Source organism: Ruditapes philippinarum, unplaced genomic scaffold, assembly GCF_026571515.1.
Source record: "Ruditapes philippinarum isolate M1 unplaced genomic scaffold, ASM2657151v2 ctg1362_1_1_1_1, whole genome shotgun sequence".
NCBI classification, from domain to species: domain Eukaryota; kingdom Metazoa; phylum Mollusca; class Bivalvia; order Venerida; family Veneridae; genus Ruditapes; species Ruditapes philippinarum.
This window is the reverse complement of record NW_026859423.1, coordinates 409,920-554,098: the sequence shown is the minus strand read 5'-3', so window position 1 is coordinate 554,098 and position 144,179 is coordinate 409,920. Positions and strand designations below refer to the sequence as shown.

The window sequence follows — 144,179 nt, the reverse complement described above, 5'->3', positions numbered from 1 at the left end:
GTCTGAAATTTATCAGGAAAATTGTAAAGAGGACATGGCTTAGATTTTGTACAAGGTCATCTACATCAATCTTGATTAGACACGTCTGCTATTGACAAAACACCACCAAACAGTTGATTGCTGTCATGTGAGTTCTTAAAATTGAACACAACAGAAGCGTTTAATGATTAAAACGAGCTACACCTCACGGATTGTCTAACCTTAAAAACTAAACCATTGTTCGGCCACTGCTGTAAAATGTTAACTCTTTAAAGTGCCTTGTTACAATGTTACCTGGGTCTTTCCTTTATTCTGTGGAGATAAACGTGCCTAAAATCTTTCGATATTCATGTCCAATTTTAAAGCGGTGCGGACATATATGAAGACGTGAAGAACGCAAGGACTCCCTTTGGCACGCATCGAACGGCAGCCTTAACAATAACGGGCCTTGGTTGTTTCACCTCTTCTCGTCAACGGGTCGTTACTGATACTTTGAGGAACACAGCACAGCATATCACAACTGCGAATGGTAACAAGTAGGTCGATATTCCACTAAGACATGTGTTTGGGACGCTGCCCGTGCCGCCAAAATTATAATGTAAACGTTACGTAAATCTTATTTCTAAATAATCTTATGTTTACTTTTATGAAAGAAACAGAATTTTGCTAATCACCAATTTCATCTGATTGTTATGGCAAATGTGTGATTGAAATGTGTCAGTTTGCTCGTTTTAACCATAATGATTCTATATTTAATCTAACTGTTCGGGTTAGACAACTGGGGTATTTCTTTTTTAATTAAATTATTATTATATATTTCTTGGGGTCGACTTAAGTCACAGGTTTTGAAAATTCTACTTATACTGTTCCTACAACATGTACAAGCTGTCGTTTATATGATATCAAATACCACGCTATCATTGTAAACAGGCAAGCAAGCGTCCAATCTGTAGTTTCCTTTATCCCGGTGCAGACGAATCATGTGTACTTGTCTTTTATTTTTGCCTCGTAAGTAATATATGTATATGTTAACTTGTGTAACATTATACTTAGATAATAAATTTCTTGAATCCGTTTCAATTATATGATATGCTGTTATTTTTTTTATCATTTTAAAAACAAGATGTATCGTTCAATGTTTATACACTGTGTTTATTTAATCCTAAGTCCACGAAAACCAAAAGGAAAATGAAATATATTCACATGTGCACTGGCAATAAAAAGCATAAAGATGTTAGAATAATAAATTAAAAAGCCAAATCAGTAAACGTCCTCCATATGACAGTGCAATCATGAACAGAGGGAAAATGTTCTATTTATTAAGATATTAAGTATTGCTTGTTCGACATCGACTTTCCAGATTATATTTGACCTTTAGGAGTTAATGAACTACTAAATTAGACCTTCGACTAAAGTAAATATAAACACTTAAATTCATATATTGTTTCTCAATATTTAGATCTTAAATATATGCATAACTTGAAAGTTATGCAAATTGTATTAAATCAAGTTTAACTTTATCTATTTATCATCGTAATAATCTTAGACGTGGCATTTTAGACATAAATTTATAAATATTTTAACAGGAAGGAAAATTACAACACCAAAATGTCACATGTTGTGGCGGAAAATTATGCAACAAGCTAATGACAAGTAATCTGGAAACATACGTACTACAAGTGAAAACCGCCTAGATTCTGTACAAGGTCACCTGTTGCCATCATGATTAAACGCATCTGGCATCGATAAAAAAAACCACGTGGTAAAGTTTGTGGTGTGATATAATGCTTTATATGAATCTAACTCCGTTCATATTTCACGACAATGTTTTTTTTGGTATGATTCAATTCATAAACACAAAAGATCTATTTGTTATCAAGCAACATTAAAAATCATTCACTGTGTTTATATACAGACAACCTAATACAATTTCAACCATTAAATTCTCATCAGGCAATACTTAACGATTTTCCAGATTCAATATCACTCAAGTGGTTCTCATATATAGGGCAACTGTTGCATTTCTTTGAGGCCATGACATAGTAAAACATAACCGATAATGAAATTTGTTGCATTTTTAAAGATAAAACAATGACATTCGAAGAGTGTTCAAATATAATTGCATTGTTCAATATCTAAAAACTAAAGCACGAGGAAATTAAGGTTATCGGGTAAATATTCATGTTACCTTTACATTGATACCACATTTATTTAAATTAGTTTACTTTAACTGTGTTTGTAGCTTGGTATACATTGCCTACAAGTATACTGTAATATAAAAATAGATAGTAGAAGATGCCTTTGAAAAAAAAGTCTTAAATCCAGAATCGGTGTCTCTCCAGTATAGGACATTTTCTGATAAAATCTTTTCTGAAAATGGACGAAGAAACTTAATTGTGTCAGTTATTCGTTTGGTTAATAAATTTAATTATGGGTTAATTTCGATTAAGATCCACTCATGTCCGTCGCCTCAAGGAAATGACTGTCAAGATTGTTTTAAAGTGAATGAAAAAGTTAATACCGATGCTAGACACATCCCTTGGCAAATAGCTAGTATAGTGGGCATCTCATTACATTCTTGAAGATGAGTGAAATGAGAAAGATATGCGCAAGAGGGATTTTCCCATTTGCTGATAGATGAGATCTAAGTTGTTGTTTAAACAGTAGACAATTTACAATAAACGGTATTTTGCAAATGTCGAAATTGGTGACGAAACTTGGGTTTTCTATTAACTTAAACGAAAACACTTAAACAAAATTTGGGCAAAAAAAGACCATGCATTGTAAAAAGGATCAGAATAAAGAAGGTAATGTATGTCATTTTCTTGGCAACCCAGGTTTCCAAAATTCTGTTTGCTTTTCCTTAACGCAAATCTGTTTATTCGACATTTGACAAGCCATTTATTTTCCCAAAACTTAGCAAATACTTTCGAAAACAAACACCCGCAACATGTTAAGCCAATGCGAGATTGTTGCAAGACATTGCGCCATTGCGCAAGGCGTCTTGATGAAAAGACCTTCTGAAGCAAGAAAAAGTCGCTGTGCCCCCCATCCTACATATTCACCTGACCCAGCTCCTTGTGACTTCTTGTTGCTAAAATACATACAAACATTATAAAAATACAATATTCAGTGTCTTCATAGTATACCTAAGGAAAACTTTACACATGTCTCAAAGATTGGTTACGGAGTCTGAAACTTTGTTGGAGGAGAATACTTTGAGAGAACAAAATAAAAATTAAGTGAAACCTATTAAGAATCTAACTTTATGATCTTAGATGCATTCATATTTGAACATCCCGTAGTCACAAAGAAGAAAGAAATAATAATTTAGATCATTAAAATATACACTGTGTTCCGTGTGGATATGACGCTCCCCGTATTTGTTCAAAACATATTTCGCCGTAGTATTTTGGCTAATTGTGTCTACTAAATCTTCTCGCCGTTAATCACGGTTTCTTTGATGAGTTGTTAAAATAAAATTTAGATTCCCATACTATGGAAATTTTGTTTCATTTTATATCTCTAAAATGTTAACTAAATTAGTCAATAAAATATATTCAGCTGATTTATTTTCATTTTGATATGTTCTCACTGATTTAATGTGTTAAAGTTTTTTCTTTATTTTAAAGTAAAATGAATAGGTTTATAATGGAACGTCTGTTATACCATGAATAATTATGTTGGTAGAGTAAAATAGATCGTATATGACAACAAGCAATGAGAGAATTATATATAAATGCTGTTGGTACATCGTTAATTTGAGATTCATGATCCGATATTCACAGTAAATAAACGAAACCACTTTTCTCTGTCTGCTGTGCTTGAACAATTCAATATGCGTACTGTCTTGCGATTACAAGCACATGTTCCTTCTGAACACTGTACCTTATTTGGGAGCCTATATAATTTGACGTGTACCAATTATTGCGGTAACAGACGGTACATACTTTTTATATAGCAGAATGTGATAATAACATACAACAAATTATTCATCATATAATTGTTTATACTACATAATTTAAATCTCATTATTTTTTTCAGGATATCCAAACAGAACATTTCTATTGTTTTCATACATACTTGAAAGTCAGTCACTAGCTTAAAACTGGTTATTACTGGAAAGCTATCCAGGAAAGGCGGATAGGTAGACCGACTGCCGGATAATTATAAAAATGGGACAAAAAACAACAAACAAACAAAAACAAACAACAACCACAAACAAGCAAAATAAAGCTTCTACAGCTCCCTTCATAGGATATCAATCATCGCATCTTCAATGTTGTTGTTTTTTTAATTGTAAAATCATATTAATTGTATCAAACTAAGTACAAACTAAACTGTTATCTATTTATCATATAATACCAAAAGCATAAAAACCTTAAAAAGATAGATCAAATTTGGATAATAGAATGGAAGACTTTAGCTCAAAAATGTCATGTGTTGCGGCAGGACATGCTATAAAATATATTGCCAAGCTAGTCTGAAATTTATTTGGAACAAATTACAGGGTGGAAACGGCTAAGAATGTGTACAAGGTCACCCATATCAATCTTGATTAGACATATCTGCTATCGATAAAACTCCACAATAAAAGTTGATTGCTTTCATTTGAATTCTTTACATACAACAGATGCGTCCAAATTGTAAAGTTAAATAATGTGAACACGACCATGGAGTTGTCTTTCAATCCGATATTATAAAGATAAGCTGCATGGAAACATTCTCATCGCTGACTTCTGAATTTCACCTCACGAATTTTCTAGCATTATTAACAAAAATTATGGTAAGGGCCACCGCTAATAAATGTCAACTCTTTTAAGTACCTTGTCACAATGTTGTCTGAATCTTTCCCCCTCATACGTTACAATTTTCCGGAGTTAATGTTTAATTCTAAAGAAAAGTTTGCTGAATTTGTAATCGCGTGACGTGAAGAACGAGAGGGAATCCATCAGCATGCATCGGGCCGCAGCCTGAACAATAACGTGCCTTGATTGATTCGCCTCTTTACTTCAACGGGTCGTCACGGATAACATGAGGAATCTCACGGCACAGCACATCACAACTGCAAATAGTAACAATAGGTCGGTATTCTTCGGTTACATTTCGGGACGACGGGACGACTGTCATTGTCGCAAAATTATAATTTAAATGTAACATTAATCCTATTTATGATATTAAATGAATACTAACATAAATGGAACAGAATTATGCAAATCATTCTTTTCATCTTTTAAATATTCTTTGTTGATTCAACAAACAAACAAGTTCCAAATATTGGAAATCTTTCTAAACTTGATTCAAAAATAAGTCCTTTTACGCTTTTAACCATAATGATTCTATATTAACTGGCAGGATTAGACAACTGTGATATTTCATACTTAATTTCTTTTAACATATATTCTCTTAGGGTCATAGGTGGAAAAGCAAGCGAACATCCGATCTGTGCAATTTTCAATTATCCCAGTGAAGAACTTGTGTACTTGTTTTATTATATTGCCTCTTATAGAACTTCTATAAATGCTACCTTGCGTAACATTATATTAAGATAATGAATTGCAGGCATTCGTTTCAACTTATGTGTTTAGGACTTCAATTATACATTAGTTGCAATTTTGATCGTTTTTTCCTCACTTTTGAAACTCTCTGAAAATGATTTAATCAGTTGTTCATATACTTCACTTTTTGATTTTATAATCAAAGTCATCTCCTTCTGATGATTGTTTTAAAAACAAAAACCTTTTTAACAGAAAATGATTGGACGTCCAGTTGAATTTGGAAAACGCATTCATAATAGAATAATATAAGAGTTATTTCAATCTTTGATGCGCCATTCTTAACATGTCTTGTTCGGAGTAAATTAAATTTACAACATTAAACAGACATTAATTTTGTCTTATTGATATTATTAATTATAATAAAACAATATTTTGAAATGTTTCGTCTTGTTAATGTTCTTTTTATTACATACTTGAGCATGTCAAGATAATTCATTTTGAGAAATCTATAGATAATAATTGTAAGGCATGGACTTATCAATGGAAAGCGGTGTCATGTAGACAATCTTATTACAAAACGTACATACATACCATTGTTACATATGAGGCAGACATTCGTTTTTAGGCGTATGATAGGCATATCTAATATACTGACAATATAAATTCATTGCAGTGCCTGACAATATAGTAAGTTTTATTTTAGGATATATCCAACAATCATCATGGTGTATACGTATTTTATTAAATCTAAAACATCCATATTATATTGTATGAGTCAAAATAAAACATTGCATTTGGAATTATGAAGATAATCAAGAAATCTATAGAAAATGTATTTTAATAAACGTTTGTTTAAATTGTATGGTTAACGTTATTTGCAAGGTACAAACTTATTTTGATTTCATTCCTGATCATTTTTCAGCAGAGAATCGTCATTATATTATATAAGATTTACTGAAGAGAAAATTAGTATGTGCACTGACAATTAAAACAAAGTTAAAGATGTTTGAATGAGGAATGAAAGAGTTAATATGTAGCCGTCCTCATAAACATAGTGATATTGCATTTTTATAAAGATAGATAAATATTACACTTCACTACATTTTGTTCACTTTACATTTGAACTACAAAAAATCTACTGGATACATCTCTCTACTTAAGATGTCATTCAATGACTTTTTAATATATTTACTTGAAAATCATGCCAATTATATTAAATCAAGTTCAAATTTATCCATTTTTCGTTTTAATAACCTTAGACATAAATTATTCTTAAATGTCAGGAAGGAAACTTGTAATCAAAGTGTCACATTGTTGCAATTAATTCTGCAAAAAGACATGTACTTTTGTATTTATAAAAATTTTAACAGGAAGGAAAATAACAACACCAAAATGTCACATGTTGTAGTGAAACAAGTAATCAGGAAACATACGTAATTCAAAGTAAAAACCGCCTAGATTATGTACAAGGTCACCTGTCGCCATCTTGATTAACCACATTTGGTATCGATAAAATACCACGTGGTCATTACAAAATCTTAATTGATTCACTAATGGAACGTGTTACAGTAGTGTATAGTATTTTCAAGATGGATGGTTATTTGTGGGGAGGACAGGTATGTGATTTTTATTCCGGTCCAAACTACAAGTAGTTTAAATTTTAAGTTATGTTTTTGCGCTTTGCTTGTAAGGAACAGGATCCGGTATCTAGTCATATATTTATGCAAACCCTGCACCGCAGATTTATCTCTAAATGGTCTCATAATTGTGCAGATTTGACAGTTTGAAAATTTGAATCGAGAGACTAACGCATTTTTCGCCCATACATACATTGTTTATGCATGCATAGAAAAAGTAAACCTACAAAACGTCAGTCCTTCATGTTTAGAAACGTTTATAAAAGTAAATGACCAGTTGAACATTTTTTGCGTTTGAAAAACAGTATAGAGCGAGGTGAATTTTGCAGGGTTACAGTAAAGACTTAGCGATTTTGATCCCATATTGTTACAGTTTATACCCAAGAAATACTGAAGAAATATATGACTAGATACTTACAAGCAAAGCACAAAAACATCTTCTAGAAGCTAAACTACTTGTAGTATGGATCTGAATAAAAATCAACTACCTGTCTTCCTCACACATAATCTTGCATCTTGAAAATTCTATACTGTAACCAGAAAACGCGATACTGTAACACGTTCCCTACGGTGTGATGTCTGCTTTAATTGTTTGATATACAATATAAGCATTCAAAATAATGAGATTGAATATCTTGAGCATGGCCATGAATTTAATCTGATCTTATAAAGATGAGAAATTGTGCATGCATTCTTATTCTTGACTGATTTAATAATTACAAAAGTACATCAAACATGTAATGGAATAAATAATATGTGGTAATAGACATTGCAACAAGAAAGCTAAATATAAACCTTTATAATACGTATACAAACAAAACGTTAACAAGACCGCCTGGAACAATATACCAACAAGCCTTAAAATCTCATTGTTATTGTCCTTTTTATATTTTTATCAATTCAAAACTTTTGTCACACTGACACTTCAAAACCAGGTAGCAAAAAGTATGTTTGCACCTTTAACCATGAGCATTCAATATAAACTCTCACTGTCAGACGGTTGCGATATTTTCATCAACATTGTTTTGTTTTATTGAGATTTTTAATCAATTCAATACAGATTATATTCTTAAACATAATTGTGGGAGCATATATCGAATATATACTTCGATACGTGACAGTCTTTGTAAAATCAAACAAGTTACTGTATATATGATAAAAATATATCACTTTATTGTCGAGAAAAGCCAAGCAATAGTCCAGTCAAACAATCTATGTAATTTATTTTAGTTCAGATGTAAAAGGTGTAACCTTTTGTCATTGCCTCTTTTTAAAAATTAATACATGTATATACATGTATATATACACATGTAAAACTATATAATTAGAAAATAATTTTTATATACTTTAAATTTCGTAAGACATTTTAATTAAATGTAACAAACCTATATAAAAAATGATTTTAATGCACTTTTTTCCTTTGTAATTTTCAAATAATCTTATTTCGATGACTTTTTTCATAAAAATTATTAAGTTGATAACTATAAACAGTTTGATTCGACGTCGTGTGTGTAAGCGCACTGGTAATATTGCAACAAAAAGGTTTGCTCCAATTTGTGTAACGTCTTTCTCAGGATGTCCAGGTCATCGGATCACTACAGAATGACAATTTTACATCACGAAACAAACGAATTATTGGCCATTGTAATGTTGTTATATTAAACAAAACAATATTTCGAGATGTTAAATCATGTTTGTGATGTGTATCACATGCATGGGGATGTCTAGTTAATTCTATTTGAGAAAACGTAATCTAATATGTGTATGACAAGCGGAGTCATGCTGCCAATCTTTGAATAAAATGTACAGACATAAAATTACATAAGGTAAGAAATGTGGCGAGAACCTCTTTTTATAGAGTATGAGGGGCATATCTATATTTAAAAATTAGTAAGAAAAATAATTCATTGCATTGTCAGAAATTATTACTACATTAATATATTGAAATATGGTTTATTTCAAATGTGTTGTACTCTTATCGCACTAAATCAATATCATCTATGTCAGTGAAAAACTGTTGCAATTTATTGCAGAAAGCTTGTGACTTGAGAGAAAGAAATAAAAACACAAGTTATTACTTTTTTTGAAAACCTTTATTGGTGCCTCATAAACTAAAAATATGGGATGTAATATCTTTGTTAGTACCGTAATTGTGATAGCGTAATAACATTAAATGCAGTCTTGATAATTGCAACATTTTAACAACCAATAAAACAAGGCTAACACTATTTATCTATTCAAATGCCACATCTGTACATAATTTTTTTAAACCTATACATGATTTTCTCTAAATTAAATAATTAAATCCGGATGACATATTTCAAACAAGTGAATCATAATTACATGTGGATATATTCACCAGACTCGTAAGATTTCAAACAAATGTTTATTTTAACATCATATTTTATATTTATTCAGTTCATTATTGAATGTAATATCTTAGTAGATACGATTCCCTTTGCAATTATATCTAAAGACCTTCCATTTGTTTCAATAAATAGGAGAGTCATCTTGATACGATGTTTGCGCGAGACATTCTTGTCATTTTGTAAACTTGCGATTTGTAAACTTTATGCGTTATCTAGCTGCTTGGTTACAAGATTTATGCATTGCATTATACTTATTATGTCGTTAGCCAGACATTGAATAAGTTATTATTGAATTTTATCTGCTGGTCGAGGAAACAAAAGTATTAAAATTCAGAGGTAAGTGTTGAATTATTTGGGAATTATTGCTTAAGTTGCTCAAAACGTGACAAGTAGCAGCCAACATAATAATACTGTCAAACCATTCGATACAATTTAGTTTATAGCTACAAAATTTGATTAATAAAACTTCTATATTTAAAGTAAGATATCAATTTATTAATAGTTTTAAGATGTTTTATTGCAAATCAACTGCCATCAAAGCAAAAGCCCCTTTTAACATGTTTTGTCCCATTTTTTTTTAAATATTTGAAATAACCGCGTGTAACAATACCCACCGAGCAAATGGGTTTTATTCACCGATTCTGGGGATATATACAATAGCGCCTTATTTATATCATAATTCTAGTCAACTGAAGTTTTCACTGATACCCTCTCGGTTTTTATATAACGATTCTTGAATCTACTTTCCGCACTTGCAATAATTTAAAAATAAACTTAAATTCTAAATAAGTTTGCTGTTTAACTAATGTATGTAACCATTATATACATAGTATTTGGTAGTAATTATGGTTAGAATAGTCGCGTGTTATACCAAATCTTTTACGAGTATATTAACACTTATTCGTTTAAAAATACTATGTGTATATTTCTTACTTTTGAAAATATATCAATGATTTATATTACATTAATCTTTGTCCATATATCGGGTACTTGGAAACAAGCACCCACAATTTTTTTAAATATAGTTCAAATAAAAGAGGTGCATTGTTTTATGTTACATTGATAATAAAAGTCTTGACACAAGGACTGTGAAATGATATTTATTAAAAGGCCATAAATTATATACTGAAAGGTAATTCAATCATTTTAAGTTTCCGCCGTGTGTGAGCTGGTTAAGATCTTTGATGTCAAACCACTTACCCTTCACTGCTTGGATTCTGTTGATCAGGAAACTATCCAGCTAGTTATGACATAAATCAAATTTTAGAATAATATGATGGGGGAAACTGAAGCACATGAATGTCACGCGTGTTGCAGCAAAAAAAGGTATAAAAATTAAATTAACTAGTTAGGTTGACATTTATCAGGAAACATACAAACAGGGTGAAAACGGCTTAGATTCTGTACAAGGTTATCTCTATTCATCACAAGTATAGGAATCTCGTATAATCTCGATAAAAAATACTTGGTTTATTCCATACAAATGATTGCTTTCTCTCGAAATTGAAATACTACAGAAGCGTTCAAACGATTAAATTTCTTGAACACGACCAAGAACAAATACAGTTCAATCAGATTTAATAAAGATCCCTGATTTTAATAATCAATAATCAATTTAAAATATTATTTAGCCAAAACACATTACCAGTGAAAATAAAAATCTGGAAACAAAGTGATCCCTTAGAAGCATTAATCACAACAAAATTACAAGAGAACTGCGACTCGGTTGTTTGAGTTGTTCAGGGGGGGATAATATTAAAAATACGTGAACATCCCACCGCCTAGCCCCGCTTAGCCGGTACTCAATTCTCAAAACACCCTTTTCAAAAGCCCCATTAAGCCTGTTTTTTAAAAAGAAAAAGTGAAGAAACCTTGAAGGTATGCCAAAAATCATTTTAATTTTTTTCGTATTTGTCATATTAAAAATGGATTCTACAGACACCTACCGCATATGAAACATCAAAACTTTACAACTGTACATAAATAAAATCATTTTTGTTCCTTTTGACCATAAGCATTCCATAAAAAGAAAACGGTTAAGACAAATTCTTTTGTCAAGAGTCGACCTTAGTGACATGCGTGTACCTTTGCAACGATCTAACATGTATATGATAACAGTTGCATTACATACCGATGGCAATGATGTTGATTTGAAACAGCTTGCAGTTCAATCTGAAGAAAGGTTTTCTTTAACCCTAGTGCAGTCGCAATAGATGTATCTCTTCTTTTAAAGTAAATATAAAAAAGTTAAACATTGTTATATTTCTTTAAATACAGAAGGTAACAAACTTACGAAAAAATTAAGCATGAAATTCAAATCTAGGAAGTGATTGTATGTGTTCAGTTCATTTTCTTTCATCTTAAGTTTGAAACACTGTGAAAGAAATTGTTGTGGTTGTTGATGTACTTCATATACGGTTTTATATCAAAATCATCTTCTCTTGAGGAAGATTAAAAAAATGTATTAAAAACAACAAAAAATAAATTTGATTCGGCGTCATGTGCGAAAAATCATTTATAATTTAATTACGAGAAATTTGTTTTGAACGTTATGTGTTATTCTTGTGATTAGACATCAGAATATCTCTTATGAACTGACAACATGAAACAGACACAATCTTTGTTTTTTAGAATGTTGTTACGTAGAAAACAACATTTCATACATGTTTGAACATGTGAAAGGTTTGATTCATATACTTGAGCATGTCTTGGTAGCTTTATTTGAGGAAACTATATCTAATAAGTGCATGACATAAACATATTGTTCTTAGGAACGCGGTGCCATGCTGCCAGTCTTATTATGTTATTATATAATGAATAGATACAAGAACTACATCATAAGATTAGAAAATAGGAGATAATTTTATGATATAGAGTATGATATAAATAATTATTATACTGGCAATATCTATTCATAACATTATCTAATAATATTTTATATTTCAATTTAAAGTAGGTTGTATGCATATCATAATAAATCAAAAGCATCAATATCAGTTTAAATAAGACCAAGTGCTTTGAAATATAGACGACAGTTATAGTATTCACAATGTAAATGTATGTGCTTTGTCCTTCCATCATTTTGAAAATTATTTTAATAGCAAATCTATTATAGGGCTCCCTCTCTAGGTTTGCAACGTAACAGGGATATACACAGAAATACAGCATGCACATATTCCTTTTGTAGTTTTAAACATTTTTTTTTCAATAAAAAAGAAGCAAACTAGACCGTAATTAAAAAAACCTTTATCTGAATAAGACTTTTCAGGACGATAGATAATTCTTTAAATATTTAGTTTTTTGCAGTTTATCTAGGTAAAAATCAAATGAATTAACGTTTTCCATTTCATGGGAGGTTGAAATTTGTCTTTAAGGTTCTAATTTGTTGTATTTTACATTCGCACCGACACTGTTAAGGTCATATGATTGTTTGGTAAGGTCTCTATACACAAGACTTTCAAATTGCTGAAATATCTTTTCTTTCTTTTGTATTTTGTTTTAAATTGAATTGGTCTATAATGGACACATTTTCAGCATAAATACAAGTTAAGTACGAACATTTATATTGTAAATAGTAATATTTTTGTCCTATAACTTCTTATATTCTGCTATAAAATAAATGTAATATAAGATCGCGTATCTCACACTTGCAAACAGCATCCATGATGCATAATTATTTTCTTGATTTGTTGTTATGTCTGACACTATATAACATCATCTTAATTATTTTATTATATTACACAGCTTCCATTATAGACCAATTTACTTCAGAATTGAATTGAATTATTGTACACAGAGGTTGAGATTCTTTCTTATTTGCTTCAACGGCTATCGATATTTCTTAGAATGAACTACATGTATATAATCATAAAATTTACAACAGTGAAATTAACGACTTATAAACAAATTTGTATTATAGCTGAGAGACCAATTCTTTGTAATTGTGTTTGGAAACATTTATTTATCCATCGCAGAACATTGCATTAACTGGATAGTGTGAATATTAGTTATTTAACCTGCACTCCAATTGCCGCACTGCCATTAAATTAAATCATTTAGTTTGAGAGTCTAAAAAATGTATTTTTACTCAAATTTTGTAATGAAGAAAACTAATTGTGACTGCTAAACATTTACAAGTACCTGTTTGCTGCAAAAATTATGTCGATAAAATTCAATTCATATTATTCCTCAGCACAGTAACTGAACTGCAGTAAAAGATAGGCGGGGCTAAACTTAGCGACGTCATGAATCTGAGTTTCACTAGTATTCAATATATATACAAATAGTACACACATAGTACAAATAGCTAATTTAACAAAAAGTAACTATGCAATTGTTTATAAGCAATATTTTTAAAACATTAATATCTGACAAAGATTTACAGTAATCCTTGTCATGTATTTTTTTAATTTCAAACGTGCAAAGGAGTATTTTGTCGATATATATTTTCAGTGAATGAAAGTTAAAAAATGTACAACTACTTTAAGTAAAATAGCAACCATTAACTAAAATAACTATAATAACAAAATTAAGATTTTTAAAATATGCATATTTTTAACAAAAACTTGATTGCCGATAGCAAATCAAACCTTTGATATTCTTCCTTACTTAAATTATCGTAAATTGTTTTTGATATAATCTATTGAAGCGTCTATGTATTCAATCTTTGCACTGAATTCTCGACATTCATTACATGTTATTGCAGGACAATTGATTAACAAGATTCTCAATTGTCAATTTTAGAAGCATAAGTGTGGTAACTGATCATTAAACAGAGGAGGCAATTTCATTCCTTTTTAGAAAATATATAAATCAATTTCCTTGTACCAGTTTTCTTTCATTTCATATTGTTATTTTTTTTTCAATATACGTCACAAAATTAATTGTCATAATCCAACAGTGAAAAACTTAGCCTTAACTGTGTATAAATCAATTACTTTCGAAACCCGCCGGTAGAACTAATTATTATTTGATAATCATTTTTCTCCCAATCAGTAAAACCCCCATTATTGTACAACAGGCTGTCTGGTTTGGGAAAGTTAATGTCGATAAGCCAATTTTAGAAGTTCCGAGACACAGTCTTCAGGAAAGGTTAACTTAATGCTGATAATAGTATTCCATGATTTCTATGAAAATTAGCGTATTGATGCTTTAGAATTATGTCATATTCAGCTTCTATAACCTTGTTCATAGGCAATAGAGATATGAAAAAGCCAATTTTCAGTATCAATTTCGTGCCATTTCCTGCCACATGACCATATACGAATGTTTATGTAGTTTATATATTTTATAAAAGGTAAAGTGACGCTTTGTGTTATCTTAAGAATGGTTGTAATCACTCTGAGAAGTGCATCATCTCTCCCCTCCTTATCACATGCTTAAAAGTTATCCAAATAAAGAAAACCCGCCGTGGTCAACATAAATATCTTTATATATCCTTCGTTAGTTATCAATTTAAAAATAAAATGTGGGGCAGTATTTTTATTTCTTAAGTTGATTTCATATTTTATCCTAAACATTTGTCTCCAAACGCCACTGTAATTGTAAAATACTGAAATATACATCAAATCTCCGCGTTACAGTGAAATACTAGCATAGTGTCTCTTGAAAGTAAAATAAAAAGCTTAGATAGAAGCATCATCTGAAAGACGCACATACTTTCAAAACAACTTTGAATAGCAAGATTTTCTTGAAAGTAGGTCATGATAAAGAATAAGGTTAATGAAGACATTATGCTGAAATGTATTCCTTAAAGTTCATAAAACTGGTTGTATGATACTAATAGCAGACTTCGTAAAAAAATTAACATTAGTTAAGATATATAATAATAGTCTTATTGATACAATATGGCTATTATCTTATTTATGATGTCATTTCTCGAAGCTTAAACATTCACTCAGGATGGTAAAATAATGATAAAGAGTAAGTTAACGACTAAATAAATAAAGGGTAAGTTAACGGTTAACGCCTATATTTAAAATTGAAGCATAAATTTCCTCGCTTAAACCTCATTAAAACGTCAAAAACTACCACTTACGTATTATACTCGAAGATTTATGAATCGTGTACCAGTTTGTAGGCGTGTTAATTCAGAAGAATGTTCTTAGAGATATTAATTAAATTACGGTCTCATTTTTCATTATTGCAGTTTTTGAATTATTTATCTAGAATATTGTTTTATTTTGTCACATACGATATAAATATTGTATACTGTATAATAAAAGATGATAATTATAATACAAAAATAAGAATGAATTAAATTGTATGGTGTCAAGTAATCTTACACTCTTACACGAGGAACTAAAAAAAAACAACAATAACAAAAATTGGTATTTCAATATGAAAAACTTTGCTATCATTTGTATTATATATAAGTGTTCCCTTTAAAAAGATGTTGTATTTCTTTGTATATGTTTATTAAAACATATATTTCATTGGCTGCATTCTAGTGTTTAAAATGAAATGAAGCTTCACAGATAATATAGTACATGTACTATCCAATAACACTAAGCACAAAGTCCTACTTATCTACTAAAACAAACTTGTTAAATCCACTTTCCATTTATTTTCGTTCACAATAAAATCATTTATCATCCAATAAGCTGACTGTTAGAAAAGTAAAAGTCGATTTGTCAACTTGAAACGTTTCGTAAAGCACAGTTTTCAGGAAAGGTTTATATTCTTAAACTGTCATAGAAATTTAAACCAAATGCCAAAATGGGACAGTACAAAAGCCGATGAATTTGTCACTAACATACCAGATGAGGTAATAAATACTTTGTTGACCAATATTGAGGAGTGTAAAACACAACCTGTTAATCAAATACAAATAAATAATATAACTGAACTACTAAATAATATTTTTATAACAAGTGCGCAAGTGACATTTCCACAAAATAAAAAGTATAAAAGCAATGTAAATATAAATACTAAAAAAAATAAGCCCTGGTTTGGTACTGACTGCAAAAAAGCTAGAAAACAATATAATAAAGCTAGAAAAAGGTATAACAAATATCCTACTGGTGAAAACCAAACTTTATTAAAAGCTAAGTGTAAAAACTATAAAAGAATTATGAATAAATATTTGACCAAGCACAATAAAGATAATGAATCAAAACTAAGAAAAATGCAAAGTAAAAACCCAAAGGATTATTGGAAATATCTTAACAGAGTAAATATTAAAAAAAATGTAGATCTCCCATCTCTAGATTCCATGTATGAACATTTTAGACATGCAAGTAATAGTGATGAACATGACTTTGATGAAAATGAAATATTCAGCAGAATTAATATACAAGATAATAATGATATTCTAAATTCAGAAATAACTATAGAAGAAATTAAGAAATGCATCAAGTCCCTGAAAAATGGAAAATCAGTTGGTACTGACAATATCTTAAATGAGTATATCAAATCTACAAGTCATAAATTATTACCTATATATGCCAGCCTCTTTAATCTTATCTTAGATACTGGTTTAATACCCTCTAAATGGACAGAGGGCATAATAATCCCAATTTACAAAAATAAAGGAGATTCAAAGTCACCTGTGAACTACAGGCCAATAACCTTACTAAGCTGTGTTAGCAAACTTTTTACTAGTGTTTTAAATATTAGACTTAACTCATTCTTAGAATCAAACAATATTCTAAATGAAAACCAAGCTGGTTTCCGGAAAAATTATTCTACTTTAGATCACATATTTAGCCTTAATTGTTTATCTGAAATTCTAAAAAAGTCAAAAAAGAAACTTTTCTGCTTATTTGTTGATTTTTCTAAGGCTTTCGATTCAGTATGGAGAGTTGGTCTGTGGAAAAAATTACTTGAAAACAATATAAATGGAAAATATTTTTGTGTTATTAAAAATATGTACTCCAGTATTAAATCTTGTGTTTCTCAAAATGGAGAACAATCTCCTTTTTTTGCATGTAACTGTGGAGTACGCCAAGGCGAGAATCTTTCACCTGTTTTATTTTCACTTTTTCTAAATGATTTAGAAAACTACCTCTTAGAAAAAGGGAATTCCGGAATAGCTCTTGAAAATGATCTTAACTTTGAGAATCTTTTAAAAATATTAATCCTTCTCTATGCAGATGACACTGTTATACTGTCTGATAATGCAAAACAACTCCAGGAATGTATAAATGACTTTGTTGAATATTGTGAACATTGGAAATTGAATATAAACATTGACAAAACAAAAGTAATAGTATTTGGAAATATAAATAACAACTTCACTTTTAAAATAGGCAATTCAAGTTTAGAAATAGTAAATAACTACAAATATCTGGGAACACTTTTTGCTAAATCAGGAAGCTTTTTACATACAAGAAAACATCTAGCACAGCAAGCCAAGAAAGCACTTCATTTACTTTATAAAAGAATTTATAACCTTAATCTCCCAATAGACCTAATTTTCAAACTTTTTGACCATACAGTATTACCAATTTTAACCTATTCATGTGAAATTTGGGGATATGAAAACTGTAACTTACTCGAAAAAATTCATACTGAATTTATACGTAAAATTCTACATCTTAGAAAAAGTACCCCATTGTATATGCTTTACGCAGAGTCTGGTAGATATCCTTTGGAAATAACAATAAAATACAGAATGATAGGTTTCTGGAATAGACTAATTACGGGAAAACAAAACAAAATTGCATACAGATTATATCAGTATATTCACAACTTAAATTTAAATTCAAAATAAGATAAAATCAATTTTAGTTGAATCAGGACGTAATGACTTTTGGATACATCAAAACCAGATTGAATCTAAAAATATCAAAACTATCATAAAACAAACTCTTCTAGACCAAAACATCCAAACTTGGCATGCATCTCTAAATAACTCTAGCAAAGGTAGGAACTATTCACTAATTAAAAGCAATATAAATTTGGACAACCACCTTCTTAAACTTAACAAACAAGACTTCATTACCTTAATAAAATTTAGGACAGGCAACCATCATTTCCCTATAGAAACTGGAAGATGGAATGGAATAGATTTACCAGACAGAAAGTGCTTGCACTGTGACCTAAATGACATAGGCGATGAATATCATTATTTGTTAAAATGCCCGTTCTTTGAGCAAAACAGGAAAAACTTACTCAAACAGTACTACTATAGAAGACCAAACATGCTAAAATTCAAAGAATTATTGACAAATACCTCCATAAATATGCTGCAAAGAACATGTAAATTTATAAGAATACTTTTAAATGAAATTAAGTAAATTAAAATTACATTTAAAAATAATAAATATATAAACAAATAAATAAGTAGATATAAAAAAGGTAAATAGATAAATAAATAAAAAATAACTTAGATACTAAGTACATTCCTAGTACTGTAAGGTACAGAATAAATAAATAAATGGTAAAATAAGTAGATACATGTATAACAAATTTCTTTTTGTTAGAATCTTTCAAATTTGTGCTTCATCCATGTTTGAGCATTTATTAAATATATAAACATGATAGAAGAGTCCAATGATTAGTACAGATATAATGCATGCACACCAGCACTGTTCACAATCTGTACAGTATACATTTTAATATTTATACATGTATATCAGTATATGTACAGTAAGCCAATGTCTAATTTCTTACTTGTTTTTGTTTGTTTTTGTTTTCCTAAGTCGTTTTATCATTGGAATACATGCAATCAAGCCAAGATTTGAATTACTGCTTTCTTTGCAAAATGTAGGCCTACTTAGAAAATGAACTTTCTCACTTTAAACCACGTGCTAAGTAAATCCATTCCTACTTCGATTAAAATCCCATTGAATAACAATATATTTTTGTTCACCCTCAACATCCATCGTAAATTTAATTATTATTGAACTTTCAATACTATGTACAGTAGAATTTTAACTGTACACTATCATTCAATAATAACTTCCATTTTGTGTATTGATTGACCTAATTTGTGCACAAACTTTTTTAACGGGACCTCGCAACAGGGCCCGTATGTAAACAATGACGTATTATTTACCACCTTCGCATTTCTATAGTCCGTTTCAAACTGGCATCGAATTTTTTGCGCGTGTGTATCTACCCCCCTTCAGGCGGTAGCTGTTTGTTTGTTGTTTTTTTTTTTCTTTTTTCATCTCTCATTCTCCCATGATAATGATAATAATTAACTTTCCTCTTACAAATATCTCAAAACTATTTTTGAACTGTGTAGAAATTTATTGAATAAAACCATGTCATGTGTTAAATTAACAAATATTCACTACTGTTATGTATACTCATGTGTTATATTGTATGTAACTTGAGTTAATAAAGATATGTTCTGTTCTGTTCTGTTCTTAAAAGAATTGAATGACTGATAAAAGCACTTTTTTAATGTATTTGAATGCATAAAATAAGTATTGTAACAATTCCCTTTTGTAAAGACATTTGACAAATACAATGCATTGATGCATTGTTTGGGTATTAACTATCAAATATTTTTGTATATGGTTTTCTAGTCACTTATTTGTGGTTGGTTTAAGAAGACATTTAATACAAGCAAACAAATTTATCCGAAATCATCGAGACCGTACTACATTACATCTTGGAGAAAATCTCATTATCAGATGTATTCAATTTATTGTGTTTTCAATAGACAGATTTATCTTGTTGCAACCAAATTTCTATAGTAGTCCATGTTTTAAATGCTCTCGGTGTCATTTCTTACTTAGATTAATATTTAGAATGTCAAATGTATATAGAGGATATATGTTTGTTTGTGTGTAAGATGAAATTTTATTTCATCGAGTGGGCTTTGAAAACAGAAGCCAATCGTGAGAATACTGTTTTTAAAGTTCACGAGATTAAATAAAATTACATCTAACACAACAAACAAACAAACACATTTTTTATTTTATGCTTTAAAACAAGTTAAAACGAAATTTCCTTAATATTAACGTTAATATTAGAATCTGTTTTCCCCATTGAAAGCCTCATTTAGTCGAATTTCTCATTAAAGACAAGAAGTCTTGGGCTGAAAATTAAGTTCGACAATCAACGTTAAATGGCGGCGATATTATTCATTTTATTAAAAAAATATGAATGATCGCTTGTTTAAATAATAAAAACAAACAATTCTAGTAGAAGAAAAAGTCCAAACATCCATCAATATTTCTGTTACTTACTGCGAATTAATAGACCTGGCTTTGTTAAATGTAAGCGGCAGCCATTTTTAAAAGTTATGTATTTCACGGGAGGAAAACAGGCCTAATAATGTTTGATTCAGATGGATATCATTTGGATTTGTTAGTCATACATCTTTTTAAAAGAAAGAAAACTTATTTGAGGATTGTAACAGACAATAAATAAGTGTTGACAGAAGTGTACACATTCAAAAAGCGGCTAGGAAATTGGAAAACTGGAAAGGCTGCCTTACGAACGCTGGGTTGTTTACTTATTCTTCGGGCTGATGGGTGTCATTGCTTTTCAAGTTATATAAAGCATACGGCAGTGTTTGCCCGTAGGATACTTAAATATGCCCAAATGTCATCAAGAGCAATTTTGCATGTGGAAGGAATGTATTTTTCAGACTGTAAAAATGAAACAAAAAATAAGAGACGATCTTTGGTGATTGGTAATTTGAATGAATAGAAGTAAGTTTTCTTCATTTTATTACTTTTGACATTAAAGTTATTTATCAATTTCAGCTTTGCTTTTCTCTGGATAGGCTGACATTATCAGAATTGTCAGCAAAAATAAAATTGAGGTGAAACAATGGGGAAATCTTATTAAAGTAGATTCGTCATTGAAAAGTGTGACATTATATTAATTTTCAATAATCAAATATAACTTTCACGGATAAATCAGTTATCTACTGGAAAGCATAAAATAAAATGTAATAATATATGTGTTGCTAATGTTTTATTGCTCGTTTTGTGAAAGGTGGATCTTGTCAAAATAGCCATTTTATTTAGAAAAAGAAACTCAAATATCCGCCATTTTGTGTTATTTTATGTTTTGATGTGACGTCGCAATAGTTACGTTTGATCCGGTTCGCGTCTTGTGTATTTATATTAAATGAAATTTGGAAATAAAAAAAAAGAAGACAAAAACTTGATTTCCAAAGAAGCTTCAATATTGTTAGAAAGCTTATTTTCAGCAAGTTTCCTTGTTGGAGATCAACTCACCGTTCAAGTGAAGATTTGAGCCTAAGAAACGGTCCGCTTCCCGGAAAAGAAGCAACTGTTTCACATAAAGGAAGCAAGTCTTAGAAAGGTCTGATTCCTAGGAAAGAAGCAAGTCATAGGAGAGCAGCAAATCCAATTTGTGCGGCAAGTCTAACTTGTGCAGCAAGGCTAAGGAGGGCAGCAATTCCAAGGAGTGCAGCAAGTCCACGAAGTGCTGTAAGTGTGTAAGTGTACTACTGCGGCAAGTCTTATACTGCAGCAAGTACAAGGAGTGCATCAAGTCTAAAGAGCACAGCAAGTCCAAGGAGCGCAGCAAGTCTATGGAGCGCAGCTAGTCATATAGTGCAGCAAGTCTAATACTTCAGCAAATCTTATACTGCAGCAAGTCCAATACTGCAACAAGTCTAAGGAGCGCAGCAAGTCCAAAGAGTGCATCAATTCTTAACTAATCATCACAAGTACCGCTCGGAATATCAATAAAAATCTAATAGCAAGTGAAACCGACAGATCTTTGTACATTATATTACGCCTTTAATACACATTTATATATTGTCAAAAAGACTTACAAACGTTTGTTATGAACACAATTATAAAAAATATGGTACAGGACGTCAGAACAACGAAACGGTGAATACATCAATGTTAACATTTCTTCCCTTTATGCTATTCTCTTTTTAACTTAATGAAAATTAACAAAACAATATACTCCGAGTCATAAAATGTATACACACAAGAGAACAATTGCATTTTATAAAAAGGGATTTATCCAACCAATTAACTGTCTCCCGCAGACCACTAATTATGCGGACTTTATCAAGTAAAGGATTAGATAATGACAGCACATACCTAACAAAATGTCGTTTTAATTACAATGTGAAGGCGACATAATTGCCTAACATTACTCACATTATGAGGTAGTTATTTTTTTGTATTGAAGTATTATATAAAAATGAGTTTTTTTTAAACTATACTTTCATTGTGATTCTTGAAAATGTTAAGTAAGTACTGACCTTTACATGATGGATGTATTTCCTGCGATGATAATGCACTCTAATTAGCTGTATAAGATATGATAATGTTGTATACGTTGTCAAGGAAAAAAGAAAAGAACTACCCTCTCCCCGCCACACACACACACGCACAAACAAAAAGGAAAGAAAAGAAAACAGAAAAAAGAAAAACAAAAGAAACAAAAAAGCAAAACATAAAACAAAAATATAAACAAACAGAATAAAATCAATCAATCAAGTTAAAGGTTTGTAAAACCTTAAATTTTGAAGTATGATGATACGTGCACAGGTCACAAGGATCATTAAAGTTTAGAGGAATATCTTACACTCGATGTGAAAATTAAGATCACACTGACTCGTTCAAGCATACAACTTTTAAAATCTTTATAATTTTAATTTCGTCTCCAACATAACTATTTGTGAAATGACACCGATTAAAACAACAATTAGATTGATATTGAAACGGTATAAATATACATTGAACTAAATAGTTAACCTGTAAATAAAGATAAAAATATTGAAATTGTTTTACAATGAAGTACAGATGATTAGCCAAGAAAATAGTTCACTACGTCCTTGCTTTAATTGCGTGCATATTTTTCTACAGATATGCTTTATTAACTGAAATCAATTCTTTGCACTGAATACTACCTTACTGTGTGTTAACTGAACTGAAGAATTAGTTTTCTCATTAAAATAAACAAAAAAGATATTACTGTTTGTTAAAAAACACGATTATTTGAAGTCAGCTATGCGAATGTTCCTTTGACCAGTAATGTTAATTGACAAATACAACTGGCTGTATTGAATATTCAATCTTTTGTACATGGGATTTCATTCAAGTTTGTGGTGTAAATATACATTCAATTTAAGCAGAACATCCTATTCAAAATTAATCAAAAACGTATCATATTATGTCATTGACAAAATCACTCTGTCTGCTTAAACTATGTATGGTGTTTGTGACACACAGAATAATCATGTGCGCAAACTAATTTCTATCTAAGTAATGCCGTTATATGTCGTCAAATAGGTTCATTTTCAAAATACGCTCGTCTTTTTTCATACTCAAGAAAGGCAAAATGCCAAAGTGTAAATGGGTGTTGTTTATATTTTATCTTTAATTCTGTTATTAATCTCTTGTTTTTGAAATGTGGGATCCTTCTGAATTCTTTTATTACAAATAATAGTAATAATAATAAATGTTTGATAATACAAGAAATAAGTTAAACAACCAAAAATATGATGTCATATAGCAAGGTTAAAATGTCAACCTTCCTTGAACAGAAGCAATGTCAAATCCTTATCTCATAACGAACTTTCGATGAACCATTTAAAATAAATAAAATTCACAACTTCTTTTTCATAATTTCAATATGAATGAATATATTTTTTGCTCTTGAGGCATCTTTCTTCTCAAGATGTTTACTGAGTTCTGAATTTAACAAGGACAATCTCAAAACATCAAATAGCGGACAGTTTCTCTACTCTATGGTATTGAGAAAGATTCGTGTTTCTGATAATGTTGTCTTCGATTGGATCAAAATTGCTCAAATTTTATTGCTGGTAGAACATAATTCCAATGCATGTATCAAATAACAGCATTTACTCTAATCGTAAAAGTCACACGTAAGAATAATAAAATAGTCACGTGCTTTGGAAAACCCTTTGGAAAAAAACCTATTTTTAAAATTCTTTTTTCACAAAACACCAGACTTCTGAAGAAGTGAATTATATTAGTTTTCTTTACAAAAGCCTTTAGTGATAATTATCTTTCAAAGCTTGAAATAAATATTTTTGCTAGTCCTGTGATTACATTCCAATTCGGAAATGGTGTTTTGTCAAAATCCACAACAGAGTTTGTTCCTCTTGCCACGAAGTGGGGATGATGATAACGCACACATATTGAACGTTTTAAAGAAATACCACAATTTGTTTATTCACGTTATGTTGCTAGATATAAAATATGATAAACAAAATCAACAAGGAAAGGCTGCGTTCAATGAACGCAGCCCCCATCCGACCCAGCAACAAGAACCAGTGGCAGAGGAAACCAGGCGGACCCTAAACAAAAACAGGACAAGGCACAAGACAGAGCACGGACATGTTAATCACTAAAATGATAAATAATAATTTGTAACTGATTAGGAAATCAAAGAAAACAAATAAATGACTGAATAATTGGAAATAATTTGTAACTGATAAGGAATTCAAAGAAAACAAATAAATGATTGAATTATAGGCTAAGTTATCAAACAATTAATATAAGAGAAATCAACTACTACCAACAAAGTGATTACATTCCAATTCGGAAATGGTGTTTAGTTTTGTCAAAATCCACAACAGAGTTTGTTCCTCTTGCCACGAAGTGGGGATGATGATAACGTACACATATTGAACGTTTTAAAGAAATACCACAAAGGGAAAAGCAAATAACTGTTACAAAACATTTAACCGAAATTCTGAGTCGAATAAGGGCATAATTTTTACAAAATAATCGATATATTATTTCCTCTTGCTCGGAATCGGGGAAAATAGTAACTAACAAGTAGTGAATGCTTCAAAAGGTAAAGGCAATAAGTGGTCCTGTACGAAAAAATGAACGGAAGGGGCAAACATTTTACAAAATACATGAAAGACTATGTCATCTTGTCTGAAGCTTTGGCTGATGGTAACTTTCAATTATTTTAAGTTGTTAAACAATACATCAAAGGGTACAGGAAATAAATGGAGTGGTACGAAAATCTGAACAAAAAGTGTGACGCAACGCCAACCCCCGGGTGAGAAGGACAGCTCTCCGTATTATATAAATATAAATGTCAAACTGAAGGACATACTACATGTACATCTATATTAAAGCCAACACCACAGCAAACAGAACACAGGTCATACATAAACATTGCAAAGAAAATCAAATTAAATTGATTTCCAGACAATATTTACAATTTCCTGAACGTATGTTATTATTTATGTTTCTGTAATAATAAAGAACTGACACTAGAGACGCCACATTTACTACTAATGCTATAATAAATACAAAACAATTGAAATGATTAAAAAACACAAATCACAAATAAAATACGGCTTCTAATCAAATCATGTTCCTTTTGCGAACATTACTTTCTCTTCTTATAAAATTTGATTCACAAGCGAACAATGAGGGACAGTAGTGGATTATCTTCCCTTGATAAAAACCGAGGTTAACCAAAATGTAAGTAGGTCCAAATATTTGGAATCCTTTGCTTTTATCGTTGAGTTTTATGTAATACAGGTTGATATGTCTTAATCAATTATTTCCACATGCATCAACAAATATGTAAACCTTAAGAAAAAAATGTTTCATTTATGTCAACAGATTCTACATCTTATCGCAATATTTAATCTGAATATTACAAATGATCATAATTAGCCCTAATTAATTTAGTTTGCTACAAAGAAATAGGCGATAAAGTCCGAGTAATCCAATAGCTTAGGACCTATCTATTTATAGGGAGTACTCAGGGGAGGTTATTCACTAAAGTCCCTCATTGACTTATATTCAGCAAATAGGTCACATTGCACGCATATGTATGGTATTTCAGTTTCTTTAATATCAAGTTTTGCATATGATTTCAACTATCAGAAAAATACCAGAAAAACAACAATAATTATAATAATAAAATAAATAAATTATTGTTTTAGTAATAAAAAATATATGAAAAATACCATTTATTTTATACTTCTAAATGAAATATTGAAAAATATTGATGAAAATCACATGGTTATTTTTATTTTCCGTACCATTACTAAAATAATCTATTTTGCAATACAGTCTATATGGAAATAAGTTTTAAAACTGTGACATAAATTGTATTATATTACAATATATTAAATTATGTTATATAATATAAATATAGCTGCGATCTAATTGATCCAAACAGTAGTCAGCAGAACTATTTATAAAATCATATTCACTGGGTGAAGTATCATATTCACTGGATTTTCCAAACCTAAAAAATGATTGAGACTCATATTTAATTACCATACAACGTATACTGTTTGCATAAAAATGTGTTTTATTTTGTTCTTAATGTCATAAGATATTAAAATATAAAATTTTTACTATAAAAGTTAAAAGCTGGACAGCAATGATGTTTATATATCTAAATGCGCAGCCAGCGTTCTTTGGTCGCTTGACGCCTGTCGTCATATTGTTTACTCGTCTTTTTTTCCCGCGCTTCAATGAAAACCGGCAAACGTTGTGTTTTGTATTTCCTTGTAAGACTTTACTTTTGTGTGTGTTTTTTTAAACTTTGCCTATTCATATAATAAAACAATTATTGACTAGTGAACCATTATGCATTAAATATGATATGAAATTCACCGGCAGAAAATCATCTATCGCCTCGATCAATATGTCGTCTACCAGTTGAAAAAGGCATTCATTCGTGATAATACCACTTTATTGAAAACCCTAATGAGTGCAAAAACATTAGCCGAGAACAAAAAAAAACTTGGATATTAACTGAATGCAGTTAACTTAACTGAAGAATTATTTTTCTCACTAAAATCCATTTTGTATGGGAAGCCTTTTAAATTCATTCTACGGGAAGATTTTATCTGACTAGATTTTCATGAACCAGTTTCCATTTAATCCAGGTTGCTAATTGTAATTGTAATTGCGCGCGCGAGTACCTGGGATTAAAGTGCATACCACACCCTCATATTGTTTTATATGTAATTTATATCAAGTATTTTGAAATGAATTTAATATTGTTTTTACACAAAAGTAAAGTTTTATAAACACCAACAAAATAGCATGCTGTCAAGCAATCTCTCACTCTTTCGTGTCTGATTATATTTTGTGTTCAAAATAAGGTATTTAGACTTCTTATATTATATAATTATTATCCAGCTTCACATGTACTAAAGAGAAACAGAATCCTTAAGACCATTCAAAATGACAAAATTGAAAAGTGTTGCATTTTAAAAAAAAATCTGTATAGAAACTTGTTATTTATGATACTGTGTTTGTAAGAAACCGTGAGAGTTAATTATCTCCTCTTAAAAATCCATTAGTCTACTGGAAAAACCTACGATTAATTTATGTTCTTTCGTGTTTATTTCCATAGGCTGTAAGAAACTAAATGTTGTAAAAAGAGTCACTTTGACACCAGTCAGTCATGGAAAAGGTTATCAATATATTTGGATGAATATATATACCTGTTTGTTTTAAAAACAATCATGTATTTGAATGCAACAAATAAAGTCAGCTTTGCGAAAATTCCTTTTCAGCAGTAAAGCTATTTGACGAATATAACTGACTGACGTAATTTCGTAGTATTGAATATTCAATCTTTTGTAGGTGGGATTTCAAACACGTTTGTGTGGCGTCAATAGACATTCAATTTAAGCAAAACCTTTTATCCAAAATTAACCTTGAACGTATTATATTGCGTCATTGACAAAATCACTCTGCTTAAGCTGCGAATAATTTTGATTCATGGTGTTTTCGACAGGCAGAATAATCAAATGCGCAAACAAATTTCTATGGAAAAAATGAGTGACATGCCTTCAAATAGCTTCATGTGCAAAATACGCCCTCTTTTATTTCTTACACAAGAAAGGCAAAACGACAAAATGTCAATGAGTGTTGTTTTATATTGTTATGAAATGTATGATCCATCTCAAACTTTGACACAAATGATAATGACAAATAATAATAATGAAAACTTTTTGATAATACAGACACTTGTTTTTAGTTTATAAAACGTAGTACTTGACGCTGTCTTCACAACAAAACAAATCAAATCAGACAAATAATCATATACAATGTAGTCGAGGGTTGTCCAAAAAATGTGTGCACTGCTGTTATTGTCGTGCGAATTAATGATAATAAACATTATATATATCACTTGAAGGGGAAATCTGTCTCAAATAAGAAAACAAAAGAAAATGTCGTATAACCGGCGTGTCGTGAAAACGAAACGTCATACAGTTACCTTAGTAACGTAATACCGGCGCACGACAAAAATTGGGTTAGTTCATTACTGTGATTGTTTTTTGTTTTTTTTTTGTTGCTTGTAATATGGCATTTGCGTTCATGTCATAATTTGTTTTACTGTCAATAGAGGATTGATTTTGTAGTTTTTATTGTTCTTATGCAACTTTCATGTAACATATTCCACCAGTGCACAGATAAATTGGAAAATCCTCGTCACATGCGCCGGCATTACGGACGGACGTCTGCCTGATCGGTTGTCATCGTCTACTGACTCTCGTCCCTCTACAAACCGTTGTGTCATTAAAAACCAGCCTTCGTGACACTGAACTGGTCCCGCTTGCCCTTTTAAGTTCTTTGTAGGTATCTGGCGGTGTTTTACCAATACTTACGCAAAATTTAATGATCGTCAGTATTTCCAGACGTTTAGGGACTGACATCTTCACATTATCACAGTATTGACGACCACACGGAAATGTTTGTTTAAGACCGTTACAATAGGGCAAAAGACGTGATATTTGCCAGTGACGTAAGGAATACCTGCACACACCTTTATCTGAATTTTCTTCTGCTTTCATTGCTCTCAATGACTCTTTATTGACCAGATGTTTTCATAATGCAGAATTTTACGAAGAACATTTATAAGCATATCAAATAGCGGACAGTTTCTACATTATCTAGTATTGAGAGAGATTAACCAAAAGGCTGTATTCGATTCGATCATAAGAACTTAAATTTTATTATTGATAAAACATAATTCCAATGCATGTCTCAACAACATTTACTTCAATAGTTAACGTCAAATTATAAATCTTTGAACAATTTAACATTAAAATCAACAAATACGTACAAGAACTTTTGAATTAATGCAATTCTTTTCACACAACGCCAGAATTCTGAATACGTACATGTTTGAATATAATTTTCATACTTTTAGCCGTAAATGCCTTACCTAAAAGCACTATCTTTTTAATGTCATTATAAAACAATTAACCATCCTTAAAGACAATTTTAAACATGCAACCATGCATTAATTTGATTTAGTTAACAGGAACTATTTGTTTTAGTCACGTATGTTGCTAGTTGTTTTAAATACATTTCACATACTCAATCTTCATGTGTAGAATTTATTTCTTATCACATATTTGGCACAATATGATTTAGAAATACTGAATTTATACAAATAAACCAAAGTAAGAAATACTTCATCTAATACTGCTATTAATTAAAGAAATAAAAACTACAACCAACAAAGTGATTCCGTTATTGAGTCGAAAATGGTTCATCTTTTTGTTAAAATTCACAACATATTATTCGTATCATCTTGCCTGAAATTGGGGCTGATTGATACTAACAAGTTTTGAAAGTTTTGAAGGCAATACCTCAGAAATGATTGATCTCATACAAAAAACTTAACCGAATTCGAAGTCGAAAAAGAAGCATAATTTTATCAAAATTTATGACAGAGTTATGTCCTCTTGACTGAAAGTTTGGATAATGATGGTAATTATCAAGTATTTCAAGCAATTCCTCAAAGGGTACAGGACTCAAATGAAGTGGTAAAAAACCTTAACCATAAGAAAGATAGCCGTCACTATTATATAAGTATTGTAGTAGAACTATAAGATAAATAAACATAATACATGTATCTCCCATTTTGAAGCAAAATACTACAGCAAACGAGACACTGTCCATACATTAACTCTGCAAAAAAAATCAAATTACAATAAATTTTGATTTTCAGACAATATCAACCATTCCCTAAAGTATTTTATTATTTGTATTTCAGTAAATAATGAAAACGCAACACTAGAGACGCCAAGTTTACTACCAAAAGAAGAAAATAGATTTGATCACAAATGAAATGGCGCGTCTAATCATCAATTTCATGTCCTTGGATGAATATTGCAATAGTTTCGATTGTTTCAAGGTTAGCTTGACATTTAAGAATAATATGTCTGATGGGTACAAGTGGCTTTTATTCAACAAAAGGTCATATTTCATGAATATGGGCCATTTATATAGTTTCTTTAATATCAAGTTTTGTATTTAATAATAAATTTTTAACACATTTCAACAATCAGAAATATATCAGAAAAAAAAAAGAAAAAAGTAGATAGTTAGAAGATATGATAAATAATTATATCAGGGAAAAAATCAATACTTGTGTATGTAAATGAAATATTGAGAAATATTCATGAAATAAAACCCTTAATTTTATTTTCCGTATTATCACTGTAATGTAATTTTTTATGCTAGGAAACATATTTTTCGTATTTTCACTGATGTCTTGGCTGACTTTTTTCTTCTAAATTCAGTAAGTACAAATGGAAAAAAATCGACTGGAAAAGCAGCTTAAACCAATGTCTATTTTTTGTCTGAAAACGGCAGTCGTAATTTCTCAAAGAAGAAACATCGTTAGGTTATCGTGACACAAAGAAGAAAGACACAGTTTTCCAGAAAGGTTATTATTGATTAGCGATACACACTCCGCACATTCAGTATCAATATTGGAAGTTAAATGAGCTAAAAGAAAGATAACTTCTAAACAAAAAATGTGACGATGAATTATCTGCCAAGAGCGAAACAATGTTTATGCAACACGAAAATGTGCGACAATGATTAATCTGAAAGTTCTTCCTGTATTTGCAATATTTCTGGCAAGACAAAAATAGGATGTTCCTTTTTAAATCCAAGAAACTATATATTGATTGATAATTTAAACCAATTTTATTATAATGAATAAAGTAAAGTAAAGTAATGAATCGCATTCTTTTTGCTTGTCTGGCACTAACAATTAAGGTCAAACAGCACCGAAACAGAACATATGACTTTGGCAAACCTTGGGTGTTACAAACTTTAGAGCAACTCTATAGACTCCAATGATTTGAAACAATTTACGACCACGCAGGAATAACAATGGCTCCAATGTTTATGCCCTAACCCTTGAAGCCAATTCCAGCCAAAAGGGGCAAAATATTAACCGACATTTATCATCATAAAACATACACTGTAAAGGATGCTTTACCGCAGCAATACACTGTATATCGCACAAACAGATATGTCTGTATAAAAGTGATTTGCGGACAAAAAGAGTAATTTTTGGACGTATTATTATATTTTGCTCTCGTCATAACGGAGAAATATAAAATTAGACGCCGCCAAGTGAATTGCTTCTGATATATTTGAATGCAAAAACTAACAGCGTGCATTTGCAACAATTATATAAAGAGGTGTTTCTCTTCAGTTTACTTTCACATATAATAATTGTAATCGAAGAAAAACCATATGTAGAAAGGCTACATGCGGCAAATATTCAAAGAATTGTGTTATTTTAGGTCTTTAATATTATTTTCTTGCAACTCTCACCAGAAATATAAATATTATTTAGATTTAGATAAATATTTATTTAGATACTTTGTATATATGTTTATATTTCTCAAGAAACAAAAGTAGTGTTCTAAAGAATCAAAATGAATCAAAAAGTGTTGTAATGAGTCTTGTACATTACGTGTGAGTACATCGAGAAAATAAGACAGCGATAATCAGAATTATAATGTTATAGATAAAGCGTCATTTTAATGGAAAAAATGAAAGAATTAGAATACTAAGTAATAAGATTGTACCATTACTTATAGTTACAGCAATTGTATCATTGTTTTGAGACCTTTCTATTGAAAATGTGTATTTAAATCACATACCCATAGATGTACGGTGCGTTAACTGGAGTGCAGGTATTAGTTTACTGCACTCCAGTTCATCACACTGTCTATCGGTAATCAAATGAGGTTTGATTATTGTGACGACAGTAAATAGGATAATGATAGATAAATCATATTAAGATGCTCGTACATTGGTTACAGTTTTTCGGGGGATATTGTCATATGGTCATATTGTGACGACAGGGAAACTGTTGCTTTTTTGCTTATGAACAAACGAGGATGAACATCAAGACACTCCTTCCTCATTGTACAAATCACAAATCAGACAGACAGACTCATGTTCCGATGCTCGTTCAATTATTTATTCAGATGATTACATATAATGACAGATAAAATGACATGATATTTATTCTACGACGCACAAGAAAGATTCATAGCGGATGCCTTAGGCACTCATTTTGTATCGTCATAGATACAGCCCTACTTAACGCTATTTTGTACATTTTGTTAATATGTTTAAATGAGAGACATGGGCAATTCAGTTAAATAATAACCTTCGACCAAAGCAAGGCATCGACAATGTCAGGGTCTCCTTTTGACACATATTACCAGAATGTGAAAAAGCTGCCGTTAAATACGGTGCATTTGTATCATGGACTCGATTACTATTGTTAAAGTGTTTCTTTCTAATTTATCAAAACACTAAGCTTGCGTCTATCTCTGGAATTTACAATATAAAAAAATGTGACTACAATTTTGATATTTAAGTTGATAGCAGTTTTATGATGTCCTCTTATGATTTCCGATGCTATGAGCAATGCGGAAGAACATTTCGCTTTTGTTCTGAGGTAGCTAGTTTGGACACAATGCCTTGTTTCTTTATATGTCCATTACGGGTCTGAAATAAATTTTTGTAATCTGGAAAATGGTACTGTGCGTTAGTTTGATGTCTCTTTAGCTCTCAAAGCGTTAGTTTCTATATCAAATGCTTTCTTGTCCTAATTCCTAAAGTCACTTTGTCAGAGGGCTAAACGTGTTATAACCACTTGGATGACATTTTTATGTCGCCTTGAGTCTCTGAATTGGACTATATTTTATCTAATAAACAGACCTCGAATTAACTATAATATTAGTTCTGTTTATTCTATTTTGAGAAGTAATTGATATTTATTTAATACCTATAATAAATCTGAATACAATAGAATATCTTACCAATATACGGATGTCGTAACTTATCACAATAGTACAGAACAAATCTTTGGTATTTGTTAGACACGATCTCGTGACCTCACCAAAGTGCAAAAGAAATATCGGTAGGTTGTCATGACACATACAAGGAAGACACAATTTAATTGAACTGATGTTATTTTTGAACAGACTATACACTCTGTTCATTCAGCAGTAAGATAGAAAAATACAGTGAAGGGGACACAACTCTTAACTATAAGTTTGACATTTTGAGTGTGATTAGAACAAAACCTTTTATACTCAGTCTGTTCAAACTTGTTTTGTTTTCCAGAGTATTGAACAGATCATGGTTAGTTTATAAGGGTAAATCGCGGTGTTTTTCAACGCAGCCTCGAAGGACAAAAACCGTATACTGTCTATATATACAGCCTTGCTTAGTACTATGGTTCTATGCTGTGGGTATAGAGTCTTTTTTGGCACCGAGGCAAGAAAGAAAAGAAATGGCAATTAAAGACAACAAATATCATTTAGTGAATCTGTTGAGATTAATTGCTTGACGTTTACATCGATTTTTTGTTAGCGATTTATTTTCTTAATAAAGGTAAGAGTAACACGTTTATGTTTCAACAATAATTATTTTATAAATTGATTTTTTCAAGAAATGAAAACGCTTATGCTTATATAGCGGACTTAATATTTGTTTATTATTGGTGATATTTCGTTGTACAAAGAAATACTGATTAGAGTCAGGATATGTAACAGCATGTTGGCCTTTGCAGTAGCGGGAATGCCTCCATAGGTTGATGCCACCGTTTAGCCCCGCGTCATCGTAAGAGGCGACAAAATGGGTTAGAATTACTGGAATCTATGCATTCCTTAGCTCTAGTCGATGAGGTGTTTTTGACCCCTGGTGTTGTATTAAGTTTGTAAAACTAAGTTACCTAAAATCATATTTCCCGTTTCGGTGCCATATGACCTAAACTATGATGGTGCACCTTAAAACCAAACAAACAAACAGAACGTTAGATAACAATGGACTTTGAACTGCCGAGAATGATGATTCCTATATATGTATCCTAGTAGAATCAGCTGTCAAAATTATCATATCTTTGCAAAGGTAGGCGTAGCTTTATATCAGCCCAAAGCAATATACGTTCGCAATTGTATCATTTATAACATTTAAGATACTCGCCTACTGTCACCTACTGAAAAAGAGGAAAAGAATTTCTGAGTTAAAGAATCTCTACTTTATTTTATATAATTTAAACAAGATGCGTCATGTAACTTCCCCCTAATTACTAAACATTAAAGGCCCATTGTGCCTCAGAAATGGGATTTATTTTAATGTCTCAAAATCTTTTATTGTTTGGTATTCTTTTATAGATTCCAAAAAGTTACTCATTGGCCTATTATCTGAACTGCGCTTTTTAGCAATTGGTACATTTATGGTGAGTATTTTGTATGAAAGTCAGCGTACTACTTTCCTTACATCATTTGGCTATTTGTATGACAGATCATTTTACATTAAGCCATACTTTATACAAGTATGATGCACTTGAAAAGTTTGTGGACCGTCTGCATGTTGGTGTAGAGCTGCTAACTGTAGTCATTTACGTATAGAAGGTCTAACATGTATGTGACGATGTTAACAGAAGGAGTATAGGCGATACTGTGTGAACGGCGGTGCGTAAATGAACGCTATGAGCAGCCGTGCTTGGTGTTAATGACGGATGTTTGCGTGTGTTAAGCCGTTAACTATTCGTGCATAAATGATGTTAATCAAATGCTTATTTCTAGCATTATGATAGAATGAGGTTTCAAAAACTTTACTTACAAACCTAAAATACGGTATTTCGATAATTTATAAATGATACATTGTTTTCAGACATAAAATGACTACAGTTTTACGTTTTTCCTCAGACTTTAGTACATTTGTATTGGTATGATTATTAATCACTCTTTCGAGATCTTAATTAGAGAGTGTTACTTGATAGTTTTGAAATGCAAGTGTGCCTGATTCGTTAGTTGTTTGCGAAAAGAAATTGGGGTAACTGAAGCACCTACTCTAAATAAAAAAAAAACAGTATAACTTTTCTGCGAATAAAATATTTATGTATTGTACGAGGAGAAAGTGGTTTTATACATGGTCTGCATTCAGGTTATAAATTTATAACCAAGCAAAGAACAAAGTTTTGCTGTTTTCACCGACGTAGATAATCATGAACTTGGTTAAAAGCGTAGGTCAATAACGATTTGTATACAGCTACGCAGAAGCAAAGAACTTTATTTATCTAACTACAGATATGTTATATAGGGATCAAAACAAACTTTTAGGTTGACATTGTTGGAAGGGAAACAACTGTTGATAGAAATGATCTCGTATACGACACAGTTATGCATCTTTATTACATGTTTTACAGGAGAAATTTCTCAAGTTACAGTTGAAGCTTCTCACATGATGGATGTCCGAGAAGTTCATTTTGCTTCGTTTTTGTACTACATTTCAATGCAATGATTTTTATGCGAATCATGAGAGCATGAGAGAACTTATGATAATAATATTTATATCTCAGAATTTAAATGAAGTATAATAACAAAACATTGTTTGCTTTGCCAAAAGACCGCCGGGGACATTTCATCTTCACGAACCCCAAATTTCATATTCATGAATTCACAATTATAACTTCGTGAATTCATTTTTTCTACATACGGAATTCACGAGTTAACGATTTCAGCTTCATGAATTCATTATTTCAACTCAAATTGCATTTACGATTTCAACTTCACGAATTCACGATTTCAACTTCATGAACTCATTGAAATCGTGAATTTGCAATCGTGAATTCATGAATTTGAAATTGTGAATTCGTGAAGTTAAAATCGTGAAATCATGAAGATGAAATCGGGAGTTTATGAAGTTGAAATGTCCCCATCGGTCCTTTGTACTCAAATGACTACTACTTCTTGATAATAAATGTCATAAAACGATGTATAATATATAGCAATATTATACATATTACAAATAAATGGAAATCAATAGTTTGTCATTGAAGCATATATTTATTGGCAAATCAAATACATGGTTAAACATTTTGTAAAATGGTTTTTGTAAAATGGTTCGTCCATTTAATTATTTGATAAAAAAAAATAGTTTCAGTTATAAAAATCATTACAACTAAATTAAGGTATGAACACATATAGTAATATCTAATGAATGAGATAAAATATAAAACTAATTTTTTATCTTATATATAAAAAAATGATAAAAATGGAAACATATATAAAGTGCAAATAAAAAAGATATGAAAATAAACTCTGGAATAAAAGTTATATACAAACATATATAAAAATATAAACAAGAAAACAATATTTCCTTTGAATGTGTACAGTTTGCAGAATATGTCCATTTTGAATTCGACGAAATAACACATAGTCCATTGAGCAACTTCTTTAGATAGGACCCTTGTAAAGAAGACCTAAAATAAATGAAATACGAAGATATTAAATATTAAATAATGTTTTTCAGGAAAGCACTCTATCCAGCAAATAGTTCAAACATTACGTTCGGCTATTTCCGTCGCTTTCCGGTCACCTTTACTTTCCGCCCAGAAAATATATACGAAGACTGCTAAGTTCTCACGAGCTCAGGAGATATAAAAATATGATACTGATATTCTTTAATCAACAATACAACCCGATGATTTTAAAGTAATTGCTCATTTTACTTTTTTACTTTTTTCCCCTTTTTTTCTTTTTTACTGAGCTCTGGTTTTATCTATGAATTGAACTGTGTGTGTTCATCTTACCACAATATCCTAATGTATAAATGTTATAGAAACAAAATATGTGATGTAATGAGGATCATCTGAACGACCATCTTGTTTCCAGATTTTTTTGCATAGTTCTTTGATTCGACCAACTGCCTTATGCTTTTTGTGAAAATTTCTTGCTTTCTTGCTTCTGTATATCATTAAGGGAGCTGTAAATTTCAATAGCAAAGCAAACATACCGCATTTACATAAGAAAACATGGCATTAATACGTAAGAAGATCAAATAAAGGCATCTCAGTAGTCATCCCAATAAAATGGTTAATAAATATTATACATATTACAACCTATAACATTTTTCGGAATGTGTGTTCGTTCATGAAAATTTGAAAAAAATAAATGAGCCGCGTCACGACAAATCCAACATAATAGGTTTGCGACCAGCATGGATCCAGACCGCGCAGTCTGATAAGGATCCATGCTGTTCGCTTACGACCCATATAACAAGTAAAGAAACTAATAACGAACAGCATGGATCCTGATCAGACTGCGCGGTAGCGCAGGCTGGTCTGGATCCATGCTGGTCGCAAACCCATTATGTTGGTTTTGTCGTGACGCGCATCAATTAATATTAAAAGTCAAGATTATTGCAAAAAAGAACACATTTTTTTTTAAAAAAAAAAGATCCGACTTATCCACAATCCAAAAGCTAAGCATGCGGGCTGGAATTTATGTGATCATCATCAATGGTTTCTAACATAAGAAACAAAAAAATGTTTTAATAAACCTTGTGAAGGTTCACGTTTTTAGTCATCTATTAGAAAAAACTCTCTCATGATGCAAATACTCCGTACCATATATGTTATCCTTAAGCAGTTGCAACTTTAAAGCTTAAATGATCTTTACTTTTTATTCATGAATGTCAGTTACTATGTAATTTTTGCTAAGTGAGTACTCATCCGCTTGTTTAGGCTACCAAATGCAGCGTTCGCTGTCGAGTATGGACCCTGGACATGTCACCAGTCATTAATTTTGAACCATAAAATGATGAATAGTTACCTCCGTGTTACTGTCACGGATTTTTGGACAAAGATGTGAATTTTGAGGCAAAAGAATGTCATTGTGAAGTCATAAATGAAAAGTTTAATGTACAGTAACCCGAGACAATATGAAAAGGTCAGGTAACCCTGAAAAGTGCTGTTTGTTGCAGGAAAGTGACTGTTTTTCAAGTCTTCACTTTGTGCTAGGGTGTGTAACTCTTCCTCGTTGTCTCTGCCTACTTTGTAGGGCAACTATCAAAGATTCACCCATTGAATAAGTATCAACTACTCATTATTACACAAGTTCAATCTCCCTGTTTTACATTACTACAAGGTTACATGCATACATATCTATTTTTTGATAAAGGATGCTATTCTAACATGCTTATGAACTTTCACCTCCTTTCTATATCTAAATTTAAAATTTAATGCGTATGGCCTTAGGGACAGCAGGGGAGTTGACAGTTACAGGCAAATAATGGGCAATTGACAGCAAATTCCAAATAAAGTAATAATAATGAGCGTTACTTTTAAAGCGCGTTTGGCGTTGGCGTTTATGCAGAAGCGTTGATTGTAATAAACAGTTTGCCATTTAAGGGTAAACTACTTTGTCTAACAATAACTTTATAGTACATGCTATTAATAGTTCAACTCTTGAAGACATACAGATTTTTCTTTGTGAGATAATTATTATCTCATATTCAGTTTGATAATAAACGCCATAGTAAATAATAAACGCCATAGTAATTAATAAACGCTATAGTAATTAATAAACGCCATAGTAAATAATAAACGCCATAGTAAATAATAAACGCCATAGTAAATAATAAACGCCATAGTAATTAATAAACGCCATAGTAAATAATAAACGCCATAGTAAATAATAAACGCCATAGTAAATAATAAACGCCATAGTAATTAATAAACGCCATAGTAAATAATAAACGCCATAGTAAATAATAAACGCCATAGTAAATAATAAACGCCATAGTAAATAATAAACGCCATAGTAAATAATAAACGCCATAGTAATTAATAAACGCCATAGTAAATAATAAACGCCATAGTAATTAATAAACGCCATAGTAAATAATAAACGCTATAGTAAATAATAAACGCCATAGTAATTAATAAACGCCATAGTAAATAATAAACGCCATAGTAATTAATAAACGCCATAGTAAATAATAAACGCCATAGTAATTAATAAACGCCATAGTAAATAATAAACGCCATAGTAATTAATAAACGCCATAGTAAATAATAAACGCCATAGTAAATAATAAACGCTATAGTAATTAATAAACGCCATAGTAATTAATAAACGCCATAGTAATTAATAAACGCTATAGTAAATAATAAACGCCATAGTAAATAATAAACGCCATAGTAATTAATAAACGCTATAGTAAATAATAAACGCCATAGTAAATAATAAACGCTATAGTAATTAATAAACGCCATAGTAATTAATAAACGCCATAGTAATTAATAAACGCTATAGTAATTAATAAACGCCATAGTAAATAATAAACGCCATAGTAAATAATAAACGCTATAGTAATTAATAAACGCCATAGTTATTAATAAACGCCATAGTAAATAATAAACGCCATAGTAATTAATAAACGCCATAGTAAATAATAAACGCCATAGAAAATAATAAACGCCATAGTAAAGATTAACGCCATAGAAAATAATAAACGCCATAGTAAATAATAAACGCCATAGTAATAAATAAACGTGACCTGTTTCTTTTTTATGAAAATTAAATGAACTTGCTTAACATTTAAACTTTTATCCTTAACTAAAATAATTTAAGGGCTGAACCGCGGAAGTATTCAGTTTATATACAGTTTGCATTAAGAGAGCAAATAAATAAGCAAAACACATACTAAATAAGGCATGTGCTTTGAGACATTGTTATGGACAGACCCCCCCCCCCCCCCCCCACTCCCCTCCCATCGTGATAATCTTTGTTTTCATACTGTGTCAATACATGAGAACCGAACTATTTTTAATACAATCGATGAAATTCCACAAACATGTTGTGTGTAACTATTTTCCGCGGACGGACAAAACGGACATGACTTACCAGTACACAACCAGAATATATATGTTTATAATATTATGTATTAAATCATATCTGTATGTATAAAACTGTCTTCACATAATAACCAACTACAAATGACTAAACATTAATTACTAAAACAGTTAACAGTAGGATGGGCGAACTACCACAAAAGATATTATTACAATAAAAGCATGCCATGCAAGTTGCCTCCCCCGAACGTGCTTTGTTTACCTGCTATACACGCCGTCATAAAACAGGCAACGTTACCCGCTATCATTGCCCTTATAATGACTTTTGTGATGTCCCGTTTTCTGTTCGGGGCCATTGCCCCAAGCGCCCCTATCATTACCCCAATTGATGCCAGATTGGAAAAGCCACAAAGGGCGTACGTTGAAATGACTATTGACCTTTCCTGTAAAGAAAGCAATATGAATATTATTTCTTGATATCAAATATATTTGTCGGATCAGAAAACCATGACCTACCTGCTATGCATGCCGTCATAAAGCATGCAACATTGCCCGCAATCATTGCACGAACGACAACTTTGGTGATATCTTTCTTCCGGCTGGGAGCCAGAGCGCCAAGGGCACCAAGCATAATACCTATTGATCCGATATTTGAAAATCCACAAAGAGCGTATGTAGCTACGACAACTGATCTATCCTGTAATGATGAAATTTGTTCATAATAAATGATACTAAAGCCTTAAAACCTTTTTACATTTGATCGCAAAAGTTTTCTAAATTTACATTATTTAATCAAATATAAAAACATGTGAATAAATATTAAAGAAACTCCACTGAGGTCCAAAAGCATGAAGATATACAAATTGATTTTTTTACATAAACGACCTGGGAAACTTAAATCAGAAATATATGCAAAAGATAATTAAAAAATATACTCAGAAATAAATTGAAAGTCATTTTTTGCGTTATCTTTAGCTCGATTTGAGTCAAAGGCATTGCAACGCTTTTCGATTTCGATCATTTCTCACAATTAGAATCATAATTCTGGAAAAACGGAACGAGCGAATTATCTGATATTTTGCACATAAGTTATTAGTCAAGACCTACATCAAATGGAATATTATTCTTGGGAAATTGTTTTCAGCTCTATCATGTCAAAAAACCTCAGGGCAATCCCTTAAAATTAATTTTCGTTTGCAAAAGACAAGTACGTATTTGGCATCTCAAAATTGTTAATTATAGCGATGGGAAAACACATACAGAATCAAACAAGAAGGTATAACAGGGAAGTCCTTTTGCCCTCATTATTGCAACTCCATTCACCTTTTGCAAAGGGAAGAGAGAGAGCATGAAATGTATGTTTGAAAGAAAAATAAACAACAGGTATCTAGTGTCTCGTGACATATACTTCAGTGACGTCAAATTTCATTTGAATGCTCAGACCCCTGAAGAGTAAGTGCAGAATCTATAAATCGAATACTAAGCAAGTGCAGGGATGCGCTTATAGCCATGTTCTCATTGTTTTGAAATAGAGATACCACCCCGAAGAATCATTCAGATGGTTTAAATTAAGAAGATAGTGTAGATAGTTTTTGTACTTCAGAATGTTTATCAGAAACATCAGATATGAAGAAACATTGTATCACTGTAAGTGATTCTTGTTTTTAAAATGATTAAGAAAGTAGGTGAGAAGTATATATCTTACAGTAATGTCTGATCAATACACACAGATGTCTATAACAAACTAAGTGAAACAAACAGTTTTTCCTCAAGTAACGATCATATACTTACATGATATCAAGCTTGTATCTAATATACTGTAAGAAACACTTTATCATATCATCTAAATTACATTAAAGTTATAATTATATGCCAATAATACCTAGTAGGGGAGAGAAATCTATTTTAGTATAATAAGATGGAATTGCGTCCCTTATAACCTTTACATGTTTAAAAGTGATATATTCCTCTGAATTTTCACCGTTAATTGACTTATCTATAACATTAATATATTTTGAGGACAGCCTATTTATGCAGTCTGACCTTATTGTGCACTGTCTTATAATTTATATTATCAGTTTGACATACGCATTCTTTTAAAACAATCAGAAAATATTCATATCCGATCCATTTCAATTCTGGTCTATTATACAAGTTAAACGATTCAAATCTTAAGTATGATTAGAACCAATGTATTCCATGCGCTTTTTTAAAAGTAATGGTCCAAAAATAATAGTAGTTTTCGATGTGATAATAGCTCAATTAAAAAAAGTCACCACAGAAAAGATAAAGGGATAAATAAATGAGATGTAACGTAAATCACGCACTTAATCAATTACAATTACACATGAAACAAATAAAAGATGCTGGTTTTACCATAGTGAATGATATTTTACATATAAAACAGTATAGTTTTATTTTAAGTAGTAACTTAAGCAAGATTCCTGTTTTTACTCATTAAACCACTTTGATATGTTTAATGTTTTGGTGAATATTCAAAACTTACCGATAAAATGCCCCCTACAAGAACCTCGCCTGTGTAATTAATGATAATGTCATCATTTTTGTGTGACGTGCCGTTGTATGTCTCGTCGCTAAGATAAGCGTTGTATTTGGCTGTGTTACCGATATAGGTACTCAATTCTGAAAACATCAAGTATGTAAGTACTGGCTCACAAACGAGGAAAGATGGATAAATATTAGAGGGAAGATAATAATACAACAAAATACATCTTAGGTATATTGAAGAAATGCATTGTATATTGTTACACGTGCATAGTAAGATCACACGGAAAGAAGACAACAAAAAACAGACTCTTATAATATTTTGTTCAATGTATATGTTTCAAACATTCTTAGGTATTGGTGCAAGACTTAGCGTGTATAAAATGTTAAACATTAACGTTGGAAATGTTTAGGAAATGTTTAATCATTGTTAAACTTAACAATAACAATGGCGTCATAATCTTTGCAAAAGTATGCTTAATTTTTCTGATGTTAATTGTTGTAAAAAACAAACTGGTTAGGTCAAAGAATATCTTATAAATTGACTGCAGTCAGATTGATATGCAAAGAAAAGAAGAAAAAACTGAATAATTACACATTAATCTACTTCATTTTTGTTTTGTTTCAAGAGGTATATGCCTAAGACCAAGTCAACTTGTATCATCATTGCAATAGGCACTATTCTTAAACATATATAAACTTACTTATAATACTGCACGTTTGTAACGTCATTTTTCATTGGATAATCGTGACGTTTATATAGTTTTATATACACAGCCGCTGTCGATTCATGAAGGAATCTTACTTTTTTCTCTAGAAATGACGCTTGCTGTATTATATATTCGTTATTAAGATTGTTGACAGGTTATATGGCCGTATATAAACGGCTATTTGCAACATAACACTCGCCTAACGGCTCGGGTTATATTTACAAATACCCGTTTATATATGGTCATATAACCTGTCAACGATCTTTATAACTCATAATATATGCATTTTTGTCAATACCATCGATACTTGTTAATCGTGTCCGTTTGCAAAATGTGGTGTTCATATACGGATGTACATGTAGCTTTTAACATTAAAATATTATATTACCTCCATAAGCAACAAACTCGTTCAAAAATGTTTTTGTTCCAATCATTCCTGCAACTTTTCTCACGTCATCTACGTCAGTACCGAGTAACCAAGACACCGGATAAAACAAATATGAGCAAATAAGCTGAAAAGTAAAATAAATTTAAGCCGCGCCATGACATAACCAACATAATGGGTTTGCGACCAGCATGGATTCAGACCAGCCTGCGCATCCGCGCAGTCTGATCAGGATCCATGCTGTTCGCTATCAGTTCCTCTACTTGTTATAGGGTTTGTAAGCGAACAGAATGGATCCTGATCAGACTGCGCAGATGCACGCAGAAGCTTCACGGTGCATCACCGTTCCTAAAAGAGATATTAATCAATACGTTCATTATCGAAAGATTAAACAAGTTGCAACTGTGTCGGGGATTAGATAGGACAAAACGAATTTGTCGATATTCGTTTATAAGCACATTTTCTACATGAAAACGAGATATGGATAATATCATTGAGCCCGACTATCTAAAACAGTGCGCATGCAGACATATACACATATATTAAATGATTACAATAGATATGCAGAAAGAAACTCTGAACTCTTATGTAAGTGTCGTATCAAAATACTACAAAAACATAAACACTAATATTGTAACAGCTGTATGACGTGACAATTTTATAATAAGTTCGCTGAATATGTTCAGTTCAAAACAGTAAATTACAATGTGTAGCTACTATTTGAAGAACTTAAAGGCACATTGTGCCTCAGAAACGAATGACGATTTACATATTTAAAAAAAGACAAACTTCTTTAAAAAATAGACAAACGTCTTTAAGAAAAAACAAACTACTTTAAGAAAAGACAAACTTCTTGAAGAAAAAGACAAACTTCTCAACTTCTTTAAGAAAAGACAATCTTCTTTAAGAAAAGACAATCTTCTTTAAGAAAAGACAAATTTCTTTTAAAAAAAAAGACAAACTTCTTTAAAAAAAAAAGACAAACTTCTTAAAGAAAAAAACAAACTTCTTTAAAAGAGAATAAAAAAAGACAAACTTATTTAAGAAAAGACAAACTTCTTTAAAAATGACAAACTTTTTAAGAAAAGACAAACTTCTTTAAGAAAAGACAAACTTCTATAAGAAAAGACAAACTTCTATAAGAAAAGATAAACTTCTTTAAAAATAAGACAAATTCTATAAGAAGAAAAGACAAACTTCTTTAAGAAAAAACAAACTTCTTTAAAAAAAAAGACAAACCTCTTTAAGAAAAGACAAACTTCTTTTAGAAAAGACAAACTTCTTTTAGAAAAGACAAACTTCTTTAAGAAAAGACAAATTTCTATAAGAAAAGACAAACTTCTTTTAAAAAAGACAAACTTCTTTAAGAAAAGACAGACATGAATTTTATAGCATTTAAATAATGGTTTCAAACATGTTAGATACCTGTTACCTAAAGACAATGGCGCTAGATACGAAATAAAATAACATAAAGTAACAAAATGAAACCAATTTAGTATTTCGACATCCATACAAAATGCTTAATTACTATAACTGTACTTAGTACGAAATCACCAGAAGATAAAGATAATCCATGTATTTGGAAAATATTTACTTTTTTGAATCCATAAAAGTACACTAAAAATAAGCAGCTTTTAAAAATAAATAAGAAATGTCTGTGGCATAAACGGCCTTTGAATACACAGCTACAACAGCTAAATGTTTACGAAATGCACAAGGAACGAATCATTTTAAACTTACCGTGAATGTAAGTTCTGGATCATACATATCGACTCTGTGGCCCAGCCAGATGAGGGTACTGTCTAGAAACTTCAGGATGGCAAGGAAAGCAATCAGGTTAACAGCAATGTTAGCAATAAGTTTGATTGAAATAGACGCACCGTTACTAGCAGCTTCAATGATGTTCGACTCTGTCCTAGAAACAAAGTATAAAACATATAAAAAAAAAACTAGAAATGTGTCCAAAGGACACGGGTGCCCCCACCGCGCCACTGTTCTATCAATCTTTTTACTAAGTCAAGGGAAATTACTCTACAAATACTGGATAAATCCACAAGCGAAACCCCAGGTGCAAATCTAAATATGCTGAGCAACCTGCCCATAAGGTTTAATGACTATGTCAAATCCTTTTTGAGTAACTTGCGACACAAGTTGAAAATTGCAAAAATTTTCTAAGTGAAAGGCATTAACTCTAAAAATACTAAATAAATCCAGACGAAAATACCTGGTGCACAACTGCACATGCTGATCAATATTCCTGTAAAGTTACATGACTCTAAGTCAAATACTTTTTGAGTTACGTGCGACACATGTTGAAAATTGCAAAATTTTACTAAGTCAAGGGCAATAACTCTGAAAATACTAAAAACATCCAGACGAAAATACCCAGGTGCACAACTACACATGCTGATCAAAATTCCTGTAAAGTTTCATGACTCTAGGTCAAATACTTTTTGAGTTACATGCGACACAAGTTAAAAATTGCAAAATTTTACTAAGTCAAGGGCAATAACTCTGAAAATACTAAAAATATCCAGACAAAAATACCCAGGTGCACAACAACACATGCTGATCAACATTCCTGTAAAGTTTCATGACTCTAGGTCAAATACTTTTTGAGTTACATGCGACACAAGTTGAAAATTGCAAAATTTTACTTAGTCAAGGGCAATAACTCTGAAAATACTAAAAAAATCCAGACGAAAATACCCAGGTGCACAACTACACATGCTGATCAACATTCCTGTAAAGTTTCATGACTCTAGGTCAAATACTTTTTGAGTTACGTGCGACACAAAAGTGAACGGACGGACGGACGGAGGACGGACGGATGGACGGACAGAAGGACGGACAAGGGTAAATCTAAATGCCCACCACTAACGTGGGGGCACAAAAAACCCTGAATAGTTTATTCCAATGAACAATGCATATGCACTGTATATACCGACTCTTTAGTTTATTATTTTGTGCATTTTGTGCATTCTTGTCATGTTTTTGTATAATTATTATATTAGACCTTATACCTGTTTGGTATACAACACCACGAACAGATTAGGGAATAAAGTTAACGTTAAGCAGTTTCAGTAAGAATGACGATTCATCATATTCCTTTGTATTTTGTTTTAGTTAGAAAAAACTCCACTGACGTACAAAGCCTTTAAAACGTAAAATTCAAGTTGTTAAACAGATCAGCAGGGGCACTTTAAACAATGCAATATACTAAAGATGATTAAGAAATGTGCACAGAAAAAAATGATTTAAATCGTATTTTTTGTGCTATTGTTCGTCCGATTTTCAATTTTGGGTATTTCACAATTAAAATAATTATTTTGGAGCAATGCATCTCAAGCTATTGGTCTGGAAAACAGTAATCTTAGAAAGTTATTCTAAGTCGTGTCATACAAAAAACTCAATGAAGTCCCGTTAAAAACATATTTCTTAATTTTGCTTTTGTATAGTTTTATTAAATAAGCCCATGTAATTGACCAATTGACGTTCAATATACGTTGGTTATCATGGACTTTACAAGAACTCGTGTGCTTGAAACTCACCGAGATAGATATCAAAACAATTATTCAGTTTGGTGGAGTTGCAAAAGCAGCAAAAAGCAATTCAGTAGATAATATTAATAAGAAAATACCCTTTCTCCATATTATAAACATCCTCGGCACGATGTTTGCTTGTCTTTGTTTCAGGATAGAAGAGTTTTGCCATTGCCAAGGCAGCTGGGGCACTCATTACTGAAGCTGACAATAAATGGTTTGGTGGAACCTGAAATGAAACAATAGACAGCAGCTCAACAAAAGGCATTTCAAATGAGTACAGCTCAACAATAGGCTTTTCACAAGGGTTCAACTAAGAAACAGTCATGATTATGTTCTTTCTATAATCTTACTGCAGTCTATTTGATTTAGAAAACGAGTTGTTACATGAATAGTGTACGAAAACAAACTATAACATTATTCTGTTCCTTTTTAAGCCATTTATTCCCTAATTGGCAAAGAAGAATAGTAACATTTCCAATTAGAGGGCTAATACCTGAAGTAAGGTTTATACATACACCATTAGAGGCGTTAAATTGTCAGAATTTGTATAACAGTTGAAAACTTTTCATATATTTTGACAATTAAATACACATTGTAAATTTCTATACGTTTCAACATTTCTACATTAATAATTAATAGCGCGTGAAAGAAAAATAGTTATTTACGACGTAAACTAGGATTTTGTTGTAAATACATTTTCATTAAACGTGATGATCGCTACAGTAAATACAACTGTTTTATGGTTGACTAATACATGAGACTTCGGTTAAATCCCACGTATAAAGAAATCTTAAAACATTGTAAAAAATAAAGTCATATACATGTACATGTATATACTGTTAAGTGGCTTTCACCAAACCTTGATTGTTTAGCAAATTTAAGGTATATTCATTATTTCTAAAATGAATAGGCCGTTGACAAGAACAGGAAATTTTAATAAAACTTAATTTTTGTCAGAAATAATTAACGTTAAATATGTTGATAATTCATAGTTACAGTAATGTTTAGATTTTAATTCGGTACAGTATGTACGGCGTTTAGTGTCTGAACAACCATTACTAAATTATTCGGTTAAAATGCTTGTTGGCCAGACTATATACTGGTGTCATTAAGACATGAAATTACATGATACAATAAAATAGAATAAAAAATACAATACAAATACACTGCAATGTAATACAATACAATGATACTGATATGATATGTTATGATATGATATAATATATAAAAAATAATGATTTGATCTGATATGATATGATATGTTGTAATATAATATCATATAATATGATGCAACATACGGTACGGTACAGTACAATACAGTATAATACAAAACAATACAAAACAATACAATGCAATATCCTGTTGGTTTAAAAATAAAAAGGCCATTATAAATATTAATTGCAATACAGATTTTATTTCCCTCGTACTCTAATATGCACTATAATGTGCTTAACTAATGGCTGGTTAACCAACTGTGTACTCGTCCAGAAGAATGCATATTGAACTCAACACTGTATAATAACTTTACCAAACGGTACGTTACGACAAGTAAACTTAAAAATCCTTACGTTCATAAGAATATAAGCAGCCATGACAGAGCCGGCAATGGTCGCGAACCCTCCGGTACAGACGGCGTGAATCTCTGACTTGGTCATTTCCTTAATAAATGGTCGGATCATTAGAGGTGACTCGCTCTGAAGAAAAGTAACACATAAATCAATTGTTAATCATTATCTTTAAAAGATATGGAATCAGAAAATGAAATGAGGCACTGTAAGAAAGAACAGGTGTATTCAAAACTTCATTTTATGTTCACCTCATTGATTCTTTTCAATCAAAATACTTTGTATGATTGCCTCAAAACTTTAGTCATTTGAAGACGTTGGATATACGAATATAGTTTAATATTATGGTGAACTGATTGATGTTCATTTGTAATTATTTATGTCAGAAATAAAAACAGTGTAAAAAAGTGTAAAATTTCTGTTCAAGAATCGATCAATCTATTACTTTAATATTCTAGTTTCTTCTTTATTGACAATAGAGAACGATTAATAAATAGACTGTTATCAAGTTGTATCATTAACAGTACTGTTTCTTTTACAGAATGAAAAGTACAAAGAGGCATAATTAAAGAAGAAGTATATAGTAAGCGTAGATAAAAACCCACTAAAAGCCGGTGGTGATATTTCAACTTTTTGAATTATCTGGTTTATCTTCACGAATTCGTAGTTTCAACTTCATGAATTCCCGATTACAACTTCACAAATTCACGATTTCATCTTCACAAACTCACGATTTCCACTTCACGCATTTAAGATTTCAACTTTTTGAATCCACGATCTCACCATCATGAATCTACAATTTCAACTTCATGAAGTTGAGATAGTGAAATCGTGAATTCCGTATGTTGAAAATATGAATTCACGAGTTTAAATTGTGAATTCACGAAGATGTCATCAGGAATTCATGGACTTGAAATCTCTCCACCGGTCTTTCCTAAAAAGCGAGAGTAACTGTATTTACCTGGTCACACTGAAATACAAATTTTTTCATTTTTAGGTCCCCTGCCCCCTAAGCGTAGATAAAACCCCACTAAAAGCCGGTGGTGAGATTTCAACTTTTTGAATTATCTGGTTTATCTTCACGAATTCGTAGTTTCAACTTCATGAATTCCCGATTACAAAACTTCACAATTCACGATTTCATCTTCATAAACTCACGATTTCCACTTCACGCATTTAAGATTTCAACTTTTTGAATCCACGATCTCACCATCATGAATCTACAATTTCAACTTCATGAAGATGAGATAGTGAAATCGTGAATTCCGTATGTTGAAAATATGAATTCACGAGTTTAAATTGTGAATTCACGAAGATGTCATCAGGAATTCATGGACTTGAAATCTCTCCACCGGTCTTTCCTAAAAAGCGAGAGTAACTGTATTTACCTGACCGATGAAAATATTACCAGCCGCATTAAGTGACTCGGTGGGTGAAGTACCCAAACAGAACGCCAGAAATCTTGCCAAGTGTCTGATGACGAATTGCATCACACCGAGATAATATAGAACAGATATCATGGCGCTGAAAAACACGATCACTGTAAGCACCTACAATGATAAACAATAAAAATATGTAAGAGGCAGATTCCATGTTAGATTAAAACTTTTATAATGTATTAGCTGTTTGATTAGGAAAAAGGTTATGTTAATCAATAGCATCTGATCAATTGATTTCATTAAAGAGTATTTTAATCTTATTTACAACTTTTATAGAGCGAAAATAACTTAAATAAACGTAGAAGTCAAAATTATGTTCTTATTAATTTTGGAAATGGATAAATATAAACACACTTATCAAAAACTTGTAATAACTTGTAATAATTCATTCCCTTTGATGTTGAAAGAAGAATAACTAACTTTTGACAACAACAACAACAAGAGACACATTTCACCATCAGTAGATCCATGTATTTTTCACATCAGTTTTAAATTTACATACATGAAATATTGAGTTATTCTATCATTCAAATATTTGCTTATATCAGATCGTAACTTTAAGACTTTCCAAAAGAAGATAAAGGATGAAAGCAATACAGTAACTAGTTTCTCTTACAGTTATCGTCATCTTAGGAATACATATACTATTATTAAAATACCTTGAAGGCAAAGAAATGGTGTTCATATTCGCTTCCGAACACGAATTCTGACCCGGCGTCTGTGTGTGCCAGAAACTCTCTCACCCTATCACCAAGCCATTCAAATGCCCGATACCCAAACTCCGTCCGTAAAATCAGTAATGCAAAGTAAAACTGGAGCGCTAGGCCCCAGAACACTGGCCGGAATTGAACCTGCACAAAACAATGATAATAATCAGCAACAAACTAATAAGTGATAAAAGAGTATATAATATCATTATCTCTTTATAACTGATAGGCAAATGGAAGGCAGTCCCTTTCAGAAATCTTATTTCAAAGGGTAAAGAAACAAACTAAAACAGTCTTGGTCGTTTAAGATACCATTTCTGATGCCATTTAAAAAGTGAATAAATCTATGATAATTCGTATTGTATATACACTATATAGGTCATGCTTCACTGAATAAGTTTAAAATAAATTATGCCGCCAAATCTCAAAACAAACCACTTTAAAAAAGTAAATAAGCAGAAACCTTCAAATAAGAATTTCAAAATATAATTGAGAAGAATTGATAAAACGTGCAAAATAAAATTACAATAAAGCAAACAGAGCTATAATGAAAATGGTGTCTCAAATGTTATGCACACCTTGTTGGATTTTAGTTATGTGTGAAAGATTGGAGAAAAAGAGAATCAAGGAAAATCTGCTGTACCTTTGTAGGATTTTTGGAAAACACAAAGAACACCAGGACGAAAACGAACATGCCGAATGCTGAGATAAGATTTTTCGGCCTATCAATAGCAACGTCAACTATGATGAACGCTATGAAGAATAATATTGTTCCAATGACCAAACACCAGTACAGGCTGCAATAAAAATATGTCATAATAAAAGTTATACGACTGTGTTACGTATTTTTAAGCATAGTTATAGAACGGTCTTCGATTTTAAAATTAATGAAAATAAAGTATACAGTAAACACAATGGAATTGCTAATATGTTTGAATTTGTTGGCCTAAACGTACCTAAACTTTCGCGTCAAGGTCTCGGAGCTTACCCGCATCTGCTTATCTGAGTTAGCGCTCGTTCGTCCATACTTTTCTAAGTTTGCGCTCGTTCGTCCATACTTACCTAATTTATCGCTCGTACATAAATACTTACATTGCGCTCGTATGTCCATACTTACATAAATTTGCGCTCGTATATACAACAACAACAACAACATTTTATTTGCATAAATGTTATAACAACATTATAGCCATAAAGTATATATAATGTTAACAGTGATACAAGTTCAAATATAAAAAGTACATAAAAGTTAGCACGGGAAGTATAAAAAAGAATTTAATTTCTCTGTCTATTACACGATGCAAAATAAACATATTTGCCTAAACCAATTAATTCTTTAGATGACTTTGTTAATAATAAATTTTCAATTTTTCTTAATGAAGGCCATCTACAGTAATAATGTTTTAAATATTTATTCCTAATTTCTGTGTGTTTGGGACAAACCAAAGAAAATGATATTCATTTTCGACCATTCGCATATTACAATTTGTACAAATTCTATCTTGTCTAGGTGTATTTATGTACCGACCAGTTTCTATTTTTAATCATGTGACGAGGTTCTTAGTCTGCATAAGGTTATTCTAAATTTAGCTTCTGAAATTTCATTTAAATATTTTTCACACACGAAATCATGTTTAAATAGAGAGTATGAGCACAGTTTTGGTGTGTTATTAATGCGTGAATACCACGACTGTGTAAAATTATCGTGTATACGCTGTTTAATTTGTGTCAAATTTATTATGTCAGTATTTTGGTTAAGCCACAAATCAGTCATGCCTAAATGGTTTAACATTTCTCTAATGTTGAATGCCCAATTATTTCCATTATAGGATAAATTATTTTCAGTATCATTTCGGAGCATATTGTATATTAACTTTATGATATGGTTATCGGGTGATTTTAGAATTTTTACCCAAAATTTAAGAATAATTGACTTACTTGATATACATACTTACGTTAATGTGCGCTCGTATATACATACTTACATAAATTTGCGCTCGTATATACATACTTTCATAAATTTGCGCTCGTATATACATACTTACATAAATTTGCGCTCGTATATACATACTTACATAAATTTGAGCTCGTATGTCCATACTTACGTTATTTTTTGCGATCGTATGTTTATACTTACGTTAATTTGCGCTCGTATGTTCATACTTATCTAAGTTCCATGCGTATCTTAGTTTGCGATCGTATGTCCATACTAACGTTATTTTGCGATCGTATGTCCATACTTTCGTTATTTTGCGATCGTATGTCCATACTTACGTTATTTAGCGATCGTATGTCCATACTTACGTTAGTTTGCGATCGTATGTCCATACTTACGTTAGTTTGCGATCGTATGTCCATACTTACGTTAATTTGCGATCGAATGTCCATACTAACGTTATTTTGCGATCGTATGTCCATACTTTCGTTATTTTGCGATCGTATGTCCATACTTACGTTATTTAGCGATCGTATGTCCATACTTACGTTAGTTTGCGATCGTATGTCCATACTTACGTTAGTTTGCGATCGTATGTCCATACGTACGTTATTTTGCGATCGTATGTCCATACTTACGTTATTTTGCGATCGTATATCCATACTTACGTTATTTTGCGATCGTATGTCCATAATTACTTTATTTTGGATCGTATGTCCAAACTTACGTTATTTAGCGATCGTATGTCCATACTTACGTTAGTTTGCGATCGTATGTTCATACTTACGTTATTTTGCGATCGTATGTCCATACTTACGTTAGTTTGCGATCGTATGTCCATACTTACGTTAGTTTGCGATCGTATGTCCAAACGCTTGTATGTACATATTTATATAACTTCTAGGCCTTTTACTTATCTAAGCTTGTGCGCGAAGGCTTATTCTTATCTTAAAAGCTTACGACGGAATACTCGGGGTTCATAACTTACTTCATTTTATTTCGTATAAGTACGGAAAGTACTTTATATTCGACGAATATGAGCGAAATACCAACTAAATGTATATCTAGAAATACTTACATTAGTCTTACTTTGATAAAAGTTGGATTTTGCGAATCTAAAATGGTAAATTCTCTCTCAGTCATAAACTTTCCCCATAGAACACGTCCAATAACGAACACTGTTCCCAAAATAGTAACAATAAGTAGGCGCATTGAACCTTCGTCATCGACGTCAAACGTCTTTACCATCGCATAAATGAAGTAAGCAAAGTACAGGACGGCAAGTAATATCCAAAACCCGATCCAGAACTCTGAAAAAAATCAGTGCAGAGATAAAATGAAAAACAAAATTTGTTTTTATCTTTTAAGTATTATTACTTGCATAAAAAGTCCATTCTCATATGGAAATGGAAAAGAGGTATCGAGAAAACATTACTGTTATAGACCTACGAAAGATATTAAAGTTGAGTGTCGAGTAGACTTATACTGTAGTTAACGAAATATAAAAATTGAAGACAGAAACACTGAAAAGCAAGTATTATTGTCCAGTAGGTACCACTAAGAATACTCAAGAGTGTTGCTAATATTTTAACTGTGTAATGGAATCATAGTTTGTAGAAAATGTGTCAGACCCATAAATTCACATAAGTGCTGGTATAACTTACCCAAACTTCAGTTACCTCACTGTCTGCCGGGGATAGAAATAGAGCATGCTCGTTGGCTGGCTTCATGTTTCTGGGGTTTACTTATTATGACGATGAAAAAGGGATAGTGATAGAAAAAAGACACGTTCAGATGCTGTTACATTGGTTCATTTATCCTTGGGTTTCATATTGTGACGACAGGGAAAGTGGGATGTTTGCATATGTAACAAAAGCGAAAGAACATCAAAATACTTAGTACATATAATCTGGCTATACTATAAGCCCCCACCCCGTACAAATAAGATTGGGCCTCGTGTATTCACCTGTCTTATGATCCTCATACGTCACAAAGACAGTTCGTCTTGTTACACCTATAGTACGAGTTAATTTGTTGTGGTATTCGTCATCGTCATCACTGGACTCCTCGTACTGTACTACGTCATCATCTAGATTCATGGTGTTCTCGTGGGTCTAGGCAAAGAAAATGTGTAATTAGAGGATATTCAATTCTTTTTATAATTATAGAATTTTGTTTCGTCGAGTTGTATGAAAATGAATACTTAATGAGTGTTCAATATAATAATGTTCATACCTTGAGGTTAAAATAAATCCCTAGCTTAAGCAACAAAATACTTTGATTTTCTGTTTGTTATATTTTTGTTTCTCTTTTTTTTCACATTAAGGTTCCAAAGACTTCTTATTTATTTTGTTTTTTTGGCTGAATTTAGAAGAAAGTAGTCCGACAGTGTTCCATTGAAAACACGGAAAATATATATCACTGTAGTGAAAACGTAAATTTTTGAAGTGAAAATACAGAAAATGAGAAAATGTACTAATTTCATTAATGCTTTTCAATTTTTGATATATAAGTATATAACGAGCATATCTATTGGAATTTGCTTGAGAAACAAGTTCGTGCAACTTTCAAGTCCGCATCCTTAGCTAGTCAAACGAGGAAAGATGGGCGTTGTCCAAGCAGGACACGGACCGATGATCCTCGGTTAATTGTAGAAACACAAACAACTATTTTACCTACCCCCTTTTTCGGACGAAGTCCTTGTGTTATCAATTGGACTTCTTACAAAAACAAATTGGTCATTTTAGATTTGCAAACTAAAATCAGTGAATCTCATTGGTCATTCTTAAACAAAAATGTTAAGGACAGTTCTAACCATTATAGAATAAAATTTTAAGTATAGCTCTAAAATAAAATAAAAGGGATAGTTTTTGCCACTATAAAACAAAATGTAACGGATAGTTCTAAAATAAAATGTACAAGAATGGCGATAGTTCTTTAACTTTTTGGGTAATTTGTAATTGATTACAAAATTTAAAAAGCCAAACGTAAAACAAGTTAAAGAGAAACATAAAATAGAAGTTGTTTCCTACTTTGAAAAATCATCAATAAAAATATGGTATAATTTAATTTCAAAGTTTACAAAATGCGCATTTTCTTAGCTAAAAGAAAAATAATTATTATGTCATTGTTATGCAAGCACTGCTACCATTTCTTTTAGAATTGAAAACTTAGAAATAACAAAATTTTGCATGCAAACCAGTTTTACTTCGGCCGAGTATCTTTTTCAAAGATACTTCTTGTTTACTATTTTTTATTTGTATATTGTTGTAGTAAAATAATTATAAAATTATCATCCTATTTTCGTTTGATTCAATATCAGACAGGACTTTATTCATACCATTTTCAAGAGTTTAAATAAAGAAAATAAAAAAAAAACTTTTTCTTTCGTTGTGTGGCATGTGGACGCAAGCGGCGACATATGTATAAAAACATCTCCATTGATTTTGTTTTCTGATAACTATCTTAGATACTTTAATGTTTGGGGAAGTAATTACTATGTTAAAGTTCAAATACCTTTTAACCCTACCACTTTATTTGTTAGTTTTAGGACAATTTCATTCACACAAATAATGGTTTTTGCTTGTTATGCCTCAAGCTGTAGGTGAATTCAAGAGTCGCCGATGGGTTATGAAGTACATGTACACTTTTTAAACCGTATCAATCTCTGTTTTACTTATTTTTTTTGAAGCATTTAAAATTGAATTTTCAACTTGATCTTGAACTAGATACTAAAATTCCAATATCTTTGTGTAACATTTATCTACGAATACATGTAATGCTTTTAATACACAAACATATTTTTTATTATTGAGGAGGGCAGGGGATGAATGGATGGTTTGGGTTGGGGTTTGAAACACTCATTCTTAACCAAACGATAAACAAAAAAAAAATGAAAATTATAACAAGTGATCCGAAATCTGGTTATTGGCGTCCGCGCCGAAGCGCGGCGCTCTTATGGAATGAGATCAGATTTTGTGAAAGGGCGACAGCAACTTCTCGAGCCTTTTAGTCGGTCATAATAAAAGCCGAAAATTCCGATCGGTATGAGGGTGCTTGATTATTAAATAAGAATGAAATGTCGCGATATGTTACAATGAATTTTCGCAATGCAAACATTTACAAATGAAATAACCTTTTCCGTCAATAAATCGCGCTCTTCGGGGTTTTTTATTTATCATTTTGTAGTACACAGTCGGTTATCATGTCATGGTATGTTATTGTTGTACATGTATCCTAGAATGATCAGTTTGATGACCTAAATATTCCAAAAACCTATTTTATAGATATATCTTTTTATCACTCCTATCGGTAAATGCCGGTCTCTCCGGTCTATTTTGACCAGGATTTACTAGTGACCGGCGAATAGTACCACACGTTTATTGTCCGGTCTCTCCCGGTTTTGGAGTAGATGTTTGATATCGTTACAATTAGAAAAAAACAACAATAGCATGTTTCATTTTATCTATATGAGATAAAAACAATAAATATGTACACGGATTTATATATGTAATATAAATCCGTGATATGTACAATAATTGAGAAAAAGGTACATTTTTTATGGTATTAAAATGACATTATCAACTTTGAAACATTTTATTTAATTATTCAATTTGTTATCCGTGTTTAGTAAAGATGCCGAGGAATTATTCAAAGTTACAAATTAGATTTTATGAATTATTCAATTGATCGATAATTTAAAAAATCATAAAGAAAAATACAATGTACATGTACATGGTTTAAGAATAAATAATATTATATATTGAAAGATAAACCATAATTTACTGACTTTTTCCAGTTAAGCTTTGACTTATAATCGTCGGTCAATATGACAATTGAATTCTTAAAATTTATTTTACAATTTTAATAAAAAAGAGTAGTAAAAACTCAGTATTAAAATAGCACATAAAACACAAAAAAGAATAAAAGAAAACAATATTCATAAAATTTGTATTTTTTTTAAATTAAAATTAATAGATATTACAATTATTGTATAATAAACAATTAACGCTCAACATGATCAACATGGTAATATAACCAGTGTCATTTTTTTACTAACTTAAAGTGTGAACAGATACCTTAAGGGGGTCTTCGCTAATAGCGATAACGTGTACATAATAAGGGACAAATGTGTGGTACGTGTTGATCATGCGTTACACATATGGAATATAAATGAGCCGTGTCATGACAAAACCAACATAATGGGTTTGCGACCAGCATGGATCCAGACCAGCCTGCGCATCCGCGCAGTCTGATCAAGATCCATGCTGTTCGCTTACAAACTCTATAACAAGTAGAGAAACTGATAGCGAACAGCATGGATCCTGATCAGACTGCGCGTAAGCGCAGGCTGGTCTGGATCCATGCTGGTCGCAAACCCATTATGTTGGTTTTGTCGTGACGCGGCTCAAATGATTGCATACATGTATATCCGTTGCTATTAATAACCACGATCATAAAGAAATAACAAGTATTATTATATAATCTATAAATAGCTTTGAAATGCCTTTCCCTGATTGGCTAACAAGCAACTTTTTGTAAAAAATAACAGGTCAATATCAGAGTATATTCACTGTTTTTTTTTCCCTAAAATAGATATTCAGAGTATATTCACCAGTTTTTCTTCTAAAAATAGATTTTCTGGAAATCCCTAAAAGACGCGAGACTTTGACGTGACGTCACGCCAAGTTTGTTGTTATACTTGTGAAAAAAAAAACGTTGAGTGGGGTGTAGATCTACATAAGAGTCAAACAAGTCTATTTTAGTTAACATTTTTCATTTTTAAGAACATTAGGGATTAGCATGCAAATGGAAGGGGCCAAATTATGGAAACAGTAGACAAGCTGAAAAATAATGATTTCCGTCGTATGCAATGGCAGATGTGATAAGCCATATAAAAACTATTTATAAATTATATAATAAAACAGATATGTACTTTTTAGCTGTTGAATATGATGTGATATGTACTGAAAAATTAATATTGACCTCGGCTATCGCCTCGGTCAATATTAATTTTTTCAGTACATATCACATCATATTCAACAGCTAAAAAGTCCATATTTGTATAATATTCTAATCTCTAGCATGCCAATCAAAGTTCATAATGAACAATGTCTTTCGTCCGCTCATTCATAAGTGGTATACATTTCTGGTAGTTTATAAGAATATCTTGTCATCATATGTGTACTAGTTCATCTTCACTTGCTGCATTTCTTGCTTGGACGCCCTTTGATGCTTTGCATCAATGCTTTTCTTGTGAACAGAGTTTTAATAATACGGACGATAAATAATTACAACTAAAGATTAAGCAAGTTTACTTTAAAATTCCACATCAATGAATGATTTTATAACCTTTAATATAATATCAAACAAGATTGGTTTTAAGTTTATTGAGCTATCTGTCCTTTAATTGAAACTCAGAAAATGTTTTAATCACAAGTAACGTATTCAACCGATAAAGCACGCAAATTGTCAAAACTAACCTTTCTGTGACGTAATCCATTTGACGTTGGTATATGTACGTCAATTACTTCAGTGACCGTAACATTTACGTCATCGTTGCCGACGACCGACGGAACTGATGTCACGTTTGTGTCTAATCTGTCTTGACTGCCGCCGTCGGGAACATAAGCCAGGTTTGATTTTCCATATTTGTCCGGTTCAGATATTTGACTGTATGCCGGTGGTTGGTCGTCGGATTTACTTGGTGATGTACCTCCTGGATTGTTATCAAAATGTTTTACTGATTTTAACTGAATTTCACCATCACTTCCCGACATCTTTTCTTGTCAAACTTTATCCTTTGATAGATAAACAAAAACAATGTTTAATATAAACTTATCACCAAGTAACTTTGAAACATATCGCGGCGGTCGGTGCAACTAACCACTTTCTAGTTTACAATTGACTACAAAGTTTTCCGAAAGTGGCCGACTATTAATTCCACCTGATTTCTGAATAAGCAAGGAACAACAAAAGACAATTTGATCATTTGGCAAGGAAAAAACTTCATGTCCGAGGACGAATCCGAGAGCCTTGGGTTACAACTCCGATGCTCTCCTTGGTGTGCTAAGGGGTGTTTATACAACAATGTACGTTATAATTAAATGGTGTACGAAATACATAAAATGACATTAAAACCTCAAAGTTATCACAATAAAAGGGACAAAGCGATAAAATTTGCGAACACAACAATCATTTGAACTCTATACCCGTTTACGGAATGGCTATAAAATGTATTTACAACACAAAACTTCTGGGATGTAATTATGCAGTACTTTTTAAAATAACCTTGACCCTTTTGATCAGTTCACTGTTGATATTTTTGGTTGAGAATTTAATCAGGTACTTAAAAAAAAACAAAAAAAAAAGGCTTGAAAGTAAACATTTTTCGTGAACATGAGCCTTTTTGTATTTTGTTGTTGGGTTTATTCTAGGGGTATTAAATTCAAAGAATTTCGTGGTAAAATAATTGTAATGAAAAATTATCCTAGTTTCTTACACTTGAAAAGTAACACTATACTTTAACATTGCGCCTAAACATTATTCGGGCCAGCATTTTATGTGCACAGAGCTCTCGTATTTCTTTAGGGTTTTATCAAATGCCAAGGATGTAACCGTAAAACATAAATGGCCTAGTTTAAAGACCATGACGACGGTTCTCCTTTGTAAATTACACTGTCACGATCTGTATAAATACGTCGACTTTTCTTCTTTTTTTTTAGTTTAGGGAGTTAAATTCATAATTTATTCGTCTGTTCTTCTTTTCAAAGAATGACACGTATCTTGACCTGAAAATAACATAGTTGTTGCCATATTCCCCAGCAATAACGTTCCGATTACCGATTAAGTAAAGGCTATTTATATTAATAATCAAATCTATTCTCGAACTTGACCATCAGCTGTTGACCATGCCGTCCCATTTGAGTAGTCGGAGATTCCCTGAAAGTCTGCTTGTGTTTGACTCATTAATATGTATGTAAATTAAAAATATCTAATATCTAAATGGTATATTTATATTCATACACAGTTTAGATAAGAAATCAAAAAAAGGCGTGGTCATAACAAGGAACTTAATCATAACCCTCTGTGTTATGATTATAGAACGCATACCATCCATATAAAAGTAGTTCGTACTAGTTTGGAGCCAATACAATTTCGTAAAGTTCCTGGTCAATAGAACGCGTATGTTACTTATAATTTAACATATAAGCCTCGGAAAATGACGGAATATGCCGAGTCTTTGCGATCTATTGATGGTGAATGTTTCTACCAAATATTAAGGCATTTACGTGCATATTTACGTATCTCCAGAATGCAATATTTCTGGAAAATAGTTTGAGAGGGCAAATCTTGTTTAAAACTTTACTTAAAAGAGCATTATCATTTTAAAAAAACAATGTAATTCATAATAAAAAGAACACTCCAGTTCGTTTTTTAATGTCAAAAGAAATAAATATTTACGACTGACTCGGAAAAGAATACAAATAAAAAAAGTTTCGTTGTTAACTGAATACTATTGAATAATAAAAAGCAAATGTATTACTATATATTCATCTCTTAACACTGAATCTAAGTTAGAGTTAATATTTTCGTCAATTAAATGCAAACGCACGAATACAATATGTATAATGGCATGACCCACGTTTTAAAATGCTTAATTTGTATCATGTCATGAGAAATATGACACCAACTCGTATTTGGTTTTGCTTGCTAAATATTATGCGAAAATTTAAAAAAAAAAACTGACCCAGTTATATTCAATATACAGATGTATTGCGTTTGTATCACCTCCCGTTTTTTTCTTTAACTAAGATGTTATATGCACAGTCTTAAAAATGATTTTTTTTTAGTTTCAACAAATAAGATTAAAGAGGTTATGCATGAACGTATTCAAGTAAGAAGCTTTTAAATACACCCATACTTTCAGTTGCCAACTGTGTTTAAGTTTATTATAATGAAATAACCATTCCTTTGAACGAAAAAGCAATTCGTTCAAACATAGTGATAAATTTTATGTAAATAAAACGAATTGAAATTTTGTTTAAACGAAATAATATGCATATAACAACAAAAAGTTACTACCTATACTTTCAGAAACGGTCGGTCAGAGCAATTCTTAATTTCAGTTATTCTTTAAATTCTCTGTTTCAAATTAAATGCAACGCTTCCGTTTTAAGTAGTTTTTTATGCAAGAGCCAGGGATAATAAAAGACCTAGAATAGAAAGCAAGACCATGGAAAGGAATTAATTTAATTGTTATTCTTGTTTTCCAATCCATATATCAGCCGCGTCACGACAAAACCAACATAATGGGTTTGCGACCAGCATGGATCCAGACCAGCCTGCGCATCCGCGCAGTCTGATCAGGATCCATGCTGTTCGCTATCAGTTTCTCTACTTATAATAGGGTTTGTAAGCGAACAGCATGGATCCTGATCAGACTGTGCGGATGCGCAGGCTGGTCTGGGTCCATGCTGGTCGCAAGCCCATCATGTTGGTTTTGTCGTGACACGGCTCATTTAAGTGTTATTTTTGTCTTCCAATCCATATATACATGTATATTTTGATGTAAAATGAAACATACTTGTAAATTTGCTAAATAAAATATGTTTAAACTAAGACCAGTTGACCTAGATATCTCCTTTCGTTCTATGTACACATGCGTAACCGAGAATGAAAATTGATGTAACAAACAAAAATCTCGTTGACTGAAAATTTATACCCGTAATTTGATCTGACTGAATACATACTTTATATTTCTAACTATGACATAAAATATTTATGGTACAGTAAGATGAACAATACAAATAATAAATTATTAAGTGAAAGGGGAAGCATTCCTTATTTAAGATTAAAGTTGAATGCGTAATATTACAAAATATAATAAGAATTTACACAGCGACGCGACGTTTCTATTTTATGCTAATGAACCAGCGTTTTGTTATATAATTTGCCCGCAAATGCAAAATACATGTATACAGATACTTATTCTTTTCCTAATATACGATTCGGTTAAAAGGCATGCCTAAAAGACAACTGAATAGCGTCGGTTGCAACGATATAACTTCATTAGTGTTACATAGAAAGGTTGTGCCCGCGTTTCTTTGCATTATTTTTTCAACGTATGAAATTACAAAAATCTACAGTTGGGAACTAAATTTTCGTATCGTGTGTCACTGTGTGGGACATATTTGAATTTTGAATTTTATTGATTTTATTTCCAATAGACTAATAAGCCCATGAGGACAACATATCACAAACACTATATATGACATGGCAGAGTAATGAATGATAATGATAATAATACATTTCTTTTTCAGTTAATAAAATATCATGTTTGTCTAAAATTTTAAATGTCATCTCCATATTGTAACAGTATTTATTTTCACGTTTTTTTTAAAAAAAGAACGTTTTTAGTAAGCAAATCATTCTCACTGTTATATTCATAATGTTTCAACCTGCTTTGAAAAACAATTTCTCGTATCACTGCAATCTGGAGTAGCCTTTGAATAGATTGTTTTTATTTGTTCGGTATGAAAACAAATTTATTAAATATGGACAAATTCAGTTTTCGGGTCAACATTGTCCATCTTCTAAAATGATCATTTCAATATCCTTATGATATACATGTACAACGTTCCCCTCAGTTTTAGCTTTTTGTTATATTTGATAAAAAGAGTAAATATCACAAATGAGTTTGAAGGTTAATATATTCTTTCTGCTTGTTGAATAACCAACAAAATGACGTTAAAGTCAAGCGGGATGGGCACACAGATAACCTAAAATATCAGAAAGCTATTGAATCGGAAAACCACTTTCCATTACTACTACCTCGAGATTTATGAATCAATCATTAAATGCCATATACTTTCCCAAACCCTCTTAGAATTGCACGACAAATGACAGATGATTAATGAAATAGTCTTTAAATTTATTTGAAAAAAAAATGATAATTTGAAAAAAAGGAATAGGCACTTGGTAATAAAATTAAGATTTTGTAGTGATTTTTTTGTAAAATCTATTAGAAATCAAACACAATATACGTATATGTGTCCTATGTACAATATTCATTCTATTAAGGTGTCCGTGCCTGAAACAATGAATGGAAGGACACCTCACTTCTTTCTTCCGTTAGTATAGCCTGCAAGTCGCTGTATGACAATACAGTGTTTTCTTTTCATACATTTTTAAGTGAAGGGTGTTTTTCATATATAATTCATGTTTGTATAGTCAAAGTCAGATATTTGCCGAACTGCAAATTGTCAATAATTTTTCACTTTTCCTGTTCACATTAAACGGCGTCTTTTCATCTTTACTATATGTATTGAAGGGACACCTTAACATGTCATTAACTTCGTCGTGCATGCACAAACTTTAACCCGACAGTAGCATTCGTTTTAATCGTCACTCATGAATGACAGTTCTTTATATTTTTTATCAATGACAGTTCTTTATTAATTAAGACCTTACTGGCTAAATGATCGATCAATGAATTATAATGAATTTAAGAAAAGGGTGAAAACATATTTTGCTGTGTCTGTTCTACTCTTATTTTCATTCGCATGGAAATATTAGGCTACAATATTTAAAAATATCCTTTTCTAGTCACAATAAAATGGGGAATAACAAACTTGGTGACTAAAGCTGATGGAAGGTAAGACAAATATAATGTATTACACACACAGTAATATTTATATACATGTATTGCTTAAAATATCAGTCAACCGATTCCTTAACATCTTTATCCGTATCAAAAATTGGTTTACAACCGTATTAAAATTTTCTTACCTTGACTTTTTTTGCAAAACTCAATCCAATTCTCTTCAACCAACTCTAAAATATTTCAAGTTAAAATGTTCGTTAACATAAATACGTTTCAAATCTGACCAAGTTAAGTCCACTAGATACACCAATATTACTTTTCAAGTGATGCGTTCACGCTTCACTTAATTCCAAAACACTTTAGTTTGTATATGATGTTTGTGTAGGTGAAATACCTTAAAGTTAACACGTATGAACGTCGTTGTTATTACGTTAAAACCCAGCGAAATAACCAATTAAATCGTGTAATTAAAATATGACACATATAACTATTTTTTTTTAAATATTTCATTAGATATGAATTAAAAGAGGCTTGTCTGCTTATTAATTTCATCACGGATTTATACATGTAATATAAATCCGTGATTTCATACCAGAAATTGTGGGCGTTACAAGATAAATATTTGTACCATTTTTTATAATAATTATGCAGAATTCATCATTTTGCGGTCAGGTTTACATAACCCGGCAAAAATACATAAATGATTTGAGTATGTTTGCGTGATCATCACAAGAAGCATACGTGTTCTTTTACTTTGAATTGAAATCCCATGGACCTATTACATACCTCCGTTTTACAAAACTTATATATTAAATCGTGTTAAACTATATGGGACTGGTCGTCATTAGAAAACGTATGATTTGTCACGAAGTAGTTGAAAATTCTTCTTGGTCAGGTGAAAGTAGCATTCAAAAAGCACTCAAATACAACACAAATGGTAAAACCATATTTCCCAGGAATCAATGATTTGTATGTTTCATTATAAATTACATATAGCAGAGTATAAGAATACAGCTTTTGACCTACTTTCTAAAGCTGACCGAGTTAATTTTTTTATTAAATCACAATCCAGTGCATTCGAATAATGTTTATTTGACAAGGTTTCAGGTCAATAGGTTTTCTATATGACTAACAGTGTTTAAATTCATATGACGCGTACCGTGTACCGTACTACAACTTAAAACGGATATACTTCGGCAACTTTCGTGTAATCATTCGACACATTTCGACAATATTCGTAATATTGTGGTGAATAAAGTAAAACAGTAATCTTGTCGCTGTTTTTAATTGTCAGTTTAAATTTATAAAAAAAGAACATCACGCCAATACCATGTGGTTAACAAGCCATGTCGTCATAAAAACAATCTTCCTAAAAAGAAATTTAAGAAACATATGTCGCTACCTAGATGTCCTATTATATATAATATCTGATATCTTTGTCGGGAAAGATGATATGCTATTTACAACGAAATGAGAACAGTATACCCGTATTTTAGATTACTTTAAAGACAATCGCAGTTGCGCTCTCTAAATTATTATATCTGAGTCACTGGGCCAAGGCTTAGATAGAAATAAAAACAAACAAAAAAGCGTATATGTTTTGTAACTGCGCCGATTTCAGCACTTTTTTGGTCGGATCATCTAACACACGGTGCATATCCATATCGGTACCCTCTTTGCGAAATCTGCTGAAACGATACCCTATTTGCACATGCACAGGTCATTCTCTGCTAAAAACAAACCAACGATGGATAACAATCCAGTAAAATTTCATTGTAATAAGGACAGGAGGTATGACACTTAGAAAACATGTATACCACGGAACACTAGAATGTTTAATTTATGTGCAGATTTGTCATGTGCCCGTTTTTCATGTATTGCAACTTCACAATAAGCTACAAAAAAACCGACATGTCTTGCCTCGTCCATCACCTCGACATACTTTTCGGGCTGTAATGAACCTGTGGCTTGATTAAATATGCATCATACATATTTAATATGTTCATTTACATATCATCTTCGGACAAATGGCAGTATATATTGTCAAAAATAAATGTAAAATTCATAAAAACACCCTACTTTCGGTTTTGAAGCGGCACGGGCTACCTCTCTTCATTTGAATTTTTATATCACAGGTACCCTCTCATTTTTTTAACACATAAGTACCCTCAAAGCACGACATATGCTTTTATTTGCGTTAATGGTTAAGTATGTAATATTTACATACAAGTAAGAAAATTAATATTACATACTTAACGATTAACGCAAATAAAAACATATGTCGTGCCTTGAGGGTACCCATGTGTTAAAAAATGAGAGGGTACCTGTGATATAAAAATTCACTCAGCCTCACAATGTTGAAATTTTGTGCCAAGTTATATTAAAATCCCTTTATGCGTGTAGTAGTTTTTCAACGATCTTAGTGTGACATTGACCTTTGACTTTGACACCTGGTTCATGCGTAGGGCATTACGTCTTACAATTCTGTAAAGTAACATTTACATTCCTCCTTATCTGTAGGCTCTGGAAAATATCTGCATATTTAATCATCCTTGTGACCTTGACCTTGCAAATGTTAACCTAAATTACATGTATCACAGCCGTAGTAATGAAAGTTACCATTTGTGTTGCAATCCATCAATAAGTGATGACTGAATGGTCCCTATACACATCCTCATATTTTATCTGAACTTTGATATCTATGTGTCACCTGGGCATTAAATTTTGGCGCGAAACTCCGCCTTAAAATTGTTAACATATTATGCCAAGTTATATTACTTGTAAAATCATTCCATAAATGTAAAAGATTTGCTCCGGACAATCGTTTTTGAATTGTGTGCCGGATAATGCAGGGAGCAATACGTCTTATGGTTGTAAACAGTTGTATAGAGCATTATAAACATTCTTCAGTGCATGTACATGTAGTATATATGCTCCAGACAATACCTGGATATTTCATTACCTTGAGTGACTTTGACCATGCATAATTATATTGACCTTTGTTACATGTGTCACAGCCGTAGTCATGACAATTGCCATTTGTGTTACAAAAAATGACTGAAATCATCCATATACAAGTCTTTATAATTTTATCTGAACTTTGACCTGTATGTATGACATTAATCTTAGCTGCATGAATCTGAATTTAGCTCGCGACATTTTGCCTTACAATGATAAACATTTGCGCCAAGTTGTATTGAAATCCTTCGTAGCAGCTTTGCTCCGGAAAACCTTTAATATATAAACTTGTTTTATTTGCGGAACACGGCTACCATATTGTAAAGATTTCTATGAAATTTCATTAAAATTCCTCCATGCGTGTAGGAGATATGCTCCGGACAAAATTGAACACCGCCCGACCGAAGCTCCACAACCCGCTCGCCAGGGGCGTTCCAATAATACGTCCCGTTTTTCGAACGGGTGTGTAATGAAAAGGAAATAAACACTAGAAAAATATCTGTTTTCCTTTTTTATGTCTGCTCAATTTCAAAAACTGGAGTAAAATCTTAAATAACTTGCTATTGTAAAGATAACATCTGACAACTAAATCAAAAAATAAATTACTGCAAAACATTGTACTTGAGACATTTGTTTAACTTTACTTGTACCTGGAAGCAATAAACAAATGTCACATTTTCAAAAGGATTGAAATATTGGCAATACTGAGATGTCAAGCTTGCTTAAATTGACGGCGCCCCACTGACGTCAAAACGCATAGAAACATAAAAATTGAAATTCTTAAATAGATCAACTGGGGCACTTAAATGGGAAATTATACAAACGATAAAAGAAAAATATACGCAAACTTACATCAAAAATCAGTTTTCATGCGAATTCTGTCACGTTTTGAATAAAATGCGTTTTTACGCTTTTCATTTTTTTTTGTTGTTGTCATTTTGCACAATTAAAATGGTTTCACTGCAAATAGGGAGTAAACAAATGATCTGAAAGTTTGGTTTAAACATATTTATTTAAGCTCAATTGCGAAGCAAGTTCTTGCAAATTACATTAACACTTTCGAGTCCGCTTCCTGGAACCAACCAGTACTGTCGTCATATGAAGAAACATTGTCGTAACCCTATTAGGGATCGAACCAATGATCCCTGGGTTGAGAGGCAGAAACTTTAACCACAAGTCAACCGCTCCTCTGAAGTTTTAATCTAGATCAATATTGAAATAATACAAATGTGCCCTGTTATGTCGAAAAACACCAGACAAATCCCTTTAACAAATAATTATTAATAACAGAAAAGCTCAAGATGTCTTCTTTTTCCGTATTTTCACTGTAAAAAATATTTTTCACTGTGGTGATACATATTTTCCGTATTTTCACTGATGTATTGCCGGACTACTTTCTTCTAAATTAAGCCGATACACAAAATGTTTGGGGAAGTCTTTCAAATTGTAATGTCAAAAAAGAGAAAAATGTATATAATAAACAGAATGTTCAAGTTTTTGGATCTATTGCCACTCATGAAATATTTATTTTCATACTATCCGATGAAAATAAATACTGTATAGATTAAAAAAAACTTGAATATCCTCTATATATGCTCTACGGTGTTCTATATAGTTTCCAGTGGGTATTATCTATCATGTGTGCGTCTGACAAGAATAATTTACCATTATTATGTGCGTGAACATTGTATATTTAAGTATAATTATGATATAAAGAAGTATGTTAGTGTTTGGACTGATGATAGTCGTAATATTGTTCATGTGTTCATTAATGTTATAGCAAACACAACTCATATTAAGGCTATTAAGTCAAAGTAATAAGTGAAATAAAATCCATATACTTCTGATATACTATCGTTTGTCAGCTGTTACTCAATCGCTACTTTGTTGTTACTAATCGTTTATTTTGAAGCGAACGACTCACTGGCGACCTGTCAACGACCGCTGAAAGGGTCTCAAGTGTACAAAACGTGTGACTAAAGTGAAACAAACGTCCTTTGGTGTTCATTGAGCGTCATTGAGCGTCATTCGACCGTTTCATAAACGCCCATGCATATGTTAATTTAAGCAAGATTCATTTGATTTTGGCCTACCGTAGAGAACATCTACAATGAATGATCCTGAAAGATTTAGGATATATACGATTGCTATAGCTAAGCATCAAAATATAGCTGAGGTAATTCAACCGCAGTGAAGAAGACACCACCGGAGACGACTACAGTGGTGGACTAAATCATGAATATACAAATGTAAAGGTTTGGCAGTAGCTAGTAGGAGAAGCTCTCGTCTTGGCGTCATGATGCTGACTATTCAAACTCACAAGAATAACTAAATTAACTATGGAATTTACAGCTTTTTGTACCTGTTCGGCCGTAAAAAGCTACGCTATTCTGTCGTTATTCACACGCTAAACACACGCTAACAACGCTCGTCTGGCGTTTACAAGTAGTTCGTCTCGCGCCAGTGGCACGTTAGCACACGCTTATGGGTATTAGGAGGTAACTTACTTGGTCAATGTTAAACGCATTTCGTGCGTTAGACACACGCTAGTTATGCCTTAAATAAACGTTAATCACGCATGAGATGTGCCAACTTAATTCTAGAACGCTCAAAAATTGAAAGATTGAAACGTTCCTGAACGTCATGGTGTGACGGACCCATAAAACAAACAAATATCAACTACTTATTGAGCTCAATCGTAATTTTTGTCTTTAAGCATCTGTAAATAAAACGAAAACGTGAATTTGCCATTTAGAGTCGCTTTGTTTGATAAAATGAGACAAATTAGATAGTAAACTTAGGGTTTTACAGGAAAAAAGCTTGGGATAAAGAAAGAATGAATCAATATGATAAAAAATCAGTAAACACAACAGAGTATTTATACAGACGTTTAAATATCCGAGACATGTCATAATTCCTTGCCAACTTATATAAAACATGTATTTAATTTACATTGTCTCGCATTTATATGCGTAATTATGTCTAATAAAAATGCATACTAAGCCTTTTTACTAATTCTAGAGATATAACATTGAAGATCAAGGTTCAATGTCATATGCATTATGATAGTGAAGTTCATACATCAGAATGCATACATACTTATCATATTAAAATAATTGTAACCAAGGTTAAAATCCACCATTCAAGACAGATAACAACAAAAAACAATGATAGAGGACAATAACGAACACATATACATACCAGTTTGACTCATTTATAACCTCTTGGGCTCGTGCAATTCATTGCCCAGCTTTGCATTTGGAATAGTCCATTCAAAATACAAGGAATTTCAATACCGAAATTTATACAATAATTGAGCTACCAACTGTACACAGCCAGGTCAGACTGTAAGTATGTAGACCAGCCTGGCTCTATAATGATGGCTTAGACTAGTTGTACTTTTGCTTCACGCGGGAAAATGGAAGGTTAACAATCCTTGATTTTCTTAATTAATATCATATAAGCAAGGCGTGTGAACTGTTTGAGTTTTTCTTTGGATAAGAACATAAAGATGAACATTATACAATAAATATTGTTTCATATGACTTTAGTTGTTGTTTTAGTTTAAACACACTCATTGGAAACCTAGTGTCATTAAAATCCGAAAATTTCTTTGAATCACGGTTGAGTTCTCTTTCTCGTACATTTAAACAGTTAAAAAGTTATAATGTATAATCTTAAAGGCATAACATTGAAAAGTTTAACATCTTTTTTCTTCTATTTCTTAAATTTATTAAATCGTGTCAAATATATAGTAAGAAAAATAATGGGTCGTACCTTTGCTTAAATCCGAACAGTTCCTGTTAATTTTATGTGTTCACGGCGACACAATGCATCTAATAACTTATTTTAAAGAACTGTTAATTTGGGAGAATAAAAATGCTAACAAAACAGTTTGGTTTATCGTAGCAAACGATGTGTCTTAATGCACGGAATGCACCTGACTTCGATAAGGGATATTTGTAAAAATAAACGAGAAAACCAACATAATTAAAGTTGTTAGGTTATCTTTAAAATGTTTTGGGTTTCAAGAATACGTGCAAGTTTGTTTTTATGCATATTTCCTGGGTGACAATAAATTATACACTGGTTGTTGAAAAACAAATATTCAAACAATTGCCCGAGTATTGTCATATAAATTTTCGGGGGAGTTTGGTCGGGAAAGGGGATGGTTGCGTGAGAAAAAGCAAGGAGTTGAAGACTCAAAAACATGTTTAAGTTCATACATGTAGTTTCAACATGCCGTGTAAATATCGCATAACAGTGCTGTCGCATCAACGTTGACAACTTGATTAACACTTTTGCAACATTAACAAAAGTAAAGGGCAGGAATACATGTATATGTTATGTCAACGCAAATCTAAAATGGACAATCACACCAATCTAAAAATGTACAGTCACACCAATCTAAAAATGTACAGTCAGATCAATCTAGAAATGTACAGTCACACCAATCTAGAAATGTACAGTCAGATCCATCTGGAAATTTACTAATCACACTAATCTAGAAATGTACAATCAGATCAATCTAGAAATATACCGTCATATCAATCTAGAAATGTACAGTCACACCAATGTAGAAATGTACAGTCACACCAATGTAGAAATGTACAGTCACACCAATCTAGAAATATACATTCACACCAATGTAGAAATGTACAGTCACACCAATCTAGAAATGTATAGTCACACCAATCCAGAAATGTACAGTCACACCAATCTAGAAATGTACAGTCAAACCAATCTAGAAATGTACAGTCAGACTAATCTAGAAATCTAAGGTCAGACTTATCTAGAAATGTACAGTCAGATCAATCTAGAAATGTACCGTCAGACTAATCTAGAAACGTACCGTCACACTTAACACACTAGACATGTACCGTCAGATAAATCTAGAAATGTACAACCAGATCAATCTATAAATGTACAATCACACCAAGTTAGAAATTTACAGTCAGATCAATCTAGAAATATACCGTCAGACTAATTTAGAAATGAATAATCAGATCAATTTAGAAATGTACAATCACGTCAATTTAGAAATGTACAGTCAGACTTGTCTAGTAGTTGCAGCATTTTGAAAAGAATTGTTGAAGTTTTGTTTAGATTTTTTGTTTTATTTTATTTGACTTTAACCTTTTCCCTTGATTATTAAATAAACATGAAATATATGATGTATTTAATTGAAAATAACGACGCTGGGAAAGGATGTGGGTATTAGTCACCTGTAAATTGTAGCAATGATAGTAGTTTGAATTTCTTAATAAGGATTTCGTTCTTCATTGCCTATACATTCCTTCATTTTACATTCATCGCTGCTTCTTGCCAACACAATAATAGATAAAAATGTACTCAAATAATTGCAGATGACTAAAAGGAGGACTTTGCTTTGTTGCCAATGAATAACAGAAGCATAACACTAAAAGTAAAAATAATTTTGGTAAATAAAAGTTATAGCATTTTAAGCTGATTGGACCTTTAATTTAAATACAGCTTTTTTCAAATGATAAGCATATTGCGTTCTCTAATTCCATTATTAAAATGTCATACAAAATAAGTTTGTCTGTTTTAGAGCAAATACTCTATTCACTTATGAGGCTTAATGTGCTGTTAAAGTAATAACAATTGGATTATTTCAAAGCAGACCAGGTCCCAAAGATATAAAACCTTTTCCTGAGATCAACCTCAAATCTCGGGATTTTCATTGGTCAATTCACATTTTATGCCTGTTCCTGAGAAATCGGATACCTGAGATTTGAGTTTGAGATTAGAATATTTCTTTATAACCTTCGCCCCTGGTCGGATATAACTAAACAACAGGGAAATGCTTAATATTTTGTCGGGTTATACATTTTTTGTTGATGCATTGACCTTGTTTTACATATCAGATAAAAAAAGGTTTAGGGGTACTATCAAACTAGCTTTTGTTTTATTATTCTCTTGAGAAGCTATTGAGAGTATTTGATTTCATATCAAGATGTTTACAATGTCTAGGGACTATGTGTATTGACATCAAAACCATGTTTTATTGCATATTTCTCAGCAATACTAACTTCGAGAATAACCAGTTACTATTACAACTTTAACTTTAAAACAGTTGTTCCATCGTATGTTAAACATACAATTCGTATATTATGTTTACGAAAGACCGGGTGATGAATTTATTTCTTGAATTCGTTTAGTTAATCTTTAATTCTGTAGCCGCGCGTGACAAAAACCACAATATTAGGTTTGCACACAAGCATGGATACCAGAAACCACTTCGCACTATAGCAAAAATGGATCCTGGTTACAGAACTCGGATGACGCAAGCTGGTCGTGTATCATTGCTGTGGTCGCAAACCCATTATGTTGGTTTTGTCGTGAATTCTCGAAGTTGAAATCGTGAAATTCAAAAAGTGAATTCATGAAGTTGAAATCGTGAATTCGTGAAATTAAAATTGTGAATTCAAGAGGTTGAAATGTCCCGACTGGTCTTTCCTATATTTTTTGTTAAACATCATCTGACGATATATATCAAAACAACTGATTTCGTACTGCGCGGTACTTGATTTTGTAAACATGTTACTGCACAAGGACTACCGTTGTAAAAGATTCAAAGTATAAAGGATGCATCAATTACTCACCCGCTCACGAAAACTCACGAACCAATGTAGGTTCGTATTTTTACGGGAGCAGGCAGGTTTTTTTCACTTATTTATTTATAAAATATGAAAAATGATTTACTCTGACTGATATATTAACATATATAGCTGCATGTAACAATTTCCCGCTACTATTACATGTACCAATTAAAGTTGAAGAAATGTAATAAGATTTTAAGAAAAGTCTAAGATTCAATTAATAATCCACATGGTTTGTGCGATTAACATATTTGTACGACGAGAAACGCAGATAGGGCTTTTTTGCGTAGTTTTAATCTCTTTCTAGTAATTTTCGTAACTTGTATATGTCAATTACTTTCTTTGCCCACTTTAAAATTATACTTTACTTTTAAATAAATATGAAAGTGAAGGCACGCTGATTTAACAAACTCATATCCGGGACAATATTTAAACAACCTCATTTTAAGTTATCTTTAAAATAGCTTATCAATTCTGCTGTTATAAACGAGTTTTTTGGCTTTACAATTGCCCGTAATTGCAATTTATTGTTATGAAAACTACTTTTGGACAGGAAATACAATTCTTATTCAAACATCTAAGAATGATATAAATACATCTGCTTTATCTCATACTACCTCTGGAAATGGTTTTAAAAAAACCTTGCATTCATTATAAAAATGATATTTGTAGCGAACTTTTGAGCGGTAAGGTACAAATAGGCTAATCTTTTTCTTAAATAATACATTTAATTCAGTGCTATAAATTATAGCAAATAAATGATAAAGTCATATCAATACCTTGAGAAAAATAAACATTAAAATAAATATAAATAAAGTTTATGCTTACAAATTGAGAATATTAAACATCTTATTCGCTCCCTAATTATCATTTAACTAAACCGACACACAAACTTTAATTGGCTTAACTTGTGTATATATTATTATTTCTTTATAAATGCAGTACTATATTTCAAACTCAAATATCTTAATGCTGTTCAACCGTTTCGTTTTATTACCGATAAGGGAAAGAACTTCGTACTAAAAGTGTAAATTCGTATTACAAAAGTTATCTGCCATCGTGAATTATAATAGCTTGGTTGGAATGTTACGCGTTTTTTTTCCGATAGAAATAATACATGTTATACATTATGCTTTATTATACGCGTGTAGTGGTTTGGTATGTAGTGTTTCTATTAGAGCACTGATATTAAATTAATGTCATAGATAGTTGGATGAGTACACAAATATAAAAATACGTTTTTTTTCATGGATTGGATATTAATAACTTGTAAAAAGCTATCTTGTATTGTTCTATAACAGTCAATACTCGCAGCATTGATTTGTGATAACTCGGTTAAACAACATATCGATATAGGTTACTATACCAAGGCGAATTTGAAGCATTTTTCGTTCCGGTGTGTGAGTTAGAATATCACGGAACTGTATCTGGGTCATACCTGTGACTGTACTAATTGATTCATACTAGTCATTTGGTTTTTCCATAGCTCAGGACGTGATTTACCTCTTTTTGGTTTATCCATAGCTCAGGACGTGACTTGTCTCCATTATCAGATAATGTAAGCATTTTATTGATAAAATAAAACTTATAACATAGGAAGATGTATATTGTGAATTTAAATCATGTTGTTAATTGCGGTGCTAATATATACCAAACAAATAGCATTACACAGTTTAGTAGTTAAAATCATAATTCGTCCAGAGAGAACATTTAAAGAACTTTGAAATACTGCAATCCTATTGGACAAAAAATAATTACAGGTTTGAAATAATTGATACTGACTAGCAAACACCTACGCTTGACGATCAATATTGCAAAGATTTTAGATTATGTTATCAAATAAGAAAACCATTATTTTAAGCTAGATTTAAAGAAGAAAAAACACATTTCATGAGGTAAAAACGAAGTGTATTGAATGCGAATCTTTTTGTTGTATGTACAAACATTAACTCACTTTATCGATATTTGTTTCTTTCTTTCTCTTTGTTTGTTTGTTTCTTTCTTTCTTTCTTTCTCTTTGATTGTTTGTTTGTTTGTGTTTTTTTCTTTCTTTCTGTTTTTCTTTCTCTCATTCTTCCTTCCTTTCTTTCTTTCTTTCTTTGTTTTTCTTTCTTTCTTTTCTTTCTTTCTTTCTTTCTTACTCACTTTCTTTCTTTCTTTCTTTCTTGCTTTCTTGCTTTCTTTCTTTCTTTCTTACTCTCCTATGCAAACATAATCAATAATCCCTGTGACTTACTGACATTTCTATAAATACTGTTCGGAATAAATCTGTAAACGTTCCATTTGTAAAAAGTGTAATGCAGTGTTTCATAATTTAGGTAGTTTTTTTCTTTAAATTGTATCCTCAACATTTTTCATCATCAATTATTGGTCAATTATTATGGTCAATGTCTTGAACTACATTACTAATGCACCTCAGCTTGACAGCGAAAAAATGAGCATTATGTCACTTTAAAATATCTTCAAAATGGTACTTATTTGCCTTTAAAGCAAAAAGTATATAGTGTGGACTTAAAGTTTATTTATTTTAAAGTAGTCGATGATCTCTTTGAAATCTTTTTCTTTTGAAGAGAAAAACAAATGGAGGCCGACACTGCAAACCAACAGGAAATGGCGCTTACAAGCAATATACCTTCAGAGACAGGAAGAAAAAATACTGTAAAAAGAAGTGTTAGCCGAATGGCAGGCTTTTGGTTTTGGTCAAACTTTACCGCTTTCGTTTCGTTAACGATTGGGTGCTTTGCTCCTGGATGGTTAACTTATGGAGATATTGACTACTCTCTTTGGTATTTCACACACTGTGACACAACGCATGATGACATCTACTACTCCTTTTCATCTCCTATTAAGTGTGAGACCATGTCGTATCGTCAGATTCGTGGGTCTACGAGAGTACACAAAGGTATATTCACTTATCTTAAACCATGCATCTTCTTAAAGAGGGAATCCAATGACGTTGTTAACGAGACTGGAATTAATGTTCCATTTGATGAAGGTCTAGACTACAAACTTGTGCATACAATTTCAATCATTTGCTCACTCCGTTTGTCCGAAATAATAATTCTGATTGTGAAAAATTAACCAAAATTGAAAAGCGTTGCAATTCAAATCGTGCTAAGAATAACTCAAAAATACGATTTTCAATATTTTACTGGGTATGTTTTTAAATAATCTTTAGCAAATCTTTCTGTTTTAAGTGCCCTACCTGATCAATGTAAGAAATTCAAATTTTGTTTTGAGACTTTTGGATTAGTGGAGTTACTTTAAATTTTACATTCTCGAAGCAACATGGTGCCTACATATACCAATATATTTAAAAGCTATTTTAGTAACGAAAAAAAAATGTTTTGACAACAAATATTTCGATGTTTCATAACAAAATTTTTAAGAAAACTAATTATTTTAGTAATTTAATATAGATTAAGTTTTTTTTTGAACATTTTGCACCGGAATCTTTATTGTTTGATATGGTTATGGAACAATTTAGTTGTTACATATGTTGTATATTAATTTGCCTAGAAAAAGTCAAGTTTCTTTTAAAAACTTTGTTAATAACAAATCTTCACTAACGTTTTAACACTTGTTGCAGGATTTAAAAATTTAAATAAATTTTATTTAGTTTAATTATATGTTTATTGTCAGGGAAAACTGACAAAAAGGTGTGCATTGCGATAAGTTTTGTATTTATTTTGCTTCTATCGTCCTCTCCGCTGTAAAGTCTTGACATTTTCATAAATGAAATTAATTTCTCTATTTATTTTGTCTAGTTCTTGATAAAGCAGACTTTACACAAGCGGAAGCCCTATATTGCACCGGAATGATTTTGTCTTTTGCTACATTGATAAAATTTTACCAACACAGACAGAAAGTTGCCAGGGGCATAAGTGATGAATTTCGTTTAAGAAAATGGGCTTTTCTTCTAATTTTGTCAAGCCTCTCAGGTATGCTGTTTTGTTATGCTAAAAGCCGCTTTCACTTATTTTTGTCTTTTATATTAATCATAGAATCTCATCCTGTTTGATGACGTCAGTATTTGAGCCGCGTCACGACAAAACCAACATAGTCGGTTTGCGACCAGCATTGATCCAGACCAGCCTGCGCATCCGCGCAGTCTGATCAGGATCCATGCTGTTCGCTGTCAGTTTCTCCACTTGTAATAGAGTTGATAAGCGAACAGCATGGATCCTGATCAGACTGTGCGGATGCGCAGGCTGGTCTGGATCCATGCTGGTCGCAAACCCATTATGTTGGTTTTGTCATGACGCGGCTCATATATAGTTTCATGATAATTTTTAAATTGATGCTAGTGATTTGTTCAATCAAAACGAAATTATGCCAACTAAACGTACATGAACTATGCAACAGTAGATCATCTCACATCAAAGTGAGAAAGTTTACACACTTTCACTCGCATTGGACCATCGTTAGCAATATTGTTACTATCTTGCGCTTTCAAGCAAGTTATAATTTTCTCGGTTTACAGTCGAATGAATAACATTATGATAGCATAATCATTCAAAACAAAAACGTATTCCCCAATTCATGTACATTTAAAGGCATATGTACTTCCAAAGTATTAAATGTATCTTTTTATTTCATTTCAGCTGTACTTGTTTTTCTTCCCGTCGGAATGTTTAATGGGGGGAATGGAGGTACTCTGCCGTCTGTAACCCTGTTCAGTGGAATAGTTCTTGCTGGATTTGGTGGGGCAGTGATGGTATTGACTGCTACGTCAATGCTTTTATGTTGTCCAGCTCTTCCCTGCAGTGTCTATAAGTGTGATGATACAAATGAGCCTGTGTAATAACATGAACAATATAAACAACCTTCGTGTAGTGTAAGCAGCAATCCCGCCGACTGTGTCTTTAACAGCATGAGGTCTTCATTCACAAACGTGAAAGAGCGGGGTCTGAAGCTTATTTGACTGTAAGATATTTGTAGCTATGATCATCATCTGCCACTCATCATCGTCACATATATCTCTCCTTTGCACTCAATCTAATTTCATACGTTTTATGTTAAAAACATCGTAGAGATTTTAATTATTTTTTTAATTGAAAGTACGATATTGCAAGTGTAGGCAAGAATTGATGTAGACATGCATTACATGAAAGTAGAGAACCTTAATATGCAGGAAAATGTTGATTAAGATTTATGTCTGATACATAAATTAGTTTAATAAAGGTTTTTTTATACTTTTTGTAAAGTACCACATTGGGAACCATTAAAAGAATTCTCTTCATTTGAAAGCGTGGAAATTATATGTTGATGTTTTCGCTGTGTAATTATCAAACAATTAAACGCCAAAAGTCTAACTAATGTAAAGGTTTTTGCAATGGTTATCCTGTATTTCGACTTGTTCTTCTACATTATCTTCTTAATTTAGCTTCAAATTTAACATAATACGGAAAGGCATCAAGGTTGTGCAAAATATATTTCCTTATTTCGTTCACGTTTCTTTTGGGTTCATCAAACACAGTTATCTCGTAATGTTATACTAGCATTTAAAAATAAGTTACCACTTATCTCGTTTTGCTCAGGCTATCGACCCATTCAAACAGCACACACAACCGCTAAACGTCTCTTTAGAAACTGTTTTGTCACTATGGCTTCCTAAGTCGGTTCCATAGTAACAGAGTTTTAAAAGCTAAGTTATCCTGAAAAAAGAAGTGAAAGTTGACCAATAACAACTTATATATCAAAAAGCCTATATTTAGCCTTATATATAAAAAAGGCACGCGTAGTGTTTGTCACAAACCCTACTGATAATTGTTTATTCGGAATGTCAAAGGCACTCTAGGCGGACGAATCATTTATTAGGCGGATGCTGCTTCTGTGCGAGTATTATTATCACGATGCAGTCATCACGTGACATAACCCGGAAGTAATAACATGCATCGTATTGAATTTTGACGATAAAAATAACCTTGAACTATTTTAATCTTACCTGAGCACATGCTATGAAATTGAGGAGTTAAATTACTTTTTTTAAAACTCGTTGATTTTTGCTTTGTATTTGTACTTTGATTAAACTAAGATTTCGGACGTTTTTCTTTGTCAGGTATGTAAATTAATTACGTATCATCATTTATGTAGTTTAAAATACACAGGTTAAATATAAACAAGCATGCCAGTATTGTAAAATTGTGGTGTGTACGTGCAATATTGTTGTTTGTTGTAAATTGTAGCTATACGTGTTGGTGATAAAATATCAAACATAGGGGTTATCACAAACGTTTGTTAAATAAATGAAAATATTTATCCAATGTCAGAATTTATTACTCTAAACACTTAATAAATTTGTAAGGTTAGAACTCCCAAAGGAACTTGAAGGTGTGTTTAGAGTTTTTTCGTTGTAGATTTTGAAAATGGTGCACATATATAAAATGTTCTTATGCTACATGTAGCAATAAAAAATCTATTAAACCAAAGTAAAAGTTCTTTTTTTTCACACGATCTGAAATCATATAAAATTCTTTATTCCCAGAGGTACCGATTGATCTTGGTACGCTATAAACACTGATTTGTATCATAGTTTGGAGACCTTTCTGTTGAAAATGTGTCAGAGTTAACATCGTATACATATACATGCACAGTGCGTTATCTAGAGTGCAGGTATTAGTTACCCGTACTCCAGAGTATGCCCATGGATTGGTTCATTTTTGCTGGGGTTTACTTATTGTGACGACAGAGAAAGGGGGAGCGATAGAAATATCATATTCAGATGCTCGTTCATTGGTTACTTTTTCTAGGGTTTCATATTGTGACATCAGGGAACGTGTTTTTATGTTTGACTATGATACAAAAGAGAAAGAACATCAAAACACTCGGCAATCTGATAAATACTCGGGGGCTACGACCCCTCATACAAATGAGATAGCCGCGTGTTTCGATGCTCTTCTATTACTAATTCTGCTATTAAATTCAGTATTAAACGTTTTTATTATGCTTAGTATTTATGGTTCAAACTTGACCGAGTATATCCGTGCTTTATTCGGATATACTCGTGATACATTCGAGTCCACCGGCACGGTTGGAGCTCAGTACTCGTACCAGTCAACCCGTGTATCAACGAGTATACCGTATGGGAACCGTGTGTCCAACCGTGTTCTGTGTGCCACAGGTTTAATTAGAATATATATAATTATGACAGATATCTTTGGGAATGTTATGTATATAAAGTCAATAGCGGCTTCAAACTATGTGCCCGTTGAAATTTCTTTATAAACACCACCATATTGCCAAATATAATTGAACCGTTATCTAAATGGTAGTTTATTTCATGAAAATTTTCGAAAATTCTTTGTCAATTAAGTGTTTTTAATTCAGTATAAGACGATCATCATGCTTGGAGAATTAAAAATGCATTAAATATCAGCATTTGCTTGTAAACATGTTCAATATTAATATGTTTGAATATGTCCCAGTGTAAGTACACCCAAATGTTGCCAAAAGTGTAAGTACACCTAAAGATGTGCCAAAGTAATTCTGACAACTCAAGATTACGCATGTCTATTCTTTGGAAATTCTAAACAGCTAAGAAGTGTAGTATGACCCAATGTCTTTAGATGATCTCGAAGGCCGTCCCTGAACATCTTTTTCACATATACGGAGTTATAATACATATAAATATATGTTCATCTGTGATAAGATATGTTCCTGAGTAAGTGAATTAGGTAATAGGACAGTTTTATTTTCAAATGTTTAAAACATAGGTGTATCTTTATCAATAATTATTGGTAATTAAAATTAATAACGTTCTAAAAATATACATCACTTTGTGATATGACAATTTTACAATTTACTTTAAAAAAAATCACGTTGATTTCAGAGGTATTTCATAATAATGAAACATGTAGCACGATACAAAAAAGAAATAATAAATGTCAGTTTATTAACACTTTGACAATGATATTTTACGAGAAGCGGTCATTGGTAACACAATTGTAATGTAATCAAATTTAATAGATTTAAAATGAACCATCTTTATCACTCTCTTATACTGCGACATGACTAGAAGAGATTTGCTCTTAACATTATCAAAGCACACTCTATTGAGTTGAGAAAATGAATATATACACTATTATAGAAGTCAGGTCAAACTACAATTTTCGTTCTGAAAAAATGATTTTAAATATAGAAATTATAAAAATCAACCTTGATTTTTAAAAGTTTACAATAGTTGCACCGGAAAACGCACACTTGATTTGAATGGAGGCATCGATGATACTTAAGGTGTACATTCACGAGGCATGATATTGTCTGCCATCAAACTCATATATGAGCCGCATGTGATATCAAATCACGACCGTTTTAAAGATAAATTTGAATAGATGTATTTGCATCACATAAACACAAACATTCGAGTAATCAGTGTGTGTAACTCGGTAAAGAAATCAAAATTATTAAACCGAAACAAATAGTCAAAATTTTCCAACAAACAACCTTAATTTAGTAACTTCAGTACCTTATTTCTCTGCGGCGGCCCTTGATGAGAATGTAAGTTGGTTGATTTCTCGGAGGTAGGGCATAAATACAGCCATTGCTTCGTATCACATTCCCTAATTCTTTTAAATGACCGGTGAAGATCTGCGTTACATGTTTAAGACTCATCTGACACACCATAAGTAGTGTTGTATGTGATTGAGCTCGGAATCGCACATGCAAGCTTTTATAACTACATCAGTGCGTTACCAATGGACCGCGGATCCGGATTGATCAAAAAGTTCTTGGCAAGATGTACTTCCGGTTGTCAGAAAACCCACCTAATGGTCTTACTTTTCAATATAATCGCCCTCTACACCAATGCACTTTGCCAGCCTGTGTTCCAACTTGTTTAAATCTTCAAAGTAGAACTCTCTATTTTGGTCCTTTAAAGAACTCATTGGCCGTCTCCGTGACACCTTCATTGCTTCCAAAACATCTACCACGTAGCCTGGTTTTCAGTTTCGGAAACAGATAGTCAGTCAGAGGGGGTCAAGTCCGGGGAGTATATGAGATAGGGAAGTATTTCAAAGCTGCAGTCAGTTGCAGGAGCTATCGCAAATTGGATGTGTGAGGTGGCGCATTGTCGTGCAGGAGCAGAACGCCTTGAGTCAGTTTGCTCCCCCCCCCCCTCTTTACGTCTCAATTCATCTGCATAGTACGTACCGTGTATGGTACGACCTTGCTTAAGATAGTCAATCATGATTATCCCCTGACTTTCCCTAAAAATGAAGCCATCATCTACCCTGCTGATGGCACCCTCCTGACTTTTTTCGGAGGAGGTGAGCCGGAGTGCTTTCACTGCATGCTCTGTTTTTTTAATTCTGGATCGAAGTGTTGGACTCATGTTTCATCCTAAGTTACGATCCGGTAGATAAAATCAGGTTCATCCTCGTAGCAAGACAAAATATATCTTGAAATGTCAAGCCTGGTTTGTTTCTGTTCGTCAGTCAACTGTCTGGGGATCCATCTAGCGGAAACCTTTGACATATGCCATAAACATCAGTCAGAATTGCCTGAACAAACCAAAGCTTATGCCCACTTTCCTTGCAATGCTTTGCAGATCTCGCATTATGTCGAACATGACCAGATCGTGCACAGACTCGGCAGTTTCATCGTTGGCGGCCTCTTTTGACCACCCAGGCCGCTCATCATCTCCAATGCTCTCCCTGCCCCACTTAAATTCAGCAGCCGATTTTTACAGTGCTATAGGGAGGGGACTCCTTCCCAAAGGACTCCTTCCCAAGTGTATTCATGAAGTATTCATGGATTTCCTTTGAGTCATCCCTTTCTTACAGAGGTACTTAATGACGGCTCTGATTTTAACTTTCTCCATTTGGTCTAAATGACACACCCATCTACTGATCAAAGTGTGTTTTATGTTACTAAATCTGTGTAAAACCGCATTAACTCGGTCAGTAATCTTCAATAAGATATCGGTATCGACGTATTGTGTGTAAATGTCAGTGTAGTGGCTAAAAGTATATCGGGCCGAGAACCTTTTGATCATACCTCGTAGCAGCATATGCCGGTTGATGAAATTTTACAATATTTTGCTCTTCAGCCGTTATATTCGCCATATATGCATAATAGGAGCATGGTCCAGTTCATTTAGATTTGCTCAGCCATATTTGCTCTCGTCATATACTAGTAATTTATGTTTTTCACTTTTTTATGTTTTACTTTTGCAGCGAGTTGTAAAACACAACTTTACTTTTATTAAACGGACTCCACTTTTTTAAATGAGAGGACTGGACCAGCAGATGTGTGTACCAAATGAGTTAGGTCTGGACCAACAACTTGTGTAGGACATGTTAGGTCATTTTCTTACTCCTTTTTTCGAGAACGTTTTTTGTTTTGTTTTGCAAAATGACCTGACAATGAAAATTGTTTTAACGCTTTTCACAGATATCCGGCTAAAAATCGCACAAAAATCTATTTACTTTGGGGGTGTATTTACTTAGTATCCTTTGAAAATGTTTCATTTTATTATTGTAGCATCTTCTAATTTGATTTTTAGGGCTTTGGAATTCATTTAAGTCATATCTATAAAGATTTGTATTATTATGTTCTTTTTGTTTTCCAATAACAAAATAACCGAGCAAATATTTAACACTTTGATTATTATGCCTTTTATACAGTACTTTACTGGTTAACCCATTTAATGATCACTTCCTCTACTCCTTTTAGACGTTCACATATTACATGGTGCGTCCGTTGCTGAGTGGTTAAAGTCGTTGACCTGAATTCACTTGACCCGGACGTATCTCTGGAGGTTTTTCCAGGAACTTTAGATTTCTCCATGTTAGGATGATATCGAATTAGGTTATAGAATGTTTGTGGTTTTACTCAGGTGCCTGTTTTGCATCCCAAGTTAAGCTTGAAAGTCAACTTAAAATACCCCACACCCTCGCAAAATTTATTAATAAGTAAAATTAAAACAGAAAAAAACATACACACACAAAACAATTGTTTGATATTTCAATAATTGAGTTGTTAAAAGATCTGATGTTTCAAACGAAATCTTTAAATATACTTAACGGTATTATAAATATTAGCTTTTATAAACAGAAATCAATTAAAGACCATCAACATGGGGCTAGAAACTGACTTGGAAAACCATCAGGAACAGACGCTTACAGGTGATGTAGACAAACGGAAAAAGACGTTAAAACGTAGTGCGGTCCGACTGGCAGGCTTTATGTTTTGGACAAACTTTGCCGCTTTCGTTTCCTTAATGATAGGATGTTTTGCTCCCGGATGGTTAACTATTGGAAAGAATGACCTCTCACTATGGCATCTCACAAAATGTTATCTAAATTCCGAACATCCAATTGATGCTGTTAAGACGTTCAATCGATGTGAGATAATATCGTATTATTTGGTTGCTAGGCCACCTATGGACTTACACGCAGGTACATATACTTTTCCTGTCAGCAACTATCCCAAACAAAGCGAATTCTGACTATATTTTTCAAAATGCATCTTTAATGAATGTTTTACTACCTTTTGTGTCTTTGTAACGTTTGCAAATTAATAGCGTGATCCAAGTTCATTTCAAAAGTTTCTTTTAAAGACGAAACATGTTTATTATCTGGCAGCAGATTCATGTGAAATATACAGTGAAAGAAATCATGCTGGCTGTTCGTCTGTCCGGAAGCTTATCTGTTTGTCCGTCAGGAATAATATCTTACTTATAATTTCTATGTCTTATTGTTTTGAATATTAATTGGGGTAAGAATTCGAGCATCACAACCACACAGTGCGCTTGAGTAATAGCCCCTTTTTAATCAAGAGGAGGGATTTCCTAAGACGAATTACTATTTTGAGCTACATTTTACACATGCATATGGTTGATTAGTTTTAATTTTGCCGCGTTGTGCTGTCGTAAGGGATTCGGTTATTTTCTCTAGTTTGTAATAAATGTCAGCAATTATGTATGTACCTATAAGGAACTGATGCTTATAAACATTGATAAAATCTAAAAGTGCATTTTTAAGTTTCTATAAAGCGTTGCTCCAGGATCGCATATCAATATACAAGAATACAGAAGTTACTTCAAATTATAGCCAGTCATTTGATCTGCACCATTAATATTTTCAAAATATATGAAAATGAAAAAATAAAAAATGAAATTGATTACTATATATTTTGATGTTTATTTTTGTCTAGATCTTGATTACATAGACCTTGTGGAAGCTGAAGTTCTATACTGCATCGGAATGGTTTTGTCATTTGTAACCTTGATAAAATTTTACCAACGAAGACAAAAAATTGCCAAAGGCATATGCGATGAAATTTGTTTACGAAAATGGGTTTTACTTTTTATACTGGCGAGTCTTTCAGGTATGTCTTTGATTTTTAAAAAAAGGATAGTATAAATAAAGCCACTGTGACGTTCAGTCTTTTGACACATGAAAATAAAATGATGTAAATGTATCCCATTCAATTAATTTTGCATGTTGATGAAGTATTATTGTTTTTCAAAAAAATAAAAAACGTTTCACATATAGGCTTATTATATCAGAAAATATATCAGAACAACTGAGAAGAAATGGTGTGCCATATTCCTGTATGAGGCTTGTTCGTACTGCAACGCGATGACGCTTTGCACGATTTCATGAATGTTGATATGCCTAAATTGCATTACCCTCCATATTAGTTAGCTAATCACAATTTTAATACAGCCAGACGTTGACCACTGCTATAAAAATGGAGAAACTGACTGGGAATAATTGCAGAAATTATAACTGATATAGTTGTAAAGCATAACTCGATATTCGGTACAGATGATTTTTACTAAGTTGGAGGACATTTATTGGTCTGTTTGTTGGTGTTTGTATGTGTAGATAAAAAATCTGACGTGCACAGAGTCTGTTAAAGATGAAAAATCTTGCCAATGGTGTACCAAATGCCTCAAACGTCAGGAAAATAATTAAAAGTAATAGAAAGTAGAAGATTCGTGATTCATGATTTGTCAACGCTGTTGGCATATCTCTTTCGCCGGTAAATTTAATTTTAAAGTGTATTTTGAAAGCACAAATGATTTATGCAGGATGAATATCACATTTATGACAGATGTCCAACACAAGGGTACAGCTACAAATCGCTAGGAAATTGCTCAAAATGTTCAAACTTAATCAAAGACAATTTTCAAAAAATAATACTGGTGAAAAATCATATGTTTACTATTTTGAACAAATCAGAAAAATTTGAAACAAAAAGTATCATGAGCACAAATAATGCCCTTTATTACATATTCTTCCTTCGAAATATCGTACAATACACATCACAATAATTATACACAGCGGTTGCCGATCTTATGTTTTTAAAAGGGGAGATAAACCTAGAGCAACTTATTTAAAAAGTACCGTTTGTCTTTGTATTGAACTGTTATTAAAGGGTAATCGCCAAATTGTGTCCGTCTGTTGATACCGACCTGAGCTTAATCCGGTCATTAAGTTTCGAATGGATAAAGAACACTCTTAACATGACTTAACAGTTTTAATTCCCTTTAGTTTAATCATATTTATTTCACTACATATATTTACATTTTATATGTATATAACTGTTACATAAAAATTCCCTTTTAGAATATCTTGATAGACCATAGTTATTAAAGTACGCTGATTTATTTCATTGTTAAGGCTTGCGTACATTCAGGATAATCACATATTTGTTTCTTCATTTATTTCCAGCTGTGCTTGTTTTATTACCTGTCGGAATGTTCAGTGGGATAAAAGAAAAGGATTCCTTTGTACCGCTGTTCAGTGGAATGGTTTTTGCTGGGTTTGGTGGAGCATCGATGACCTTGATTGCTACATCAATGCTTCTCTGTTTTCCAGTTCTTCCTTGTAAATATTTCCAGTTTGATGATACCCAAATTCCTGTTTAAAGGCTTAAACAATGTTTACACCAAGCCATAGCAACATTTACATTAACAATGTATGTAATACACTATGGACCTACACTGAAACTCAAGCAGTAGTATTAGCTAGAAGCTTATATGACTAATAGCTTTTTAGCTAATCTGGAAGCATTTAAAACAATTAGGATAAAAATCCAATGAAAATATTGTTTTACAAATTGAAAGTGAAAACTGTCATAATCCTTTAAAAATTGCTTATCTTTTTGAGCCTTTTTTACAACTGTTGCTTCTAAGCTGGTTGATTGCTAGCAAATTGTTTGACATTGACTCACCAACTTTGTTAGATTTTTTTAATTATGACAGAAATGTTAAGAATAATAAAATGTACTTGGAAAATGTGTCTGAGACATTTGTATATTTAATAATTTAAACTCGTCAAAGAGTACTGGGTTAGACGAAATTCCTGCCAAATTTTTAAAAGATGTAGCTTTCTAGGAGCAAATTTGTCTCAGAGCACATTTGTCTTACGTAAGACCGATGCGGTCGCATTTGTCCCACATGAGACAAATGGGACCTCAAATGTCTACCAAAACACATTTGTATGACTAATGTGTTCCGATCAAGTTTTTAAGGTAAAAGAAAGAACAATTGTCTCATGTTTTTAAGAGACAAGAAATTACGATGTTCGCCATTTTACCTCATCTCCAGTGTAATCATCATTAGGTTTGCTTATGTTTTTTATTTAATGTTAAACCTAAAACCTATAGTGGAACTATTAATTCTAATATGTTTAATTCAAGAAATTTGATTGGCTGAACCTGAAGGCGTACATTGAAACATACGAAATCCTGTTGACGATTGTACAATGATAAAAGCGTGATGACACGATCGTACGATGGTGAAAACACGATGGTACGAACGTGAAACAACGATTGTATGATTGCGCAGCAACGATGGTACGATGGTGAAAACACGATGGTACGAACGTGAAACAACGATTTTATGATGCTAGGATCAAGACACCAATTGTTTAATTGACTTGTTGGTTTCAATTGCAGTAATTCTTGGTGTTAATTGCACAATAAAGATGAAAAGGAAGTCTAAAAGTCTGATTGATTATCTAACACGTACATTGTAAATAGAGATATCTTCTGTGTAGACTTGTGTATTTACTTTATTTTTATTTGAACCGCCTCTGTGGTCGAGGGGTTAGAGTCGATGACTTCTAATCGAGTTACCTCTCTGGCGTGGGTTCGATCCCCGGGAGATGCTTTGGTAGTTTAGTGCGGAGGAAGGTAGTCTAGTACTGGTGTAACTCTCAAGGAACAATGGTTAGGAAACTACTCGCCTATATGACTGAAATACTGTTAGGAAAAGGCGTTAAATGAAACAAACAAAACTTTATTTTTTGTATGGCAGTATAAATACAATGATATTTATAGCTGTTTATTTCACTTTTATAATAAAAATGCCCCCCCCCCCCCCCCCCCCCCCAAAAAAAAACCCATATAGTTCATTATTACACTCCAATAGGTGAATTCCCCAGAGCTACATGTATGTACAAAAAGTACCGGAAAAAGGCGTGTTAAGCTAGGTTTTCGAATTCTTTTAAAAAGGTCCAAGAGAAACAACTCTGGCAAATTTACAAAATATAAATACATGTACCAATTACTGGCCCTGTTACATATCTTAATGAACAATGATATAGATGCACGTTCCACCATCAATGTGCTACCTCTGTCACTTTGACATTGTATAAAAATTCGGACTTTTTTAGTATACATGTAATTATGTAGGACACATAGGCTAATACTCCGTGGAATTATGATTTGCAAAATTTAAGTGTTGTTATGTCAAACTCAGTCAGAATTTAACAAGCACTGAACATTGTTGTGATGACTTTAATTCAAAAAGTTCTTTGCTTGATCAGAGACAATCTGAGGAGGCTGTTATAATGGAAATAGTCCGAGTCTGTTCACCACGCTGGTTAACACAGGTATGAGCCGTGTTAATGTCGTGATACATGCCTATAATGCCGTATGTTTTGTGGTGTTGTAAATTACCGTCAAGCTAATCTTACTATGAATTAAACTAAAAAGGCAATTTTACTATCAAACCAGGATTGTTTAAAATAATCGCCAACTTTACTCATTTGAAGTGAATTACCATTAACCCCTTTATATATCTTAAGGCCTCAACAGACGGTAGGATTTTGAAGTACAACACCAATTAAAACTAAGGTAAATCTTAATGTGTGAAGACTACTATTTCTTGAATTCGGAAACCTTAAGTCTAGATGTAAGGGACAGGACATGTTCTATTTTGAAAATCTTGTCGTACAGATTTCTATAGACCTCCCACAATGACAAGTAACATATTACCAAATTATCTCCTGATAATGGGAGTAATGAATGAAATTCCAGAACAATTAGGGCTAAAAGGTAAACATAGTAGTAAGATAGGGTAAAATGATGTTGAAAAACTCTTCAGAAGACCCAAAGTTGTGTTATGTTCGAATCCCAAATTGTTCTGAAAATGATTATGTCACGGTATTGAACTGTTCTCTTACCAGGGGAGGTAGTTTGTAGGCGGCCGGATAGCTTAGTCAGTAGAGCCGCAGTCGGTATTCCGAGGGTCCCAAGTTTGAGTCTCGGTCAGGCTTCACATTAATTTTTTTTAAATGGAGGTGTCCCAATCATTACTCATGGCGAAAAAAGTATTTAATGAGTAAAGTGTGTAAAGGATCAATGTAAAGGGATCCTTTTTAGGGAAACCTCAGATGATTCCTACAGCGTAGAATGACCGTCTGAATGCAAGTGTTGTATTGCTTTGAAAAATGTACATCTTATCCCTAATAAGTGCTGTACAACTAAATCATACCGTCTGTTGAGGCCTTTAATCATACAAAAGATTTATATAATTATCATGATAAAATGTCGTATTTTATATTTTATATTCATTTTAGAGTAGAAGAGCAATGAAGTGATTTGACTAGATAGCTTATCGCCCAAACGCGCGTATCTTAAATACCGTAACACGCCAAGGCCTCAACAGACGGTAGGATTTTGAAGTACAACACCAATTAAAACTAAAATGTACAGACAAATCTTAATGTTTGGCTACTTTTTCTTGATTTCGGAATCCTTATGTCTAGATGTAAGGGATAGAACATGCTCTATTTTGAAAATCTTGTCGTACCGATTTTTACAGACCTCCCACAATGACAAGTAACAGATAACCAAATTATCTCCTGATAATGGGTGTAATGAATGATATTCCAGAACAATTAGGGCTAAAAGGTAAACATAGTAGTAAGATGGGGTAAAAATGATGTTGAAAAACTCTTCAGGAGACACAAAGTTGTGTTATGTTCGAATCCCAAATTATTCCGAAAATGATTATGTCACGGTATTGAATTCTCTAATTAGGGGAGGGGAGGTAGTTTGTAGGCGGCCAGATAGCTTAGTCAGTAGATCCGCAGTACCGTATTCCGAGGGTCCCAGGAATGGAGGTGTTTCAATCATTACTAATGGCGAAAAAAGTATTAGTGAGTAAAGTATGTAAAGGATCAATGTTTATAGGGATCCTTTTTAGGGGAAACCTCAGATGATTCTTACAGTGTAGAATTACCGTCTGAATGCAAGTGATGTATAGCTTTGAAAATTGTACATCTTATCTCTTATTAGTGCTGTACAACTAAATCCTACCGTCTGTTGAGGCCTTAACTAGAAAATGGTTCTTTGCTAATGTTAAACTTACATAATTCTGTAGTTGTCTGAATTTTGTCCATTAGTTTAAATCAAGTCTATTAAAAATGATTAAATTGACCAAGTCCGATGTGAAACAATAATATGTAACCTTTCTCATTTCGGGCGCGTAGTTCGTGTGCTAAAACTTTTCGTTACGTTTCGTAAGTTTCAAGTTTTACAACTTAAACCTAACGTTAGAAATTGCACACAAATTACTACTTTATCATGAAAATCTGACAAGAAATATATAGAAAGGGGAACTGATTCACTACATGTTCAGCATGGTTTGTTGTTACCACAGTGTTTACTTGAACTAGCTTCCTCACTAATGAGAGAAGGCTCGTGCGCGGAAAAAATGTTATTTATAAGACTGAATATAATCATGCTGTGTGGGTTGAGCAACCAAACATAGGCCTATACACTTGAAGCTCGTAAATAGAGATTTAACTTTCCGTCACACAATTTAACATACCGGCAGTGAGAATAAGATTGAATTGGAGCGTTCAATAAGGGACAATAAGTTTCTTTTATGTAGACTCGAAGTGTTACATTTCATATTATTATGAAGGGAATATCGAGCCAAAGAGAATCATCAAGTGACGTCCTCAATAATTTTAGCCTTCCTAAAATTTGAAAATATTCCGTGGAAAAAACAATAGCTATTTTTTTTTCGCGGGATAAAAATACCATATTTTGTAGCTAAAAGAGAAGGTCTTGTTTTACAGAATTTAAAGTCATGAAAACCCGTATAATATTTCGGGAAATCATTTCTGAGAAATAAATAAATAGTTTAAAATCATAAGATAAAAACGAGGGTTATATGTGCATTAATGGTTATAATTAACTTATATATTGATACTTTGGATCAATACATCGATAAAATGGTTTCATATATTGTAAAAATGAATTAATATATTGATAATTCGGTTTCATATAAAGACATCTGGTTCCATAAATGGCTTTTTTGGTACCATATATTGAAGAACTGGTATATATAAGGATATCTGGATCCATATATGGCTAATTTAGTACCATATATTGAATAATTGGTACATGTATAATATAATGTGATAACGAACTTATATATTGCTACTTTGGTTCCATACACTGATAAATTGGTTTCATATATTGTAAAAATAATTAATATATTGATAATTCGGTTTCACATAAGGATATCTGGTTCCATACATTGCTACTTTGGTACAATATATTGAAGAACTGGTATCATATATTGAGAAAATCAGCTTATTTATTGCTACATTGGTTTCATATATTGTAACTGTGGATTAGTATAATGGAGCCAGTTTAAGAACTTTCAATTCATATGTAGTTAAAGTGAAGTTATATACAATCGACATGGTTAAATTAATTGAAAAAGAACGATATATGACAGCCATGGGTTATTATAGATAAATACCGCTCACCTTATAAGACAAAATAAGGGAGATCACTAAGTAAACCCTATTTTTTCAGCAGCCAATTTTCAAATTTTTTTTTCATATCGTTTCATAAGTAACACATACAATATTGTAAGAAATTACATTACTACTTGTATTCAATAAATGTCTATTTTTACAATTTTACTGTGTAAAATAAATATAATGAAAAAATATACATAAAATGACTTCACAAAATATGTAAATAAATGATATTTATGTCATTTTCATAACGACGCATAGCACTTTTTAAAACATGTATAACGTTATAAAAAAATTCGAAAGTTGAAAATATGATGCTTTCACAAAATACTAAAGAATGTCATTATCAAAACAAAGTGGCAGTACTCATTCGTATTATGTCATTAATATGTGTAACTTTTTTACAGAATATCATTTTAGTATTCTTAATAAAGTATGACAAAAGTTGGTATGCATTAAGCTTTCTCAAAAGACTGAAAATGGCATTATCAACAAAATAGTACTCTTTTGTGTTACGTTATAAAAAATGACGAACATTGGAATGTATGAAGGTGTAACGAAAGACTCCAAATCAAAGTTTAGTAAACAATCTACCATTATACATAGTTTACAGACAGGAAAGATAAAATTGTCATTTCTTTTAACAGTTATAATAATGTTACTTTAACAGACAACCACCAAAAGCTGCATTTGCATCGACAAACTAGTTCATCACTTATATTTTTCACATCAGGACAATCGTGTTATAAAATAAAAAAGGTCAGCACCATCAAAGCAGAAATCGCATGGCTTACAGATACTCGGATGCATCCACTTGTATCTGAAATGAAAACAAAAGTAAATCAACTAATTTTCTAGTCTTATATTTTTTTTTTACAAGATATACACATGTGTCCCGTATTATTACTATCTACACATTTTATTTTTATGTTACCATTTGTAACAACAAAGACTGAAAATTTGACCGCCCGGAATTAGGAAGGACTTTTACATGGTAACTTCATGTACACAACAGGATTTATTTTATACCGCATGCGTTTATATATTGTTAAATTATAAATAACTGCTATAAAATAATTGTTGTTCGGTCTCTACTGCCGCTAATGACAATAAAGAATGATCAGCAATAGCTGTGTTTAGTTGTCAAAGAAATATGTCTTTGCTTTGTGTAAATCTGAACAACCGGTACCTCTGGTTAGAAAAACACTATTTCGAAGACATAATTATATGATTGTTATTGATAAATTTTGCTCTACAAAAATTAAATTTATTATTTAGTGTTTTTAAAACGTAAAGAATTAAAACTATTGCTTTTACAAGGGCTTTTTGATAGAGATATGAACTATAATCCTCGTTTTTTCCTTAGTAAGATAAACTGACCGGGTTTGGTTGGCTCTGATAATTCATTGATTGATCTTACAATGGCATCTGATGTCTTGCCAAGGAAGTTAATGTTATCATCAGTAAGCATCGTAGCTAGATCATCACAAGGATGGTGATAGCATTCCACCATATCTCCACGGAAATTTCCTGTATAAAGAAATCATTGCACAAGAATATAAACAAATTGCGATATTAATTCAGCATTCCACCATATATCCCCAGAAATTTACTGTATAATGAAAACGTCGCACAATAACAACATAAAAAGTGTTATGCCGATACTGATATGTTTTTCATATAGAACAAGCACTATGATATTCTACAAAAGACGTTCTTCTTAGTGCCTTATGCTAGCTTCAAGTAAACAGGGCAGACATACACTTGCTATCTGATCGTGATCTTACCATAGTCAGCACTGTTTGATATTTGCTAGTACAAATTTGGAATATTTCAGTACAGTGATGAAAAGTCTTGTCCTGTTAAAAAGATGAACACATGTATTAATCCATTTAAAGAATTTAGTGTGTTGCGGGTTAAAAGTCATATAAACATAGTAGGTCTGTGAATTTAAAAGTGGCGTCATTAAACGAATAAGCGAACAAAAACATTCTGTATCACGTTTCAGTGTACATTTTTATTACCAATAGATATGGCCATGTGAGTTTTAAGTTTACAATTTGTTATATAACTAACCTGAATCTGTCAAAAATATCGCTGGTATATTGTCACGCCAGAAGTTTCTGTGGTCACTGCGGAAGAAGTTTCCAAAAGAATTCATCAAGGTCTGATTCAGGGCACTTACATTTGCGAATGGTAAAGGAAACGATTCTATTTCAAACTGAGTGCGTTTCTCAGCTGCCCAGGACTTTGTCATTGAAGTTGAGAGTGAGTCATCAACTGTTTTGCGATATATCATAGCTAGAAAATCACCTTGGAAATTGTCAGACTTCATACTCTCGAACGACTTTGGAAATAGTTGATGAAACTGGAAGTTTGAAATAGTAATTTGTATATCTACAGTATGAAGCAAAGTTGACAGTCTATTTATTAAAAAAAGATTCATAACAGCAATGTAAATTTGACATTGTTGAAATAGTTTTAGTAGTTTGCACTTTTTATTAATACAGAAATCCTATTTCTCGTGGCGGAACTAACACTGCTACTTTGAATAAGAAAATAATACTTGAACTTACAGTAGCTTCTGCTCCATTAGGTAATTTCTGAGAATAACTGGATGTATTATATTCCATTATAGTATCCAAAATAATTATTCCATGCGGATTTATGGACCGGGCCGCTTTACCATAATTCTTGTCAAGCCATGGATTCAGCCAATGCTGGATAAAAACTTCGCTTCCTATATAACCTGCAAAAAACAAACCGAAATCAGCAATTGTATAGCAGATAATATTGTATGAAAGCTTTGTAAAATTGATGTCAAACATACGTATTAATTAATGATCTTGCTAATTCACCCTGGCAGTCAATAGAGCACTGTGCCATTATTATCGAGTCTTAAAATGTCATCAGAATCTATATATTTTGAAGATTAAGGGAAACAATATCTGAGCTACTAACAGTACAGGACCTGGTCAGACTTCGCCGATGTGCAAGTTCGCCTTACAGTAATATACAAATTGCAATGGCTGGTCACCTTTGGTAAATGTTTGATTATACTATTTGACACGCTCTTAAACAAAGAACAAAATCCATATCAAAAGAAGGGTGACTTTGTTATAAAAATTCATCAATGATTGGAGTGATATTAAATATTGAATAAGAGAAATGTTTGCGAATAGAACAAGTCAACGGTTTTAGCGAATAGGAGCCAGAGTACCAAATCAGAAATAAACTTATACATGTATCATAATAACGTATATGCGACCAAATTACGAAAAGATGAATCGTGGTAAAAATAACCACTACATTTACATGTACATTGGACGCATTTATACTCGTACTTTTGTACTATGATAAATAAAATAATCTATGCACTTTTGTACTTTGACAGCTCAAAGATTATCATTTATGTACATGTACATGTATACTTTTATTTGCACTTTAATACTAATATTTAGATAACACAAATCAACTTTTCTCACATACTATAGAGAGAAAACATATTCATTTCCCCTCTTCTGTAGTTAGACATTATTATAAATCATTTTGCGATTCAGTTCATATTTTTGAATATTCTTAAACAGCAAATATAGGGAACAAAACATCTTCGTTCAGATTATTTTACCTTCTTCCTCTAAGTCAAAAGACACAAATATAATTGTGTTTTTGCGCGTAACTCCTTGTTTGTTTTGGCCTGTCAGTTGCTTAGCAACTTCCAACATTGCAGCTACACCGGCACCGTTATCATCAACTCCTGTGAATTAAACAAAATAACGACCAGGGAACGTAATACATGTTATGTGAAAAGCATTTGTAATTGTTTCTCTTTCCGATCCTTGGACTACAGCATTGACTTCAGTTATGACATTTTTACCCCTTCCATACAAACAAAAAAGTAAATGGTAAACCACCTTCTGCTGTCATTTTTATTTCGGATATAGGGACAGACTTCACAATACTAGTACATAGCAAACAAACGTGTTAAAATGTAGTTTTATTCGTTCAATTATTCATTTCTACAAACAATTATTTATCTGCGAACAATAAAATAAAGGATGCCTCCGTCGTTTTTACATCAACTTAATGTAATATTAATATATTTCTCATATAAGTTCATATTTCTTAAGGGGAGAGGATTAAAAAGAGAATATCAATCGACAATGCTAATATATTATATAAAATACGATCATTACCTTTAGTATGTTGCACAGTGTCAAAGTGCGCACCAAGTCCGATAATCTTATCATTTACCTTTCCAAAGTTCGTGCCCTTTAGAATACCAACGACATTTGCAAAAGGTACCTGAAAAATTTTATTATCAAATTTCTGCTAGATCGTTTAATACGCATGATTTATATTTAATCGCTTGTTATTTTGCTTTTTAACCCCTAAATATTCATAAACAATCAAAAACCTTGGAATCATTAAAGCAGCCTTGTTTATGATGTATAATATATATAATTTGAGGACACTCAATATTTATTGCCATTTGAACGCTTAACGAATGATAACCTAAAAAATGATAACCTACAAAATAATAACGATTTTCAGAAAACTATTTCGGTAATAAAATGTGGATCACTCAGCACAATAATATTTGCTTAACTTTACAGATAAGAAAAAAAGACCCACCAGGAGTAAACTGTTGATAACGCGGAAATTTTCCAAAAACAAACTTTTTTCAGGTTGATAAAGACCACACGTTTATTTGTTTAATTAACATCAGAAAAAATAAATCACTATCATGACCGTTCTTTTTTTATAGGGAAATAGAAAAAAAGTAATAGCGGTAGTTTTCTGAAAACGATTGTTAATATTATTTCATGGAACAGGGACGGGACAGGAAGCTATTTCAAATAAGATAAAACCCTTTTTTTAGAAAATAAGATCATCAATGAAGATAAGAAGCAGTGCCTTTCGTTTTGTAGAATGTGGCATGAAAATATTTCTTTCCACGCCTTTAAAAGTGAACTCAACTGATTCGATAATTATTGCGCTTTTTAGGAGTTTTTTGTTGATATTTGTTTGTTTTGTTCGTTTATATTAAGACGCACAGTTGCCCATTAATGTCTTAAATACACAAAAATATATCTGTATGGACAATTGCCTTCTGATATAAGCCAATATTTCTTTGTTGGAATGGCTCTTTACTTGATAATAATTATAATACTAACATCATATTTTAACATGCTTGCCAATAGACAGTCAAACTATAATTTGATAATTTCACCGTGAAATTATCAAATATAACTTCCATAGTAGCCAGACTATATTTTAATGCGGATAAAAATTTTTGATAAGTAATATCATATTTCAAAAATATTCCCCATCACAAGCAAGCGATAAGATAAAACCGCTGACACTTACTTTAGATATGTCGGGGTAACTGAAGTTATGATATGAGGTTTCAAGCCCGAATCTTTTAAACTCATTGTATATGAATTCCTTGGAGGCCACTTTGTTAGTATTGTTGATTTCGTGGTGGCGATTTTCTGAGAAGTGTTTGGTAATTGTTGATCTCAAGTAATCAATGTCCGCTGCGTAGATCACGTGACCTATCCATAATGCAAAAAAAAATAGCATCATTATTATGCATATCTGACAATTACTCATTTGCTAGAGATATCGATCATTCGTGGAATAACATAGAATGATTTATATGCAAATAAGGACTTACAGATTACTATGTACGTAGATACTATTGTACGAAACATTTTGAAGACTTTACGCATGTAAATTATACATATGAGCCGTGTCACGACAAAACCAACATAGTGGGTTTGCGACCAGCTTCCGCGCAGTCTGATCAGGATCCATGCTGTTCGCTATCAGTTTCTCTACATGCTATAGGGTCTGTAAGCGAACAGCATGGATCCTGATCGGACTGCGCGGATGCGCAGGCTGGTCTGGATCCATGCTGGTCGCAAACCCATTATGTTGGTTTTGTCGTGACGCGGCTCAATTATATATCACTATCCCAACTCTTCCTCCTTACACCTACCACCCACAGATTCATGCTAATTTTCATGAAAATTTGAAAATGTATTTAATAGTATAGTATTGTAAAGATACCAAAAGAATGCAATTTACACATTATCAATGGCATTTACAAATATACAACACATGTAACTTACAAAAAAAGAGGTCAAAATATACAAAAATAGCTCTTACTACGATAGTAACGCAGAAGAAATATAGTTATAAATGCTGAAAAATAGATCATTAATCGCGCATAACATTTAAACTATTACTAAAATATTTAATCTCTTTACTTTTCCTAAAATCTTAAATCATCAATCTCAGGTTTGATTTTATTGAAATATTTTTGCTAATCATTTTTATATGGAGGCGTGCAGCTTTAAGGCAAACAAAAGATAAGATAAATGGAAAGTAAGTAGATCTATATAAACATTTAAACTGTTACAATTCAAGTGACATTGTGAATGTCGACTGCAAAAAGTTACAGATCATTGTCTTAGATTTCTGCATATTTTGATATGCTATAATATAAGGTTATCATACAATGATCAGTACAATACTGAAATCTATTGCTATTGGACACTACATGGCTGTGAACCTATATTGTACGAGGCGCTAGCGATTCCACAATTTTCACAAAAATGACAAAAATTTGGAGGAATGCTGCTTGCTGCTTTGAATAAGATAATGCCAAAAAATCAAGCAGTACTGCGTAAATAAATTTAAGAAAAAGTACACAAAAGAAACAGATGATTCCGGTTTTCAATCATCTAAATGTATTCAATCATTTAATATAAGTATGTATATTTATGTATAATGTCATATGTAGATCTGTGTTATTTTACCGTATACATGTATAAATTTCTTAGTTAAATAAGATTCTGACATAGTCTACATTTTCATTCACGATAGCTTAAAATTAATGCACTTAATAATGAAGAATATGTTTTTAGTTAATAAAGTTTTTGCCATTGTTAAAGCCCTACGTATTACTAGTAAATCATTATTTATAGCTATGTTGTATTACTTTATTTATATTTAGACTTGTCACATTATTATGATCAATTGTTATTACGTATTCCATCTTGTCCATTAGGTATTCCCATAAACAACACGTTTATACTTTAATAATATAGCTCTATTTTATTACTTTATTAAGATCGTGAGAAGAACTTCAAATATCTACTGTGCTGTGCGCTAACATTTATTCATTTTCCAAAGTATTATTTAAAGAATAAATACATGTGTACTTACACATAAGAAATGAAAGTCCGAGCAAACACCACATCATCATATATGTTCAAAGTATATACACTCTCTGAGATAAACCATAAAGTTAAGCTATTAGTGACAGTTATTCTGTAGGACACTTGAACAATATGCGCACTACGACAATTACACTAAATGCCACCTGTATTATCTGAACTCTCTTCAATAGCAGCCAGCAATTTCCGTTTAAACATTGACCTTAAAACTGTTTCAGTTTGATAAAAGCGTGCAAATTATAATACTACGTGACTGCGATAAAAGCATTTTCTGAAAAAATGACCAGATAAAAATCACATATTTACAAATACTTGAAGGGCAAAAAATGGGAGGAAAATAAAAATAAGACAAATGAGTAATCGCGCTTAGAAAATCGCAATATTTTCTGGAAAAAAAATGGAAGTACATGTAGTAGAGTAAATAAGCAAACGCTGAGACAGTACGCTCATTTTATAAGCAAACTACATGTAGGAGACAATAAAGTCACTTTAATTTCTATGCGGTTTTATTTATAAAAATAATTGAGGTTCGATATCAGCCGGAAAAATGCCTCACACATAAATACTCTTTAAAGGTAAATAGGGACATTATGATGTCATCAATTAGCAACATGATGTTGTGAAACACACCATTTTAACGACAAAAGTAGAACCAAGAATCTTCTATTTTGTGTTTACTATGTTTAGTAGAACCTGTTTACTATGATAAGTAGAACCTCTTAACACATAACGGCCTTTAAATGAAGAGGTTTATTTAACAGTTGTAACAACATTGTAATTTGCCATTGCAGAAATAGAAATAACAAACATAATTGAATGGGATAAGGCCGTGACTTTATTAAGCATTTGGTGCAAATAAATTTCAATGAAAACAAAATATGAAATAATGTAATGAATAAAATATGAAAGACAGCTCCCAGCGAAAATGCTTGGACAGCTACATAGCAACGCAATGGTGCTGAAACTATGATAATAAGCGCTAAATATGCTAAATTCTGTTACAATACGGTCTGGGAAATGGAGTCGTATGGCATTGAAAATCCAGTAGAAAATAACATATTCAGAGCTAAAGAGAAAACGAGGCGAAGGTGAACTCTCAGAGATCTCCGTATATAATGAGATGATGTTGACGGACAGCATTCATTGTACCGAAATGCACATAATAGCGTGTATTGAGGGCCACACAATATTTTATGAAATAAAATTCGCCAATCAGAAAATACCTATTACAATCACGATTTATTTTAAGGTAATATAGACTTTTACTTATATTACGATGGGAAGACATACATATACATGTGTACTTATATTCTTACATTGAATTTATGCCGATTGATAAACACCATTATAATATGGGGAGACTTTTGAAAGAGACATACTGGTAACGTAAGACAGAAACATTTTTTCGGAAGGGTTTGAATGCAAAGGTGCTTTACAAATAATAAAATCGTTTTTCAAGTATATATACTTGCAACTTTTTACAAACTCGTCAATATCTTTTTTAGTACATATCGGCATAAAAAGACTGTTCTATTTTAGTAGTCATTAACTGTATCTAAAATTGTTATTAATTTATTTGAATCTATACAAATACATTATTTATGTCGATGATATAAGTATTTAATTACCTCCCTTTATTCGCGCATATTTTTGATTGTTACATTTATATTCTACATTATTAGCTCGACTATACGAAGTATATGGAGAGCTGTCCTACTGGCCCCGGCGTCCGCGTCGGCGTCCGCGTCCGCGTCCAGATTTTAGATTAAAGTTTTGGTGCAGTAAAATATTTTTCACTATAACTTTGTCATTTCTTAAGGTATCAACTTCAAACTTTAAATATATGTTCCTTATCATCTACCACATCTTATGTGACAAGGTTCATAACTCTAGCACCAATATTTTCAGATTTATCTCCCCTTGAACTTAGAATTTTCCTTAAAAAGTACTATTTTTTACTGTTACTTCTTTATTTCTTAAGGGATCAACCTCATACTTCAAATATATGTACCTTATCATCATCCCCATCTGATGTGATAAGGTTCATAACTCTAGCACCAATATTTCCAGATTTATCTCCCCTTGAACTTAGAATTTTCCTCAAAAATACTATTTCTTACTGTTTCTTCTTTATTTCTTAAGGGATCAACCTCGTACTTCAAATATATTTATGTTATCATCATCCCCATCTTATGTGACAAGGTTCATAACTCTAGCACCAATATTTTCAGATTTATCTCCCTTTGAACTTAGAATTTTCCATAAAATATCTTATTTTTACTGTTACTTATTTATTTCTAAAGTGATCAACCTCATACTTCAAATATATATACGTTATCATCATCCACATGTTATGTGACAATGTTCATAACTCTAGCACCAATATTGCAAGAATTATCTCCCCATAAACTTAGATTTCTTTACTAGAAAATTTTATTTTTTATTATAACTTTTTTTTTTTAAAGGTATCTACCTCAAACTTCAAATACTTATTCCTTATCATCAATTACATTTTATGTGACAATGTTCATAACTCTTGAAGCAATATTTACAGATTTATCTCTCTTTGAACTTAGGATTTTCTTTAAGAAATATAATAACTTCTTTACTTTTTAAGGTATCTACTTCAAACTTCAAATATATATTTCTTATCATTACACAAATGTTGTGTGACAAGGTCCATAACTCTAGCATGGCTATTTAGAATTATTCCCCTTGATCTTGGAATTAATGTTTACAAATGTTATGTTTTTACTATTTTTTAATACATATTAATACATAATTGATTTTTCTTTCATAGTTTTGTCCTCCTTACTGCGTCCAGTATTTTATTAGTCGAGCTTCGCTGTCTCCTGTGACAGCTCTTGTTCATAATGTATTAATATAAATTTTTTTTTTTAAAAAAAATTTTTTTTTTTTTTTTTTAAAAAAAATTTTAAAAAAATTTTTTTTTTTTAAAAAAATTAAAAAATTTTTTTTTTTTTTCCCTTTTTCCCTTTTTTAAAAATTTTTTAAAATTTTTTTAAAAATTTTTTTTTCCCCTAAAATTTTTTTTTTTCCCCTTTTTTTTTTAATTTTTTTTAAATTTTTAAAAAATTTTTTTTTTAAAAAAATTTTTTTTTTTAAAAATTTTTTTAAAAAAAAATTTTTTTTGGAAAAAAAAACCTTTAAAAAAAAGGCCCTTTTTTTTAATTTTTTTTATTATTAAAGTTTATTTAAAAAAAACCAAAAATTTTTTTTTTTAAAATTTTTTTTTTTTTTTTTTTTTAAACCCAAAAAAAAAAAAAAAAATTTTTTTTTTTTTTTTTTTTGACAAATCCTTTTTAAAACCCCCGGGGGACAAAATTTTTGGGGGGGGGAAAAAAAAAAACCAAAAATTTTTTTAAAAAGAATTTTTTAATTTTTTTTTTTTAAAAAAAATTTTTTTAATTTAAAAAAAAAAAAAAATTTGGAATTTAAAAAAATTTTAAAAAAAGGGGGTTAAAAAAAAAAAATTTAAAAAAAATTTTTTTGGGGCCCAAAAAAAAAAAAAAAAAAAATTTAAAAATTTTAAAAAAAAAATTTTTTAAAAAGGGTAAAAAAAACCCTTTTTAAAATTTTTTTTTTTGGGGAAAAAAACTTTTCCCCAAAAAATTTAAAAAAAAAAATTTTTTTTTTTTTTTTTTAAAAAATTTTAAAAAAAAAAAAGGAAAAGGAAAATTTTTAAAAAAGGGGAAAAAAAAAAAAAGTTTTTTTAAAAAAAAATTTTTATTTAAGGAAAAATTTTTAAAATTATGCCCCCAAAAAAGTTTTTTAAAAAAAAAAAAAAAATTTTTTTTCCCCAAAAAAAAATTTTTTTTTTTTTTTTAACCCCTTTTTTTTTTGGGGTTTTTTTTTTTAAAAAAAATTTTTTTTTATAAAAAAAATTTTTTTTTGGGGGGGCAAAGGGGGTTGAAAAAACCCCCCAAAAAAAATTTTTTTTTAAAAAGGGGGAAAAAAATTTTTAAAAAATTTAAAAAAAAATTTTTTTTCCCCCCTTTTTTTTTTCCCCCTTTTTTAAAAAACCCCAAAAAAAATTTTTTAAAAATTTTTTTTAAAAATTTTTTGGGGAAAAAAAAAACCTTTTTAAAAAAATTTTCCCCCCCCCTTTTTCCTCCCAAATTTTTTGGAAAACCTTTTCCAAAATTTTAAAAAAAATTTTAAAAAAAAAGGGGGAAAAAAAAAGGGGGGGCCCCCCAAAAAAAAAAAACCCCTTTTTTTTTTAAAAATTTTTTTAAATTTTTCCCCAAAAAAAAACCCAAAAAAACCCTTTTTAAAATTTTTTTTTTTTTTTTTTTTATAAAACCCAAAAAAGGAAACCCCTTTTTTTTTTTTTCCCCTTTTTTTTTTTTAAAAAAAAAAAAAAAGGGAATTTCCCCCCCTTTTTCCCCTTTTTAAAAAAATTTTTTTTTCAAAAAGGGGGTTTTTTTAAAAAATATTTAAAAAATTTTTTTTTTTTAAAAAAACCCCCAAAAAAAAAAATAAAAAAAAAATTTTTTTTTAAAAAAAAAAAAAAAAAAAAAATTTTTTTTTTTTTTAAATTTATTCCAAAATTTCCCCCCTTAAAAACCCAAAATTTTAAAAAAAAAAACCCAAAAAATATTAAAACCCTTTTTTTTGGGGGTTTTTTTATTTTATTTTTTTTTTTAAAAAAAAAAAATTTTTTCCCCTTTTTGGGGGGCCCGGAAAAAAAAATTGGGGGAAAAAAAAAATTTGGGAAAAAGGGAAAAAAACCCCCCGGTTTTTTTGAAAAAAAAATTTTGAATTTTTAAAAAAAGGGGAAAAACAAAAAAACCCCCTTTTTACCCCTTTTTAAAAAAAAATTTTAAAAAAAATTTTTTTTTAAAAATTTAAAAAAATTTTTAAAAAATTTTTTTAAAAAAGGAAAAAGGGAAATTTTAAAAAAATTTTTTAAAAAACCCCTTTTTTTAAAAAAAAAAAATTTTAAAAAACTTTAAAAGTTTATTTTTTTTTTTTTGGGGGTTTTTTTTTTTACAAAAAAAAAATTTTTTTTTTCCCCTTAAAAATTTTTAAAAGGGGGGGGTTTTTTCCCCCAAAAAAAACCCTTTTTTTAAAAAAAAAAATTCCATTAAAAAAAACCCTTTTTTTAAAAAAAAAACAAATAAATTTTTTTAAAAAAAAAAAAAAAACCAAAAAAAAAAAAAATTTTTCCAAAAACCCCCCAAAAAAAAAAAAATTTTTTTTATTTTTAAAAAACCCGGGGGGTTAAAAAAAAAAACTATCCAAAAATTTTTTTTTTTTTTAAAAATTTTTTTTAAAAAAAAAAATTTTTTTTTTGGGGTTTTTAAAAAAAATTTTTTTTCCCAAAAAAATTTTTTAAAAATTTTTTTTTGGGGGGGAAAAAAAAATTTTAAAAATTTTTTTTTTTTTTTAGGTTTTTAAAAAAAAAAAAAATTTTTTTTTTTTTTTTTCTTTTTTTTTTGGGGGGGAAAATTTTAAAGGGGGCCCAAAAAAAGGGCCCCCCCAAAAATTTTTTGGAAAAAAATTTTTAAAAAAAAATTTTTTTTCCCCCCCCCCAAAAAAAAAAAAAAAAAAAATTAAAAAACCCCCCAAACCAAAAAAAAAAAATTTTAAAATTTTTTAAAAAAACCAAATTTTCCCCAAAAACCCCCCTTTTTTAAAAAAAAAAAAACTTTTTAAAAAAAAACCAAAAACCAAAAATTTTCCCTTTTTTAAAAAAAAAAAAAGAATTTTTTTTCCAAAATTTCCCTTTTTTTAATTTTTTAAAATAACGCTAAATAAAACGCTTTATTTAATAAAGAAAATAAACCTACTTATAAGTCATAGAGGACACAATGCAATCATTTTATAAGTAAACGAAGAGACACATCAATCATTTTATAAGTAATAGTAGAAACAATAAAACCATTTTAAACGCAGACGAAAAGACGTTGCAATCACTTTATAAACAAACGAAGGAACAATGCAATCATTTTATAAGTAAACGAAGAGCCGATACAATATGTGATTTCAAACAGTACTATCCATAATCATATTGCAAGCTTTGTTTTATTGTTTTCACAGGAAGTAGATGCTTTTACACAGGAAGTAGATGTGTTCTACACAGGAAGTAGGTGTGTTCTACACAGGAAGTAGATGTGTTCTACATAGTGGTTATTGGTTACTATCTGACAGAAGCTACAGGCATTGTGTATGAATTTGCCTTATAAAAAATTTATTTTAAGATTTAGATATTATTTTAAAAGCCGTTATGTTTGTGTGTTTGTGTTTGATATCTTTTCATAAGTTTAACGACGGCGTATTTCGTTATTTGCACGCGATAGCCGCCATTCTAGAAGCGCCATGACTTCCACAATCGAATCCTATCTGCCCTATTCGTCACTCTTCGGGCCTAAAATAAAATATCTTTTTCCCTTCCGCTACCTACCTAATCACAGCTACCCAAAAAATCTTTAAAGTGATGCTAAACATTCACAATTTGCTTGAACTCCATATAATTTTGATTGAAAAAAAAATTGGTTAAAAATATTTTATCGACCTACCTACCCTATCCATACTAGCATGGGTCGCGGAGGGGGAAACAAAGATAACTTTAAGGCTTGCCTCGGATAATGACCACGAAATATACGGAACGGATCTGGTTCGGCCTTACTTACAAAACCTAAACAAACAGTAAGTAATTGTTGTGAGTTGTTGGCCAAGTTTATTCCATTATATCGTGTGATAGTCCATTCAAAGTAATTTTATAGATAAAAAAGTAAACAGTACATTATTTATAAGCTTATTATTATAATATTTATAGAAACCGAAAGTACAAATTTTTACCTGTTGATGATATTTCGGATTTGATTATAACAGTATTTATATTGTTTGTAATTTTAAGACATCGCGTTTCTGCGACGTCATACAATATTCTGCGAGACACAGTCTATAATCAGTGCGCGCTTTTACGTCCCATGAGAGGCAAAAGAAATCAAAGCATTAAAAATACTGATGGAATTTACATGATTATTAAAATACGGATGAATACTTGTAAATAGCCTCAATATCAAATTTTTAATGAGAAAAACCGCTACTTTTTTCTGCCCTCGATCCACCACATACATACTTTGTCACGCTACGATTCAATCCTTAATTCCTGTTTTGTTCTGAATTTTAAAGGCACATTATGCCTCAGAAGCGAGTATTTTTCCCTAAAACACGGGTTTCAATAACGTTTTGATAAATAACGATTTAACAGCATGTCAGCTGCTTATCACTTTAAGAAAGTAGCGGAGGATTAAAAAATGTTTGTAATAAAAGTAGCAAAATGTAAACAAAGTAATATTTGACTTTCATAAACAATACCCAATCACTATACTAAATTGCCTACAATTAACAGAAGCAAAAGAAGATTTAGGATAATGACTGGTCAGTCACTTTTGGAAATTAAAACATAATACTTAAAAGATCAAAAGCTTTTACAAAATAAAAATAAAAGCACTTCTGGGGCTAAATTTTCTTCTTCAAAGCCAGATAAACAATTTTTTTACTATAACAGATCTTTTGGGTGTTGACATAACACATTATGTTTTTTAATCATAGTTTTTACCGAAATTGACATTTTTTTTCATGTGGATATTAAAAAGTTACATTCGTTACTCATTACTAATTATAAAAAGAAAACAGTCCTACTGAAATTGTGTGGTATTCGTGTAATTGCCTGGCACTCTTGCATTTGACTATCACTGTGGTACTTTTTCAAACTGCCTTTATAGCGTGTACATGCGCTAAAGCATATACGATTGCATAATGTCACAAAGAGAACCATAATGATTGAAATATACAATAATGAAATAACAAATATTATTGTGTAAAACACTACTTAAAAGGTATTCTAAAACCAGGTGTAGTAAAAAGATTTCAAACTATAGTAATCATTGCAAGTAAAATTGAAAAAAAAACATAACGTGGTGTTGGTAAGGAATCGAACCAGAGACCTTCAGATCGGTGGTCGGACATCTATACCAATACACAACACCTCATTTAGCAAATATAATGTTAACGGTCTTATACTGGCGTCTAAATGGCAGAAGATCAATAAATCGTGAAGTAAATATCAATGCAATTTTTATTAAAACATACATTGACAATTTTTCATAGCATCGCATTGAGTCCATTTAGGTAAGATCTTTCGCCAGTTAGTTTATATATTTCTTATTTGCAACCTTTACAACGGACAAAAAAGAAACCTCTTACAAAAGAAATGAATCATTTGGATATTCTTATCTAATATTGCGTGAAGATAAATATAAAAAGTTTTAAGTGATATAGTATCAACAATTAAATATGATGAATAATAATAATCCTTGCCAAATACACATTGTTACAATGTTTATAACCACATCCAGAGTGTGTCTGACTACCGTTATATTAGAGAAATTTAACATGTATGTGTCAAAAAGTAATTTGGTAGACAACTCATGCATTTACTCGTGGTGATCAGTAAACTTTATGATGACGTTTGCTGTATTGAATTTCTGAAAATCTATGTTGACCTTATTACATTTAACTGACAAAAGAAAAAAACCTTGGGGATATTTTCGCATTTGAAAACCATATCAATACAACATTAACATATTTTTTTTCTGTCTACCCGAAATAAATTCAGCTGTTGACCCGTATAAAATTCAACAGTAAACTATTTTCGGAAATAGCTTTTATTTAAGTTACGTAAAATGAATGCTTCCGGGCAGCAAATATCATCTTGTCCTGAGAACTAAAAACATTAATTCATTCTCGCCCGTCCACTAGACCGCCTGCCTGTCCGACCCCCCGCCCGCCAGGGGCGTTCCTATAATACCAGCGGTACTCTTATACATACATGAAAACTCTCATTCATACATGCCAACACTCATCCATACATACATGACAACTCGCATACGTACATGACAACACTCATACATACATGACCAATCTCATATATACATGACTACTCTCTTACATGTACTCTGACAATACATACATACATACATACATACATACATACATACATACATACATACATACATACATACATACATACATACATACATACATACATACATACATACATACATACATACATACATACATACATACATACATACATACATACATACATGACTACTCTCTTACATACATGACAACTCTCTTACATACATGACAACTCTCATACAAATATGACAACACTCATGCATACATGACAACTCGCATACATAGATGACAACACTCATAAATACATGACTGCCCTCATACATACATGACAAAACTCATACATACATGACAACTCGCATACATACATGACAACATTCATGCATACATCAGTACTCTCATAAATACATGACTACTCACATAAAATGCGTTCCAGAATAAAAAAAGGAAATTCCAGATGTCCTTTTTCCGGAGGTCGACCAATAGGCACTTTTTCAGCAACAAATTCACATGCAGAGAGAGAGAAAGTCCCTATATTTATAACCTCAGACGGAACGCATTGTACCATCCGTTCTGCGGATAATATTCCTCTATCTTATAAATGGGTTTATTTAATGAAAAAGTTGTTCGGAGTAATTTGATGAATATTTCTCTTACTTTTTAATGAGTCAATATTACTGTCATTTATGTGGATTACAAAAGCCATTTAAATAAATAGAAGTCGGTCAATATTTTTTAAATATGAAATAGTAGGGTTAAAAATTAACGCTAGCATCTGATATTTTTTTCGTTACATGTTTTCATACTTTTGTTCGAGAATATATAGTAGTGAAAAAAATACATCCAATATTAATTCTCGTACGTATGAAAAAATAATATAATAATTGGCTATATAAAACTGATGACATTTATCTGTTAAATTTTCCATCGCATTCTTAAGAACATAAATATTTTTTATCAAATAAGCATACACGTTTGATTCTTTAAGTTAAATAGAAAATTGTTTTATTCATTGTACATTTATGAATAAATTTTTATCAAAATAAGTTTTCTATTACTGCAGTGTAACATATGTCTCGTATAGCACTGGTGTCGTAACTACTGTCGTCAATATGCAAAATTATTAAAAATAAATAAAAAGAGAGCTGGTGAAATATTTATTTTAATTTCACTCGATGAAGTAAATCACGTAATTACATAATAAATGGTGTCCCTTTTCATTATATTCTTAAATATCCTTAATATAAATTCTGAAATATTAAAAAAATATTGATTACATAAAGATAGTTTATTTTCCTTTTTTACTTTAAGACTGCAGTGAAACAGATTTCCGTTTTTTCACTGGTGTCTTTTCGGACTACATTCGTCTAAACTCAGTCAAATTACAAAATTAAAGGAAAAGTCTTTCAAATTGTAATGTCAAACAAAAGAAAAATTTCAATAATAAACAAGAAATTCAAGTGAATTTTCTATAAATACAGGATTGATTTTCATATTGTGGCATGAAAACTCTTATGTTTCACTCGTCGCGAATTTTCATACTACAAGAACTTAAACATTCCCCTTTTATTCCCCTTTTATCTCCTATTTTTGATTTAACTCCTTTTTTTTTGAGCGTATCTTAAAAAAGTCACTTATTTATAATTCCTTTTAGAACTATTTCCGTGTCTTAAAATGTCATCCGAATCTATATATTTTGAAGATTAAGGGAAACAATATCTGAGCTACTAACAGTACAGGACCTGGTCACACGTCACCGATGTGCAGGTTCGCCTTACAGTAATATACAAATTGCAAAGGCTGGTCACTTTTGGTTAATGCTTTTGACACTCTCTAAAACAAAGAAAGAATTCCATATCAAAAGAAGGGTGACTTTGTTATAAAAATCCATCAATGATTGGAGTGATATTAAATATTGAATAAGAGAAATGTTTGCGAATAGAACAAGTCAACGGTTTTAGCGAATAGGAGCCAGAGTACCAAATCAGAAATAAACTTATACATGTATCATAATAACGTATATGCGACCAAATTACGAAAAGATGAATCGTGGTAAAAATAACCACTACATTTGCATGTACATTGGACGCAGTTATACTCGTACTTTTGTACTATGATAAATAAAATAATCTATGCACTTTTGTACTTTGACAGCTCAAAGATTATCATTTATGTACATGTATACTTTTATTTGCACTTTAATACTAATATTCAGATAACACAAATCAACTTTTCTCACATACTATAGAGAGAAAACATATTCATTTCCCCTCTTCTGTAGTTAGACATTATTATAAATCATTTTGCGATTCAGTTCATATTTTTGAATATTCTTAAACAGCAAATATAGGGAACAAAACATCTTTGTTCAGATTATTTTACCTTCTTCCTCTAAATCAAAAGACACAAATATAATTGTGTTTTTGCGCGTAACTCCTTGTTTGTTTTGGCCTGTCAGTTGCTTAGCAACTTCCAACATTGCAGCTACACCGGCACCGTTATCATCAACTCCTGTGAATTAAACAAAATAACGACCAGGGAACGTAATACATGTTATGTGAAAAGCATTTATAATTGTTTCTCTTTCCGATCCTTGGAATACAGCATTGACTTCAGTTATGACATTTTTACCCCTTCCATACAAACAAAAAAGTCAATGGTAAGCCACCTTCTGCTGCCATTTTTATTTCGGATATAGGGACAGACTTCACAAATGCTGGTACATAGCAAACAAACGTGTTAAAATGTAGTTTTATTCGTTCAATTATTCATTTCTACAAACAATTATTTATCTGCGAACAATAAAATAAAGGATGCCTCCGTCGTTTTTACATCAACTAAATGTAATATTAATATATTTCTCATATAAGTTCATATTTCTTAAGGGGAGAGGATTAAAAAGAGAATAGTGTTATGAAATTTGAAACTAGTCTTTTACTAGAAGAGTATTCTTTTAGGATGGTATATCTGGACAACATTTCTAAGCTGGTTAAAATGTTTATGTTAACTTTTCTCATTTTTGTTGTAAAACAATTGAGTCATTAACAGTCCAGAATATTGGCACAGCTCAGTTATTTTTAGATTATGAGCATACCTCATTCCAAATTTGGAAAGGTCGCGCAGACAAAGGTCGCGCGACACTTAAGGTCGCGCAATAGGAAAGGTCGCGCAGAATCAGCTTTCCCAGGCATGCTAGTTCCAAATATGGAGAGGTCGCGCAATAAGAGGTCGCGCAGACTAAAAGTACAAGGTTTAAGTTATTTTTAGCCCTTCAGCATCTCAATTGTTGTTAACAAAGCATAATTTGGTCATATCAGATTTTATGAATGGGATTCCCTACTGCTTTATCTATGTACAGGTTACTTGGTTCAAATGTTGAGCTATATGTTGTAAAGCTGGAGAGATTATATTTCTGTTGTTTAATGAATTATCAGTCAGTATTATAACTTTATAGAAATGTCAATCAGTAGTAAGTGTATTGGTCTTATAAGCCATATTTAGTACATATATCTTTATTAATACAAGTGTAGTTTGCACTATTACATGTACTAAGTTGCATTATTGGACAGATAGTAATTATGCTATTGAGTGTTAACATGTAAATTTATATAACTATTATGTATTTTTGCACTTATGTTTGTATTGTACAACAGTCTGTATACCTGAACCAGTTGCAGGCCATTTTGAACATTGTTAAGGCATTGTCAGCACTTTTAATAGGTCGCGCAACATTCAGGTCGCGCAATGAGTTGTGTGCCAAACTGGTTAGCGCAAGTGGGTTGCGCGACAGTCTACTTTTGCACACCACCCTAGCTGCGCAAACAGAAGGGTATATAAGCTGGGAACTTTTCTAGCTGGGTGGGTTTTTGAGGAGTTTTGAAGTGAGTTGGGGTTTTGAGTTGGAGTTGGTTAGTAATTGCAGAAATGTATTTGTTGAAGTTGTTAAGGATTTTACTTTGGTTTTGACTGTTGATAGAGAATAAAATGATGCATTATTTTGATTTACTGCAATAAATATAATCCTGCTTTCACTTGGACTTGACTTGTTCATTATACCAGCATAGAGAAATGGTTTACTTTTAAGCGAAAAGAGTGAATAAACATAACTTTTCACAAAAGAGAAGTTTTCGTACCAATATCAATCGACAATGCTAATATATTATATAAAATACGATTATTACCTTTAGTATGTTGCACAGTGTCATAGTGCGCACCAAGTCCGATAATCTTATCATTTACCTTTCCAAAGTTCGTGCCCTTTAGAATACCAACGACATTTGCAAAAGGTACCTGAAAAAATAGTATTATCTAATTTCTGCTAGATCGTTTAATACGCATGATTTATATTTAATCGCTTGTTATTTTGCTTTTTAACCCCTAAATATTCACAAACAATCAAAAACCTTGGAATCATTAAAGCAGCCTTGTTTATGATGTATAATATATATAATTTGAGGACACTCAATATTTATTGCCATTTGAACGCTTAACGAATGATAACCTAAAAAATGATAACCTACAAAACAATAACGATTTTCAGAAAACTATTTCGGTAATAAAATGTGGATCACTCATCACAATAATATTTGCTTAACTGTACAGATAAGAAAAAAAGACCCACCAGGAGTAAACTGTTGATAACGCGGAAATTTTCCAAAAACAAACTTTTTTTCAGGTTGATAAAGACCACACGTTTATTTGTTTAATTAACATCAGAAAAAATAAATCACCATCATGACCGTTCTTTTTTATAGGGAAATAGAAAAAAGTAATAGCGGTAGTTTTCTGAAAACGATTGTTAATATTATTTCGTGGAAGAGGGACGGGACAGGAAGTTATTACAAATAAGATAAAACCCCTTTTTTTTAGAAAATAAGATCATCAATGAAGATAAGAAGCAGTGCCTTTCGTTTTGTAGAATGTGGCATGAAAATATTTCTTTCCACGCCTTTAAAAGTGAACTCAACTGATTCGATAATTATTGCGCTTTTTAGGAGTTTTTTGTTGATATTTGTTTGTTTTGTTCGTTTATATTAAGACGCACAGTTGCCCATTAATGTCTTAAATACACAAAAATATATCTGTATGGACAATTGCCTTCTGATATAAGCCAATATTTCTTTGTTGGAATGGCTCTTTACTTGATAATATAATACTAACATCATATTTTAACATGCTTGCCAATAGACAGTCAAACTATAATTTGATAATTTCACCGTGAAATTATCAAATATAACTTCCATAGTAGCCAGACTATATTTTAATGCGGATAAAAATTTTTGATAAGTAATATCATATTTCAAAATTATTCCCCATCACAAGCAAGCGATAAGATAAAACCGCTGATACTTACTTTAGATATGTCGGTGAAACTGAAGTTATGATATGAGGTTTCAAGCTCGAATCTGTTAAACTCGTTGTAAATGAATTCCTTGGAGGCTACTTTGTTAGTATTGTTGATCACGTGGTGACGATTTTCTGAGAAGTGTTTGGTAATTGTTGATCTCAAGTAATCAATGTCCGCTGCGTAGATCACGTGACCTATACATTAAACAGAAAAATAGCATCATCATTATGCATATCTGGCAATTACTCATTTGTTAGAGATATCGATCATTCGTGGAATAACATAGAATGATTTATATGCAAATAAGGACTTACAGATTACTATGTACGTAGATACTATTGTACGAAACATTTTGAAGCATTTACGCATGTTAATTATACATATGAGCCGTGTCACGACAAAACCAACATAATGGGTTTGCGACCAGCTTCCGCGCAGTCTGATCAGGATCCATGCTGTTCGCTATCAGTTTCTCTACATGCTATAGGGTTTGTAAGCGAACAGCATGGATCCTGATCGGACTGGTCGCAAACCCATTATGTTGGTTTTGTCGTGACGCGGCTCAATTATATATCACTATCCCAACTTTTCCTCCTTACACCTACCACCCACAGATTCATGCTAATTTTCATGAAAATTTGAAAATGTATTTAATAGTATAGTATTGTAAAGATACCAAAAGAATGCAATTTACACATTATCAATGGCATTTACAAATATACAACACATGTAACTTACAAAAAAGAGGTCAAAATATACAAAAATAGCTCTTACTAGTAGTAAGAGCTATTTTTGTATATTTTGACCTCTTTTTTAATAGTTTCATGTAAAATCTGAAAGTAATCAACATCAATCAAATTGTAATCATAATTACAGACTGAATTTAAGCTGTAATTGATTAATTACAATTAATGTAATCAATTTTGAGCAAGGTAATCAATTACATGATGATTACAGTGTAATCATGTAATCAATTAAAAAATCAATGATTACGATTAGTGATTACCCCAGGTCTGCTTACTACGATAGTAACGCAGAAGAAATATAGTTATAAATGCTGAAAAATAGATCATTAATCGCGCATAACATTTAAACTATTACTAAAATATTTAATCTCTTTACTTTTCCTAAAATCTTAAATCATCAATCTCAGGTTTGATTTTATTGAAATATTTTTGCTAATCATTTTTATATGGAGGCGTGCAGCTTTAAGGCAAACAAAAGATAAGATAAATGGAAAGTAAGTTCTAAGATCTATATAAACATTTAAACTGTTACAATTCAAGTGACATTGTGCATGTCGACTGCAAAAAGTTACAGATCATTGTCTTAGATTTCTGCATATTTTGATATGCTATAATATAAGGTTATCATACAATGATCAGTACAATACTGAAATCTATTGCTATTGGACACTACATGGCTGTGAACCTATATTGTACGAGGCGCTAGCGATTCCACAATTTTCACAAAAATGACAAAAATTTGGAGGAATGCTGCTTTGAATAAGATAATGCCAAAAATAAAGCAGTACTGCGTAAATAAATTTAAGAAAAAGTACACAAAAGAAACTGATGATTCCGGTTTTCAATCATCTAAATGTATTCAATCATTTAATATAAGTATGTATATTTATGTATAATGTCATATGTAGAACTGTGTTATTTTACCGTATACATGTATACATTTCTTAGTTAAATAAGATTCTGACATAGTCTACATTTTCATTCACGATAGCTTAAAATTAATGCACTTAATAATGAAGAATATGTTTTTTGTTAATAAAGTTTTTGCCATTGTTAAAGCCCTACGTATTAATAGTAAATCATTATTTATAGCTATGTTGTATTACTTTATTTATATTTAGACTTGTCACATTATATGATCAATTGTTATTACGTACTCCATCTTGTCCATTAGGTATTCCCATAAACAACACGTTTATACTTTAATAATATAGCTCTATTGTATTACTTTATTAAGATCGTGAGAAGAACGTCAAATATCTACTGTGCTGTGCGCTAACATTTATTCATTTTCCAAAGTACTATTTAAAGAATAAATACATGTGTACTTACACATAAGAAATGAAAGTCCGAGCAAACACCACATCATCATATATGTTCAAAGTATATAAACTCTCTGAGATAAACCATAAAGTTAAGCTATTAGTGACAGTTATTCTTAAACAATATGGGCACTACGACACTTATACTCAATGCCGCCAGTATATCTGAACTCTCTTCAATAACAGCCAGCAATTTCCGTTTAAACATTGACCTTAAAATTGTTTCAGTTTGATAAAAGTGTGCAAATTATAATACTACGTGACTACGATAAAAGCATTTTCTGAAAAAAATGACCAGATAAAAATCACATATTTACAAATACTTAAAGGGCAAAAAATGAGAGGAAAATAAAAATAAGACAAATGAGTAATTGCGCTTAGAAAATCGCAATATTTTCTGGAAAAAAAATGGAAGTACATGTAGTAGAGTAAATAAGCAAACGCTGAGATAGTACGCTCATTTTATAAGCAAACTATATGTAGGAGACAATAAAGTCACTTTATAAGTCATAGAGGGCACAATGCAATCATTTTATAAGTAAACGAAGAGACACATCAATCATTTTATAAGTAATAGTAGAAACAATAAAACCATTTTAAACGCAGACGAAAAGACGTTGCAATCACTTTATAAACAAACGAAGGAACAGTGCCATCATTTTATAAGTAAACGAAGAGCCGATACAATATATGATTTCAAACAGTACTATCCATAATCATATTGCAAGCTTTGTTTTATTGTTTTCACAGGAAGTACATACATGACTACTCTCATACATACATGACTACTCTCATACATACATGACAGCTCTCATTCATACATGACTACTCTCATACATACATGACTACTCTCATACATACATGACTACTCTCATACATACAAAACAACTCTCATTCATACATGACTACTCTTATACATACATGACTACTCTCATTCATACATGACTACTCTTATACATACATGACTACTCTCATACATACATGTCTACTCTCTTACATACATGACTACTCTCATACATACATGACTACTCTCTTACATACATGACTACTCTCATACATACATGACTACTCTCATACATACATGACTACTCTCATACATACATGACTACTCTCATACATACATGACTACTCTCATACATACATGACTACCCTTATACATACATGACTACTCTCATACATACATGTCTACTCTCTTACATACATGACTACTCTCATACATACATGACTACTCTCATACATACATGACTACTGTCATACATACATGACTACTCTCATACATACATGACTACTCTCTTACATACATTACTACTCTCATACATACATTACTACTCTTATACATACATGACTACTCTCATATATACATGTCTACTCTCTTACATACATGACTACTCTCTTACATACATGACTACTCTCATACATACATGACTACTCTCATACATACATGTCTACTCTCTTACATACATGACTACTCTCATACATACATGACTACTCTCATACATACATGACTACTCTCTTACATACATGACTACTCTCATACATACATGACTACTCTCATACATACATGACTACTCTTAAACATACATGACAACTCCCATACATACATGACAACTCTCATACAAATATGATAACACGCATACATTCATGACAACTCGCATACATACATGACAAAACGACGGCGTATTTCGTTATTTGCACGTGATAGCCGCCATTCTGGAAGCGCCATGACTTCCACAATCGAATCTTATCTGCCCTATTCGTCACTTTTAGGGCCTAAAATAAAATATTTTTTTCCCTTCCGCTACCTACCTAATCACAGCTACCCAAAAAATCTTTAAAGTGATGCTAAACATTCACAATTTGCTTGAACTCCATATAATTTTGATTGAAAAAAAAATTGGTTAAAAATATTTTATCGACCTACCTACCCTATCCATACTAGCATGGGTCGCGGAGGGGGAAACAAAGATAACTTTAAGGCTTGCCTCGGAAAATGACCACGAAATACAAAGAACGGATCTGGTATTTCGGCTTTACTTACAAAACCTAAACAAACAGTAAGTAATTGCTGTGAGTTGTTGGCCAAGTTTGTTCCATTATATCGTATGAAAGTCCATTCAAAGTAATTTTATAGATAAAAAAATAAACAGTACATTATTTATAAGCTTATTATTATGATATTTGTAGAAACCAAAAGTACAAATTTTTACCTGTTGATGATATTTCGGATTTGGTTTTAACAGTATATTTATATTGTTTGTAATTGTCAGACATCGTGTTTCTGCGACGTCATACAATATTTTGCGAGACACAGTCTATAGTCAGTGCGCGCTTTTACGTCCCATGAGAGGCAAAAGAAATCAAAGCATTAAAAATACTGATGGAATTTACATAATTATTAAAATACGGATAAATACTTGTAAATTGCCTCAAGAACAAATTTTTAATGAGAAAAAAACGCTACTTTTTTCTGCCCTCGATCCACCACTCTCACATACTTTGTCACGCTACGCTTCCATCCTTAATTCCTGTTTTGTTCTGAATGATAAAGGCACATTATGCCTCAGAAGCGAGTATTTTCCCCTCAAGCACGGGTTTCAATAACGTTTAAATAACGATTTAAGAGCATGTCGGCTGCTTATCACTTTAAAAAAGTAGCGGGGGATTAAACATTATTAGTAATAAAAGTAGCAAAATGTAAACAAAGTAATATTTGACTTTCATAAACAATACTCAATCACTATACTAAATTGCCTAAAATTAACAGAAGCAAAAGATGATTTAGGATAATGACTGGTCAGTCACTTTTGGAAATTAAAACATAATACTTAAAAGATCAAAAGCTTTTACAAAATAAAAAATAAAAGCACTTCTGGGGCTAAATTTTCTTCTTCAAAGTCAGATAAACAATTTTTTACTATAACAGATCTTTTGGGTGTTGACATAACACATTATGTTTTTTAATCATAGTTTTTACCGAAATTGACATTTTTTTTCATGTGGATATCAAAAAGTTACATTCGTTACTGATTACTTATTATAAAAAGAAAACAGTCCTACTGAAATTGCGTGGTATTCGTGTAATTGCCTGGCACTCTTGCATTTGACTATCACTGTGGTACTTTTTCAAACTGCCTTTATAGCGTGTACATGCGCTAAAGCATATACGATTGCATAATGTCACAAAGAGAACCATAATGATTGAAATATACAATAATGAAATAACAAATATTATTGTGTAAAACACTACTTAAAAGGTATTCTAAAACCAGGTGTAGTAAAAAGATTTTCAAACTATAGTAATCATTGCAAGTAAAATTGAAAAAAAAAACATAACGTGGTGTTGGTAAGAAATCGAACCAGAGACGTTCAGATCGGTGGTCGGACATCTATACCAATACACAACACCTCATTTAGCAAATATAATGTTAACGGTCTTATACTGGCGTCTAAATGGCAGAAGATCAATAAATCGTGAAGTAAATATCAATGCAATTTTTATTAAAACATACATTGACAATTTTTCATAGCATCGCATTGAGTCCATTTAGGTTAAGATCTTTCGCCAGTAAGTTTATATATTTCTTATTTGCAACCTTTACAACGGACAAAAAAAGAAACCTCTTACAAAAGAAATGAATCATTTGGATATTCTTATCTAATATTGCGTGAAGATAAATATAAAAAGTTTTAAGTGATATAGTATCAACAATTAAATATGATGAATAATAATAATCCTTGCCAAATACACATTGTTTCAATGTTTATAATCATATCCAGAGTGTGTCTGACTACCGTTATATTAAAGAAATTTAACATGTATGTGTCAAAAAGTAATTTGGTAGACAACTCATGCATTTGCTCGTGGTGATCAGTAAACTTTATGATGACGTTTGCTGTATTGAATTTCTGAAAATCTATGTTGACCTTATTACATTTAACTGACAAAAGAAAAAAAACCTTAGGGATATTTACGCATTTGAAAACCATATCAATACATTAACATATTTTTTTCTGTCTACCCGAAATAAATTCAGCTGTTGACCCGTGTAAAATTCAACAGTAAACTATTTTTAGGGAATAGCTTTTTATTTTAGTTACGTAAAATGAATGGTTCCGGGCAGCAAATATCAACTTGTCCTGAGAACTAAAAACATTAATTCATTCTTGCCCGTCCACCAGACCGCCTGCCTGTCCGACCCCCCGCCCGCCAGGGGCGTTCCTATAATACCACCGGTACTCTGATACGTACATGCCAACACTCATACATACGTACATGCCAACACTCATACATACATACATGACAACACTCATACATACGTACATGCCAACACTCATACATACATACATGACAACACTCATACATACATACATACATGCCAACACTCATACATATATACATGACAACACTCATACATACATACATGCCAACACTCATACATACATACATGACAACACTCATACATACATACATGCCAACACTCATACATATATACATGACAACACTCATACATACATACATGACAACACTCATACATACATACATACATGCCAACACTCATACATACATACATGACAACTCTCATACATACATGACAGCTCTCATACATACATGACTACTCTCATACATACATGCCAACACTCATACATACATACATGACAACTCTCATACATACATGCCAACACTCATACATACATACATGACAACTCTCATTCATACATGACTACTCGCATACGTACATGACAACTCTCATACATACATGACACTCACATGACATACATCTCAACACTCATACATACATACATGACAACTCTCATTCATACATGACAACACTCATATATACATACATGACAACTCGCATACGTACAAGACATCACTCATACATACATGACCAATCTCATACATACATGATAACACTCATACATACATACATGGCTACTCTCATACATACATACATGACTACTCTCATACATACATACATACATACATACATACATACATACATACATACATACATACATGACAACACTCATACATACATGACCAATCTCATACATACATGACACCACTCATACATATATACATGACTACTCTCTTACATACATGACTACTCTCATACATACATAACTACTCTAATACATACATGACTACTCTCTTACATATATGACTACTCTCATACATACATGACTACTCTAATACATACATGACAACACTTATACATACATGACAACTCTCATTCATACATGACAACACTCATACATACATACATGACTACTCTCATACATACATACATGACTATTCTCTTACATATATGACTACTCTCATACATACATGACTACTCTCATACATACATACATACATACATACATGACTACTCTCTTACATACATGACTACTCTCATACATACATGACTACTCTTATAAATACATGACTACTCTCTTACATACATGACTACTCTCTTACATACATGACTACTTTTATATATACATGACTACTCTCATACATACATGACTACTCTCTTACATACATGACTACTCTAATACATACATGACAACACTCATTCATACATGACTACTCTCATACATACATGACCAATCTCATACATACATACATGATAACTCTAATACATACATGACTACTCTAATACATACATGACAACACTCATTCATACATGACTACTCTCATACATACATGTCTACTCTCTTACATACATGACTACTCTCATACATACATGACTACTCTCTTACATACATGACTACTCTAATACATACATGACTACTCTCATACATACATGACTACTCTCATACATACATGACAACTCTCATTCATACATGACTACTCTCATACATACATGACTACTCTCATACATACAAAACAACTCTCATTCATACATGACTACTCTCATACATACATGACTACTCTCATACATACATGACTACTCTCATACATACATGACTACTGTCATACATACATGACTACTCTCATACATACATGACTACTCTCTTACATACATGACTACTCTCATACATACATGACTACTCTCATACATACATGACTACTCTCATACATACATGACTACTCTCATACATACATGACTACTCTCATACATACATGACTACTCTCATACATACATGACTACTCTCATACATACATGACTACTCTCTTACATACATGACTACTCTCATACATACATGACTACTCTCATACATACATGACTACTCTTAAACATACATGACAACTCTCATACATACATGACAACTCTCATACAAATATGATAACACGCATACATACATGACAACTCGCATACATACATGACAAAATTCATACATACATGACTACTCTCATACATACATGACTTCGCCCATATATGCATGACAACACTCATGCATACATGACAACTCGCATACATACATGACAACACTCATAAACACATGACTACCCTCATACATACATGACAAAACTCATACATGCATGACAACTCGCATACATACATGACAACACTCATGCATACATCACTACTCTCATAAATACATGAATACTCACATAAAATGCGTTCCAGAATAAAAAAGGAAATTCTAGATGTCCTTTTTCTGGAGGTCGACCAATAGGCACTTTTTCAGCAACAAATTTACATGCAGAGAGAGAGATAGTCTCTATATTTTAAACCTCAGACGGAACACATTGTACCGTCCGTTCTGCGGATAATATTTCTCTATCTTATATATGGGTTTATTTTCTGAAATCATTGTTCGTAGTAATTTGATGAATACACATAGAAGAATATTTCTCTTACTTTTTAATGAGTCAATATTACTGTCATTTATGTGGATTACAAAAGCCATTTAAATAAATAGAAGGCGGTCAATATTTTTTTTAATATGAAATAGTAGGGTTAGAAATTAACGCAAGCTTGCATCTGATATTTTTTTCGTTACATGTTTTCATACTTTTGTTCGAGAATATATAGTAGTGAAAAAAAATACATCCAATATTAATTCTCGTACGTCGGATTACCACAAACTTTGTTGTAGAAATAAACAGTTGTATTTTGGAACATTACTCAATACTTAAAAAATAATTTTAAAAATATAATAATTGGCTATATAAAACTGATGACATTTATCTGTTAAATTTTTCATCGTATTCTTAAGAACATAAATATTTTTATCAAATAAGCATATACGTTTGATTCTTTAAGTTAAATAGAAAATTGTTTTATTCATTGTACATTTATGAATAATTTTTTATCAGTAAGTGTAACATATGTCTCGTATTTCACTGGTGTCGTAACTACTGTCGTCAATATGCATATTAAAAATAAATAAAAAGAGACCTGGTGAAATATTTATTTTAATTTCACTCGATGAAATAAATCACGTAATTACATAATAAATGGTGTCCCTTTTCATTATATTCTTAAATATCCTTAATAAAAATTCTGAAATATTGAAAAAATATTGATTACATAAAATGAGTTTATTTTCCTTTTTTACTTTAATACTGCAGTGAAACATATTTCCGTTTTTTCACTGGTGTCTTTTCGGACTACATTCTTCTAAACTCAGTCAAATTACAAAATTAAAGGGAAAGTCTTTCAAATTGTAATGTCAAACAAAAGAAAAATTTCAATAATAAACATGAAATTCAAGTGAATTTTCTATAAATACAGGATTGATTTTCAAATTGTGGCATGAAAACTCTTATATTTCACTCGTCGCGAATTTTCATACTACAAAAACTTAAACATTGCCTTTTTATTCCCCCTTTTATCTCCTATTTTTGATTCATCTCCTTTTTTAAGCGTATCTTTAAAAAGTCACTTATTTATAATTTACTTTTAGTACGATACATTTGTAACCTATTCTTCAAGATATGCATGTTAATAAATTATTTTTATAAACAGTCGATTTACGCAAACAACAGGCATTTTCTAATAACCAGTATATAAATAATAAAACAACTTGCTATTTATAAAATTATATCCTATTTTCTGATAATGTTTTTTTTTCACATTAAATAAACAAACATACACGGCTTGTGTGACGTTAATAAAAATGACACATTTGTTTTCACTCGCCATTCGCTACCGTTTATTTATGCAGAAACGATATTTTATTGAGCAAAACATTATCCTGGCAAAAGGGGCTAGATGCTGCAAAGAAGCTTTTATGTTACTGAACAATAACAAGAATATAGGCAATGTCTCCAATTTTACATGCTAGGATCTGAGTACGTTATCTTCTGACGACTGCTGATAATATTAATTAACATTATATATATAATATTTGTTCATTATGGTTTTTTTTCTTTAGTGTTTATAACGAAAGTAATCAACTTAATCATCATCGGTTCATTTACATTCTTAGCATAGACATTCGTTTCTGTCGATTAACGGTAAAAATGGCAGTGACGTTCTCATTTGGTGGTATATAAAGCGAATTCCCTGTACTATACATGTTTTACATGAGACAATGTTGGCACCGGCCATGAAACACACATTATACATATACAAAAGTTGATGCTGTACCGTAAAGTTTTGTTAGTTGTATTCAGAATAGTTTTTGAATAATCAACTTTTTAAATGATTATGACTTTAAACTTTGTGCTCCTATCATATATTGAATTACAATAAAAAAAACGATATAATGTAAATGTATGTTATTGAAAAGCTCGGGCAATTGTATTTTATACGTATGTATGTCACAAATTGTGTTAAAACCAAACTAAAAAATAAGAAACTGTTTTTGTAATTGAAAACGTCGGGAGTATTTTTGTACTGCTATGCATTGCAACAAATTTAGATTAGTTGTATTTTGTATTATTAGTAGACGTATCAAAATGTTTTTCAACAGAGAATCCACCAGCGTGACGTCAAGGCTGAATTCTAGTAGTAGTGTTTGAAAAATTTTTTTAACAGCAGTAAATGCAATGAATCGTTACGTGGGCCACGTTTACGCAATATTCTGCCGAGTACATAACAAAACAGTTTTAGTAATGGACTGTACCACTGTTTTTTCTCTTTCTCTGGTCTTAAAGGGCAGTGTTGTTTAGATTGATCACTGGCATGTTTAAATTCAATTAAAGCATAGTTTATTTCAACACAAGAATACAGATTTACAATTTATTTGTATTTCAAACAAGTATACACATTTACAATTTACAAATAAAATTTTACAATAAACATGCAGTGAATGAAAGAGGATCAGAACCGAAAGAAGCTGCTTCTTATAAAGCTGATTTTAAAATCCTAGTATCTAACTGTTATAAATTGACAGTGTGGTATATGTATGTACATGGATTATGCTTGAAAGTACAATGGGTAGTTATTTAATAAGCATAAATATTATGTTATATAAAAAACATTTGAGTTTGTTGTTGGTAAGAAGGGTTTTTGTTGATTGGTATTTTGAATGAATTGGAGATTTTTTTTTCTTTTCATTGGTTTTGAATTTTAAGTTCTTTATCAATTTCAGCTTTGCTTTTTTCTAAATAGCCCTGACAATGTCAGAATTGTCAGCAAAAATTTAATTGAAGTACCACATTGGGAAAGTCTGTTTAAAAGAGTGAAGTTATATTTTGATAATTTTCACTGTCAAATTATCAAATATATTTTTCCTGATAAATCAGTAATTCATTCAAAAGCATTTAATAAAAAAAGAAATAATCATATAATGATGTACGTACTTTGTAGGTTGAAATAGACAGGTACATGTATAAGGTGATAGGGACAGATTTACCGGCGCATATCACTATCATCAATAAATCACCAATATTTGAACAGGACTATAACATATAGTCAGAACTATTATATAAAGTGAGTATTCAAAAAAATCTGGACATATATTTACATTATTATTTGTGTCATAGAATATACATATAGGCAGAGATACTTTAATACAACAGATTGTGCAACATGTGTGATCCATTTCACCAAATTGTATCAATCAGTCGGAACTGGGAAGTTGCGATAGAGCGATTAACGTATACCCCCGAAAGACGTAGCTCTATCGTTTACCAAGCATGCTGTTGTACTACCCCAGTGACTCGTGCATGACTTCGGACACAGATGTGTCGAGGACAAACATATTTAATAAAGCGAAAATTTTAAAGATGCTACATGTACCTCTCATCTGCTTTATTTTTCCCGAACATGCAGAAATGTTTTGTATAAAATGCGCACTGAAAATGAACCAGAAGTCATATTCAAAGTTAAACTAGCATTTACGTACTTAATTTCTTGTGTTATGACTTTAGATTTTTTGGAAACTGTAGAAGCGTGAACGAAACTTTTTTGTGTCAGAGATCGACGAGAGTTTAACACCCAGTCTAGCTTGTTCTTAAGTCTATATTTTGTATTTTATGTGTATTTTAGTGTACTCCATTAAGCTTGTTTATCATGATGGGACTGGATATTTATATTACATTTAATGTACCTCTTGACTTTACTCGTGCTCAGTTTTTCCTGAAGGACTATTTATTGTAAGGAATGACCCAAATTTTAAAGGCTACAATGCTTTATATTCAAATCGAGCTATAAACTTACACATAATTACTGGATCTATGCCTGTTATAACATTAGTAAAAGAATAGAGTTACTGCATTATATCGTCAATCAGTTTATTGAGGCGGCTAAAATAGGACCAACTAAAAGAGTTTCTTATTCCGAAACAGCGTATTTTACATAACCTGGACTTCATGAGACGATGGATCCGTCTTATTAAGATCTAATGGAGACCAAATATAAACAATTAATCAAGATACTCTTACAATTACCATTATATTATACGCCTTCTCGAACTTGCACTATAATTATTTCAACCATAACGTAATGATTTTACATGGATACGGATGTTTCCTTCTTCTTTTGTCAGTGTAAATAATACATACAATGAATATATTGAACTAACAGGTACTAGAAACAAACAATGTGGCTGCATCAATTTTCGAGAACACGTTTTAGTTAACGTACATTTTTAAACTTGAGACTTTCTTCAAACTAGTCAAATTCACACAAACTTCTTATATTTAAACCACAAAAAACATCATGCCAATTCCATGTACCCCTCCATTTCAGCACTGCGCACTTCTCATCCAGGTTGTCCGATGGTTCATCTTTTCCCCATTTCACATAATGATCAGACAGGGGTGTACCGTCTTCCCAGTGAAATATTCCTCCAATTTCTTCACGCGATGCTCCTATCCAAGTTTCAGTATTTATTTCTGAAGTTATATATAGCTGGATTTTTAGAATCTATGTAAAAAAATATTACAAGGGTTTTAATTAAAGGAATTGTATGCCTCAGAAACTAATATATCTTTATGTCTTTAGAAAGGGCAACAATGAATTTTATAATGCAAATGTATTTAAAATAGTTTAAGAGCATGTTAGATGTGTGTTACCTGAAGAAAGTAGAGCAAAATGTGAAATAATGTAATAAAAGTAGAAAAATGTAAACAAAGTAGTATTTTGACTTCCAAAATGCTTAATCAGTAATCACTATAAATGATAAAATTGCCAAATGCAAAAGATAAGATTATTCAAATAGCCAAATTGCAACACAAGAAGGAAAGGTTCTTTCAAGTTATTTGCCAACAAGTAACGGATGAAAACTATGAAAGTATACCAATAGGGAAAAGCTTTTGAGAATTAAAATAAAGCTACATGCCTCCAGATGAGTCAAAATAGTTCAATAAAGTCAAACTTAAGGAAAATGCACTAAGATGTAAGGAAAAGTAAAACGTTTTAAGATTCAAGTGATATTTTACATATTTTATGCGATGATTCATGACTGATTTTTTAGTATTTACAACTATATTTCTACTGCGTTACTAACGCAGTAAAGGCTATTTATGCATATTTTGACCACTTGTGATAATTAATGTGGCTTATAAGTGCCATTGCTAATATGTAATTTGCTTCCTTTTGGTAACTTCACAATAATAACAAATTCAAACACGTTTCAAAATTTTCACGAAAATTGGACGTGCTGCTTTCAGGCAGAATTGGAGAATGTCGTTCGTAATTATGTTATTGGTGTTCAGTATATCTATCAATTTCTGTTATCCAGAATAGTGAAAAATATAGTTGATGGTTATCCAAAAAATCGTGGACTTTCTTTGTTGCATAGAATATATTTGAGATCTTACACTGCTTAGAAGAATCAATAACAAATACACATGGAAAAATTCATGTTAGTAGCTTCTTATATTACAACAATATTTACGTTTACATAAACTCACGTCGGCACCGGTGACTGCTGCGCACTACAAAAAGTTATTACGTCAACGTATCGTATTTCGATTAATCATTGCTAAGTATAATTATTATAAATATACTTATTAGGGCATGCTAAAATTTAGCTTTAAGTCACTAGTGTGTGGTTTGACCAATGTGTACACTCATCATTTTACATTGTATGATTTAATTATGCAAAGGAACATAATATTATTATCATTATCAGTACTTAGATTTGTAACTAGACTTTAAGCATAGAGACTTAGAAAGCAACAAGGTTTATTTAACAAGATGCGTTTATGTAGTAGCTTCCAACATGTACACTATTTGTATACAGTGGGTCTTTCAGGATGTTCCTAAAATAAACTCTAAAATTCTAAAAATACTATAAACGCAATGCATAAGAACGATACATTAGAATGGGAATAAACACGATACATTAGAACAGATGTGAACGCGATGTATAAGAAAAGAACTGGTCACAATACATTAGAATGAGAATAAGCAATTAATGTAAAAGCGATACTTAAGAACAGGGCTGAACGCGGTACATTTAAAAGGATTAAATGCTTTACACTTTTATAAAAAAGCAGTTCTTATTACAATTTAGACATTTTACTATTTAGATCAGTTATGTTAATTTTCTTTGTTTGGTCTTTAAGTAACGCCAACACTGCTAAAATTATGAGAAGACTTTGTGTGATTATTTCTTATTCAGATCTGGGTATTTCATACATATGCAGCGTTATTTAAGGACTTTATTTCAGATTTACCTCGATTTACCTTATGCTTACTTGTAGGCAAACTCTTGGTAAGTCCATAGTATAGATATTTTGTGGGATAGATGAATAGTTTAATAACTTCTCCTATTTGAAATGAGCAACTGATTCACGGCCTGTGACCCTGACCATTAGTTTATGTATGTGAAAATGTGGAGGTCAAGATATTTAAACTTTACCTGGTCATTTAAATGAATAATAGAAAAAATATGACATTAAAAAAATTCACCTCTGCCGTATACTTGTTCCTCTATATAAACTTCTTCCTCTTCTGTCTTAATGATTGGTAAATGTCCCCCTAATCTCTGACAGTGTATCTAGAAAACAATGACATAACAATCATTACTGGTATGATTTTTTTATTTATTACTGTCATCATTGCTAACTGAATATTTTACACATTGATTATGTTGATATGCTTATATCATCACGCCCGTTTAACTCACAACGAGTGAAAAATGTCCATCGGTAAAAATGTTGTGAGCAACTTCCGTTCCTCGTTGTGAGCACCCATCTTTGACGTGTGGCACGATAAACAAGGTGAGTTTTTCATTATTTTTGAAGATTGCAGACATTTATCGAAATGCAGTTAGCTAGCGATGTGTTTTTTGAGTATGCACGTGTAAAGATATTGCCTGTTGGTGAACAATTTGATGGAAATACCGTGCGACGCAGTCACTCGGGGTAGCTGAAAAACTGGAGACAACTTCTCTTTGGACCTAATTTAATATTGAAAACGTCCATTCTGGTGATGTTTTGTGCATTCTTACCTAAAACAGATGCCCGTAAATTATTATCTGACAGTCTTCATAGAAACGAAGATATACCCTTTTTTGCTTTAATCCTCGTTGTGAGCACCATAACCTTGTTGTGAGCAAGACAAGCGCAGTGCGTGTATTGTTTTAATATGTAATTCAGATGGTGAAAATAATTTTCAATCTACCATAGCAATAAAAACGTTTTTGCACAGCAGCATTTCTTTGCAAGACGTTGTGCATACCCCAAAGGGAGGCATATTAGTTTTGAACTGTCCGTCTGTCAGTCCGTCAATCTGTCCGAAAACTTTTACATTTGCCATAACTTCCTTATTTGTAAACGGATTTGATTCATATTTGAACACAACATCCCTTAGCACCTCCATACGGACCTGTATTTTTTAACCTTGACCCCTGAATGGCCTTTAGGCACAACACATCTTTGGACAAGGCCTTTCAACTATCCTATATTCTTTTGACCTTGACCCTTGAATGACCTTCACCTTGAAGGTCAAATTTGTCCAGAAACTTAAAAATTGGTCATAACTTCCTTATTAGTATACGGATTCTACTCATATTTTGAAACAACACCCCTTTAGGCAAGACCTTCAAACTGATCTGTATTTTGTTTTACCTTAAAATACCTTTAAAAATAAAGTTTTAAACGTGAGCTGCAAGCACATGAACGCGAGACCGCTTCACTTATTACTAGGCAATCAGGAAAAACTAAAACAATCATAAAACAAACTGAAAAAGGTGTATATATATATATATATATATATATATATATATATATATGTATATAGTATATATATATATATATATATATATATATATATATATATATATATATATATATATATATATATATATATATATATATATATATATATATATATATATATATATATATATATATACATATAATAGCAATTTAAGAAGTATAATTCAGTATTCACTCAATATTACCAAGCAATGTAATAACTTTTCTGTTCCTGCATGCCTAGTACTGTATATATGTATTAAGGTTCAACTCATTACAGGACTGGACAAGTACCTCATTACGCTTGCAGAAATCATGATCATAAAGTAGTCAATTATCGTTTTGTTGCCAATTATTACATTTTTCATTCATAATTATACATAAATCAATGTGAAAAGATGAATTTGACCTTTTAAAATTCATTCCGTTGGGTAAAAAGCAAGATTTAAGCATTTTATCATTCAGACGCCTTATCCTGTATATACAGGAATACGGTATTTAGTGTGGTGCTCACAATCTCACTCTATGTTTTGTACAAGAAAAGAATTGATGCAAAGCATCAAAGGGCGTCCAAGCAAGAAATGCAGCAAGTGGAGATGAACTAGTAGACATCTGATGACCAGATATTCTTATAAACTTCTCAATGGTTAATTGGTTTCTACCAGAATTGTATATCATTTATTTATAGGCAGACAAAAGGCATTGGTCATCATGAATTTTGGTAGGCATGCTAGAGATTAGAATATTGAATGGTTTTTTCCACGGGAACTTAAAATTCTATCAATGTTAACGATAATATCCAAAATATGCAGGTCTATAATATCCTGTATCCAAAATATACCCCTTCTATAGTATACGTTTATTTATATTATACCAGTATAGAGGATAATTTTAGATATTATCATTAACATTGGTTATTTGATAGAATTTCAAGTTCATGTGGTATTTTCTTTAGTTGTCAAAATGAAGAAAGATTGTTAATTGATTTATTTGGAGGACAATCTACTAGTATGGTTTAATGAATTACTTCAAAAACCTCGTCTGACTCACCAGTGTGTTTACATTCCTATCAATAAACCCATAGTTTCTGTTGTTAATATATCATAATATTCGGCAACTGAACATTCAACTCAAACTACCATCTAATCGATTGCCTTCAAACAAAATATAGAACAGTTACCTTAAGATACTTGAACAGCGGATAGGTTTTATAGCATATTACTGTTAGACCTGTTAACTGTCGCATAACGTCAAAATAAAACGACATTAAAAGTTATGAACTAGGTCTATTTAAATATTCACGGTAAAAAAGTCAAAAGGGCTATCAGGGCCGTAAAAAAGAAAACCGGGGAGACCTATTGAAAAGACAATTTCAAAATGATAATACTACGATATAACAATTCTTAAAAATGGCATACTTAATTGTTTTTCTATAGATTTATATAGAGTGCAATTAATTGTTTGAATATGTTTCTGCAAAATTCTCCAGTTCATTATTTATTACCATAGCGCAACACGAATGACCGTTTCGTTAAAATAAAACTGCTTCTATAAATAGATTTTCGGACTTTCACAACATTGGTGTCATTCTATTTATAGGAACAGCAGTAACATATACATAATAACCCAAATGATTAATATAAAAACCGAAGAGCGCGATTAAGTGACGAATAAGATAATTTCATTTAACGAAATTCTCCATTTCGGTATTCATTGTACATATCACAACATTTTATTTTTCCTCATACCAGTCGGAATGATCGGTTATTATGACAGACGAAAAGGCCCAAGAAGTTGCAATTGCCCTTTCACAAAATGTATTTTCATTCCATAAAGGGTGTCGCGCTTCTGCAGGACAAGTACATTGTAGGTGATAAGCCTTTACCACATGCTATACTGCGCATCAGTACACCTTTTATCTAAGAATTGAATAGTCCTGATTAAAAAGAGGGACAACTCCGTTTAGGATCGGTACAATGTATAATTAATAAATTAAACGAGACTTACCTGGAAGTTGAAGTTCAATTATTATTCTACTGCTACTGGACCACAGGGTTTAATGAGATGAACATATGATCTTATCAGATGACCAAGCAGACTTTCAGAGCATACATAATTATGCAAAATGCGACAATGGCTTATACATATGGGAGGGGTAACCGGGTGGCATTAAACCCTGTGGTCCAGTAGCAGTAGAATAATAATTGAACTTCAACTTTCCAGGTAAGTCTCGTTTAATTTATTAATTCTACTGCACTGGACCACCTAGGGTTAATGAGATTTTAGAGACCATGCTCGCATTTTGATAAGTCGTTAAAACTTCATAACCAAGTACAATGATTACACATTCAATCTACGACTATTAATTTTCAAAACTGAAAATGTACTGTACAAAATAAAGTATGCAATTGCCATATACATAAAATGCTGTAAAAGTAACAATTCATTATAAAGAATACTATTCCCCATTCCTACTATGCGAAAAGGTCATTAGGCTTGACCCCTGCTGCAATGTTACATTGCAAAATTGATACATTGTATTGTATATTGTAAACAGAAAATTGCAAACAAGTTTGACACACATATACGTGTAATACAAAATTCTTTCACATGTAGTGATATTCGAGGTTTTCTAGGGTTTTAAAGCAACACATTTATGCTTTTAATTATAATTTCTTTAGGCATTTCTGTCTGATATCTTGCAAAATCAGTGTTTTGAAATTACTGATCTGCGGTTAAAGGGCCATTAAGCCTAAACCTGCCATTATTCGTTTATATTATTTACATTTTTTTTTTCTTCAATAAACACATGTATATTATTTTCAAAATCAGCTCTGTATTGCAGTTACAGTAAATGTTTCTATGGTTCACGTTTTCGATTCCACTCGATACAGGATAGAATATAATGAAACATACAAATGAATTTGTTCATTTTTCCTGAATTATTAATATTATCATAATTTTTGTTCGGAATCAATCAATCAATTAATTAGTTAATTAAGTCATCAACTGATTTATTTCAAAAACGATAATGAAAACTACCAAAACAAATGGCTGAATCTCTTATCACCACTTACTTATTCAGTTGTTTGAAAACAAAACCCCAAACAAGTAATATTCTATGACCATGCCATTTGGTAGATCTACAATATTCAAGAAACAGTTCAGTTGATGGATACCTTAGGCTTGACCGTTAACATCGAAAAATCCGTACTTGTCCCATGCCAAAGGCTAATTTATTTAGGATTTATTTTATGTTCATTATCAATGACAGTTCGCCTCACATCAGAGCGATGTGCAGATATCATTTCTAGATGTTCGGATATTATCAGCACGCCTAGAATAACAATACGGTCTTTTGCACGCTTAATTGGGAAATTAAATGCAGCGGAGCCAGGTGTCTCTCACGCCCCATTATTCATTCGCCCACTTGAGAAATTAAAAGCTTTACAACTAATTAACAAACAAGTAGAGATTTTGATGCTAAAGCATCAAGTCGCCGGATAGAAATATGATTGCATTATCATAATAAATAATAGAAAATATCAGTTTAATGGTTCGAGTATAAAGAAAAGAGGAACAATAAGCTGAGTAATGTTTATTCAGAAACACGTTTTCACGTACTTGCCACAATTATATCTTTCTTGCTATAAACTTTGTAAAAGAGTTTTATGCAATAAATTCATGTTATGTTATAATAAAACATCATATTTGAAGCAAACTTGCTTAGCAATTTTGTCAAGAAACTGTTATCATTATTAAATAAGGAAGTACTGTTTGACAATATTTACCCGAGACTCAATAATTTTCGGGAGCTGTTTCGTTAGCTTTCATAACTTATTATGATTAATGTTAACGATTTCATTGTTAGTATAATTACATGTATAATTATATCAATTAATACTGCTCGATGGCCTAGTGGTAAGTTGTAACCTACATGTAGTTGGCGCAAGTTCGAATCTTGGACACATCCTGTGTGTAGTTTTCATAAATTGATATTTATTATATCTTTTAACTTTATGAAACATAAGTTGATAAATCGTGTGTTTTATTTCTAGCACTTTTTTATTTCATAATTTTGATAAATGGTCAAGTTTTGCAAAATACAAAAAGTATTATAAAAGAAAACATAAAAAATCACTTTATCGAACCTATATATACAGTCTTCAATTTGAAACTAGCTTGTAAAGCAAGTGATATGATTATAATTCTACTTGTAATTCTACTTTATACATATACCGTTGTACCATACTGAATCCGATCATTACCAAGGCAACAAATTATTACCGATCATCGAATATTTGCGAAGAGACTATGAAAATATATATGCTTAATTATTGCATAAAACAATGCAATTCTACTCTGCATAAAAAAAAATCTTATGCACTATCGAAAAAAAAAATTATTTAGCTGAAATCAATATTCCTGTCGTTACTATATAGTTAACGTTTAATTGCCTTCCAGTGCGATAAACTATCAACACAAAGATAGTTTATTAGTTTTCTCTGTGTATCCAATACGATTCCGGCCCCTACTGTCATACACAATTTAAATTACTTTGATTTGCACTTTTATCAGCTGCAAAGCATTCACAGGTTACCTGTATTTCTTATCAGCCATTTGTTACTATTAATAGATTTTATAACGATAACATACAACGTGTAGTCACGTGATTCTGGGCGAAGCTGTTTATGATAAATAAGATTAAAAAGAATAGAATAGGTCTTATAACGTACAAACAACCAGATAATTTAAAAAGTGTCATTTCAAATATCATGCATGATTTATTTATCATAAAATAGCATCACTTGACACTTTGAAAAAGGGAAAAACATCCCTAAATTCAATGACTTATCCATAGGGATACGTCATTAATTCAATTTATAAAAATTGTAATGTTGCTTTTTACGATGTCAATATTTGAATATTTCATTTCATTGAGCAAGATTATTGTATGTTTGAATTTTTGAGATTACTGAAAACAATTGTAGTCTTTAATTGATCAGTAATTGTTGTGCTTTTATTTCCAGATTTTAATGCCTGCTCCTACCATAGGTATAATATTAAACTGTTACAAATATAGTCGCCGGTTTCTACCGGCGACTAATAAAACATGGCCTTGAGGGCAATATGAAAGTTTACGGACTGGTTGGTCAGACTGAGGAAGGTATATGGCCCGAAGCGCAGCTGAGGGCCATATACCTTCCGAGGTCTGACCAACCAGTCCGTAAACTTGCATTTTGCCCGAAAGGCCATGTTTTATTTGTTATATTATACCGAATCTAATCCTTTTATTCTTTTGTTTTTTGCTGTAATTTTTACAATTATTTGCTTTTAAATAATAATTTTACTTGTTCAGTGTGTGAAATATCTCAAACCCTAGTCGGATTTTGTTTTATTATTTTCAAGCGATGCAGCAAAAAATCATGCTCTTCTTTTAATATTGAATATTATTAATTAAATTAAATAAATCGGTAGAGGCGAATCGCCTAGCCATTTTGTCAGTTATCGCCTGTTTGTGTCGTCGTGAAATTCGCACGTCGTGAAAGTTACATTTTAACGGTCTTCATAAGAATTATGGACCGACCCCGGTCTGTATGCGGTTTATGGACCGGATTACGTCATATTAAATATAGAAGGGCGTATGCAAATGAGGTATAATAATTAATATAACAACATAGAGGGAACTTTGACAGTTTTATGACTGTAACGGGCCCGTCTTGTAAGATTTTAGTGAAGGTTAATTAGCAACCCCTCCTTGCAAACAAACAAATCAAATTAAGACATATGTTTGACCTACAAAACAGGCACAGCTATTAATACCTGCTGTTTTCCCAGGAATAAATCCGATGATAAACCCTAACAAAAACAATTTACTGAGAGGGTCCAGTGAGAGATTTATCTGAAGATGTAGTACATGTATACAGTAAATCCCAAATTATCAACCTTATCTAAACCATCTAAAATACTGCACATTACAACTTTGTATAAACTATCATTATTTCATGAATGGTAAAACATTGGTTTCATAGGTTGTCCAACAGTGAAAGACAAGCTTTAAGTGGCAAATGCAAATGATTTTTTTCCCATCTTAATAGTTTATTTTATTATATTCATTAATTCATTTATTTCTTTTCTATGTTTTACTGTAGTTAGCTTGAGCAAAAATTTCAATGCATGCAAACTACATCAAACATGGATTTTAATTATGCATTAAGCTATGTCTATATACACCTTTCAGTCGAAGAAAATTCAGGATAGAAAAATATTTTAGTGATTAATAGTTTATTTTCTTCACTAAAACTTTCCATATCTTATTTCATGTTCTTCCATTTCGAATGACATGTCATTTTCTTAAAAATAAAAGCAAGTTCTTTACAATCGACATTGTCAGTGTTCTTTACTTGAGATATACAGGTAAATAATTATTCAATATAAATTTCATTATTGAACCGTCTCAAGCAGGTACCAATATTGAAAGTTATCAACTTACAATGTTCAGGGTATTTCGAAGTGTTTCTAGAGTATTGTAAAAACAATGCATACTCACATTCTGTTTTCTTTCTTGTATATGTACTCATGGTTGCCCCTGAGATTCTTACCTCACACTATATACAACCAATGTTATTTAATATGTGTTTACTTTCCGTAAGGAAAGTAACAATTCCTTCATAAGATCAGCTCCAAATGGTGCGTTTTCCCATGGGAAAATTTGGACTCACAGTTTTTGACACTTCTATGCAAAACACTTTTTCCAGCATGGATCATCGTATATAACAAATTTGTAGTATTTAAGTTTTGACAATCTATGGAAAATTTCCTCCAACATATTCCTTCTTGTATGACAAATTTGGAGTACTCGCGGGTTTTGACATTTCTATGCAAAACATGCTCCAAAATATTCCATCTTATATAACAAATTTGGAGAAACTAAGGTTTGGATATTTATTGCAAAACTAGCTCCAGCATGTTCACTTTTATATAGATAACTAATTTGTAGTACACTGTTTTGTAATTTTATACAAAACTAGCTCCAGCATATTCCCTCTTATATAACCAATTTGGAGTACACAGTTCGTGACATTTCTATGTAAAACTAGCTTCAGCATATTCCCTCTTATATAACAAATTTGGAGTACACAGTTCTTGACATTTCTATGCAAAACTAGCTCCAGCATATTCCATCTTATATAACAAATTTGGAGTACACAGTTCTTAACATTTCTATGCAAAACTAGCTCCAGCATATTCCCTCTTATATAACAAATTTGGAGTACACAGTTCTCGACATTTCTATGCAAAACTAGCTCCAGCATATTCCCTCTTATATAACAAATTTGGAGTACACAGTTTTGACATTTCTATGCAAAACTAGCTCCAGCATCTTCCATCTTATATAACAAATTTGGAGTACACAGTTCTTGACATTTCTATGCAAAACTTACTCCAGCATATTCCCTCTTATGTAACAAATTTGGAGTATACAGTTCTTGACATTTCTAGGCAAAACTTACTCCAGAATATTCCTCTAATATAAAACCATTTTGTGCAAATAAAATCTCTACGATACGCCAAAAACAGCAAAACTGAAAATGCTGCAGGCTTGGTTTGAATGAGCCTGTTCAAGGATGATACTGTAAAATGCAACTTACTGTTTTTCCGCCCAAAGCATGTTAAAGATATACTATACTCATCTCAGAGTAAAATATTTTTATCCCAGAAATTATTTTAAATCTATGTATTTCTTTCTAAATATGTCTTATTTGAATAAAAGAATGTACAAACTGTGTTTGGGAAGCTGCATATAAGTAAAGTTGACCTTTCTTAATTTTTTTTTTTATTATTATTTTTTTTTTTTTTTAATTGACACTATACATTCTTTTTGTATAAGATATCTTTTTAGTGTGTAGTCAAAACATGTTTTTTTTATATTTAAAAAGAGACTGTGTAGAATTATCAATATTCAAAAAATACAATGAATTTGAGCATATTATATCTTTAATTCAATAATTTTTATTTTAACTTATCATACAGTTATACCCAACTAAACATAGAATTATATTTTGTGAGCAAGAGCTGATATTTTCTTATATCAAGTAAGATTTAAAACAGTAAGACACTGCAGATCTTTTTCACCAATAGAATAAGAGTCTTATAAATTATAAACTGTGACATGTGCATTTCGTTGGCCTAAGAAACATGACTTTGGTATGTTCGTGGCTCAAGAAATTAAATTGTTAAATAGTATATTATTAATTTTATGTCTTGATAGCTTCAAGTTAAAGCAATATTGTCTTTGTTGTTGTAGTAGTAGTTGTAGCATAAAACTTGGAAGGTCAATCATCTATGTTGCAGATGGCCAAGGCTTCATACTGTTGTCCATCATTCCATGATGACGAAACAGATTTTCCTCATCTGTTGCAGAGTTAATATTGGACCTACTGTCCGCAAACTCTAGACATTCCAAATTTTGTTGCAGAGTTATGTTGGACCTACTGTCCGAAAACTCTGGGGTCGTCGCAGTACGCCTCAGTACCTACTGTACTGGTTAAAGCGACTGTTGGGCTTCTTGAAAAGTGGAGTTCCCTACTGGAACTGAACACTTTACCCATTCTTGTAGCAATCCATGTGGAAAATATAAATGGATAATCAAATCAAAAACAGAAGTCAATTGTTATATCCAGAATATTGTCACTTTAAATAAAATTATGAACAAATAAATCCGGTATTTAATCCATTTTACAAAAGTTGTTAAGTAATTGTATTAATCCATTTAACAAGAATAATTGAATAAATCTTAATTCTATTAATAACACATAAACACATAAATTAAGAGAAATTAACTGCGGCCACTCTGATAGGATACTTTTAGCGTTCTGCTTGGTCATCTGATAAGATCATATGTTCATCTCATTAACCCTAGGTGGTCCAGTGCAGTAGAATATGTATAAAAATATGCTGACCTATCATATACATACGGAACAGCATGTATATGCCAGGTGTATGTTTTTATTAACTCAAAATTTCGACTAACAAACTTGAAATTTCGAGTAAAAATACTCACAATTTCGACTTGCGTAACTCGAAATTTATAATACATGTAAGAAACTCTACATTTCGACTTACTTACTCGAAATTTCGACTTATTAATTCAAAATGTCGACCAAGTAACTCAAAATTTCGACTTATTAACACGAAATTTCGACTTAATAAACTCGCAATGTTGGCATACTTACTTAAAATTTTGAGTTATATAATTCGAAATTCCGACTTGCTTAAAATTCGGAGTGGGGGAGAGGGGAACTGGCTTCGACCCGCCCAGACACTAAAATGTCTTGGGGCGCGGTTTTTCAAGGAGGACCTCAATTGTCTCTCCGTGCATTATTTCTGCATTGTTTCCACATAAGCTATTTAAATTTCTAGATAACTCATGGTACAAACGAGCATAATTCTGAATTCGTAAAAGAATACAAAGTTAGATAGGCGATGCTTACCCGTGCCTTGCTCCATGTTGTCTCTTCAGTCACTTTAATGTACGCTGTCGCTGAAATGAAACATACACGAACATATGAAATATTCCTGTGTAGGTAATTATAAAAACACCTCTGTTACCAAAATTGAAATGCAAAAATTTTATAAAGCGAATATGAATTGTTCCTTTTTCGGACTTTTGTTTCTTTTTCCTTTGTAAGGTGTAATCTAGGGTAACATATAGACATTTAGCTGATTAAAATTATAGAATAAGATAATGTCAGTTACTGTTTGTATATGTACCTGTACATTTAGAGCACAACAACAGTCTAAAGAAAAGTAAGGATAGTAAAAACATGAAAACCGTCGTAAATGAATTGGTAGCACATACTTAGACCATTCAACGTCTTATTTAAATGTCGCGATCTTTATATTTTTAAATACTGAAATTTATTTTTTTTCCATTCTGTTTCTTCGAAATTTGTGAAGTTAACAGCCTAAAGAAAAATAAGGATAGTACAAACATGAAAACCGTGGGAAATGAATCGGTACACACACTTAGACTATTCCACGTCTTATTCAATATCGCGATCTTTATTTTCTAAAATATTGAACTTTTTTTTTCATTTTCAGTTTTTTTCAGTTTTTAGTTAGCAGCCTAGCAGCCTAAAAAACTAAGAATAGTATAAACATGAAAACCGTCGGAAATGAATCGGTAGCACTTATTGAGACCATACCACGTCTTATTTCAATATCGCGATCTTTATTTCTTAAAATATTGAACTTTATTTTGTTGTTTTTTCTGACGCTTCGAAATTTGTGAACTTAGCAGCCTAACAGCCTGGCAGACTAGCAGCTAAAGGAAAGTAAGGATAGTACAAACATGAAAACCGTCGGAAATAAATAGGTAGCACATACTAAGACCATTCCACGTCTTATTTGAATATGGTTATCTTTATTTTTTTATCAAATATTTAACTTGTATCCATGTCTTCTTTCGGCTTGAGCACTGTTTAGTATGAAGAAAGCAGCCATCGTGAATTGTTTTTTATAAGCACAAAATGGTTTCTCAAAAACCGATGTAAAACAGAAGTTTGAACAAATATTAGTCTAGATAACGGATGGTGTTCGGGCCAAAACATCTTTGCCTAAATGAGCGGCACGCCACTAATTAAAACAAGTATAGGGACATACTAGTACATGTATTTAAAATAGTGTATGCATTTTATTTAGAGGTTAATACTTGGTTGCTGCTCGCCATTATGCGATAATGGCCCGAAGATGTGCATAATGGCCTGAGGGCCGCAGGCATAATGCCTAGCAGCAACCAAGTATTAACCTCTTTAATACCTATGTCCGAAATACGGCATTTAGAAATAAGATCGGATCGATGACAAATGGAGCTAGACATCAGTCTCGGAGGCACAAAAGTAAATAATCAAAGCACTGAATGTACTGATGGGGAGGCTATGAGAGAATGTTTCAGACTTACAGTTTCTTTTCTTTTTGCTTAAAATATGCTACCAAAATAAAAAGATATGCACATTGCGCTATTTATCCTTACTGTTGTGTTCAACCATTCATATATATGGTTAATGAGGTTGACTATTCATTTTGTTAATATTCCAGAACATTTAATTAAGGTCTACATTCGGACTGTTAATCATGCAAATTTTGAAAAACCTTAACTGTCAATAATAAATGACATACCAGCAAGTATGACGACTGTTCATTATCAGAAAACAATAACATTTTACAACTGACGGTTCCTTATCAAAATATTCTAGGACTGTTCATCATAAATATTTTATGTCATTTTAATATTATTGAATGATAATAACAACTGCACGTGATGCAACATTTTTATTGAACATAAAAATTATACACGTTTAGATGTACCATAATTGAGATCAATAACATACTGTCTTGTGATGAGTATTAACATTCATGCTCTACGGACAGAAGGTTGTCTTCTTCAGAAGCAAATCTCGAATAAAATCACGTTTCAGAAAATTAATCCCATTTCATTACTGACGGCGTCGGATAATATTAAAGCTAAATATTTCTTGAAAAAATACATCTCTGCAAAGCTTATTCAAAACTGAATCAACCTAAGTGAAAATTGATCAGGAAGTTATATCTTCTTTTTTTACAATCGCAACTACTCGGCCCTTTCCGTCAGTCTTCGGATAAGGACCTCGAACACAATAGTATGAATACACAGAACGGATGCGGTATTCCGGTCTAACCTACGCTAAGAAACTAAATATGTAAACAAATAGTAATTTAATGCTGGGAGTTGTTGACACGTTTATTTCCAATATATGTAGTAAAAGTCCACCTGAAATAAGTGAATTCATAGGTACAAAAGCAAACAATACATTATTTATATATTTACTAATATGGCTGTGAAACCGAAAGTACAAAATACCAACCTGTTGACATTTGGTCGGATTTATTTAAAATTGAACATCAGAGGGCATATTTAAATAACAAATTGTTGTCGGACATATTTTCAAGCATAAGAGTACCGGAACAGACATTAGATGTCAAATATATACATTCGTTTTACATTATCTCTGTTTCTGTTTACATCAGTAAACCACGTGGTAGAACTACTTTCAATCCGTATTGTTTCCGAGGTCAATATTGTAGATAATGGCCGAGGCAGTTCCGAATGCTTTTTTTACCGCCAACACTCAACACTCAACCAACTTATGGTAGTTAATCGATAGATTCTACGTGTATTTTTAAACCTCACTAGCTTGAAATATATACTGCGGAAAATCTGTTGTTAACAGGGTGTGCGGTTATTACGTAGGGTTTTCCCTGTCGACCATTTCCCGCAAATAGATGAGAACATCGAAGCCGTCAGTGCTATGAATGGTGTTATAAATGGCGTGTTTTGGAAGTTTTTGTTGAAACTTCTCCAAATACCTCCAGAGGCGTGCACGTCGCGGAGAAGGCACACGGAAGGTCATAGTCAAGTCATCATAAGTACCAGAGGTGATTGGTTGACCTGTCGTGACTTACTCTGGAGGTTTGGCGCTAATAGATGCCGTTTTTGTTGTCGTCAGTCAGAAAGTTGATGCCTTGACGGTATTGTCGTCTCCTTTACCACCAAAGAACGAAGAATGGGCTTCCAGGAAGAATCTGCTTGAAAAAGACGTCCCAGATGCTATAATCTCGGACATATGGTTATTCCGGCGCCGAGTATAAATAAACTTAAAACACACACACTTTTGTT

General features: G+C 31.6%; 4 protein-coding genes and 1 long non-coding RNA gene across 11 annotated transcripts; 2 read left to right on the top strand and 3 right to left on the bottom strand.

Moving 5' to 3' along the window:
• Positions 1–36,528: 36,528 nt before the first annotated feature.
• Positions 36,529–71,608, bottom strand: LOC132756465 (solute carrier family 28 member 3-like). 4 transcript variants are annotated; one of them, XM_060747542.1, is made up of 15 exons: positions 71,453–71,590; positions 64,903–64,947; positions 59,595–59,912; positions 55,079–55,226; positions 54,191–54,422; positions 51,820–51,973; positions 51,129–51,320; positions 50,419–50,580; positions 49,034–49,159; positions 47,561–47,691; positions 45,661–45,835; positions 43,924–44,047; positions 42,827–42,963; positions 40,837–41,017; positions 36,536–36,945 (listed from the first exon to the last, which is right to left on the bottom strand). In XM_060747542.1, exons 3-15 carry the CDS (start codon positions 59,889–59,891, stop codon positions 36,920–36,922), a joined length of 2,085 nt encoding a protein of 694 aa, XP_060603525.1. In that variant the 5' UTR covers positions 59,892–59,912; positions 64,903–64,947; positions 71,453–71,590; the 3' UTR covers positions 36,536–36,919. The 4 variants fall into 4 exon arrangements, with proteins under 4 accessions (XP_060603526.1, XP_060603525.1, XP_060603524.1 ...); XM_060747543.1 differs by lacking the exons at positions 40,837–41,017; positions 71,453–71,590 and adding an exon at positions 40,583–40,763 and having other exon boundaries at positions 36,529–36,945; positions 64,903–65,058; XM_060747541.1 differs by lacking the exon at positions 64,903–64,947 and having other exon boundaries at positions 71,453–71,608.
• A 3,768-nt stretch (positions 71,609–75,376) lies between these two features.
• Positions 75,377–79,224, top strand: LOC132756463 (uncharacterized). Its single transcript, XM_060747535.1, has 4 exons — positions 75,377–75,856; positions 76,869–77,200; positions 78,066–78,239; positions 78,903–79,224. The coding sequence occupies exons 2-4, from the start codon at positions 76,879–76,881 to the stop codon at positions 79,100–79,102; spliced, it is 696 nt and encodes a 231-aa protein (XP_060603518.1). The 5' UTR covers positions 75,377–75,856; positions 76,869–76,878; the 3' UTR covers positions 79,103–79,224.
• A 143-nt stretch (positions 79,225–79,367) lies between these two features.
• On the top strand, positions 79,368–88,550 carry LOC132756464 (uncharacterized). Of its 3 annotated transcripts, none has more exons than XM_060747538.1 (5): positions 79,368–80,359; positions 84,474–84,595; positions 85,354–85,697; positions 86,455–86,628; positions 87,981–88,550. In XM_060747538.1, the coding sequence occupies exons 3-5, from the start codon at positions 85,376–85,378 to the stop codon at positions 88,175–88,177; spliced, it is 693 nt and encodes a 230-aa protein (XP_060603521.1). In that variant the 5' UTR covers positions 79,368–80,359; positions 84,474–84,595; positions 85,354–85,375; the 3' UTR covers positions 88,178–88,550. The 3 variants fall into 3 exon arrangements, with proteins under 3 accessions (XP_060603521.1, XP_060603520.1, XP_060603519.1); XM_060747537.1 differs by having other exon boundaries at positions 84,474–84,600; XM_060747536.1 differs by lacking the exon at positions 84,474–84,595.
• Positions 88,551–93,868: 5,318 nt separating this feature from the next.
• Positions 93,869–117,008, bottom strand: LOC132756460 (uncharacterized protein YfbL-like). Of its 2 annotated transcripts, none has more exons than XM_060747534.1 (8): positions 116,942–117,008; positions 98,688–98,875; positions 97,514–97,622; positions 96,946–97,074; positions 95,894–96,066; positions 95,394–95,685; positions 94,698–94,847; positions 93,869–94,137 (listed from the first exon to the last, which is right to left on the bottom strand). In XM_060747534.1, the coding sequence occupies exons 1-8, from the start codon at positions 116,979–116,981 to the stop codon at positions 94,061–94,063; spliced, it is 1,158 nt and encodes a 385-aa protein (XP_060603517.1). In that variant the 5' UTR covers positions 116,982–117,008; the 3' UTR covers positions 93,869–94,060. The 2 variants fall into 2 exon arrangements, with proteins under 2 accessions (XP_060603517.1, XP_060603516.1); XM_060747533.1 differs by lacking the exon at positions 116,942–117,008 and adding an exon at positions 100,554–100,748.
• Positions 111,899–116,894, bottom strand: LOC132756461 (uncharacterized). Its single transcript, XR_009629330.1, has 4 exons — positions 116,767–116,894; positions 114,870–115,057; positions 113,698–113,806; positions 111,899–112,027 (listed from the first exon to the last, which is right to left on the bottom strand). It is a non-coding gene; the product is annotated as an uncharacterized LOC132756461 (long non-coding RNA).
• Positions 117,009–144,179: the final 27,171 nt, after the last annotated feature.

What these genes read in the sequence shown, in the direction of transcription:
- LOC132756465 (XM_060747541.1), bottom strand. Translation starts at nt 59,891, where the DNA reads ATGTCGGGAAGTGATGGTGAAATTCAGTTAAAATCAGTAAAACATTTT. An exon ending in CGAGTTTGTTGCTTATGGAG is followed by an intron (nt 42,964 to 43,923) that starts GTAATATAATAT and finishes TGATGTTTTCAG; the next exon opens with AATTGAGTACCTATATCGGT. An exon ending in TTGTAGGGGGCATTTTATCG is followed by an intron (nt 41,018 to 42,826) that starts GTAAGTTTTGAA and finishes TCATCATTACAG; the next exon opens with GATAGATCAGTTGTCGTAGC.
- LOC132756463 (XM_060747535.1), top strand. Translation starts at nt 76,879, where the DNA reads ATGGAGGCCGACACTGCAAACCAACAGGAAATGGCGCTTACAAGCAAT. An exon ending in GTCTACGAGAGTACACAAAG is followed by an intron (nt 77,201 to 78,065) that starts GTATATTCACTT and finishes TATTTTGTCTAG; the next exon opens with TTCTTGATAAAGCAGACTTT. An exon ending in AATTTTGTCAAGCCTCTCAG is followed by an intron (nt 78,240 to 78,902) that starts GTATGCTGTTTT and finishes ATTTCATTTCAG; the next exon opens with CTGTACTTGTTTTTCTTCCC.
- LOC132756464 (XM_060747536.1), top strand. Translation starts at nt 85,376, where the DNA reads ATGGGGCTAGAAACTGACTTGGAAAACCATCAGGAACAGACGCTTACA. An exon ending in ACCTATGGACTTACACGCAG is followed by an intron (nt 85,698 to 86,454) that starts GTACATATACTT and finishes ATTTTTGTCTAG; the next exon opens with ATCTTGATTACATAGACCTT. An exon ending in TATACTGGCGAGTCTTTCAG is followed by an intron (nt 86,629 to 87,980) that starts GTATGTCTTTGA and finishes ATTTATTTCCAG; the next exon opens with CTGTGCTTGTTTTATTACCT.
- LOC132756460 (XM_060747534.1), bottom strand. Translation starts at nt 116,981, where the DNA reads ATGATGATGTGGTGTTTGCTCGGACTTTCATTTCTTATGT. An exon ending in GATATTTTTGACAGATTCAG is followed by an intron (nt 94,848 to 95,393) that starts GTTAGTTATATA and finishes TTCTTTATACAG; the next exon opens with GAAATTTCCGTGGAGATATG. An exon ending in ATCAGAGCCAACCAAACCCG is followed by an intron (nt 94,138 to 94,697) that starts GTCAGTTTATCT and finishes TTTTCATTTCAG; the next exon opens with ATACAAGTGGATGCATCCGA.